Here is a 144,179-nt window from a genome sequence, read left to right on the forward strand (position 1 = left end):
GTAAGGGAAAATATTTGTTTTTCTTGCATTATGCAATTTACCCATTTTCATCAAATATTAAAATTGAAAAATAACTTATTTGATGTACAATATTGGCTAGGCCACACTTTATGAGTGTGCTGAATTATTAAAAAATTGTGTCATTACTCCTCAAGTTGTTTCAAACCCCATACAGTATCCAACTCTTTTTTTCTGCGAAACACAAAAGGAGAACTTTAAGAATATTCAAGCACAAAGCCTGTCAAGAAACCTGGTTCATATGTCACCTAAAATCATAAGAAAAATTCGAAAATTAAATTATGGTTTGTGTAAAGAAATGTACAGTAAGTACGTAAGGCAATCCATCGTGATAATTTTTTCAGGACAATTGGGGGTATTTTACCTGCTAATTCTCATTACCATATTACATTTATTTTACTTTTAACTATTGCATTAATTTAAATGATTTTTATTACTGTAACTATATAAAAAAATACAATTATTAATTAAAAGTATACTATGTAACTTTTTTGTACAAAATAAATTACATACATCATTAATGCATCATCAATCCTTCCAAAATGTGTTTTTGTCTTACACTGATTAACTACGGTAAACCTATTAAAAAATGTTATATTTTAGACCTGTCCTGATGGTCGGGACAGGAAGTCACCGCCCGGGCGTTTCTAGTCATATCCGTAAATAGAGAAAAGTTGCTCCGGCTGCTTTGAATGGTGTGGGAGTGGATTAGGTTAGTTGTCAATGAGCAAGAAAGGTTGACATGGAACACCTAAATCTCGAACCTCTGGGAAATCACCCAAAAAAAAAAAAAAAAAAACAGAGAGTCTGCTTTTCAGAGATGGCAAGAACTGAGGAATTTGAAATGTTGTAAAAGCAACACATGGCATTTGTATTACTCAACAGGTTATTACTTTTTTTTTAGTGAACTGACAATTTGCCATATGTAGCTCTCTAACAGAGTTCATTGTAATGCATTATCTTTTGTGAAGGGTCATATTCATCCACACAGTCATGCAGACCCGAAGCATACTGTTCTTCCACAAAATGCATGCCGTTTCTAGGGGGTTTTTAACCGCTAAAGAGCCAAAAGTTAGATTTTGTACCTTTAAACTAAAAATATTCACACAGCTTTTTATCCATAAAGCAACACCATTACAAGCGAGCATGGCTGTCAAGCTCCTAATGGAACAAAAAACTAAAATTAAAATAATCTTGAAAGTGCCTCTTATGAATTGCATACTATATTCTTAAGAAAGCCATATTATAGTTATGTGTGAGTATGACAAATAACACTTGCACTTTTTGGCGACACACATGAACAGATCCCAATTTAGGCTGTTATTCAAAGAAAACCATTCCATCCACTGCAGCTCTTTCTCTTATGTTAAATTGAAAAAATAAAAAATAAAGACATTTTTGGGTGAATTATTTCCTCAGAAGCTACATATTAAAAACAAAAAGAGTTACTGAGCAAGGAATTTTGTGAGAAGACAAGATTTGCTTTACTTCCTTCCAGACGTTCATCAGAAAAAGAAAGGTTTTGGGACATTGGATGCCAGGCAGAAGCATACCCATATACAAAAGAAATATATTTGAAATATATTTTTGGAATATATTTTGAAATATATTTTTGGAATATATGCAAATATTCGAAATTGGCCCAATAAATATATTTTAGTTAAATATATGTGAATATATTTTTTTGAAAATATATTTTAGTTAAAGGTATAGCGGAGGATCTTTCCGAATTTTAGATAAGAACCGCCCTCTCCACTTTTTGAAAAAATGCACATGCGCAACACACTACATGCTCCCGAGAGGGAACGCCTATTAAACGTGTGCGAGGTTCTCCTCGTGCACGCTCTGTTTACAAGTTGCTGTCGGCATCACTCATACAAGATTACTTTCCAAAAGAAGATTTGCACTTTTTCACCAAATAGCATGCCAAACTTTACCTGTCGAGTAGAAACTTCGCGACTGAGGCATCAGTGGGAAGCCCAACCTGTGTTTTCAGCGCACGCCATCGTGTGAAACAATCTCCCAAAAACACTCTGATCTTGTTTCTCTCTTCTGAGGCCTTTCTCTTCTTCTCATAGTTCGTACAAACTTTTTCTCTTGCGACCCTCAGACATTTTCAAAGGACCCGGTGAAACGGCGAGCTTCAATGAATGGCTTAAACCGTAACTCTAGCTCACCACCACACGTAAACACCTGAAAGTGCGCATGCGCAGAAAGCGAAAACTTACGCCCGTTTCACACATACTCCGTGTGCAGTGCATATGCGGTGCGTGTTGCAGTGCGTATGCAGTGCAGGAGCAGCAGGCGCAATAGTGCTTTCACATATGCTGCGTTTGCAGTGCGTAACTGATTCGCTGCTGTTATACCACGAATACATACTCACTATTTGTATTTCAAATCCAGAAGTTATCAGCAACTTTTATTTAAAAAAAGTTTTTTTTGTCAGCATTGCGATTCTCTTTGTACACACTGTTTAATAGACGTATTCACGTTTAAACACAATTTAAACAACATATTATTAAAAGCATTACTTCTATATAATTATATATTAAGTTGCTCAAGCAAGTGGTAAAAATGTTTTACCATGTAGGCTATACTATTAAAATCGCATAGCCTACATTTTAAATTAAAACTTAAAATTGACAAAAACAGCAGACTCATACCCTTGCCTTTCTTTTGCATAATTTAAATCTTTATACAATAAATCTTGCATGTCACTAATAACTTGTTTTTCCACCTCCACGAATGAGACGAGTGTTGTTCATTATGTTGTCTTATTAAAGTAAATGGTATTTTCCCTTGATTTACCCCGGTCTTAACGTCTCAGCATTCCGATTGTCTTTGTACGCATATACACTCTTTAACAGACGCACGTTTATACACAATTTAAACAACGTCAGCCTATTATTCAATGGATTACTTTTACTTATATTAAGTTGCTCAAGCAAGTGGGCAAATATTTAACCATGTACTTTATATTAAATCGCAAACATTTTAAATTAAAACTTAAAATTGACAAAAACAGCCGACTCTCATGCCTTTTCTTTTTCATTTAAATTTGAATACAATAAATCTTGCATATCACTAAGAACTTGTTTTTCCACCTCCACGAATGAGACAAGTGTTGTTCATTATGTCACCTTGTTGAGGTAAATTGTAGCTTTCCTTGCTTTACCCCGGTCTTAAAGTGAAAAAAAAAGTATTTAAATACATTTATGTTGAGATTACTAAATTTTATTTAATTAATCGCATTTATGGTGAAATTGCTACATTTTTAGGTCAATCTGCGTTCATTTTGACCACGAAACATGCACTGTCACTTTAATTCAGCGCGTGCAGCACAGCAAAAATAGACTCGGTGCGGAAACGATCGCTGCACTGCTGTATACGCACCGCAACTGGAACGGATCGCCGGACTGCATCCGTGTGCAGTGTGAAAGCTCTAACCTGTTAACATGGGTACGGAAAAAAATACGCACCGCATACGCACTGCAAACGGAGTATGTGTGAAACGGGCGTAAGGGACGAGCACGTACGACGGCCTTACGTTACATATCACCAGAATGATTGACACTTAGGTGGACCAATAGTTTACACTACCCACCCGGAAAAAGAAAATCCTCCGCTATACCTTTAAATATGTGAATATATTTATATGTCAATATATTTACTAACAACATATATGTTCATATATGTTTTAACTTTTGCAAATTGTTTCATTTGAAATATATTTTGAAATTTAAAAAGTTAACATTTTCACAAACAAGCAACTATCTGTCATTTTACATTGCAGTCATTTAAATGTAAATACAGTATTTATTATAGCTGCGTGTCATAATACAGTAGTGAAATATGGTAGCCTACTGTTTTGTATAGGGGAAAAGGTATAGGAATTGCTATGATCAAAATACATTTCCGACCCTTCTTTAGCAAGCTAAACATTTTATGACCATATATTTTACATTACATGCTATAAATGTAAATATATTTCACACTTAACATCATATATTTTTTGTTATATTTCAGAATATATTTCAAAAAGTGAACAACAATGCAAATATATTTCAATGTATTTGGAATATATTCCACATATATTTTTGACACTTTAAAATATATTTCAATATTTTTTTTTTCTGTATGGGTACAGTTGTATTAGCACACGGTTTCACCTGTGATCATTCTTAGCTATCTTAACATATCATTAATTTGGCAGACATAATGTCTGTTTGAGTCAGCTAAAGCTTTTAGCTTCATAAAGTGAGGCGAGGCATCTCTTTTCCTGACACCACTTAATCTCAAAACAGATAAAAATCTAATCTAAAAAGTCTGATATCAATAATATTTTGTTACCGCCCTCTGAAACCAAAAAGAATGCTATCTTAAAAGTTCCGATTATGGAGATATGACCATGTCTGCTGATAGCTTAAGTGAAACCACATGCCCATTCCTGTCTGTGTGGATGTACATAAATTAGACATAAACACTCAGTGCTAGGGATGTTAAGTAATTCAAAATTAAGCAACAAGATACTTCCAGATTTATTTGTCTACATTCCTCAATCGATGAGTTAGTGACTAAAAACACAGAATGCCCTGAATCCCAGTGTTCTGAGAGCTGCTATGATTTGTTTCTCTGCGTGAGACGGTGAATCCAGGTGTGTTTTCGCTGCCTCACGCATCACTGCACACACAAACATCAGGCATGACCGAGGGGAGTTTCCCTGGACCCTGAGGGGCTACAAGAATGTCTAACATACAAATGCATACACAGAAAGACATGGTTGTATAAAAGAACCACCTGACCCATCCAGTGTGTGTCAGAGAGCATCTGGAGAGAAAAGAAGGGCACTATCATACTATTCTTTGGCAGTGTGTTATGAGAGTAACTTGCAACAGCATACATAATCTTAATACTGAGCTGCTACTGTTCACACTTAATACTTTCTTCATTAAACATTTTATAACAAACTACTTTATATATCAAGTACATATGTAAATATCTAAATCATTTAAATATATATATATACTGTATATATATATATATAGTATATATATATCACTGTAAAAAGTGAACAGTTGGATCAACTTAAAAAAATTACTTCAATTGGTAACACCTAAAGAAATTAAGTTCTCAACTTAAATTATCACGTTTTATCGTGAAAAATGTGATAATTTAAGTTGAGAAAACTTAATTTCTTTAGGTGTTACCAATTGAAGTATTTTTTTTAAGTTGATCCAACTGTTCACTTTTTATTGTATATATAAAAATGTAATTAAATCACACCAAACTTTACAATTTGTAATTTTTATACTGTAAAGGATCATTTCACCTTCATTTTCCAAATGAATAGAAAGAGTGTTTTTTAAATACTTGTTACTCTTTTACTAAGTACTATGAATTAAGGCCGATATCACCAGCAGCCTTATAAACCTACTGCAGTATAAGACCTGACGCAGATCTGACACACAACTGATTTTCTACCATCTCCATACATTAAAGACTTTTTAACTAATTTAAGTCCGTGTTTACAAAACTCGCCGGAAACGTGACAGAAAAGTGCTGTCATTGTGACAATTCAATGCAGACTAAATTTAAATTATAGTTACAGTACCTGCGGTTGAAATCACAATGAAACCATCTACCACTTCCAGGGATAGCTATTTACAGGGTTCCCACTCTAAACCAAATGTCAAATTCCCTGACTTTTCCCTGACTTTCACTGACTAAAAAGATGAATTTCCATGACCTATAATGAACGGCAAAACAGGCTGCTGTTTTGCGGAGCACCGAGCTGTTCTGTTTTGTAGAAAGTCTTTCTTTAAAGTGAATTTCGTTTTCTATAAATTGTATCTTAATTTTAATATATTTTTCATCAACCAATTGCCTGTTTTTAATAAATGAGAAGCAAATATATAGCAGACAATCAAATCAAAGTCCGTATTATTATTTTTGCAAAGGTCCCCTCAGGGGCTCCGTAGAAAGATGTGTGAAACAGCGCAATAAAAAAATCGTTATAGAAAAATTACATTTTGATAAATGGAAACTAAAATTTAAAGCAACAAACTAAATTCCCTGATATTCCATGACTTGGACAAAAAATATATAAAATTCCCTGACTTTCAATGTCTGGAATAGACCTTTTAAAATTCCATGACATTCCAGAAATTCCATGACCCGTGGGAACCCTGTATTTACTACTTTTCCACATAAACAAGAGCTAAAAAACTGTTTGGACTGGAGATCTTATGTGGTATTACTACAATAAGGTGACTCACATGAATGAGTGGAAGTGGGTAAGAATGATTTTGCTTGATGTAATTAGAAGGGAAATTTAACTTGTGCATTATTGTTCAGGACTTTGTCAATGCCACATACAATCATTTAATCAGTAAGTTTGTCTCGTTTCCAGTAGAAATATCTAAACCTTCTTAAAACAAGACAATTTTACTTGAGAAGAAAGTAAGATTTTGTGTAAGATTAATTAACCTTTTTTCTCTCTCTTAAAGGGATAGTTCACCCAAAAATGAATAATTTAGGCTACTCATACTTAAGTTGTTGATGAATTTATTTCTTCAGCTGGAACCCCATTAACTTCCATAGTATGGAGGAAAAAAATACTATGGAAGTCAATGGGGCCCATCAACTGTTTGGTTACCCATATTCTTCAAAATATATTCTTTGTGTTCAGCAGAAGAAAGAAATTCATACAGGTTTGGGACAACTTGAGGGTGAGTAAATGAAAGAATTAAAAAATGTACTATCCCTTTAAAAGACAAAGCTATTTTCTAAAAAAGAAAAAAAAAATCTTGATTAAAGTCATAGTCTTTATTAAAGTCTTATTATTGTATTCAAGTAACTGGACATCTTGATACATGTCCCCTCTTTTAGATAGCCAACAATCTTCTGTTTACAACATAAAATAAATTCTGCCTGATTACAGATTATTTTCATTTTGAGGCAGATTACCGACAAATGGTTAAAACTAAAATTATTCTATTTTTTGTCTAAATAAAGAAATTAATTAACTGTTTTAAATGCAAAAAAAAAATATATATATATAACAAAGAACAGTACGATGTGTGCATTTAAATTTTCAACTGATATAATGTAACATGAAATAAGATGTTTTTGTACATCAGATATCAGTCCATAACCAATAAGGTATATCATACATCCCTAGGACAACAATTACTGGAACCGAAAACAGGAATGATGAGCTATGATTTGCTAGTTGCAAACATTTTCATTCTAAACAGCATTTAAGACCAAAATGTGTAAATACATAGTTATCAATCATTTTGAATTTCCCGGTAGAGAAACACTATATCTGCTAAAAAGTTAACAAGAGTACACTAACATATAGCTGGCCTCAAACACTGACTTAGTTACTTACAAAACTACAATTTTGGTTTCATTGGGTATTAAAGTCCATTTATCCACCACAAATGCAATGCTGAAATAATAAATGTGTGAGTTCAATACAATAAAAAATGTAATTTTTGCATTATGTGAAGTGTTGTCCTTTGCTTCGGTAAAGAGCAGTCTTTGATATTACTTCATCCAGAGAGGAAATTTCCCTGTGTTTTGGCATGGATTCATGTCTGTGGGTGTGTCTGAATGCACTTTTGTGTAAAATATATATGAGAAACATGATGATGAGAACAGACGAGGCCCTGCAGATGGTCGGGCGGTTTAGAGGGACTTACATGTCTCCCATGATGTGTGTATCTGACTGTAATATCTCAAGAGTCTTGCACTTGTTATCTGCATGGAAGTTATGTAGACCGTTGAAAAACACTTAGTCCCCAATGTAATATACAGTTACTTATCCAGGCTGCCATATTGGACTGAAAGAAGTTTGGTATCACAAAACACAAAGACATCTTTAATAAAAATGCCATTTAGTTATTTAAATCTGGAAGTTCTCCAGCTTGACTTGAACAGGGTCTCTGAAAGACTCATTAGCAGCGTGATTGTGCTGTAATGACCTCTCATTCTACCCGGTTGTCAAAATTGTGTCCTGTTTTTGTTTTAAGACCAACTTTGAACGATTTTGCACCCTGTCCCTTGAGTGTATTTCCTTACCGTTTTGTCCATAGTTCCATTATTAATGGTATGATCCATTCAAAGTAGTTTTCTACCTGGTTTAAAACCACTTAATTTCCAACGCATGCTTTATTTGTGTCACACTTTGTTGAGTACAGTATGCCATAATGCAGAAAAAGATCTTTCATCAGGACTTACAAACAGCCCATTGTTCCAATAAACAAAAATATACGTCGGTTTGCTTCAAACCTTCTCGATAAATCGAAAGTGAAAAGCCGCAGACTTGCCAGAGAATGGAAACTGTCGTCCATCAATGATGTCTCGATGCTTAACAAGACATGTGCTTGTGTAACTTGTATGCATGTCAGGAAAATCAAAGCCTGCAGCAGTCAACTAATTTTCAATGTATAAAGCCAAACCAAGGGCAGGGCAGCAGTGTTTCAGAAAAGGGCACTGCACAATTTCTGTAAATTCTAAATGACAGGAACTTACATAAAGTAAAAAAAATTGCTCGCTATAAAGTACAATGACTGTAAAACTTCTTTATTTTTGCAAGATATTTTATACTGTGCAATAGTTGATTCTCCACAAAAAACAGCTGTTTTTCAGCGTAGCGCGTCTGTGTTGTACGTCACACGTAGGCTCACTTTTGGCCGACGCTGGTCATGTGTGATGCGTGTGACGTACAACACAGACACGCTACGCTGAAACACTACGCAAACTCACTCGAAGCACAGAGAGAAGGAAATGAATAGTGGCATAAAGTCGTTATTTTTGTTTACTTTTTGCGCACAAAAAGTATTCTCGTTGCTTGATAAACTTAAGATTGAGCCACTGCTGTCACATCGACTACTTTGATGATGTCTGTATTGCCTTTCTGGACGTGAACAGTGTGCCGTCCATTGACTTTCAATGGAGGAACAGAAAGCTCTCGAACAAAATCTAAAATATCTTAAACTGTGTTCCGAAGATGAACGGAGGTCTTACGGGCTTGGAACGACATGAGGGTGAGTCATTAATGACATAATTTTCATTTTTGGGTGAACTAACCCTTTAAGTATTTTTTTTAGATTTATACATCATCTGAAAGCTGAATACATAATCTTTCCATTGATGTATGGTTTGTTAGGATAGGACAATATTTGGTAGAGATACAACTATTTGAACATCTGGAATCTGAGGGTACAGAAAAATCACAATATTGAGAAAATCGCCTTTAAAGTTGTCCATTTCTATTGGCAATTGTGCTGCATCCATTCACAAAAATAAATGGTTTATATATTTAAGGTAGGAAATTTACAAAATATCTTCATGGAACATGATCTTTACTTAATATCCTAATGATTTTTGGCATAAAAGAAAAATCTATAATTTTGACCCATACAATGTATTGTTGGCTATTGCCACAAATATACCCGTGCAACATAAGACATAAGTTGTGTGATCCAGGGTCACAAATCTGCAGCAAGAAAGAGAGAGTATGGGGAAGAGAGAGAGACGAACTGTAACTTGATCTTTCTCAGCTGGCTTGTAGAAATTGAAGAATTAAAGCAGAACCCTCTTGGAGGCTTTCCTTTGTACTGGTATGACTGGTGCTATTGAAGCCTGAAATCTGAATTGCTCTTATTCCATAATCCAATAAGCCCACCCTGCATCACAGAAACACTTGGGCCCATGATTTTACTCTCAGCGTTTTGAAAATCTTACCAGAAAATAAATGCTCAAATATTAATGCAGCTTCTGTTAAATGTCAATATAGACTGGGCGTTTTTTAACTTTAATTGCAAAGTTGGCAAAATTACTTTTGTTCAGATGTGCTTTGAAATTTCATCCTGTGTGTATTCAAGAGAAAGTTCTTAGAAGTGATGCTGCTTAATTTCACTTGTCTCGACCTTTGGCTCAATGACAGAAGCTGGACAATACTGTCTTGCTTTTAATTTTTTTTCTTTTTTTTATGTTCTATTCAGTGCACAAACTAGATTCCTATCCTAAAATACATGAAAGAAAACAAACACACACACACACGCACGCACACGCACACACACACACGAAACTAAAGCACCTTTAGGCACTTTAAACTCTTTAGAATATCATTGTCTCTAATTTTAGAGAAAAATTATGTTATCTTCCTGATCAGGGGCTATTTTATCATCTCCTTTTACATGTAATTGACTGAAATATTATGCCATTAAAGTCGTGTAAATTCACATGTAAAATTAAAGTCAGGCTACTCAACGTAAAATTATCAAATAATGTAATTAAAGTCATATTGCTAGGGTGGCTGTATGAGATCTGTATATGTGTTTCCCATATGTTTCCCAGCCCTCTCCTGTTCAGCAAAGAGGATTTCGTTTAACAAGAGACACAGTGATAACCTTTAGTGCCCTTCAGTGCCTGGTACAAGTATAATGGACAATAAATGTCAAGATGGTACTGAGCAGCCTCAGATGTGACTATTACTAATAAAGACATGAAATACTTAACAACACTCCCCAGATTCTAAAACTGCATATTCAGTTGTTTACGCTGATTTCTGCTTTTCATTTTATTTGGTAGTCCATATACCTTCTTAGTCTCAACTATTCAGTTTGGTGTTCCTCAGTCCCTGATTATGTTTGAAATCATGAAATGTCATGCTATACTACTAGGAGTTTAACAATACACTCATGTCACGATTCAGTTCGATACATACTTATCTCTAGGGGTGTGACGATACACTTAGCTCACGAGACGATACACGATATTAGGGGTAATGAGAAAGAGATGAGACGATATTTTTAAGAAACACTATATTTAAGAAATCTTCAATGACAAAATATGATTGGAAAAATAGTCTTTTCATCAGCTGAAAGTCACAAAATGCAAAACAATGCAGGTGCATTTGACTTATAATTTAACTACAGTATAATCTAGGGCAGTCAATAATGATTATTTTGGTAATCGAGTGATTCACACGTCACAACATCCATATGACGTAGACTGGAAAGATAAAAATTTAAAAGTATTGTCCGTACACACACCAATCGTTTCGCTTCAGAAGACATTGATTCATCCACTGGGGTCTTATGTATTACCGTCACAATTGATGTGTGTGGTTTATCAAGCGTCAAATGCTCATTATAAAACATATGGACTCACTGAGATGGATTTTTATTGACAATGTTTGTGTTTATCTGAAGAAAGAAAATCATCTACAGCTGGAATCTCTCAAATGATAACTCAATTCTACTTTTGAATTAAACACAAATGAGTAAACATTGAATCACACTGTTTTACAGACATACAGCTTACTGTTTCAACACGATTTAAAAAATATTAATATGTAGTACGCACTGCTATTCCATTCCAAACATATAGTCACCTCAGAGAGAAGGGTGTTCAAGAGTGGATTAAGTCTGCACTCAGTGGTCAGCGTCAGTCTCTGACCTGTCATTGCTCCAGGGCTCTAGAAAGCCAGAAGAAAGTGTGCTGACATAAGGATTAGCTGGTGTCAAGAGGTCAGAAAAAAGTTCTGTCATGTTATGTTTGAATGACCTTGAGTGCCACTAAATTTGAGTCATATGTAACACTAGTGCTGCAACTGTGAACACCATTTCACTAGCATGTGACACACCTCTGTCAGCACATAAAGAAAGCTTATATTCCTCTGTGACATAGTATCTTAGGATTGACAGTCCTATTATGCAACCGATAACCATGGAGTTGGAAGTTTAAGCAATTCTTTCCACAAAGAAAAATGTAGTGATATGTTTACAAAAGCAATCTCCTGGGTGGATCATTTTACTAGGCTAATCTAAAACTTTTTATCTTAATTGAATTACCCTTGAATTCCACTTAGTGTTGTATCTTTCACATCTCATTGGCCTGATTTCTGATAGCCACAGTAAACTCTTCAGGTTGTAGCCAATGGGGACAAAGCTTCTATAATTAGAGCCACATTACTAGACAGGGCACAATGCCATGAAACAGGACCACAATCCTCTCGTTCATCTCATTCCAGTGAAACAATCCCTCTGCCTTTGTTGGCATTAAAGCCTTGGTGCGTTTGAGTAAGAGAAACACAGAGTTACTGTCTTGAACTTCTGGAAGCTATTATAGACGCCTCCTCCAATATCTTGCTCATGCCAAGCTACACACCTAAAGCCTGTCCCGTTGCCCCCATTGCTTCTACACTGCCTCCTTCAATTGTAAATTATGAGGTTCTAGAGTAAGAAGTGGTAATGCATAAGGAGGTGAAGGAACACTGAAACAGGTAGACTATGTTAAATACCATTACCACACAGTGATGGATATTTTGGGAGAATACTAGTTAAGTTAAATATTAAGTTAGTTTAGTTCATGCAAAAAACATAAGAAACAATACTAATTAGGCATATGATCAACAAGGACAAATAAAGCTGGGTGCACATTGAACGAGTTATAATACTGTTGTTTGTCAGACTGTACGAACATGATCCCCGCTGTAAGCCATGTCAAACTGTATTTCAGTTGTCATTCATGTAGGCTGTACGACAGTCAAGACCATAGATATGAATACGTAGACGTCACATTCGACGCTACAGACATGTCGGCGCACCCGCGTCAGCGTGTCGTCACTCACAGTAAGAATCAATAATGCCACAACAAGCTTCTGATTGTGAAACCACCAATTTCCAATTAAATTTCCAGAAGAAATGGGATAACCTTTCTTAGGTGAGAATGTGTTGGTTATGTGTTTTTATATTACAGGTTTTCAAACTATGGTAACTTTGGTAACTATGGTAACTGTATCATGTTAGCTAACGTCTTCATCTTGTATTGTGTTAGATTAGCAAAATCATCTACTGAAGATATACATCTTTTGCAGATATACTGTAGATATTCATCAATGCGTCCAACTACGGTTAGAGACGCAGTCAACTTGCTGTCAAATGTTCACAAACCGGCTTCCATATGGCTGACGGCTTGCGTATTTCGGCCCATAGAAACAGAAGCTAATGAGGAATCTATGTATATGTATGTAAATAATTAAATACATATACATATACACTTTATATATATATATATATATATATATATATATAAAGTGTATATACATATAATACATATATGTTAATACATATATATATATATATATATGGTCAAGACAATTTAAAAATAGAAGACTCGTCTGGAGTTTTACATTATTAATCCGTGACAAGTTCGGCGACTGTGAGCTGCATTTATATGCTGGAGAGAAATGGTGGCTAGCAAACAAAAACAAAGCCCACACGTCATATGGATTACTATTATGGTACTTCAGTATCTCTGTCCTTTTGGGAGCAAAAGGACAAAAACATTATTAAAATAAAAAGATCTTACAGGTTTGAAGCAACATAAGTGTTGACACTGATGTCACAGTTAACACTGAAAGAACTTTCTGGTGAACTACTACCTTAAGAGTGAGACAGAGAGAGATAAAATGTAACGCAACGGGTGGTGGTGAAATGAAAGTTAGCAAAACCTGATGTGGCATGGTGATGGCAGTGCGCTGCTAAACAAACACACTGCAGGCCGTTCTGCCTCCAGAGCTGCAGAGAGACGCGTTGGTAAACTGACTCACTGAATAAACAAACACTTAATAAGTCCTAATGCCAAAGCAAACATTATCTTACCCCTCTCTCTCATGAGCACACACACCAAACAATCTAAATCCTCCTCCATCATGCTAACACCATTTTCTGTAGAGGATTATGACCATGAATTTGTCACACAGAACACCGAGCCAACCACCACAGCAGGAAACTGTGGACTGCATGTATAGTGTTTTGTGGACTGAAATATTGAAGGTGAGTGTAATTGATGCTGTACAAATACACAGGTCCGCTTTGATGCAGCGCTGAGGATTTGGTACTTGCCCTCAGCCTGCCAAACCCAGAAACCGTGACAGAATAATGCTCATCCACACAGCGCGAAACAGGAGACAAGCCAATACAAATTCAAAACAAATAGTTTCACCTGGGTGTGTTTCGCCGTCTCTATAGATACGTGCCAGTTTAAACACGGGCGAATGGAAAGATCTGAGTGGAATGTAAAATGAAGCATTATGCTAGAATAACGTTTCATTACTACACACTTACAAATGCTTACAACAACCCTGAAGGGGAATATGTTACTTGATCCGCTAGTCATCGGAGAGAATTGTGGGATTTGTTTGATTTTGTTGTGGGGTCTGTAACGCATCGTCATTTTCAGTAAAAGTTAAAGAAAGTGACTATTGTTATTGTATGGGTAAGATTTTGTAAGGTTTTTGAAAGTCTCTTATGTTCACCAAGGCTCCATTTATATGGTAAAAACAGTAATGCTGTGAAATATTATTTCAATTTAAAAGAACTTTCTATTTTTTAAATTAAATTATTTCTATGATGGTAATGCTGAATTTTCAGCATCATTACTCCAGTCTTCAGTGTCACATGATCTTTCATAAATCCTTCTAATATGATGATTTGCTGCGTAAGAAACATTTCTTATTATTATAATCTACACTCACCTAAAGGATTATTAGGAACACCTGTTCAATTTCTCATTAATGCAATTATCTAATCAACCAATCACATGGCAGTTGCTTCAATGCATTTAGGGGTGTGGTCCTGGTCAAGACAATCTCCTGAACTCCAAACTGAATGTCAGAATGGGAAAGAAAGGTGATTTAAGCAATTTTGAGCGTGGCATGGTTGTTGGTGCCAGACGGGCTGGTCTGAGTATTTCACAATCTGCTCAGTTACTGGGATTTTCACGCACAACCATTTCTAGGGTTTACAATGCGGCAGTCCTGTGGGCGAAAATGCCTTGTTGATGCTAGAGGTCAGAGGAGAATGAGCCGACTGATTCAAGCTGATAGAAGAGCAACTTTGACTGAAATAACCACTCGTTACAACCGAGGTATGCAGCAAAGCATTTGTGAAGCCACAACACGCACAACCTTGAGGCGGATGGGCTACAACAGCAGAAGACCCCACCGGGTACCACTCATCTCCACTACAAATAGGAAAAAGAGGCTACAATTTGCACGAGCTCACCAAAATTGGACAGTTGAAGACTGGAAAAATGTTGCTTGGTCTGATGAGTCTCGATTTCTGTTGAGACATTCAGATGGTAGAGTCAGAATTTGGCGTAAACAGAATGAGAACATGGATCCATCATGCCTTGTTACCACTGTGCAGGCTGGTGGTGGTGGTGTAATGGCGTGGGGGATGTTTTCTTGGCACACTTTAGGCCCCTTAGTGCCAATTGGGCATCGTTTAAATGCCACAGCCTACCTGAGCATTGTTTCTGACCATGTCCATCCCTTATGACCACCATGTATGTACCCATCCTCTGATGGCTACTTCCAGCAGGATAATGCACCATGTCACAAAGCTCGAATCATTTCAAATTGGTTTCTTAAACATGACAATGAGTTCACTGTACTAAAATGGCCCCCACAGTCACCAGATCTCAACCCAATAGAGCATCTTTGGGATGTGGTGGAATGGGAGCTTCGTGCCCTGGATGTGCATCTCACAAATCTCCATCAACTGCAAGATGCTATCCTATCAATATGAGCCAACATTTCTAAAGAATGCTTTCAGCACCTTGTTGAATCAATGCCACGTATAATTAAGGTAGTTCTGAAGGCGAAAGGGGGTCAAACACAGTATTAGTATGGTGTTCCTAATAATCCTTTAGGTGAGTGTATGTTGAAAACAGTTGTGCTACTAAATATTTTGTGAAAACCAAGGTATTTGTTTTTCCTTTGATGAATAGAAAGTTCAAAAGAAATCATTTATTTGAAATTGAAATCATTTGTAACATTGTGAATGCTATTACTGTTTTGATCAATTTAATGTGTCCTGGCTGAATAAAAGTAATACTAATTTGTTTTTGTTATTTTGTTTTTTGTGCATTTTATTGCCACCAATAAGGACAATAATACTTTAAAGAGTATTCGAGCAAGAATGTGTTTTTATTTTTTCTTCAGTTTTTGCAGGTGTCTAGCTCCTGTCACCCATGGCACTAAAGCCATTACTCTGGGTCACATTGCCATTGAACAGACATGCACTCAAACAGTGTCTGGTGTTTTACCGTGGTCCTGGTTCCCCTCTACTGGCTATGATCAACGCCTGTCTGTCTGCCTCATTGAACATCTCCACATGTGTGATAAGACGAGAGCAAGAGAGCTTGATCTCTGGCCTGTGATCTAATACTAAAATAAATCACTATGCATAGGTATATGGGGCGCCGTTTGTAAAGCGGCTCACGCGGAAAATAACAGCAACATTTTGTCACATTTAGCTTCAAACAATGTTTAAAAAACTGGTATGAATTTTTGACGGTCACTTTTTACCACATTTACAACAATATTTGTCAACTTAGAGATATTTTAAATAGTTAAATCTAAATATTAAATGTTACACCTAAATGTTAAATATTAAATCTAAATGCTAAATCTAAATCTAAATGTTAAATCTAAATCTAAATGTTAAATCTAAATGTTAAATGTTAAATCTAAATCTAAATGTTAAATCTAAATATTAAATCTAAATCTAAATGTTAAATCTAAATGTTGAATCTAAATCTAAATGTTAAATCTAAATATTAAATCTAAATCTAAATGTTAAATCTAAATGTTAAATGTTAAATCTAAATCTAAATGTTAAATCTAAATATTAAATCTAAATCTAAATGTTAAATCTAAATGTTAAATCTAAATCTAAATGTTAAATCTAAATGTTAAATCTAAATCTAAATCTAAATGTTAAATCTAAATGTTGAATCTAAATGTTTTGGGTGAAACTAAATATTTAACTAATATGCAAATTCAAAATGCCGGAAGTGCCAAAATAAAAGTTCGAGGTGGTCAGTGTGTGTTTATAGCATGGTTTATAGTGTCAAATAACGAATAAAAACCATCTCATAATAATAACTATAATATAACGATAATAACTTCCTAAAATAATAAACACGTTTGGAGAAACTGTAGAGTCTCGTGATGACAGAGCGATGACATGACATTCAGTCAAAGTGAGCCCCCTAGTGGCTGGCTATTATGGCTACAGGTCATAAGTCCCGCACTTTTCATAAAAGTGACACTAGCCTACTCTTCAAATACAGTTTCTCCAAACGTGTTTATTATTTTAGGTAGTTATTATCACGATAATCTATGTCCAAGAGTCCATTTCCTCGGATGAGATGGTTTTTATTCGTTATTTGACACTATAAACCATGCTATAAACACACACTGACCACCTCGAGCTTTTATTTTGGCACTTCCTGTTACCGGCATTTTGAATTTGCATATTAGTTAAATATTTAGTTTCACCCCAAACATTTAGATTCAACATTTAGATTTAGATTTAACATTTAGATTTAGATTCAACATTTAGATTTAGATTTAACATTTAGATTTAGATTTAATATTTAGATTTAACATTTATATTTATATTTAACATTTAGATTTAGATTTAACATTTAGATTTAGATTTAGCATTTAGATTTAGCATTTAGATTTAACATTTAACATTTAGGTGTAACATTTAATATTTAGATTTAACTATTTAAAATATCTCTAAGTTGACAAATATTGTTGTAAATGTGGTAAAAAGTGACCGTCAAAAATTCATACCAGTTTTTTTAAACATTGTTTGAAGCTAAATGTGACAAAATGTTGCTGTTATTTTCAGCGTGAGCCGCTTTACAAACGGCGCCCCATATAGGTATGTGTGTTTTCTACAAAGCATCTAAATCCAGCACAATTGTTACATGACCTCCTCCTAATAAAGAAAACTATTGGGCTATAATAATTTTAGTACATTCACGGAAGGTTGGGAGGGTGTCTGGTGTCTTTTTATAAAACACCAGCATAAATTATATAATGAACTTTACAAAAGGTAATCTAAATGTAAAAACAGTGGAAATAGCATGCACAATCCCCTATTTTTAGAAATCCAATATCAACTATACCTTCAATAAATTTAAAAACAAAATCTCTCATATCAACCAATAACTGATTTGGTACCAATAAATAGTTTTTCTTAAAAATTGCACAAATGTTATATTAATTGCATTAATTAATGAAAATAGTAGTCACACTAAATATTACCTTAAATACTGTACAGTAAGCTAATGCAATTTCATGACTTGCTGACTTAGAATGTGACTTTTAAAATGAACAAATTCTTTGTACAGCTTGACTACATTTAAAAATGTAATCATAACTTTAAGAATCCCTCCAGAGGGCAGTAGAGAATCAAATAACATCGACAATCATACATTTGAAATAATTTTTCACACACTCTCTCTCACACACACACACACACACACACACACACACACACACACACACACACACACACACAACCTATGTACTAGAGATAATAGGACCAATATCAGATCATATTATCATTGAAAAGACCCGCAAGTACCAGAAAAATCTGTACAAACATGCGTTTTATCGACTACAGCATTTATTAAATGTCTGCACATCGATCAGGAACAGTGCGAACACACTACGGTGATACAGACAGGTTCAGGATCGGTGAGGTCGTGAGACAGGGCTGTATTTTGTCCCCATTTCTTTTCAACCTTTGTGCTGAAGTGATTATGAGAAATTTAGACCTGAACTCATCCGATATTGGACTGAGGATCAGGGAAAGAACCATCAACAATTTGAGATATGTGGACGATCATACAAACCTTATATTACCTTAACATAAAAAAAAACAAAGATCATGAAGACAGCTGCTAGTGGAGAAGTGAAGTTTAAAATCAATGACGAAGAAATTGAATTAGTTCAGGATTTTATCTTCCTCGGATTAAAAAGGAAAATCCACCCCTGAAATTAAGTGCAGGGTCACATTGGGCCACACTGCAATGGCTAGTATGAATAACATATGGAAGAGGGGGCATACAGAAGAAGGGGACAGCAAAGAACTTGCTGACTTGACACATTCAAAACAGACACCAATATGAACATTAGGACAACATGGAGAATCGGACACGACTGATCAATGGACAGATCATAATATAGGCTACACAAATGTCCGTTATATATATATTGACTTAACATAGGCCTATCTATAATTATTCAGATATAGATTATATCAGATTCAGAATAGATAATACAGAACTAATAGCCAGCATGTGTTAGAAGGCATTGGAGGAATTTTCCATTAAAGTATGCTGCTGTCTCTGAACCATAATAATAAGGACAGTGCTGTCTCACATGAAGGCTTTCACGCTCTTTGATAAAGCAGTGTAAACAATCCTGACACCAAGACACATTCTTCAGGCAAAAATAATTTACAAGACAACACAGAGGGCACCCAGCTGGTAAAAATGATGGCATCCTGTTTTTCTGAGCTTAATAAAGCTAAACAAATTGCTAAGATTGTGTTTTAATAGTTTGTTTCGCTTTTATTTGTAGCGTAGACCACAAATGACTCTACAAGTAGTTGACTACAAGTAAACAAACTAGGGCTTGCCCTTATGTTATATAATCTATAGTATTCCACATTTGTCCAAAGCTCTGTATGGCCCACTGGATTAAGTGTCACACAGACATTTTGCAGTGCATGCAAAACACATGGCTCAACAAATCATGGGACACACAGGCTCATTTGGTTTAAAGCACTCCCAAAGGTGAAAACTTCAAATAACTGAGCTCTGGGCATTTATTCCCAGTGTCAATGGTCTGCACCATGGAATCCTGCCCAGTTCATTCATCACACGACCGCTAATGCACTCGTTCATAGATATGGACATTTACGACACACATCTGTGTCCACAGAGCAGTCTGTGGGGCAATCGGGATGACCTCTGACCTCAAGACACTATACATGACCAGCCGTCACCTTTGAGTGTGAGGGAGTTCAAAAAGTTCATAAGCAAAAACAATAGACCCAATGTCTTTAAATACTAGACTGTCAGTCTCGATAACCCCTTCGCTTTTTCTTTTTTTTTTTTATCTCACCGACAAATATAAATCTGTTCCTCACATTTGTTACTGCTGAGCTGGGTATAGCAGGATTTACAGAATGCTATAAAAGTGTTTATAGATTCATTTAGAGGTGATGGCCTTGTCGTAAATCAACTCCCCGGAAAGCTCTGGATTCTGAAAACCTTGAAAATGCAGTGACAAAATCTACCACTAGATGGCAGACATGTCGTTTTATTTAAAGCAACTAAAACTATGCTTTACATTTTTCTGGGGAAAATGTGAGTGCTGCTTGGCCAATGCCTATGCAAAAACCAGATACAGAGCAGGGTGTTTCTTTGAGGTTACAAAGGTGTTCTGATCTGGTTTACTTGCTTACTGGCAAAGAGTCTTCCCAAATTGACTCATTTCATAAATTTCATAAATGAAGCATTGATTGTTTACAATAGAGATAGCATAGTTAGAAATGCCTGTGTTCCAGAGTATGTTTTAGATCTTAGCCTATGGTCTATACTAGATTTATTCTGAGAAAATGTTAACTTGCAACCTGCCGCACAGTCTGGTTTAAACATCCTTTGAACAATGAGAATTACATTCAGGCGAGTATAAATGTGATTTTGGAAATCATGTTTGCTGTATTCACTCGTCAAAGCGGATCTTACACGTTCATATCTAACGTTAACTTTAGTAGGCAAAAGCATCATTTTGTTCAGTGAGAGTTTCAGATAGATGAGTGGTTGTGCCTTTAGAAATCCAGTTTGCAGCTTTCCCACTTGATTTAAAACAGAGCAGTGTCAAAGCGGATCTTAGGCAAACCTATTAATGTGCCATGTTGTGGTAGTGGCTTCCGAAAGATCAACATTAAACTAATTGTAATGCCAGAATAAATTACCACACCAAAAAATGGTGTGGCAACGTCGTTTACCACAGGTTTGTTTGAATTCATCATTCTAAATCTTAGTAGTTCTCGTCCTTATAGCCTTTCAATATATTTCTACAGTCAGACATTCATAGACCACCAGTAGCAGGCCTATAGTGGTGGTCTATGAAGGTCTGACTGACTGTAGAACAATTGATCCACGTAACAAAATAATAAATTAATTTAAAGCCCAAAGCCTTAATGCATGATTCTATCGACATATAATCAATTATGTAGGCAATACGTTTACATTTTTAAATAGATAGCTTAATACCTTCCTGAAATCATTGAATAATTTGCACGCTGGTTTAATTATATTTTTGCTATATGCTCCCACAAACTAGATGAAAGTGTTTTGATAATTAATGACACCTTATAATTACTTCCGATCAAAAACCCAACAATGTCAACATAGCCTATATTAGATAAACTAAGCCTATAGCAAGTTTTACACAAACATTCAGAATGGAGGGCCCCATTCCATCTAACTTCTACTTATCTGTGTAGATAACCACCATCGTCACTCCTTCGTTATGACAAAGAACATGTCATTAAATTTGTCACGTGTTCATCCAACACTTTGGTTATCATCGATATTTGAGCAACAATATTTCCTCTGTGCTCCTGTAGCGTGCGTGCACAATGAACATGCCAGGGTAATTAAAAATGATTGGTAAGAAATTTTTATTTCTGATGATGATTGGTTATTAATACGGAAGGATCCGCATTTAATCCTGCCCCCATTTTGCTGTTTTTCAATCGCTTTTTTATGGTGATTTCATTTAAATATAAATTCTGACTGGTCAATTTACTAATAAGCTTTCCGCATCTTACTTTTACTTTCCAATGTAGGTTCAAACAAACAAGTAATTATTAATTCTCTCCTAGACTTAAAGGAGAACTCCGGTCAATTTTAACATTGAGCTCATTTTTTTGTACATTTGGAGTGCTGTCAATACAGAGAACAATGACAAAAATCGGTGTTGCCTACACCGTGTTATCCTCTTTTTAAAATTTGCACCCTGTTGACTTCAATGGGGCAAGTTTTAAACTGCTTTTAGCCTCTTAACATCCTTGATGTGTCATTACAAGTGCACAGCTAATGTGAGTGATTCCTTCAGAGTGAACATGGTGAATCTGACTGCAGTAGATGTGAAAGATATGAATAAAAATGATGTTATTTCAGCCAGCACATACCTGTATTTTCTTCCTGTTTTCGGTCGAAGTCCATAGTAATCGATTGTCGAGTTCACGCGCATAGGTTTAGTCATAGATATCATATAAAGGCTAGATGTCTCGTCCGCGCTGCTGGCCAATGGAGGTCGACGTCCGCACACGGCGGCCATCTTACGACAGGGTGCTCGCTCACTTGTAACATGGTGCATGTACTTTTAAATAACCATAACTTGCTCAATTTTCTACCGATTTTCAAACGGTTTGGTTTGTTATAAACGTCAGAGATGTAGCTATGAAACTGCATACATATGAAAAATTATACAAATGGACTTCCATATGAAAGAATTATAGCCATGGTAATGACGTTTGTAAGAAACCAAACCGTTTGTAAATCCATCAAGATTTCACCGAGATAAGAGGATTTGTGTGCATGCTGATCACTCACCTTAATTCACAGAGCCCTGTAGTAAGATGGCCGCCGGTGATGCCGGAAGTGACTCCGCCTTAAGGCATCTAGCCTTTATATGATATCTATGGGTTTAGTTACCTATGATCACGCGCGTGAACTCGACAATCGATTACTAATTTTAAAAAGAGGATAACACGGTGTAGGCAACACCGATTTTTGTCGTTGTTCTCTGTATTGACAGCACTCCAAATTTACAAAAAACTGAGCTCAATGTTAAAATTGACCGGAGTTCTCCTTTAACACAAAAATGTATGTATGTATGTATTTTACTTGTATTATACACATCTTATTTAGATAGATAGATAGATAGATAGATAGATAGATAGATAGATAGATAGATAGATAGATAGATAGATAGATAGATAGATAGATAGATAGATAGATAGATAGATAGATAGATAGATAGATAGATAGATAGATAGATAGATATGGATTATCATGTGTCAGTTAGTGTGTCAGTTATTTCACCCTGAGAACTTTGCTTTTCTCAGCAGTATTACAAGTTTCATGGTTGAGAACCCACTGAACTCCAGCATGAGGAAAGAAAAATAACATAAGACAGGGAGAAATATTCCCTGGGCCCAGGTGTAGCGGTCAGAGGACCTAGAACATAACAGCACTGCCAAGGCAATCAGAAACACAAACTCATCCAGCTGTCCACCCCTCTAAAACAGGTTCTTTAGAAGAGACATTTATTTCAACAGCAGAATGCATGCCAGAAATGAATAATTTACAGCAGCATTTTCATGTCTTTGTCCCCCATTTCCAGTTCAAGAAAGTCCCTGCGAAAGTCTAAGCAAGGCCGTCCTTTTCTGCCCAAGGTCCATCCAAACAGAGCTGACCAATCGAGTTCATACTTTTAAGTTTTGCATTTGAAATCCTTTCGTTTACAGCGGTTTCCTGTTGGTTATATATTTAGCTACAATGGGAGAGAGTTTATCAGGCAGAAGTTAATTATGCCTGTAGATAACACCATCTGTCATGAATAGCAGAATATGCTTAAGCACCACCTGGAATCCAACGCCAGACAAATCACTCATTAACAAGAACAGCTACTGTAAACGAGTATAGAAGTGAGTGGTGCTGTAAATTCACATGCAGTTTGTACACAGTGGCATATATTTTGGACCATTTTTTCATAGTCTATAAGTTCACAGCTACATTCAGATACATGTGTGCTGTGCGCATGGCCTCAACAAAAACGTCTTGCTAAAACTAATTCGGTGAGATGTGAAAGTAGGACTTCTCAAGGAGTCCAGGAGCCTTGTCCCATGCTGTGTTCTGTCTCTGATCTCAGCAGGTTTAGGAACACAGCTGTCCTTTCCTCAGCTGAGGGACAGACGCAGTATATTATATAACAGTTATACAATTGTCCTCCCTTGCCCTTTCATATTTAAAGTCAACATAAAATCAAAATCAACTATTTACTTCCGATTTACTTAATCTTAATCAGTCCATAAATTGTTCCAGAGAAAATAAAATTAGTTTTTGTTATCTCTCATCAAAATGCATCTCTAAGGCATGTACACACACACACACACACACACACACACACACACACACACGAAGAGTTCAGATGCAAAAGCCTCTAAGTGCCATCTGAAATTTTCTTCAAGAATGATCTTTTTATAAAGCTTGTATATTTAAGTTAAGTAATTTCACTTAAATGACAATTAATAGGTAATTTGCAATGCCATTTAAGTGAAATTATTGAACTTAAATATACAAGCTTGATAAAAATGACTATTCTAGAAGAAAATTTCAGATGGCTTTTGCATCTGAACTCTTCATATATATATATATATATATATATATATATATATATATATATATATATATATATATATATATATATATATATATATATTAGATATGTCTAAAATAAAGTCTAATAAATAATGTTTTAATAATATACATATACATGCATAGATACATACACAATATGCAATTCATACTTAAATTAAAATATAATTTTTTAGAGACTTATTTGCACAACATTACAAACAATTTATTTCAATCCTAAATTGAGGCAGATTGAAAAAACTATGCCACAAATTGGTCCAGTCTTATGCTTTTGTCACATGAATAAATGTCAAGTTTTGATGAGAGTTTACAAAAACAAATGTTTTATTTTTTCTTGGAATATCTTATGGACTACAGTATATATATTATATATATAGTAGGGAACACCTACTTTTCATTATTTAATTAATTCCCTGGGAATAAAATTCATAAAAAAATATGCCGTTTCATTCAGAAATGTCACATTATAGTAGCAAAATGGGTCGCGGACATAATGACCATGTTGACTTCAAATATGGGCTTGAGTGTCACATAAAAAGAATGGATTTTAAAAATTTAAATCTAAACCTGTATTTCTTTAGCGGTTACAAAGGCCATCTATAAAACATAATAATACAGTTATGCAATCAAAATAATTATTCTTCAGCTGAAAACACATCCTACATACTCTCCATAGCGGTAGTGTGGATTGGTCTTTCGTAAATTATTTGTGTTTGTCTTTTCTAAATGTAGTGAAAACCAATAGTCCCAAAATATGTGCGACAAACATGACAAAAATGATCATAATGGCAGTATATGATAAATGCCACCATATTTCACATACTCGACCACAATGGTTTTATATAAACGTGAATGTGAACATAGATAAAATCAAGTCAACAAATAACTAAGGAGAAAAGGTTAGTGAAGAGGGTTTGTGTACCCTAACAATGCAGTGGTTTACAACGAGGACAACAAATAATAAAATAAAACTATTATGTAATATTTTAGATATACTCTGGCACAGTACAAAATTAAATATTAATCTAAAAAAATAGCAGAAAAGATTTGTCGTTTTTCTTGTCAGGAAGAGCTTATTCAGAGGAACAACACCGCCCCATTAATGGATTTGCTGAGGCATTGCTTTTGCAGCAGATGAAAATAGAAAATGCGCGGAGGAAGATAGAAAAAGGGGGGAAAAGAAGAATAAACCATAACGAAGCAATACCTTAATTAATGGATATGTACATGTACATAAACAGAAGGGCCTACATTTCTGATACAAAGATATACAGTATATGTTAAGGTCAACACACTCTATACACATAATATTACTGACAAGTTCATTACCCAGAATGCACTGGGATTGTGCTTCAGCTAAATGGAGGTTAAACGGGGTCTTTCAGCATCCATGTTTTGTCCCTCATAAAATGAAACAGGTTTTTTATACAGACTGAAACCTGTCTCACAGTATATTTTTGTCATATTTACAGGTAGTTCAGTATCTGTTAGCATCACATTACATCCTCTCAGGGTTTGAGTCTCAATACGTACTGTAGGCGTGAATGAAGATGTGCTCTGGTTCACAAGTAAATCTCTCTCACACACACAATACAGGAAGTGGAATTCCGCCCTTCCTGTCTTCAGTCTCAGCGTTATGTCTGTGGAACAGTAGAAGTCTGTTGGATTTCCGCATCCTTTTTATTTGGCGTCCAGGTCACACGCTGCGGGGTACCCGCTGCATCTCGTGGGTCCTGCGGTTGCGTCCTTTCTTGTTTTCCTGTAGCAGCTTCCACTTACTGGCGTGTGATTGGCTGGAGTGGAGGAGCTGGCTCGAGTGTGATTGGCTGCCGTGCATCAGATTAGTTTTCTGCCTGCGCTGTTTCCGTTCTCTCTTCCAAACCTGTTCGCAGAGCTGGTCGACGCTGTTCGGGCTCGGCGGGTTGATGAGGGAGAGGAAGTCGCGGTACCACATCTTGCCCTTGGCCGGATCGTTGCTGTCCGGCGTGTCTCGGTGCAGGAGATCGTCCAGGTGTTCTGAGGGAATGACGTTGAGGGTGAGGCGGAGGAGGGTCTGGATGAAGCCGTGCTCGACAGCATGGCAGTAATACACACCCGAATCCTTCTGATAAAGGGTTCGGATCAACAGACCCTGTTCTGTGCCCAACACCCGCTCATCGGACTTTATCTAAAAAAAAAATATATTTTTAAACACAAACACAGACATATGGATCAAATCACATGCTGAGTACTGTAAACATTATTGACAACAACAGTTTCAGCATTTTTGGCTGCATTCACCCCATAAACCAAAGTGATTCAATTTTCTAGTCTAATATGATTGCTTTTTATGTGTTAAAAATAAAATTATAAAAGTTAAAAGAATAAAAAAGTATTTTATATATGTACTGTATATATATATATATGTACTGTATATATATATATATATATTACACTTTTATGTTTATTTATATTATAAAAGTATAAACAAATATTTTATATATGTATATATAATACTTTTTATACTTTTTCCACAATTTTGAGGAATTTTGAGTAATTTATTGAAGCTTGCATGAATTATTGCCTGTTATTTAACATTGTCTGGATGTCCATGTTGGAAATTGGAAATTAAAAATGTCAGATTTAGTGTGATTTTTTTGTTCACACATACAAATTTGTCATATGACATTGGTCATATGTTTTTGTTGGTAATATATATGTTTGGCATAATATTGGTCAAATATCTTGGTTGGTAAATGAATAAATAAATAACCAACCATGAATCAAACCAGCACATATGTAACATTAATCATGTGAACTCTTCCACAAGGTCAGATGTTCTTGCTCCCAGTAAAGCACATGATGCTATTTTTATCATTATCAAATCATGCTGGAGATCATGACCATCAAGCTTGTGCTGCTAAGTAAAAGAGGGGAAAAAAACATGTTCAACTTTTTACTTAAATTGTTAAGCTGAAAATATATAATAGAAAATAGAAGTGTTTTTCCTTGTGGTCTCATACTTCGGCTTTTACTTGTGGACTCAACCGTTTACACAACACAACATACCTCTTGTTTGCGGTCCTCTCCGTGTCTCTGAAACTGCCAGTAAATAAGGGCTCGCTGGGATTTAGGACTGCACTCCAGAAAAGAGCTGCTGTTCTCAACCCCATATACCACCCTATCCAGCAAATCTCTCTCGCCATCTGCCTCATCTGCTCAGATAGATGAGGAAACAACACAGAAACACAGAGAGAAGTGAGAAATCTTGATTCTGAGACAGGACAGACAGGACATCCTGCAGTGAGAATACAAACTGATAGTTCAGACCATATGCTATATCACACTACAAAATCACACCCAGCATGTCTGTATCACAGCATTATATCTCTCAGTGCGTTTCGAGTCCAAGCGAGCGAGAGAGAGAGAGAGAGAGAGAGAGAGAGAGAGAGAGAGAGAGAGAGAGAGAGAGAGAGAGAGAGAGAGAGAGAGAGAGAGAGAGAGAGAGAGAGAGAGAGAGAGAGAGAGAGAGAGAGAGAGAGAGAGAGAGAGAGAGAGAGAGAGAGAGAGAGAGAGAGAGAGAGAGAGAGAGAGAGAGAGAGAGAGAGAGAGAGAGAGAGAGAGAGAGAGAGAGAGAGAGAAAGAAATCACTTGTTGTGTTAAGTGGCATCTATTCCAATGCCTTTAATTTTCTTCTACCATTATTTTAAGTTTGGACTATGAAATATCAGAGTGCAGTGCTGTGGGTTAGTGGTGTCACTGTAATGAGGTGTGTTATACCAGAACTCCGACACAGGAAATCTGTGTGTGGTCTACCATTCAAAAGTTTGGGCTCTGTAAGATTTTTTGGTTTTATTTTAAAAAGAAACGAATACCTTTATTCAACAAGAGTGAGTTGTTAAAAAGTGACAGTAAAGATATTTACACAATATATACATTAAGGTTTACAAAGATTTTACATTACAAACATTCAGAAATCATACAGACCCCAAACTTTTGAACGCTATAGCGTATATCTGCGTGGATGTGTATAAGTGCACGTTCTAAAGCCTGTATTTTTGCAACAGCTGTGAAACGTTTCTCAGCAGTTAGACATGTGTCATTAACGTAGTGGTATTGACTTTTTAGGCCTCGTTTCATTTCAAAAGCTTTAATTAAACACAAACCTGGAATGCACGTCACATATGCAAGGCTTTTATTAGTTACAATTATCTCCTCTGCATTTTTCTAAATTTTCGTTACCCCCGCACATCCTGAGTTTTATTTTAAAAGTATGACGCCCTGTTAATGTGCCCTGACTGCCTTCTAGCTCGCATGTTATCATCAAGTATTAAGGCTATGTTTTTGGATCAACATCCTTGTTTGTCCTGGTCTGGACCAACAATACCTATCAACAAATCAGATTTTCTTTTGTTTTTTTTTAGGATAGAATTTTCTAGGATATAATTAGGGCTATTGTTTGATATAAATGCTATTCCAAAACCAACAAATGATGTTGGGGAAATGTCGTGCATGATTGGCAAACAGAAGGTTGTTGGTTTGAGCCCCATACGAAGTGAGACATGAGCCATCAACATTGTGACCTTGAGCAAGTGAATTGTCCCTGTTATAGGTGTTTTGGCACTTTGTATTAAATCATTTGCTAAATGACTAGCTAGTAGCCAAGAGTTTGGGGTCTATGCGATTTTTTTATGTGTTTGAAAGAAGACTCTTATGCTCACCAAGGCTTGTTATAAAGTACTGTAAAAACAATAATATGTAAGCAATAAGGTACAAGAGGCTGTACTGTATCCTGAAGTAAAATCACTAAAAGCCTTCCTTCCGCTGGAAATAAATAGTCCGACAGTGAACAGCAACATACGTTACATTATTTCACCATTAGATGGCGGCAAAGACTGTCTTTATGAGTGAGTGTGTCAGTAGAGAAGACTTTTATATCGAAAGGACTGACACTTGTGAACACAGAGAAGAAATACTCAAATGACTAGGGCACGGGGAAACCAATTAAAAGGACAATATGTCATAGCAGACATTCAAACTGATTATTTATTACGAAGATAGGACTGACCTGAAGGAAAGTGCTTTATTTACTGTAAATGCAGGTGCACTCGCTTACTCAATCTCTCACAACACTCTATATATAAGCTTCAATGAACAATATCATTGAGAACAAACATATGTACACGTTGCTAAGGGTGGTTGCTAGGGGTGTTGTGTAGTGATAGATAGAACTGTTGGGTGAAGCTGTCATAGCTGTGTTTTATCGTGAATAATTGACCAATCAGAATCAAGGACTGGAACTAACCGCTTTATAATGTGAATTATAACATAACTTTTACAAATAACAGTTAATTTAATATTGGTAAATATTATTAAATAATAAAAAATGTTTTTCTAATCTGAATATATTTAAAATGTAATTTATTCCTGATGGCAAAGCTGAATTTTCAGCATCATTATTCCAGTCTTCAGTGTCAAATTATCCTTCTCAGAAATCATTATTATATGCTAATACGAATTGTTGTTCAAGAAAAATGTCTTATTATTGTTATAAATATTGAAAACTATATTTGTGAAAACCGTGATATACACTCACCTAAAGGATTATTAGGAACACCATACTAATACTGTGTTTGACCCCCTTTCGCCTTCAGAACTGCCTTAATTCTACGTGGCATTAATTCAACAAGGTGCTGAAAGCATTCTTTAGAAATGTTGGCCCATATTGATAGGATAGCATCTTGCAGTTGATGGAGATTTGTGGGATCCACATCCAGGGCATGAAGCTCCCGTTCCACCCCATCCCAAAGATGCTCTATTGGGTTGAGATCTGGTGACTGTGGGGGCCATTTTAGTACAGTGAACTCAGTGTCATGTTCAAGAAACCAATTTGAAATGATTCGAGCTTTGTGACATGGTGCATTATCCTGCTGGAAGTAGTCATCAGAGGATGGGTACATGGTGGTCATAAAGGGATGGACATGGTCAGAAACAATGCTCAGGTAGGCCGTGGCATTTAAACGATGCCCAATTGGCACTAAGGGGCCTAAAGTGTGCCAAGAAAACATCCCCCACACCATTACACCACCACCACCAGCCTGCACAGTGGTAACAAGGCATGATGGATCCATGTTCTCATTCTGTTTACGCCAAATTCTGACTCTACCATCTGAATGTCTCAACAGAAATCGAGACTCATCAGACCAGGCAACATTTTTCCAGTCTTCAACTGTCCAATTTTGGTGAGCTTGTGCAAATTGTAGCCTCTTTTTCCTATTTGTAGTGGAGATGAGTGGTACCCGGTGGGGTCTTCTGCTGTTGTAGCCCATCCGCCTCAAGGCTGTGCGTGTTGTGGCTTCACAAATGCTTTGCTGCATACCTCGGTTGTAACGAGTGGTTATTTCAGTCAAAGTTGCTCTTCTATCAGCTTGAATCAGTCGGCCCATTCTCCTCTGACCTCTAGCATCAGCAAGGCATTTTCGCCCACAGGACTGCCGCATACTGGATATTTTCCCTTTTCACACCATTCTTTGTAAACCCTAGAAATGGTTGTGCGTGAAAATCCCGGTAACTGAGCAGATTGTGAAATACTCAGACCGGCCCGTCTGGCACCAACAACCATGCCACGCTCAAAATTGCTTAAATCACCTTTCTTTCCCATTCTGACATTCAGTTTGGAGTTCAGGAGATTGTCTTGACCAGGACCACACCCCTAAATGCATTGAAGCAACTGCCATGTGATTGGTTGATTAGATAATTGCATTAATGAGAAATACAGGTGTTCCTATTAATCCTTTAGGTGAGTGTATACTGTGTATATACTGTATAGATAGATAGATAGATAGATAGATAGATAGATAGATAGATAGATAGATAGATAGATAGATAGATAGATAGATAGATAGATAGATAGATAGATAGATAGATAGATAGATAGATAGATAGATAGATAGATAGATAGATAGATAGATAGATAGACATACTATATATATATATATATATATATATAGATAGATAGATAGATAGATAGATAGATAGATAGATAGATAGATAGATAGATAGATAGATAGATAGATAGATAGATAGATAGATAGATAGATAGATAGACATACTATATGTATATGTATGATTCTTTTGATGAATAGAAATTTCAAGAAAACAGCATTTGTTTGAAAAAGATACCTTTTGTAACAGTATAAATGCATTTACTGTCCCTTTTAATGCATTCTTTGTAAATAATAGTTAATATTATTACATCTTACTAATCCCAAATTTTAAACGGTACTGTATTTAAATCTAGTTATCAAGTAGAGACCTAGAATAAAGTTCTAGATTGTATAGGTTTAGATTTGCGATTGTTAACCTACAGTAACAGTGTGTTGTTGGACACATTATAAACACGGTCTGACATTTGCTGGTATTTACCGTGGTGTTGCAGATCTGAACACTGAGTCAGAGGGTCTCCATTCCTGATATCCTGACGCCTCGTTCTCCTGCAAGCATACATCACACAGCAGAGAATTAGAGAGGCCAGGTGAGTGTGAGCGCACTGAAACTCACATATCCACTCCCACACACATCTGTCTCGCAGAAAAGCTCTCACTTTGTTATGCTCAAAGTAAATCAAACACAGCTCTACATGAGCATAAGTGTGTCTGAAATGGAACCTGTTTTAGCTCTGTGCTGTTTAGTCTTTAACCTTATGAAAAGAGATATCATGCGATATATGTCCTGAGACGTCTTGTACTGAATGTACCTTTGAGGCAACTCGGTAATGCTGGCAATATGTGAGGCATTTTCAGCACCAGTAGTGCACAAAGAACCTCTCAGAGAACCTCGTCCACCAACATATTTCTTGCTACTGCAATATGACATGGACCGTAAATGTGAGACCCATATTGTTCTTGTTTTGGAAATTGAAGATAAAATATTAAGCAGGGGGTGTGTTTGCTTTTGACGGCCCAAAGGAGATAAGTTTCTACAATGGACAGCTGGGAAGTCCAATGAGGCTTTGATGGACACCTCAAAAAGTTCAAGAAGTTAAATATGAAGTGATATGTATTGTGAAAAGTGCTTTCAAAACTTCTAATGTTCTATATTTGGTTAATTGGGAAGTATATACTGGTACAATTGAGGTTAAAGTCCACATGAAATCAAAATTGACCATATTTACTTTGTTTGCCTAAATTGATCGTTTTGTGGTGAACAATTCATCCATGCAAGTCAATCCACACAAAAAAAAATTTTGGCTTCGTAATCTTTAATCAAAATCTGAAAATGCCCCTCCCCTCTGCTTTGGAGGACCTTCCCTGATGACGTGGGTTTAACGGCTTGGTTTGGGAAACGCTTAACCACTCCCCTCAAACCGTTAGTCTGTTATGAGCAGAGATGGAGAGGAGGAACGCTAGAGTAAAACCCTGCCCTCTGTTCAATATTCCGTTTCACTGGGAAATACGTCACAACACTGGAGAAAACTTTTTCGTTTGCAACTTCCGGTTCACGCAGACTTTAAGTTTACCCAAAAAAGGGAAAAAAATAAAAAATAAAACCAGTATAAATAAAATTGTATATAAATATTAATAAAATAATTCTGCTGTTAAAGTTCTATATTAAAAATACAGTAAGAATCACAAATATAGTGCATGCAACATGCGTGCTAAGACATACAATAGCTTTGTGAGAGAAACAGATAGAAATTCAAGTCAGTATTTGCTGAGAAACTTCTTATATTTTAATAAAAAATCTGAAACTTTATTGGTTTGTTCCATCCACAAACCTATTATATGGCTTAAGAAGACTTTTTTGGTACTTCTTATGTACTTTTTTGTGCCAGCCCCTAGTCAAGATATTTTATTTTATTTATGTACAGTATAGACTGTGCAGCTCAGACATTACTAAAAATCTCCTTTTGTGTTCCATGGAAGAAAGACAATCATATAGGTTTGAAAATGATATGACGGTGAGTAAATTATGACAGAATTTTCATTCTGGTGTTAATTTTTGTTTCAACTACGTGTTGTTATTGTTAATTAAAACTGTTTTAAAAAAATGGTTGTCGTTAATTTATTTAATTTTAATTCATTTAAAAATGTATTTTAAACGAATTAATTTAATAAATTAATACAAATATTAGCTAAAAATTAAAAGAGAATATATATAAATGTTTCCTTGCCAACTAATTGAAATAAAAATAAATTAAAGCTAAATATAAAAAACACACTATTGAAAAAGACAAAAATCACATAAAACTATTAAAACCTAAAATAAAATGAAAACTAAAACCCCAAACAAAAAGCTAATTCAAAATATTAATAAATACTAAAATAGCAAATAAATATTACTAAAATACTCCTTTAAGTTTGCAGTGCTGTGTTGCATGTTGTGCTTTGAGATGCAGCCTAAACATAGCATGTCATTACTAAAACCTAATTTAAACTAAATGTTAACTAAAACAACTTTGACAAAAAACAGTAGCTTTTGGTATAAAGTATATTAGCAATCTGAAAGGAATTCAGATGCTCATTGTAAAAAAACAAAAACAGCACAAAACTCAGTGGAAAGGAGCATCTTTTCATCTTAGGTCAACTTTGTAGTGTTTCTGTGTTCGTCACTGTACCTCTTAGCAGTTGGGAAGTATCGGGAACACTGTGAGCCGTCCCAGGCACAGTAAGGATCACGTGCCAGACAGCACTCGGCGCAGGCCTTCCCGTACACGTCACAGCGATGCAGAGGCATCTGAGAAACCCCAATGGTGGATCCAAGATAGAGTTGTTGCTGTAAAGATAGAGCAGAGCGATTGAGACATCCCTGAAACAATGACGGCAAAGTTTGTATGGTCTGTGCTGGTGTGATAGCTGAGGATTCACTGAGGATACGGGAACTTTCTCTGGGCTTGTACGCAGGTTTTTAATAATGTATCGCTTCAGATAACCTCTCAGTGTCTGTTTGATTATTCACACCGTCTAAAGGAGAGCTCACGCTGCAGTCCTGAGTGTAAAAAAACAGCTGGTGTGAGTGACAGTGTGTGTGTATGTGTGGCCTCTAATGGCAATACCTCATGTTGCCGTGTTCTGTGAGTGACTGTGACAGCAGACCCTGTTCTGCGTAATGTTGATTGAAGCCAAGCAACGTGTGTATATGTGACCCAGCCTAAGACTGAAAGCTGTGTTGGGGTTTTTTGGTACATGATAAATCTGGTTGGTCTATATCACCTCTGTCAACAAAATGCAGTGTGGCGTAGCAATTTTCCTACAAAACACCTCTATCTATCTATCTATCTATCTATCTATCTATCTATCTATCTATCTATCTATCTATCTATCTATCTATCTATCTATCTATCTATCTATCTATCTATCTATCTATCTATCTATCTATCTATCTATCTATCTATCTATCTATCTATCTATCTATCTATCTATCTATCTATCTATCTATCTATCTATCTATCTATCTATCTATCTATCTATCTATCTATCTATCTATCTATCTATCTATCTATCTATCTATCTATCTATCTACATCCATCCAGCCATCCATGTGCACCTGTGTACTATAAAGTATTAGGCCTGTTTAGGCTACTTTAGATTCACTCTGTTCCCTGCACTTCTCACCTATCAAACCAATTATGTTGCTCAGTCTTGCCTAATAGAATCATGTTCAATGCCGCCACTTATAAAGAGCTGCTTTCACCACCTTTATTGCATTAAGGGATGAGTTGATTGGAGTTCTCATAATACATACCTGCTTTGTGGAGAGTTCCATGGCAGTAATGGCTGTTGGTTCCTGTAAAAAGATGTTGTTTTTTTATGTACTTCATATTGTTTATCACCAAATTATTACAAAATATTTCTCAGTATGAACAAGGGGAAAATTGATAAAAGTCTATAAATAGTGCCTTTAGAGTGTTTTGGTGGGGAAACGCTACAGCGTAGAATGTACAGTATTTTGTTTTCTAGGAAAAACAATACTAATATTAAACCTTTTGGAAATAAATCTCTATAAAAGACTCACTCTGAACACAGTCATCTCTTCCAACAGGACTTCCTCAAGGTCATGCCATGTTCCTCTAGGGATGGAAACCACCTTAAGAACTGTGCCCATGTCTATGGTTGAAAAATAACATGATTAACTTGTGTTTTACATAAAGCACATGCTGAAAAAAACATATAAATCACATTATTTAAAAAACTACACACCAGTGCCGATAAACATGACATCATACTGGCCGTCCTCCGCCTCGACCCTGTCCACCACTATCTGAGTGAACTGGTAGTCAACATCAGTTTTGATTATGATTGGACGGTTATTGATGGGGAACACTGGGTTGTACATGGCCGGGTGGCTTCTGGCAAATGTGACAACGTCGTCAGGAAAGTCCTTTGTTGATTCAAAACCATCAAACGTTTTGCTGGGGCACTGTCAGCATCCAGGAGAACGTGTGTTAAAATCATAGCAGGCAATTCACTTTCATTTGAAAAGTAAATTGTACAAAGGTATCTGCACGGATTAGCCGTCTTACCGTGCCAGGTCTTGGGTACGGCACTCTACCCAAAAATGGTACCCATTGGTAGTTGGGTCCATCTCGGTGGGCATACGGGCCCAGAAACACCCTCCTGATATCTGCCATACTGTACATGCATACCGCTGAGCCCTTAAAGATGTTACTGTAAACCCGAGAAACAGTAATTATGAGTTTTTTCACAGGTTCACCTTTAGAGACTTAAGACACAATTATCAAGCTTTGAATATAAAAAGACAGAATAAGCAGACAGGCTTGGTGGGAAATGGGAATTTGGTGCAAATTGGATGTTTTAATACCTGGATGTTGTAAATACAGCATAGATAATAGGGTTTTTCGGATCCTTGGAGCTCATGAGAAAAACATCCTCTGGAAACGATCAAATACAATTTCAGTGAGGCAACTGTGAGTGGTCAACTAAATACGTCGAAGTAGGGCCGAAGAGCAAAGGATGAAGGTATTGTCATAGCGTGGGTAACTTACGTAGTTCATCAAAGTGTGTGTCAATGCCGTTCAGGCCAGGAACGGAACAGATTAAACGGGCCTTCAGGAAGGTGGTCCATTTGTTCACCAAACTCCTGTGGCCCCCAAAGTCGTTCTGTCAAAAACAAATTAAAACCAACTCGTATCAAACATATTTCAAGTTTTGTTTTTTACATTTTCTGAGTAAAATGTGAGTGTTGCTTGTCCATGCAAAACTTAAGGTCATGATGCTATAGGCAGGGATGCTTGAACTAGTTTAGAGATTTCAATTTAAGGAAGTCAAATTAGGAAATTCAAAGAAATGCATATAATACATATAAGTGAATTTTGACTTGACAACTGCATTTAAACATTTAAAAAGTCTTAAAGATTTATAGAATAGTGTAGATTTTTCAGAATAACATCTGTCCAATTTCTTAGTCACCTTTAGACATTCTACTAACTATAAGTAACTTAGCAATTACATGTCAACTACCAGTCATTAGAGTATTAGAAGTCTGTCTGCTTATTATCTGCTAACACTTTATTTTAATGCTCCCCAAAAGTCTACTAATACTTAATACTCTAAAGAGAGTTAGTTGACGTAGTTGCAAATTAATTAAAGCTAGTTGACATGTTGTTGTAGACAGTCTACTACTAATATAATGACTGGTAGTTGACAAGTAATTGCAAAATTACTTATAGTTAGTAGAATGTCTAAAGTGTACTACCAAAATAAAGTGTAACCTTTCATTCATTTCAGGAGCACAAACAAACAAAACAAAAAACATAAAATGTTCTTAGCAGGGGCAACTATCAACATGACTAAACATCAGCAAAATATCTCAATTTCTATTAAAATGTGATAAAAGTGTTCATGAATTTAATTTCATAATGCAAGATTTTTACATCAAAAACTGTCATAATTTAGAAATAAAAGTCCCTGTGTCTCTTAGATACTTTTCAACAATTTTCAAAACTTTTACAACATTTTTACCATTACAGCTGCTGAGATTTAGCCTGGTAATACCAAACTCTGCTACTTCGCTTTGCTTCGTAGACAGAGTCTGGAATGGCATAATAGAAAAGCGTTTTCTTTCTCGCGGGGGGCGATTGTCTGAAGTTTAAAATCATTGGTTTCCCGTAAGCCAATCACATAACGTTTGGTTATGGCGTGTGTTATGCGCATGCTCAGCCGCATCTAACTTCCACAGTAAACACATGTATGATGCGAAAACAAAACCATCGAGCGAAATACCGAAGTGAACATGGCTGTGAACGACTTTTGCAGATTATGTGAAGTAAATCTACGCATCCACGGTACAGTCAGTGTCTACATCATCACGGCTCTCAGCCCGCCCTCTGTTCGTTGATTGGCCGGCTGTTTTCAGGCCGGAGGAAAACGGAAAGCTATTACGCTGTCTCAGACTGAGTACAGAAGCAAAATTAAATTGAGCGGAAGTACGAAGTCTGACGTAGTCAGGCTAGCTGAGATTAACTAATTGTGGAAAGTGTTGATTACAGCATTCTACTGATACATTCACATGATAAAAAATAAACAGCCAGCCTTGCGCTAATGTATTAACTTCTATTACATAATAAAGAGGGGCAAGAACAAAACAAGTCATTTTGGCAGCTTGGTTTAAAAAGAAATGCATTTAAACTAACGAGGTGTGTGCATGTGCATTTACACACACGTTTTACACCAAAAACCTGGCAGTCGGCATTTGAAACACATGAGCAATATAAACAGTCTCCCTTGCTTTGGATTGATCAGCTCTAATTAGCAGGGCTGGAAAATGCATTGCATTAACTAAACACACACTCTGCATAATGAGACAATTGTCTGCGACGGTGAAGGGAGGATTCCAGTCATACCGGAATACTGAGCGAGCTGTAATTGAGAACACCTTTCTACCGCTTCAAGCGGTAGACTCGCACTTGAGCTGAGCGAGTCTGCCAAAGTCTCACATTTTCTCCACAGAGGAGTCTTTGTTTTCTTGCCTGACGGCTCCTGTGACATTTTAGGCATCTCTTAAGTTTCACGGTGGGGGGTAAAAAGCAAGGCCGCAAAACAGCAGAGTTGAAGCCTAATGCAAAAACACTGGCTCTGGCCATCCTGCTACCTGTCTCGACACTATGAGAAGAAGAGGAATGGAGAAAAGGTTTGTGTGTATGCATTATCACAGCAAAGACAAATCAAATAGGAGATCTTGTTAATATTTTAATCATCTTTCCTAGATAATGAAATTAAAAGGAAGCAGTCTTCTGTTTCTTACATTATTCTCTTGAGAATAAGACTTGTGCTCAAATCCACCAAGATACTGTAACAAAGTGTACAATCAAAATGTCAAAGATTTCAATTGGGAAATCTTCCTAGATCAAATTATCGGAGCTATGCTAGCCGCATTCATTCTCTATACTCATACTGTTTGCTATTATTTGTGACTATTTTTATTTTAGAAAAACATCTGGGTAACCCATGGGCACTGAAAAAACATTTCATTTCAAACATTTTTGCTAAATGACATAACTTTGCGTAATATTTTCAAAGTGCCTAGTGAGTGGTGCTTAAAAAAAGTTAGGCTTTATCAAATGAACGCAAATATGGCAACATTTTATTACGTTAGTTGTTGTACGTATCAGCAGTTCTTAAATGAAATGTCCAGTGAGTGGCACTGAAGGGTTAATTCTCTATCAGGTTTGAAAATAAGGTCACTAAACTAAACCAAATGTGAGGAAAAAAAAAAAAAACACATTTGCTGAAGCAACCATGTTTTGAAGCAAAGCATGCCATTTTATCTTGCTTTTACAGTGCAAGTCTTTGATCTCTATTGCCATAAATCCTATTTTATGGGACGTTATTAGCTTACAAATCATGTACTTTGGGAAAAGTGTTTTGAGGTCATATACAGTAGTATTGTGTATGGAACCGCACGAACATAAGTCTTTATTGATAGATAATCTGCCCCTGTAACCGTAATTTGTGTGAAAAGGAATAAAAGTATTTGGTGGTTTACTGCCATATAGTTCATTTCAGTTGGAAACTTCAGTGAATTGTAGGCTTATGTATTTTTGCGAAAATGTAGGTAGAGGTGTTTTTCCAATGAGCCTAGGGTGGATCTGGGGCAAAGTTGAAACAGAACTGATAATTCCAGTCTTCTAAGATATACAAGGAAGCAGATCTCACCCCCCATTGACTACCATAGTATTTTTTTTCCTACTATGGTAGTCAATGGGGGGCGAGATCTGCTTACAAACATTCTTCCTTTAAACTACAGCAGAACAAAGAAATGAATTCAGGTTTGGGACAAATTGAGGTTGAGTAAATGATGACAGAATTTTCATTTTGGGGTGAACTATCCCTTTAATAGCATGTTTTTACTCCAAACTCTCTTCATAACATCAGTCGAGTGTTTGAAATAACTTCCTTTTTTGAGCTGATGTAGCTTTGTATCACAAAATGAGGCGACAATATATTATTTTGAAGAGTCTGTGTACCTTGCACAGCTGTCCGATTCTGGCGTGTGTGGCTTTGCTAATTTGCTCCCCATCAATGGCGTTCTCTCTGAAGAACAGATAGATCTTGTCATCTTCAGGGTTGTCACTCTCTGGGATGAGATACACGCTGACAAATCTTGGATCTGGATGGACAACAAACAACGCATTAACACTAAAGTATAAAAATACATAATACAGCAAAAATAATTTATCCAAAACTAGTACAGAACAATGAACAAGAGATTATTCACATTGCAAATTAAATTTTATTGTTTATACTGTATAGGTGAATGAATCTGACTCTTCAAATCTACTTTTGCACTGTGTGTGTGTGCGTGTGTGTGTGCGCGTCTTAGTGAGATGTTAAACTCCCGTAGGTTCTATTTGCAGTGTTGTGGGCCCCAGCTTTTCACAGCCTGTTTTTCATGAGTATTCAGGGTTATTGCTTTATTCACAGAGAACCAACAGCCACATCACATACTGTAAGCTCACATCACCAGCACTGTGGCACTAACTCACAGTGACATAGACAGTCAGCTCACCACATCTACAGCACACACACACACACACACACACACACACACACACACACACACACTACTATGACGCAAAACATGTTCACTGGAGGCAAAGGCATTCATTTACTCTAATTCAGTAAAAAAAAAAAAAAAAAAAAAGAAGAAGTATGAGGAAATGAATGACGCTATTTGGTATATAATCCTAATTCCATCAGATTTGCACAAACACTCATACATGTTAGCACACAAGCTGTGAGGTCGGGACATTCTTCTTCTTTTTTTTCAGATAGAGATTAAAAATCCAGTTTTTCTAGTTAAAGAATTCTCTGTTTCTCTCACATATAAAACTGCACATTTGTGTGGGTAGTTCATGCAAAACATGACCATAAAATAATATTTTTATCAAGATGTTGTGATAAAATTATATAAATGTCCTGTATATTGAGGGTTAACCATTCCTTTAAAGTTTTTATGTTTTATTCTGTGTATTAATTCTATATATCTGAGACTTTCACACTTTTTTGTTTTCAATCCGACCATAAAACACTTATAAAAATGCTGTTTAAAATACAGTTTTAAAAAAAAAAAGTTTAAATTGTAATATTTCACAATATTACTGCTTTTTTCCTGTATTTTTCAAATAAATGCAGCCTTGGTGAGCATTGGAATCAAAAATATTTAATAATTCATTCAACGGTAGTGCATGTGTATCAAGTACGTGTATTTGTTTGCATTCATTTTAAATATATAAAAAGTCATGACTGCTGTGTAAATGTGTTTTTTGCATGTCTCACCATTGAGCCATCTGGAGTCGTGCTGCTCCGTTCTGATTGGATGGTGCTTGCCTAAAGTTCGGAAAATGGCAAAGTCCCGGCCCATGAAGTCTGCTGATGTCCCAGCATACAGTTCCCCATCTGATGATCAAAAACGCCAATTAAAACTCATATTCAGGAGGGTTAATGTGAGTTCAAAGTGGATGGCAAGAATAAAATATCAGGAGACGGGAGCGGGAGGATCTAGTTCAATCTGGGTTTTGTAAACTTTAATAACGGCTCAGGTGAGGATTCAAAGAGGTGTGACAGTCAACACGCACAGGCAATTTCACGCTCAGGGATGGCGTGAGAGAATGGGACTGTGTGTGTGTGTGTGTGTCATAAGTGACCTTTAATCTGAGACGAGAGATTTAACAGTATAACGCTCTGTAGGTAGAGCACTAAACCAGAGGAACAGTCTGCACTGGTCATCTTGAAGAGAGACCACTAATCAAGGGTGTTGAGTTTCAATTTAGAACACATGAACCAAAGCAAAACACACTCTGGATTATGTACTGCCACACACCAAACACACACACACACACACACACACACACACACACACACACACACACACACACACACACACACACACACACACACACACATAATGAATGTTTATTCATTGTCGCTACAGTAACTAACCAAATCTTCTTTATGTTCTGTTTATAGTTAAATTAATTTCTCAGAGAGCTAAATAAACCAGCTCAATGAAGCATAACAGACCTGGCTATTGAGAAGAGAAACATGTTCTGACTCTCTCTTTTATTACAGGTTGAGATGAAAATTATACATGAATTTCAGAAATTATACACTGTAAAACCCAACAAGTTAACTCAACTCAAACCGATTGAGGAAACTGATTGCAGCAAACCATTTAAGTTGATGACTCAATATATATAAGTTCACAATACTCATATGTATTTATTTTTAAACTTAAATGGTTTGCCGCAATCAGTTTCCTCAATCGGTTTGAGTTGAGTTAACTTGTTGAATTTTACAGTGTAGGTATTATTATTGTTTAAATATTTTTCAAAGTCATGGAACTTTCTGCTTATTTCCAGATTTCTGTCAGGACCACTATCGTCAAATATGATTGACAATTAGCATACAGTTTGGATTGGCGGTATGGTTCTGTTATGGGCAAGAACTCTCTGCGCATCCATGTAGCCTAGCATGGATAAGAGCAGGGAGAGCAGCATGCTCTCCCTTATTGCAATAACCCCCCTTAAGGTAAACAGAACAGAACCAACATGAATGTATGCAGATCATAAATTCAAGATTTTAAAGTACAACATGATTCGAGAATTTATTCTGATTCAAGGGGAATCAGAATGCCAAATCTTGACTGACGAGAGGAGGAGCTGGGGATGGAGGAGGGTATTTAGCTCTTGAGAAACGCGATAGCTGCTGGTAATACTGAAGGAACTTATATACTGTATGTATACAGTGATAGGCGTCGTATTCCTATAGGTAGACGTGGATCAGCTGAGAGACAGCTGATGCGAGCTTGACTAACGTGACCTGCCAGAACTGACGCTACACTTGATTTGAATAAAATTTTGAAACCCAGATTTTCTCAATGTGGATTTGTACTTGGACCTCACTAAAGTAAAGTAACGTGAAGTAACGTGAATTAACGTGAAGTAAAGACAAATTTATGTTAAAATATTTTTTTAAATATATATTGTTACAATTTTTTGTAATTATAGTAATATTCACTTTATATATACTTTATAAGAATTTATATTATTATTACTATTATAATTAGAAATGATACAAATGAACACAAAATGATGAAATAAGTCCAGAGTAAATAAATATAGTAAAATAAATAATTATATTATTGAATCAGTCAGATACCAATATCAGTGTTTCAGTGTTTTCGGTTCCACTGGTCTTAAATTTTACAATTGATATATTCACATAGTAACCTATTACTTGCTTCATTTTATGGATCTGACACAAACATCTTTCAGAGGGGCAATGGGGTCATGTGACTATTTACGTGTTAAAAGTGAAGAACGTATCATTCCAATTTATAGTTTGAATAAAATACATCACCAACCCTTTTAAGACCCTTTAAATTAAATTTTGGTCGCAAATGTGACTTCAATGTCCCATCAAATTACCATACATTTAATACAGGATTCTGGGATTACACTAAATTGAATAATATTAAGCAGAAAATCAAATTGCCTCACACACTCACCGATTAGCATGGAAGCAGTCAGCAGTTTGGGGTCATAGGGACTCTTTCCACGGCCATTCTCAAAGTTTGACGACCCTAACCGAAAGATGTTGTCCTGGATAGAAACAAGCACACAATCAATCTTACGCAAATCCACAATGAAACATTCATAAAATTTCGCTCACATTTCATTGTTAAACACTTCTTGAAAGGCTGCTCAGTGATTCGCTAACAGGGAGGAGAAATTTTATGATTCATTTTATGGTCTTATCTGTGACTGCTAAATAATCAAAAGTCACATAGAATAGAACAGCTGATAAACTGTGAAAGATTAACTGATGTGATGAGTTTACCTCCGGGCGTTTGCCCACTTCCACATAAGCACAGACAGGATGGAAGGATCCTGTTCCACACACATACAAGTGCGTCTGGTTAAACGGCTGCAGAACCTTTATGAAGTTAGAGCACTCTTTCTGCAGAGAGAGAGAAAGAGTCAACATCAACATTGTGTTTAATGATCAGAAAACAGCATTTATATTGATATAGCCAATATTTTACCAACAGAAACTTCCAAAACAACGGTCTTGAACTTGACAGAGAGAAAAGCAAACTAAATCAGTGGTGCACCAGCATTTCTTGATTCACAGTCGTCACTGCGTTCTCAGATAAATAAACACATCCCATCTGTGTCAACAAATGGCAACAGACACAGACAGCTTATCGCCTACACACACACACACACACACGTTTTATGGTTTATGTTTTTTATGTACACAAAACTTTCTGCATTTTTAGATTTTCAAAACACTTAATTTAGTTTGATTTACAAGCTGTTTTTACAAAATAGCAAAGAAAACAAATAATTATATATATATAGGCTATATATAATAGCAGAATAATACAAAAGAAGCATATTATATTTAAAAGGATTTATATATATATATATATATATATATATATATATATATATATATATATATATATATATACACAGTGCAATGCATAAGTGAATACACCCATGCTAAAGTTGACTAAAAAGAGGAATAAAAAATCATATTTAACTTTATCTTTATCAGGATGCATAGTATCCTAAAAAAAAAAAAAATACTTAAAAATAAAAATCTGCCTGCCTCTATGGGAATTTAACATGGGGTGTACTCACTTATGCACCATGTATTTTAAGGAAGAACATTTATTTATTTATGATACATTATTCATTCACAAAGAAAATTGGTGTCCTTAAAGGTTGGATTTTTCCTAATTTTTTTTAATTAAGGCATTAAGTTCAATTTCCAAAATATGATTTTTTATTCCTCTTTTTAGTCAACTTTAGCATGGGTGTATTCACTTATGCATTGCACTGTATATATATATATATATATATATATATAAACTACCATTCAAAAGTTTGCTGTCAGTGAAAATGTAAAAAAACAAAACAAAAAAAAAACATTTTTTTCAAACAAATCAATACTTTAATCAGCAAGGATGCATTAAATGAATGAAAAGTGACACTAAAAAGTCATATTTTTTACACAAAAAAAAATCAATTTCAAATAAATTATTTGGAACTCTATTAATCAAAGAATCCTGAAAAAATGTAAGTGCAGTTTTTATTTTGCTGTTGTTTTGATCAAATAAATAGAGCCTTGGTGAGTATAACTGTCCTTCAAAAACATAAAAAAAATCTTACTGACCCTAAACTTTTTTCTGGTTGCAATCTAATTAGTGGAACATAGTTAATGTACTGACCTAAACCTGTGATTACTCTGCTAGGACACCTGTGTGATCTTGAGGGGAAATGACTTTCAAATGATCACCTTCAATATTATATAGCCCACACATAGGTTAATGTTGCATGACCATGTGTTTGTTACAATGTAATCTGTGGACTAAACCAATCATTTTTAGTCCTATAATACTGAATACGTCCTCTGTGGCAAAAGGATGTAATGTCTGTACGCATCAAAATCCTGCTCTCTCACACATACAGCAGAATTCCACACACAGCGGCACAGGCTCACAGCTGACAAACACACTCCCACAAAGCGCTTCATTAAAAGGAAAATATTACAACAGCTGAAATAGTTTTTCAGCAGAGTGTTTAGTGCATTTGCAGGGAAATCCTGTTATGGGCGTCCAGAGATCCCCAATGGCCTGTACTCTCAGGGATAGTGTGTGTGTGTGTGTGTGTGTGTGTGTGTGTGTGTGTGTGTGTGTGTGTGTGTGTGTGTGTGTGTGTGTGTGTGTGTGTGTGTGTGTGTGTGTGTGTGTGTGTGTGTGTGTGTGTGTGTGTGTGTGTGTGTGTGTGTGTGTGTGTGTGTGTGTGTGTACGAATGTGTTTGTGTTTGTCAGCTTCACTGTAGCATCCAAGCTGGGATTTTGCCTATGGAAATGTGTGTGCGTGTGTTCAGAAGCTCCTCAGTTGTGTTAAAGCCACGTGTCTGAGCAAGCCTCATCTGGACCGGACTGAAGTGACTCATCTGATGTGGAAAAGGTTTAAAGAAAAGTATGACAACATATAATACGTGACTCAAAGATCTGGCTTCTTCTTCTACTTCATCAATTCTAAGGCCTATCTGTAATAAAATGAAATAAAATATAAATAGTAATTTAGTTAAAAATAAGTTATTTCAGAGTCCAGAGGCAATTTGACCTAACATGCAGCACTGCCGCCAACATAAATAGATGTTTTTGTGAAGACTTGTGTCTCATGATGAGCATTGATCTCACTCCTTTTTTGTTTCTTACAAATTGCGGCTTAGATCCTTCAACATAACCAGCAGTTTTCTGCCTTCCTCGTCCCTCAAAAGGGCCTGAAATTGACATTGTCCCACTTCACTTCAAACAAGCCTCAGTCAATCTGTCTCTTTTCACCGGGTCCCCTCCGTTCACATAAAAGCCATCTTTCAGTGAGTACCATGCTATTCATCGAGACATGTTTACATCAAAATCTCACACAATGCATGTTATTGCAATTCAAATAAGCGCCATTGAGAACCAACCAACCTTATGGTCGCTTTATGATGCTAACAGGGCTGAGTGCTGCTTTCTATGGCTCTATATGTTCAAGGCAGCGCCTCGGGCAGGATCCGCATTGGAATTTATGAGAGCAAATGCTAGCTATGCCTGGAAAGTGTTTACACACCGTTGTCCCACAATTCAGTGATTTGTTTTTTCTATTCATTATTTCATTGACATCTGCTGAGCTGATCTTGTGGGAGAAACTTTTAACACTGTTTGTGAAAGCAAAAGATGGATGACAGACAAGCTCAGCTTTACCTTCTCAGAACGAGAGGTTCCTGTCAAAAGCAAACTAATCGTTTTTTATTTCTTTTTTTTTTGGATCCATCTCAAACATTACATTTAGGCTACTTTCAATAAAAAGGGTATTTTGCTCTTTTGAAATCTGATGTACTATGTGTAGACATTGTTTTTGAAGAAGTCTCTTATGCTCAGCAAGTTTACATTTATTTGACTAAAAATACAGTAAAGCAGATATACTGTGAAATATAGTTTTCTAATTTAATAGATTTTAAAATGTAATTGGGGGCCAAACATCATTGGTGCATAGGCACCTATTGTAACCGTTAGTGTTCTTATTATTCCGCTGCTTCTTCTTCCGCTCTGGAAAACTATGTTCCCCCATAGAACCGCTTGTGGGAAAGTTATGAAATTTGGAACACAAATAGAGGACAGTGTGATTTGTCACTATAGCAAATTTGGAGTCTCTAACTCAATCCATCTAGTGCCACCAACTGTCCAAAATTGCACTCACGTTTATGCTAATAACTAGCAATTACCATTTAGAAATTTTCCAATTCTTTCTTTTTCAAATTCCAAAGTTGATTTGTCTAACTGTTCTCGAGTAACACAAACGAATTCGACAAAGAGCACGCCAAAATGGACGTAAGGCAATATCTCAGCAATGCTTCTGACCAAACTTGGTTTGTGTAATGACAACCATGACCGGAGGCTACCTCAACAATTTCGGCACAGTGTCACCTAGTGGTCAGGAGATATCGAATAAAATGGCTCTTTTTGTTTATAACTTCTGAACGGTTTGGCACAAACATGACTTTAAGAACAGATTATAGGGGTCAGTGGGAGGGTGGGAAATCATTATTACTGTTTTTGGTAAAAGAAACATTGACTAAGATTAAAGGAACACTCCGACTTTTTGGGACTTTAGCTTATTCACAGTATCCCCCAGAGTTAGATAAGTCCATACATACCTTTTTCATTTCTGTGCGTTCTGTAAGTGTTATTTGTCGCACCCACTGCTAGCCTAGCTTAGCACAAAGACTGGATGTAAATGGATAATGGTAGCATACTAATCCTAATAAGTGACTAAATAATGCAAACATTTTCCTATTTACATGTTGTGATCTGTATAGTCACAGCGTGTACAAATAACAAGGCTATATGAGACAGAGACCATTTTTAATTGTATAAATACTGGGAACTATATTCTCACTAGGCGTAGGAGCACAGCTACTTGGGCGGAGTGGCTACTTGGGCGGAGTGATTAGCGCAGCACACGAGACACCCTGACAATTGATGGTTCCGTAAACAAAACAAGCGTGACAGACTAGCTAGTAGCGAACGCGACTCGTGATCATGGCTGACTTTGAGGAATTGTCAGAGGAATTTTACTGTGTATCAAACCAAGATCCAGAACCACATAGTTTTGAGCCAGAATACACAGACGAGGAGTTAGAAACTTTGGAAACTGTAAGACAAGATGCCGAACAGATTGATGTCGAAGGGAGAATCAGAACGAACACGGACTGGTGGTGTAAATGTGGAACATGCCAACCTATGCCGACAGAAACCGAGTGCCTTTGTTGTAATGAATGGGACCGGGTATTGCCATCAATGTCAAGGCTTGATGAGTGATGACAATCAAAATATTTGCGTCACTACCACGGAAGATCAACTGGAAGAAACGCCCCATGCCGAGTGAACCTAATGGTCAGCTGTCCACCAAGTAAGTGATTTTGTTATAATGATCATTCATAGTACAGTGATAATAACAATAAAGGGGATACACGGAGCCTCTATTCACGTAAGTGTCACTACTAAGGTTACATTACAATAGCATGGCACTGTTACAGTATGGCTAATGTTAGTCATCTCAAAACATAACGGAACACTTACCGCAGCAACAGGTGATTCAATTTGTCCTGTCTTTATTATCGATTGGATGGCTGTATCCTTTAGCACATGTTTCATGGTCCGTGTGGTAACTTGCATTTTTTCAAAATAGTCGTCTATAGTAAAATGTTCAGAGCAAACGAAATACTTATTGATGCTGTTTACATGTGTGTTTGGATCTATACCCAGAACAAGTAGCCATCGATTCATCAGGTCAGCGTTTTTGGTTGGAAATGGAATTCTATGAAACATCATAGTATTACCTGGTCTCCCCTGTTTATTGTCGCAGCTCTTTACAATACAGCGAACACCCATGATTGTAAACTATAAATTTACTATCTAGTAATTACTGACTCTATTACTCCAACTCTGAGCGAACTTTCTGCTCCTCACCACAGGGCGTCTCGTGTGCTGCGCTAATCACTCCGCCCAAGTAGCTGTGCTCCTACGCCTAGTGAGAATATAGTTCCCAGTATTTATACGATTAAAAATGGTCTCTGTCTCATATAGCCTTGTTATTTGTACACGCTGTGACTATACAGATCACAACATGTAAATAGGAAAATGTTTGCATTATTTTGTCACTTATTGGGATTAGTATGCTACCATTATCCATTTACATCCAGTCTTTGTGCTAAGCTAGGCTAGCGGTGGGTGCGTCAAATAACACTTACAGAACGCACAGAAATGAAAAAGGTATGTATGGACTTATCTAACTCTGGGGGATACTGTGAATAAGCTAAAGTCCCAAAAAGTCGGAGTGTTCCTTTAAAGTGCAAAATTATTGTGCATAATATGGCCCCTGCATTTTTAATAGTTTCATCTTGTTTATATATCACACATACAGTAAAACTAAAAAGAGAAATATATGAGAGATGAAACAGTGAAAAGTGGAATGCTGCAGACAAACAAGCAATTCAATACATCAGTGAAGTCTATCCGACAGATCTCAGGGTTGCGGAGGGGACAGAAGAGAGAGGATAGAAGAAAGAAAAAAAAGCAAAAGAAAAGCACTTACCTGAACGTCCTTCCCAGCCCACTTGCATTCATCTCGTCGAGAAGGTGAAGAAGGCCAGGATATCTACCAGTCAGAGAGAGAGAGAAAGAGACAGAGAGTTAAAGGGGAAAGAATACAGGGACATCTTTTGTTGGAAGCTTCTCGTTGTATAATCTAACTATCTATTTTTTTTTTTCCTTAAAGCTATGCTCTGGTTGTCTAACCCTCAGAGAATATAGCTAATAAATGCTACACATTTTCACACTAAAAAAAGGTTAAAATCTAATGCAGCAGCAGTTCACTCAATGCTGAGTAGCATAGCAACAAGTTTAGCAGGAACATATTTACAATTTGAATCACCCAGCGTGCCACACACAGATCAAGGTCACTGTTTACTGATGCCACTGATAACCATTTTGGAACGAATTTAGCAATCTTCAAAAAGTGTTTGAAATGCAATATAATTACATAATATTCATTTAACTAATATAATTTATTTCACACTTTATTTCTCAACATAGCAATTCAAAAAATGGAAACATTACAAACAAAAGTAATGTTAAACAAGTTTTCTGAATGTTGACAGTGATACATATGAAAGGCTATTCAGCAAATCATAGATACATATTGCACATGATTTTCAACACAGTCTAAGGAAACCTCTGAATTTATCAGAGGACCGCACTTAGATCCAGCCTTTACTGAGAAGACTTTTGTATCAAATCAACTGAACTGTAGGCCTCTAAATATGCATTTTCACCTACTTTACAGTAGATTCAGGAATATTCCAGGGTCATGAAACTTTAGAGAGTGTCAGAAAAAAATGCCTTGAGATGAACATGCAATGGCAGTGTACAAAGTTTGAGGTTGGCTGTATTTATTTGATCAAAAATACAGTAAAATTTTAATATTGTAACAATTATTAGAAATTAAAATAACAGATTTCTATGTGAATATATTTTAAAATATGATTTATTCCTGTGATGTCAAATCTAAATTTTCAGCATAATTTCTCGTCTTCAGTGTCACATGATCATTCAGAACTCATTCTAATATACACATTTGCTGCTCAAGAAACATTTCTTATTATCAATGTTGAAAACAGTTTTGCTGCCATTTTTGATCAATTTATTTCATCCTTATGAACAAAATAATAATAATAAAAAAAAAACTTTCCAGATGTGTAAATCTTAGGAATCATGTGAGAGGGATTCAGTGGAAAAGTAATGGCAGTGTATTAGTGGGAAAAAACAAGGTTTCTATGGGACTGCTGTCACAGCGAGTTACGTTCTCCTTGTGGCTGGAGAGAGTTGAGTGTGCTGTAATATAGCTCCTGTCTGATGTGAACGTGTGAAACTGCATCCTGATCAGATAATTGTAAATGTGTCTGTGTTTCTGAATGAGACAAAGATAGAGAGAGATTACTGTCTGTATATAACACTGAGCATTCTCTATTTGGAAGTTTGAATGGAGGAAGAACAGTTTCTTTGGTAGCGTGCAAATGGCATGTTGCCCTTATTTGACCCTGATGTAACTGTTCCTGACAAAAATTGAATTTTTCGACCCACGTTTTTGTTTTAGATCCTCCTTCAGTGGTCATGGAAATGTTTCTTCATAAAATCAGATATTCAATTTAAACACGCACACATGCACACGCACGCATGCTCACACACGCATCCTCCTTATATCCTCCTACTCTAACCCTACCCATCACAGAAAACTTTCTGCATTTTTTGATTTTTAAAACATTTCATTTAGTATGATTTATAAGCTGTTTTCCTCATGGGGGCTAAAAATTGTCCCCACAAAATCAAATATTTCTGGTACTACTAGGGATATTTATTTATTATTATTTAATTTTTTGCTCTTTAATGCATGTCTTGTATGAACTGTTCCTTATAATGTAAGATATTTGACTAAAGTACATTTTTTAGGACAACTTATATATCATGCATTTCTTCATATGGTAACATTTATGTTACCTTTGTTCTGTGAAGGTTATGTTCATAAAGTATATAAGCTAAAGTGGGCTGTGGTTTTGGCCTGGTACGGTTTGTCTGTTCTTCGCTGTGTTTATTTTGTTCATTATTTATCCAGGTGAATGGATAGCAGCTCTCAGCCAGACTCTATGTGATCAGTATGACAGCTTTACTCTGAAATATTCATACTCTTTTCGCTAGAAACAGATCCCCCTGTGTGCTGATGTGTTCGTGTTTGTATGTAAGGCAGAGAGAGAGAACAAGAGAAAAAGAGAGACAAAGACAGACTAAAAGTACATCTATTTTACATACAACTTTTATGTGTTATGTGTTGTGTTATATGAAATATTTTAGCTTTAATTTGTTAGCAGTGGTGGTTTAAATCGGATGAATTTTGAGAGACACAGCATCCCTGAGAGGGTTTAGAGTGCTGACAGCTTTAACATGCTTTAACATACAGCAAAATTGCGTAAACTCTAATCTAATCAGCTTTCAAAACACAGTGTCTGTAACAAATTCACCATATCTAACAATAACCTAAAGTCAATGTATAAATCTACATCAATTTCATTTGGATGATGTCCTATGTGCAGTGCTGATCACCAAAATTGGTTTAATAGCTCTTCTAACCCCTTTTCTTACCAGTTGCTGGTCCATGTTGATGTCCACCAAGTTGAAGGACAGCACATGGTCCTTTGCCCCCACAAAAAGCCGACCTCTCTCCTCGTCCAATAAAAAGGTGTGATAGGCAGAGCTGTTGACCAATCCATTGAAAGTGAGAAGGTTGTTGGACTCCAACATTTCTGTGGGGAAAAAGTGAACATAGTATATAGGATTTATTGCACATTAGAGAAATTGTCTCAGAAAAACTTCAAAAGCAAGTTTGATCTTCATTTGAGAGTTATAAGGCTGATGGGAAGGCTAAAAGATGGACTTTGGCACTGACCGCGAACAGCTCAGCAGGGACGGCAGCTCTCCTCTAGTGTGTGTGAGACGTGTGACTGTGGTTTGGCTAAAATACAGCTGGGAAAGCTGGCGATGCTCATGGATACACATAGATATTTGCCTGTAGATTTAGCTTTTGTTCTTTATATCGTTTTTTTCTATCTAGAGCAAATAACTGAATGAAGCCAAGCCATGAAATACATAAGCAATCTGTATAAATTAGTTTCAAGTAGCTTCAAAACATTGATGGGACACATTTGCCAGAGATTTCTTATTTAATTTCTTTCTTTCATTATTATTGGAATAGTTCATCCAAAAATGACAATTCTGTCTACATTTACTCATCCTTGTGTTCCAAACATCACTCTGAAAGAATCACTCTATGGTTGCTGTCAAGCCACAAGAAAGCATAATAAAAAGACCATGACAGAGTAGCAAGTCTTGTGAAGACATCCAATAGAGCTTTGTGTGAGAAACAGATTAAAATGTAATCTTTACATTCAAATTTGAAAATGTGCGTGCAGAGATGATATCTGGGTACAGGGAATTTTCAGTGAATAATAACTGAAACTGTATCTCTTTTCCTCAAACAAATCTATCATATTGCCTCAGAAGACTGGGAATATTATCACGGGTAGCCGTAGTGAAGAGACCAACAAAGATGTGGGATGCAGAAAGATGATCAAATAATTTTTAATAAACACCAGGAAGAATATCAAGCAGTACATGTGTAAGAATAATTAGAATAATTAGTAACTAAGTAAGAATAACAATTAATGAATTTTATGGTACTTTTACATCTTTTTCGTAGGGTTAGAGAGCACTTTTGTCATGCTATATTTGCACTGAATTGAAAAGAACACTGTGAACATGCTGCCTAACATTGCCTTATATTCCACAGAAGAAAGAAAGTCATACCATGACACAAGGGTGAGTAAAGGACGAGAGAATTTCTATTGGTGGGTGAACTATTTCTTTAATGAACAGTAAGCTATAATTACAGCATGTGTCTTTAAGGGAAGTAATATATATTCTGACATAGAAGACATACAGTATAATGTACTTCTATGTCAGAACAGAATTCAGTGTGCCTGAAGAGTTTTTCAAAGAGTGTGAACAGAAAAAGATGAGGAACAGGATAAATTAAAGAGTGAAGGAGGAGAGTGTGAGAATGGAAAGAAAAAAATCTGTGGAGTGGCACAGAGGAGAAGAGAAGAGCAGGATGAAGAGAGGTTAAGATTAGGGTTGAGATTACTTAAAAGAGGACAGCGAGACAAGAGGAGAAAGAGAGAATGACAGTGAATCTCTCACTCGGGTTTAGAGAGCTCATTTTGTAGTGCCTGTGGTGTTTCCATTTGGCACCATGACTAAAAAACATTTAGAATGCCTTTTACACACTCAGACACACTTGAAACACCAGGAATTCATCTCACCATCACTTAAGTGTGCATTCACGCACATACACAGGCTTTTTCTAAGACAAAAATGGTGCCTCTTAAAATACAAATTGTTCAAAAAGCTACAGTATACTCCGTCCATTAACCAAAACCACACACAAAATCTGACACTATGTCTCTGTGCTCAGGGTTAGTTCATCCAAAAAATTAAATTCTGTCATCAGTCACACACCCTCATGTCGTTCCAAACCCACAAGCATTCGTTCATCTTCAGAACACAAATGGGGGGGGACATAATCTTCACTTACTGAACAAAAGTCTTGACGACTCTGCAGTTCAAAGCAATGCATTTTGCAATCAAGTTGACAATGTATAGGACTTGTGGAGTGTGTATGACTATATATTTATCTTACTGTGAAGAAATAAAGAGCACAAAGTTCAATGTTTCCTCTGAGCTGTATGTCATTGAAACCGGTTGAATTACGTCCTTTTTGCCATCACAATCTCTCTTTCCTTTTTTTAATCCTTGTTTTAATATGTTTCATGATCACTTCTCCTTCCTCAGGTGTAAACGAGTGACTCTCTGCATTTGGTGGTTTCATATGAATGTGTAACATCAACTGACACTGGCGGTCTCATCGGATTGTCAAGTGTTCGCTTGCGTAATGCACTTACACATGGAAGAGGTCTAATTAAAACAGGCACACAAACACATTCAGCAAGAACACACACAAATACTCTCTAAAATCTCAAAATGGCTCCATTAACAATCACAAACACTCACTTTTCAAGAGGAAATTAACAGTGCACTTGATTACTGTTATCGGGAACCTTTTGAAAAGCATTACATTTGAACAAATAGTTTGTGTCTGTACAAATGTGTTTGTGTGATCATTTTGAAACAGTGTGGCTTTGTTTTTCTTGTGCGCGTCATTATCGAAACAATAAATCAATCAACTTTACACAAGTTTTTAATCAGTCAGGGGAAAACAAAGCATGATTTACTGTTTACATTTATTAGCACCTCTGTTATGATCCTGACTGTTGCCAGGGCATTAACAGACACATAAATCAGATTCCAAAGGTAGAACATCATGTAAGTAGTTCATTGTGCATGTCTTAGTGAGCGTGTGATCAGGTAGAGGTGTGAGAAGTGCGTTTAATTGGGCTTGGTAATCAAATGCCATCTGAAAACATGAAGTTCACAACCTTGAGTAAAAAAAACAACAACTGATTTTGCTTAAAATGTGAACATGCGATTTATTATTTAACTGCCAAGTAAAAAAGTACTTTTTTAATCAGTTATGTCCATTACTCTCTCTCTCTCACACACTACACACACACAAACACACACACACTACACACACACACACACACACACACACACACACACACACACACACACACACACACAGAGAGAGAGAGAAAGAGAGAGAGAGAACTAACAAAACTTGGCGTGCCTGTGGTGATATTTTTGCAAAATGATTTTAAGTAGCTTGATACTAAATTATATTAATTTGCTTCTTGTACACTTTCAAAATGAAATATCCAGTGAGTGGTGCAAAATGCAGAGTCAGTTTTATCTGAAACAGATGAACGTGAATCTGGCAACGTTTTATCGCGGCAGTTCGTTAAGAACTTAAATGTTTGACAAGTGGCGCCAAAAAGGTTACTTCTCTAATAATAATAATAATAATAATAACAAATGTGAGATAAAAACGCATTTGCTGAAGCAACCCTGCCATTTTAGCTCACGTCTACAAGTCTTTCACAAAGACACATGTGCGCATCACAAGTGTGAGCAAGTTAACGATGTCAGAAAAGCCATTCATACACCGACGAGCCAAAACATTATGACCACCTGCCTAATATGCTGTTGGTCATCCGTGTGCTGCCAAAACACCACCAACCCACTGAGTCATGGACTCCACAAGACCTCTGAAGACGTCCTGTGGTATCTGGCACCAAGACGTTAGAACTTGTTGGCCCAGCACATCCCACAGATGCTCAATTGGATAGAGATCTGGGGAATTTGGAGGTTCAACACCTTGGGATCCTGGGAAATTGTGAACACCTTGAACTCTTCATCATGTTCCTCAAAACATTCCTGAAGAACATGTCCAGTGTGGCAGGGTGCATTATCCTGCTGAAAGAGGTCACTTCCACCAGGGAACACCGTTGTCATGAAGGGGTGTACCTGGTCTGCAACAATGTTTAGGTAGGTGGCATGTATCAAATTTGAACATGAATGGCCGAACCCAGAGTTTCCTAGCAAAACATTGCCCAGAGCATCACACTCCCTCCACCGACTTGTCATCATCCCAAAATGCATCCTGGTGCCATCACTTCCCCAGGTAGACGGCACACAATTACATGGCCGTCCACGTTATGTAATAATGGGACTCATCAGACCAGATGACCTTCTTTTACTGCTCCAAGGTCCAGTTGTAGGTGCTTTCAATGGCAGGGGTTATCATAGTCACTTGTGCCACAGTAGACCTTCTGTTGGCCCGTACCAGACGTAATAGCCTTCGTTGCCCGTGTGCAGCGATGAGCCTTGGGCCGTGTTGCTCGTTTGTGGTTTGACCCTCCTTGGATCGCTGTTGGTATATTCTCACCACTGCTGGCCGGGAACAACCCACAAGCCTCGCCGTTTGAGAGATACTCTAACCCAGTCGCTGTGCCATAACAATTTGTCCTTTGTCAAAGTCGCTCAGATCTTTATTTCTGCTCATTTTTTCATGCAACCAACATGGGATGTTGATAACAAGAACTGATTGTTTGCTTACCATCTAATCTACCCAGAACTTAATACGTGGCCTTGTTAGGAGATGATCAATGATATTCACTTCATCTGAGACTGGTCATAATGTTTGACTCTTTAGTGCATTTGGAGCTTGTTATGTGATGTCAAAATGTATTAGTTTACAATTCGTGAACTATGGTAAAAGTGTTTTGAGGTCATAATGAATCTTCATTCATTGATAATCTGCCCCTGCAATCATAATTTGTGTGAAAAGGAATAAAAGTTGATTGAGTTTTTCTGCCACTGCAGTGATTTGAATAAGAAGGTTTTTTTGGGGTTTTTTTTGCGTATTGCCGAAATGTAGGTAGAGGCATGTTTTTCTAATGAGCCTGAGTTTTTGTTTTTGGCAGGTTTCGCTCAGATTTAACTATAGTGACAGTTGCTGTGTGAATCAATACTGCATGAGCTGCAATCATCATTTAGCCCAGAGTTATTTATCTATTACAGATTGCCTGAGAACACCCTGAGGAACAAGTTCTCAGAATCAAGGGTTTGAGCTGTCAGAAACAAAGACAAGGAACACCAAAGAGTTTCAGTCTACAAGAATGTAACCAAATTTTCAAGATTGTGGGGATCAAATGTATAACTTTAGGAATCGAATCTGAAATTAAGTTAACTAAGAAATTGTCCTGACTTAATTACTATCATCAGAATACTGATGCTACAGAAAAACATTTCAGTTCCAGGATAATAAGTGTAGGTTTGTTCATGAACTAATAAATAATAATAAAAAATAACTAATAAAAAGTTAAAGGGCCCTATCTTGCACCCAGCGCAATTGACTTTGTACACCGACGCATGTTTCATTCCTATTTTGCACCCGACGCACAGCGGACTTTTCCCTCCACAGACGCACGTTGGTAAATTAGGGAATGAACTTGTGCTCCCGGGGGCGCTTCAGCGAAAAGAGGCGGCATGTTCCGGCGCAAACGTTCCCTGGTGCTATTTAGCAGTTCCAGAAAACAATTCCGCCACAGACCAGGAAAAACCTAGTCTAAAGTCAGTGGCGCGTTTTCAGTGGCGCATTCAGATGCTATTTTAAGGGCGCATGCTTGGCCATAATGTAGCGTGTGCACAATGCGCATAAACTTTGCTTCTCTCATCTACACACAGACGCAGCAGTTATCATTTTTGCAAACCATACATAATTACAAGGAAACATATTCCACATGAGGGAAATCATTGTGGTGTCCATGAAGAAAAAATAGGCATAAATCTAGCTTACACATTTACCAAAATTATTATACGCCTGTATAACCGAAGCTTATTTGGGTGGGTTTCTCCCATTCCCATACAATGTCACTTGTCTGTCTTTTACGGCCCTGACGAGCACGTTGGTCTCCTCGGCTGTGAACCGCTCCTGGCGTGCGCCTGGCAAATCTGCCGTTATAATAGCAATCCGCCATGTATGGGATGAATATAGAATCAAAATGATTAACATGTGCAAGCCCTATAATAATCCATGAACTTGATAAAGGTTGTAGATATGTTTTACTATCTACAACCAAATGTCTTTCAACTTGCGTGTGCAAAATTCTAAATTGAATGAATGTGTAGCAATTTGTACAAACAGAGACATTTTTTGTGAATACAAATGTTTTCTTTTGTATTAGTGTATCATAATTTGCGCATGCAACAAAGAAGATGTGCGTTTGTGGATCAGGTGACACACGTGCATTCAATGACGTCTTTTCTGAGTCAATCTCATTTGGATTTTGAGACTTTCCTTTCGCAGTTTTTAAACATTTCACAACCCACACACAAACAACTACAAATGAATAGGCCTGATGCTAATAATTAATGTGTGCACACCCATTTATTTGACAAATTCACAAATGTGTGTCACTACATTTAAACTAATACAATACAACACAACTTGTGTGTGCAAAATCCAGAAATGCATGAATGTGTGCAGCATTTTGTACAAATAGAGACATAGTTGCAGTGTTGTGCCAGTTCACAGCTTTTCTGAACTAGTTCAAGTTCAGTTCATACATGCTCAAAGTGAACAGTTCACGTTCAAAGTTCACAATTTTAATTCTGAACTAGTTCAAAGTTCAGTTCATTTTACTTTTTTCGTGAGATATTCAAATAAATACTTTTTTTCACACTACGAGCTAGAAATCACTATACGTTCTTTGAAGCTGCTCATTGTAGACATTTGCTCATGACACTGCAATTGTGGGTTTCTTACCAGGTGATGAAACTTGCAGCAGTACAGACAAGGTAGACCAGTTCTATACTTAGTGCAATGAAATCTACCAGCATTTAATTAAAAAAAGAATATATAATATGAAATATGTATATATTATTTGATATATATGATATTATATATACATATGTGTGTGTATGAAATGAGCAAAACTCTTTAATGAAGGTAATGAAGGCAAAACTCAAAGGCACAAAAAACTTTATTTTTAAGGAAACTGCGTATCTTTATGGTTGATACAGTGATTTTTAAGATGTAACTTTGTGTAAGATGGAACTTTATGCAACTTTAGGTAGGTAACTTCAACTTTCATACAGTAGTTGGTGACCTTTTCAATTCAGTGCTGGGGACATGATCTACAGGAACATGGTTACACTAGTGCGAACTGAAAACTGAACCCCACCCCCTGGATACTTCTTTCTCCCCTCAGGTCAGTCCAAAGAGTTTTTTGTTTGCATTCAACACCAACTGTTTTTCGAAGTTGGCATCTCCCAATCGGTTTCTCCTGGGCCTAAATATCTGGCCACCAGTGCTGAACAGCCTCTCCACTGGAGCACTTGACGGGATTGCTGTGTTGTACTTCACAAACAGCTTTTTCAGCTTGGGTAGGACTGTGTACTCATTGAAGTTGTCAGCAGTTGGGGCATCCAGGTACATGTCCACCTCGGACTTGGTGACTGTTACTGGGCTTCGACTGAATTTAAAAAAGGAGGAAGCACTGCTTTTTCTCTCTGTTGCAGAGGTTTGCGCTTGTTCAGACTCCACCACAGAGATAGATTGCACTTCTTGCTTCAGCATCACTCTGTACTGCAAGCGCTGAATGTCATCCGACACCCAGTCCAACTTGAACATTGGGAGTAGTACAGCTGCCAGGATGTTCTCTTTTTCTTCAAGCCTGTCATCCAATCTTTTGCAGATTGCCTGAATCATGGTTTGGATGAGAGGACGACATGCAGCCAGACCTTCTGTAGCTGTAGGCTTTGAGCTCTCATCCAGCAGCCCTCTCAAGTCATTTTTCAGCTGCACAATTGTAGGCACCAGGTACCCAAGGAATGTGTTTTTCTCCCCTTGAAGAATGTTTAGTGCAGCGGCTAAGGGATGCATCACACTCACAAAGTTATGGATGAAATCAATCTCCTGTGGGGAAAACCGCCGAAGGCCGAACTCATCACAGACGTTGTGCAGAAGCAGCCTGTCATATTCAGGAGCTGGATCACCTGGCGCTATCAGGTCGCTGGCCTGTGGAGTCAATGTGGCTATGTGACTCAGGCGCTGCATGGAGAGGAACATTGAGTTCCATCGTGTGTTATTTGGAGTGACAAAGCCAATCTTTAGCTTTTCCTCAACCAAATCTGAGGCTTTTGAGCTCCGTTTAACTCTGTTCCACAGAGCGCATGCTTTGGAAAACACAGGCCTCGCCAGTGTGTTGTACTGCCTGTCAGTTACATTCTTTGTGTCGGCGGCAACAAGATTTAAGGTGTGGGCCATGCACCTTCTGTGAGGGGGGAGGCAGGGATCCTCTAACGCTGAGAGGGGTGCTGGCTCAAGCCCATCATCATCATCATCATCACCATCACCATCATCCAAACTGTCAATTGCCTGGACAGAAGCCTCTTCCACTGTTTCATCAGCAGCTGCAGCCGCAGCTGTAATAGCAACACCCTCTCCAAAACAGTTAAATGCCTTAACAAAATTTGAGGCATTGTCTGTCACTGTGCACACAATTTTGTTCTGGATTTTAAATTCCTTGTACACCTCTGCCAGTACTTTTGCCAGTACATCATATGTGTGTGACCCCCTGACACGACGGCATGCAAGTGCAGCTGATTTCCTGAGTGATGGATCATGTTTGTCAAGCCAATGAACTGTAATGCCCATGAATCCCTTGTTGACAGCTGACCAGCAATCAGCTGTTGTGCAAACAAAATCAAGCTCGGCAAGTTCACTTTTTAATTTATTGATAACCTCCTTAAATTCTCTATTCAGTAGTCCCTGCACTTGCTTTCTTGAAGGCACATGTCTGGTTGGTTGCAAACCTGTCACTAGTCTGATGAACGAGGGTTTCTCAACTTTGCTTAGAGGTTGTAAATCTTCCACAATGTAGTCGATAGTCAGTTTATCTACCTGCTCCTGTGAGACCACCACGGACCTCTTGAAGGCTGCTGGCAGTGTCATTTGCGTTTGGGGTTGGCAGGGGGTCTTTTTTCCCTTTCCTCCCTTATGACCCTCGAGGGCGTGCATATATGCATTTACACTGGATGGATGTTTTAACTCAATGTGCCGTTTCAAATTCGAGAAGGACGTTGTTGATGTCCTAACTTGTTTTTGCTGCGCAGGTGGACATATCTTACACAGAAAGGTAAGATTTTTGCCGTCGGGGTCTTGGTTTGCAAGAGTGTAAAATTGTTTTAAATGTTCATAAGGAGAATCGGTGTCCGTCTCCGTGCCATCACTTCCACTAGCCATTTTTTTTTAAATTGCAGCGCTTTCTCTCACTCTCGTCTTTGGTCTGTCTCTCTCTCTCTCGCTCCTCTAGCCCTCCGCGCTCTCGTCGTTGCCTGCTACGCGGCGTTGCTATGCCTACCCCGCTCTGCTGCAATTCATCACGGGTAACGTTGTGCGGAAGCCAGTATGCTATTCAACTATTCTCAGTCGGACACTACGTTGCCCGCAATGCATTGCGCACACAATGTCAAAACCATTTTTGTCTGGTGATACATGATTTAAGCGGCACCAGCGAGAATACAGGAGGGAGGAACTTTCTCTCGTTGCGTTTCAAAAGAGAAAACAGATGTCACTCAGTTTTCAATGGAAAACAAATTCCAACGTTCATTTACAGCGATGTGTGCCGTTCATGACACATAATGTGAACTAATTCACGTTCAAGTTCTTTATTAAAAAATGTGTTGCGTTTAGTTCAACGTTCACGAAAAAATGAGCGTGTTCAATGAACGCGTTCTTTTGAACTCGTTCACGCACAACACTGCATAGTTGTTAATACAAAACCTCGATATTGTATTAATGTAGGTCAGAATATGTGCATGCAACAAGAAAGTGCATTTGATCGACACGCGTGTATTCATTGACTCGTTTCGGAGTCAATCCTATTTGATTCATTTGGATTTTGAGACTTTCATTTCGCCGGTTTAGTCCTGCACGATCCACACACAGCTGTCTGAGAAAACCTGCTACCACAAGATGGCAGTAGTCTGCTAAAACAGACAACGGCACCGTAATCATGCGTTCTTTTCTCATATAATACGCTTAATGTGGCTTAAGAAAGTGATATTGAAGCACCAAATTTAGTACACAATATAGGTCTAACTTATTAATAAAGTATACTTTGTAGAGGAAAAACAGATTATGAACAACACCCATAATGTGTGCGTGTGCGCGCGCGCGCGTGTGGTTTAATGGTTGTCATTGGAGCATGGAGTGTACTTAAATTTGTCCACGAAAATGTCTTTAAGATTTCAGGATAATTTCTTAATATATTGCAACAAATAAGTCAATCCACTGAAAACAATCCAGTGAACAAACAAAGTTTTAAAAAACTGTAGCCATCACTGCTAGACTGTCACGCGACGCGACAGTTCGCAATCGCATCATTCTAAAATTCAAACAGAAACAAATAACAAATACTTCTGCGGTCTGTTTTTTACCAGGCAGTTTCTCAGTCGCGATGCTGAAGGAAAATAGCTCAAGTGGTCAGGGAAAAACAAGCTGGTCGGAATTTAAAGATCTCGTAAAAGGAAGACGATCAGTGTGTTAAAGGGAACGAAAATGAAGAGAAAAAAGAAACTGAAGGTGAAACCCACCGCAGGGTCTTGAACCCACGGAGTCACTTCAGGTAAGTTAACGTTAACACAGACTCACTTGCCTGGAAACTAACGCTCACCATATTTTATATTAACCAAGCTAACGTAATTCAGTTTCGGATTATTCAGCATCAGCATATGGTAACTTAATTAGGAGTGTGATCGTTGTAACGTAAAAATATATATTTATATAGGCTATATTATGACGTCTTGTTTTATCTCTAGGGCGGTTATTAACGTTAGTGAACATGAATGACAGACGATAACTGATTACACTGAACAAATATATTTTTTTAATATCTTAATAAAATCAAACACAATTTAAATACACATTTCACTTTCACATTTTTAATACACGCGATTTAAATTTAAAGAAATATAAGTAATATAAAATGTAATGATAAAATAAATAAAAAAATACACTTCAATTGAAATTAATACATAACGTGTGCTACTAATGATACTATGTGATATGTACTATGTTTTTGCATGGTAATTCAAGGTATATAAGTCTTCTTCGGCATTATCACTATTTATTTAAATAAATAAATGTGTCATGAGGATGTAATGTGTTCTTGTGTCTGTCAATGTGCCATTAATGCCATCACAGTGATCTAAAAAGTCTTTTAGGCACTACTATCTTGTGTATATGGTGGTCTTAACATTTGTGAACCTTATAACGATTCCTCTGGACTTGGCATTTTCTGATGATATACATGGTAGTGCCCACAAATACTGGGTGGCTTTCAATGTATTCTCAGACCTGTTTTGTGTTGATGTTGGCCTTCATTTTCGAATGGGCATTTTCAGTGAAGACAGTCAGGTATGAACATGCCTTCATTGTCTTGTATGTCTATACTGTAGCCTAATATGAATTATTTATTATGGCTTTACCTTTCTAAACTACGGTTAAAATGGATAGCCTACAATGCATTCCTGTTTCTGTCTAGGTCATCCTTGATCCGAAAAGAAAGGATTTCAGGTCTTGGTTTATTCCTGATGTGATGGCTGCATTTCCGCTCGACACTATCATTATTATTGTGGTAATTGTATTCATCAGTTTATATCCCTCACACTGATCAAATTGTAGAGATACTTCTTACAGTACAACCAATTCACCACAGGAGCATTTTGATCACACTGACACTACTTCACTGGTGGCTTCGGAGTTGGTGCAGATACTCATGTTTGTGAGGATTCTCAGTATGATCCGTTTACTCCGTGTGCCAAAGCTTCTGAGATCCTGGTTTGAATTGGAAAGTGTAAGTTTCAGCACAACTCAACTCAAAGTATTTTCTCACATTTTTCCTCCTCTGCCATAACACAATAAACCAGCAAGCAACAGGACATTTTTGGTTGTATTTTGTACACCCTTACTGTTCTATGGATACTTTGTTTTATTATCTATCATTTTAGGTGTCTGATGTACAGCTTGAAGTCAAGAAGTTATTCAGGATTGTCTCAGTTTTCCTGATGATGGTCCTCATTTGGCACTGGAACACTTGCGTTCAGTACTTCGTATCTGTAATTGAAGAGTTTCCCCAAGACTGCTGGGTTGTAAGAGAGAAAATTGAGGTACGTCTCATTTTCTCAACAAAGTTAGTTAATCTATGATGTGCTGTTACTTCATCTGCCAGATGAAAACAAAAAAGGCAATGGCTTAGCCAGCACCCTAGCATTGTGGCATAAGGTTTTGCATGAGCAAACACCACTGAAGAACTGTTATAAAAAAATGAAGAAAAAAAGTAGTTTACACTGAACTAAAGTGATTTCCTTTTGTTTTTGTTTTTTTTTTAGGTGTGGATGAACGGTGGATAGCTATTGTAAGTATGGTGATTCGATATGTAATGTTTTCTGTATTTATTTCTTGGGTGATCACAGCATTTGGGAGCATGTCTGCGACTGGCAATGCATTCAAGGTAAAGGTGAATTTTAAGAGTTAAAATTAAAGCTGGTTGTTTATTGTTTGTACTTGTTAAGTTGGTTTATTCAACAAATAAATACAAGGAGGCTCTGATGATATAATGCCATGATATATAAATATTTCAGATAAACCAGCTATAATCCCCCACAATGTTCCAAAAGCTGCCCAGAGTGTTGCCCCAACGTACCACTGCCCAGTACAAGTGGCACCGGGATAAGAAGAACATCCTTGACATCGTGTCAAAACAGCTCAGAAAGGTTTCTAATTGATTTATAAATATGAACTTCAGATATCACACAATAAGGCCGTGTGTCCACCAAAGCGTTTTTAGCCAGCTGAAAACGCTAGGCGCTCTGCTGAAAACGTCTCGCTGTGGGCGTTTGAGAGCGTCTTGGCAGCGTTGCGTTTTTTTCAGTTGAGACACGTTGCTCGTTATGATACGGAATATCCGCGAAAGTGTTACTAGTATCTCATTTCACACATATTTTGTTTCTGTGTTGATTCTACATAACAATGTCGATACAATATAATGTATTTTCTCTGGCTCTTGTTTTAAATGATTTTGTTCCGTTATTATGCTTGTTGTTGTCATCTGATCTGTTGACGTTGTAGGCTACAAGAAGAATGTGGCGGTTGGTCAGTGTGGTATTAGTCCCGCCTCTCCTCCACTGTGATTGTATGGTTGGGTAAAAAGTGACAGTGATGAGCGCTGCGTTTTACCCAAAGTTGAACATTCTTCAACTCTCGGCGACCTGTAAAAAACGCCGAGCACTCGGCGCTTCAGCGTGAAAAAAACGCTCAGCGCCTCGCTGCGCTTATGGCGTTTTAAAAACGCGGCGATCCCATTGAAAACAATTGAAAAAACACGCCAGCCGCGAGTAAAAACGCTTTGGTGGACACACGGCCTAAGTTTTTCTGCTGTTTAAACAATCATTTGGCTCAAACAGTATCTTTTTATGGAAATCATTTTGAATAGTGCTATGTTTTCTGTTTCAAAGGATATCATGGCAGAAATATGCTCCAACCTGTTGAACAAAGGCTTGTTTTTTGTCGCTTAACAAAGAATTCACCGAAGCCATCTTGATGAAGTTGGACAAGGAGTTCTTCAATGCTGGTGACATCATCATTCATCAGAGTGCTCAACCCGACAAAATGTTCTTCATTGACTGTGGACGGGTTCTTGTGAAGAACGAGGCTTTCCAGATGGAGCTGTGTGATGGAGATCACTTTGGAGGTGATGTATGAGAATCGGTCTAGTAACGGTCTGGTCCACATTGCAGTGCTAGTCAAGTCAAATTTAGTGCTTTTCAAATGCACATTGTTTCAAAGCAGCTTTACAGAAAATCATGTTAATGTTTATAATATCTGAATTTCTGCATGCCTCTGATAGTCACATTTATCAGATTAGAGATGGGCGATAATATAGTTTACATTTTGCAACAATACAAGCAATCAAGCAGTTGAGATCTGCAGTATACATTATGCTGATACCTGTATGAATGCGAATAAAGTTGGACATGCTTAAATATCCAACCTTATATAAAGAGCTGGGCTAAAATGTTATAACATTTTGCAAAGAAATAAAAAATCAGGCACCTGAGACTATTTAAATAGTTTCAGCTGCCTGATTTTTATATATATTCATACACACACATAATATATATATGTAATATACTATATTTATATTAATATATTTATATTAATATATATATATATATATATATATATATATATATATATATATATATATATATATATAATGTTAAAAAATATGCTATTTTTAAGAAATTTCGGACCCACAGCTCCTCGTTAAAGCCAATATTTAAACATAATATGCTCCCACCAGTCCTGAGATCTCTCTCACTCCCAATAACTGAAGCATATGTGCAATGATGGCACTTTTCGTCCTCCTTCACTTCAAAATCATGGTGATGTTTGGCGAACTTCGCGTATATCGCAGAGCTAGCATCAAGCATATTTCGCGTCCGCCCATCTGTGCAAGAGAATTTAACCCTTTAAGCATGCGCGATGTTTCAGATAGTATGGCAAGTGTAAACACATGAATCGGATATGGGTCACAGTTGAAAGAACATGTAAACGGATGGTCAAAAAAATCGGATAAAGGTGACAATTCAGAATTGGGCATCAAGATCTGCAGTGTAAACGAGGCCTCTGAGACAACTCGGTAATGCCAAGTCATATTACACCATGTGCTAACTACACGCGATGCCGTGACGTGCGATAAAAGGTATCTTTACAATGTTAATCAGAGTTTTTGTCCTAACCAGCCGCGACGGCGACACGCGACGATTCTATTTTAGAAACGGTTTCTATTTTTCTGCGACGTTAAAATTAATTAATTCACCTCAGATCTTGAAATTAAACAAATGGAATCAAGAATGTTTAAATTGTGAACAAACAAGTATGTTCTTTGTTACGGCCTAAGCCTTATGAGTGTTGTATTTGTATTTTTGTGTGTATCTGTTTCTGTGCTCTGATTAGTTTCTCTCTCTCTTCTTTCTCTTGTTAGGCTGCGCACCTGTCCCCCTAATGGCTCCTGTTGAGTATAGAAGAAGAGTGTGAAACAGAATGAGGCATATAGCCGTATAATAAATGTTTAAACTGCACTTTGCCTCACGTGTTCTTTTATGTTGCTTACCCCTTTTCCAACGAGCATTTTAAAAACACAGGTTCGTAACATCTTTGACAAAGATTGTTTTAGTTACTCGATAGCCTATGTATTTTCAATAATGTTTAAATGGTGTAATATTTGTGAATTTGATTCGCATCCATTTTCTTGCGAGTGCTGTCAAGATTACTCTCTGGTGCTGTGAACCTAATTCTATTCTCAGGATATTTTTATACCCTACAATTTATAAATGTTTAAATATTGATTGCAAAGGATGGAAATCGACCCAAACAATCTGTAAAATAGTTTAAATGTGCCTTATCCATCACATTCCGTGGCTGTTCCCAAAAAAACACATTCTGTTCATTTATTTTACTTCTTTCCAAGTACTTCCAGTTTTCTTTGTGGTTCTATTGGTGTTGTTCATAATCTGTTTGCCTCTACAAAGTACTGTATGCTTTATTAATAAGTTAAGCCTATATTGTGTACTAAATTTGGTGCTTCAATATCACTTTCTTAAGCCACATTAAGCGTATTATATGAGAAAAGAATGCTTGATTACGGTGCCGTTCTCTGTTTTAGCAGACTCGTGCATCTAGTGGTAGCAGGTTTTCTCACACAGCTGTGTGTGGATCGTGCAGGACTAAACCGGCGAAATGAAAGTCTCAAAATCCAAATGAATCAAATAGGATTGACTCAGAAACGAGTCAATGAATACACGCGTGTCGATCCACAAATGCGTGTCGATACAGGTTGTGTTTCAACAACTATGTTTCTATTTGTACAGAATGCTGCACATTCATACATTTCTAGATTTTGCACACACAAGTTGTATTGTATTAGTTTAAATGTAGTGACACACATTTGTGAATTTGTCAAATAAATGGGTGTGCACACATCAATTATTAGCATCAGGCCTATTCATTTGTAGTTGTTTGTGTGTGGCTTGTGAAATGCTTAAAAACCACGAAAGGAAAGTCTCAAAATCCAAATGAGATTGACTCAGAAACGAGTCAATGAATGCACGTGTGTCACCTGATCCACAAACGCACATCTTCTTTGTTGCATGCACAAATTATGATACACTAATACAAAAGAAAACATTTGTATTCACAAAAATGTCTCTAGTTGTACAAATTGCTACACATTCATTCAATTTTGAATTTTGCACACGCAAGTTGAAAGACATTTGGTTGTAGATAGTAAAACATATCTGCAACCTTTATCAAGTTCATGGATTATAGTGATTGCACGTGTTAATCATTTTGATACTATATTCATCCCATAGTCATGGAACAAGCGCTCCTGCTCTTAAAGGGAATGTGAGATGATGCTTTGATTGGTTTATTTCACGTTACGCCCAAACTACACCTATGAGTAATGTAGCTACTTCAGACCAACCCATTTTAGATTTGCGTCGGGCACAAGAGTAATTTATCCCGCCGATATAATAGTAACAGCGCCCGATATCCGCCCACAAAGTTACTTGCGTTTGATACTTGCGTTTCAGATCGTTAAAATAAGGGCCCAAAGTCTATAAGGAATCTGCATAAATTATTGATTAAAATGTGTATGAATTTATATTGATGATCGCTAGCCTTTCAACATGGTGGAAAAGAGAAGAGTATAGTTAAAAGAAAACAGTATTTCCAAAATGCAACATGCTTCAATTTTGGGGTCAGTAAGATTTTTTTTTTTTTAAGAATGAATACTTTTATTCAGTAAGGTTGCATTAAATCAATTAAAAGTGACAGTAAATACATTTAAAATGTTACATAAAATCTCTATTTCAAATACATGTTTTTCGTTTGAACTTTCTATTCATCAACGAATCTTGAAAAAAGAATACCACAAAAATACTAACTGTTTTTGAATGATAATAAGAAATGTTTCCATTGCAGCAAATCAGCATATTAGAATGATTTCAAAAGGATCATGTGACACTGAAGACTGGAGTAATGATGCTGAAAATTCAGCTTTGCCATCACAGAAATAAATTACATTTTAAAATATCTTCAAATAGAAAACAGCTATTTAAAATTATAATAATATTTCATAATCTTACTGTTTTTTTTAACATACTGGTAATTTACAGTTATTTTTATAAAATAAATGCAGCCTTGGTGAGCATAAGAGTTTTCTTTAAAAAATAATAAAATAAAAATCGTATTAACCCAAAACTTTTCAACGGTACTGTATCATAACTTAGCTGAGTCAGGACAAAAACAGGCAATGTTTTATATTTGAGATTTCAGAACATACGGTGCCCCTGCCTGGCATTGTGGGTAATCTACAGCACCAGCACGCAGTCACACAGGAGGAAGTGGCTTTAGACATGCTGCTATTCTGAACCTCACCAGTTTAAACAGCACACAAACAGGACTATGCCAGGAGAAGAGCTCTCTTCCTCTTCAAACCACTGAGACCATCTCTCTGTATAATTCCATTCATCTATTGTTGTGGAAAAACCTCTGAGAGCCCAAGCAATGAGGGGAGGGCAGGTGGAGGCAGAGGAACGGTCCCATCTGAAGCTGATAAAAATAAACTTCCCTACCCTACATACTGCCTGCACTCTCTGCGGGGCACATGTGTGTGTGTGTGTGTGTGTGTGTGTGTGTGTGGGCAAACGAAACATGAGTGCTACACACTCACCTTTTTCCATTCATCTCAGCATGCATGTCCATCTAATCAAATCTGGAGTTCTGATTATTTGCGTACGTGATCGTTTAAACCCTTTCCACAGGGTCCAAATATGATTTTAAGGCAATAAAATACCTAAAATCAAATCTAATCCAATTTTCATCATGTCTTTTTGCTTTCCAAGGGGAAAACTGTATTCTGGCATAAATGTTTTCCATTTCACAGGAATTTGGCGGAGTATTGTTTTAGGTGTGTGCGTTCTAACGCTGTGGCTTTATTTCTGAAGAGGATAGAGTTCGCATGCTGCAAACGCAACCCAACACCAGATTCTTGGCGTGTTTGTGAATTAAAAGCTTAATTAAAGTGAAATAAAACTTCTCTCATTCCTTCATGAGATTATAGCCGTCTTAAAACATTCACTTTGGAATGGGATAGCTTTACACTAAAAACATTATTCCATCACACAAATTTGCACACACACACGCTCGCACTGAAGTAGCCAATCTCTTGTTTCTGTACAAGTTACACCAACGTGCAGCCACAGATTCTCATGTTCTTTATGCATTTCCACACCACTTCACATTAATGTAAACGTGTTATTGTTAACCTGCCCTGGGAACTTTTGGCTCAGAGGGGACACTGATACCACCCTTGCGAGGAACGCAAAAAAAAAAAAAAAAAAGATCACGTGAGGACATTTGAAGTGGTCCTCAATATTTGAAAGGCATTTAATTCAGTAAAACCATGTTTAGCATAATATGATAATGTCAACAAGTTTCTGTGATGGTTAGAGTATACAGTAGTAAATCGCATTTTCATAGAATGAAAACCATTATGTCTTTGAGTGTTCCTTTGAGTGTAATACAAATGAATAAAATAAAATAAATAATTAAAAATTCAGCTCTTGAAAATTTACTTGAAAATTCAAGTAACAAAAGAACATTCACTTTTTACAGTGTACTTTTGTATAATAATAATAATAATAAAATTCTACAATAAACATTACCATATGAAAACTTTGTTTATATCTTAATGTCATATTAAGGTGCATTCCTTATATATTTGATCTAACTTATATTGGAAGTGAAGAGTGTACGTTTTCTTCAATCCTACCTTAAAGGTGCATTGTGTAAGAGGATCTGTTGACAGAAATGCAATATCATATGTGACCCTGGATCACAAAACCAGTCACAAGTCGCACGGGTATTTGTATGGGTCAATATTATTGATTTTTCTTTTATGCCAAAAATCATTAGGATAGTAAGTAAAGATCATGTTCCATGAAGATATTTTGGACATTTCCTACCGTAAATATATAAAACATTTATTTTTGTGAGTGAATGCAGCACAATCATGAACATAAATGGACAACTTTAAAGGCGATTTTCTCAATGTTTAGATTTTTTTGCACCCTCAGATTCCAGATTTTCAATAGTTGTATCTCGACCAAATATTGTTCTATCCTAACAAACCATACATCAATGGAAAGCTCCTTTATTCAGCTTTCAGATGATGTATAAATCTCAATTTAAAAAAATGGACCGGTTATGACTGGTTTTGTGGTCCAGGGTTACATATACATAACTATGTTTTCAGTGGTGTATAAAGACTTAATGCACAGTTATGTTTTTATTACCTTAGAATGAGCCATTTCTATCTACATACACCACGGTTCCCCCTTACATTGAAATGCGTCGACGTGTTTCTATACAGTATCCCTAAACGGACAAACGCGTTTCATCACTATGTTGTTCTTCGTGCAAGGAAGCTAGCTAAAGTCAGCGAATAAAACACTGACAATGATGAACAAGTAAGAATAATATTCGCAATAACATATCGTTTTACTGAATTATTAAGTAAACCTAATTTCTTAATTTATCTTTGTAAAGAAACCTCATCGCTTAATTGGCTACTCTCCGCTGTCTCAGACAATGACATATTTTCCTGTCGGCCACCGTAACTTCTGTTGGTTGCAATTCGCAACCTCACCACTAGATGCCGCTAAAAATTACACAGTGCACCTTTAAAATACAGACCTAACTTCTGTACAAGAAAACAATTCTTAGGCTGGATTCTCAGAGAAACTGTGAAGCATCCCTACCAGCCCAACACAAGAAAATTGGCTTTTTGGCAATGGAAGGTGAATATTTTCCAAAAAAGCTGTATAAACAAATAAATAAAACAATTTGCTGTATTTTTTGGAGTCAATTGTGCCACTGAAATCACACAACTCATCTTTAAATAAATATAAAACCAACACATTCTTGTTTTATTTTAGTAACTAATTCAAAAAACCTGCAGAATTCATAGTCTCTAAATTATGTAAAGACACTAAACAAACAAATACATACTCTCCATGAGTAATTACTTCCACATACCCACAAGCATTTTAATTGATGATAATTCAGCAAAAGATGAATCAGCCAGACTGGTGACAAATGTTCACAGGTGTGAGGTGCTGGAGGATATTAGAATCAGTCTTGGCATTTCACCAAATTGTGATAGCTCAGATCAGCCTACATACATCACAAACACACATGCACTCTCAGAGCAAAAGCACAAACACATACACATGCATATTCCCTCTCTCCATCTCTCTTTGTCTCTTCCTTCATTGTTTTCCACACAAACAGTGTGTGCATGCCTGTAGGTGTCAGTGTTTGATACAGCGAACAGCTCTAGACGTCTGTGTGCATCTGTGTTCGGGCAGATGAGAGCTCTGGGTGCTTAAGAAGCCCCCTGTGTGTTTGTGCATGTGTGCGTGCTGGATCGAGTGTGTCTGTCGCCTGACAGTCACACACCGCGGTTCATATAGAGCTCAGCTTCCACCAGCCAGCTAATGAGGAGCTGTCAGTGCAATTAGAAAGCTGGCAGAGAGAGAAATGGCTCACTTTCATACAGCCATCTGCCCTGACTGTTAAACCTCTCTCTCTCTCTCTCTCTCTCTCTCTCTCTCTCTCTCTCTCTAATTACAGAGGGAGGCTGGAACGAGCTCTTTCATTTAAACACTCTTACTGTGAATTCACTCTTGACAGCTCACTTCATCACGAACACCAATCGGACGGGAAGAGTTGTAATGTTTTAACATAACCGCATCGTTAAAAACAGCCACCTTGCGTTATACAGTCTGCAATTATAATAACACACTCCATCAAAACACTGAGAATCTTATAAACAATTTACTCTAACTTAGAGCAACAAAAAGTGGAGGAAAGTACAGTATATTTACACGCAGAGAAGAATATGAGTGATCAGTGGTTCACGACCCAATAATATTCTGATAGGGTCACTGTCAAACAAAACTGTACAGAAATAATAAAATGGAACATCATGCATAGTTATTATAGCAAAATAAATAGTCTCATCAGCTTCTGAAAGAGGAGATAACATTTCCTATATCTGTTGTTAGTATTAAAACCGCATATCCAATTAATTTCTACGATATTATGGTGCAAATTTGGTATCACTTGCCAGCATGGATGTTCTCATCCTCAAAACAATGAACAAAACTAAGCAAGGTGAAAATACTTTATTAAATAAATTATGAATTACAATTGGTATTGGGTTGGTTACTGAAGCAAAACCACTGCGATCATTTACAATTGACTGATATTAATAAATTAGATTTAAAATGTGCAGTATATACATTTTAATAAATAGTTTTGGCTGTATTTTTGGCATATGAAATGTAGGTGTGCTAGCTAACATTCCCACCTGTGCATCCAGACAAACGCATTCAGCCCAAAGGTTTTGCAAACACACACACACTCAACTACACATGCCTGAATTAACCTGTGCATGAAACTCAACAAATAAATCACAAAATAGTGTGATGCATAATATGTCTCAATCCTAAATACATTCATACATATAGTTGAACCCTTCCTTCTAACATACTGCTATGAATTAAACTGTAAAAAAGAAAATAAAGAATGCTTTAAGGCAACCTAATAAAAATTATGTGGGAACAGCTAAAATAATCAATGATCAAGTTAAATATATTTGTTTAATATTACTGAATTAGGTTATACCAACAAAAGTAATATTTAAGGGTCAGGTCAGGCAGAAATAGTGCCTTTAACTATTGTGCAGATACACTTTTTAAGGTTAAATGTTGCAAATAAAAAAAGAAAGAAAGAAAAGGGCAATTTTTTATCACTTGAAAGTTTTTTTTTTTTATCATAAAAAAATGTATCATAATGAATCATCTGGTGCTACTTCAATCTGTCATTTCACCCCTCACACCACCCGAACACAAAACACCATATTACTTTCAATACCACCACTCTAATATTTTAGTTATTAATAATGAAAGCAAATTAAAACCTAAAACTCCATATGTCTCCAGCTCGTTTTCATGCTTTCAAAAACATCTTTCTAAATTACCCACCATGCATAATTAAACCATGTGAATCATATCAATGAAATATCCCCCAGAAGCATCCGGACAAGAAAGCATCTCCAACACAGACTGAACCTATCAAACTTTAACAAGCAAAAAGATCTGCTCTTCTAAGATTCCTCAGTCATTCTGACTGATTTTGATTTCTCTCCTTTCCAGAATCCCAACAGCAGGAGGTGACTGACCTTTATATGAGAGTTTGAGCCGGGGTACGTTGTTCTTGCTCCTCTGTGCATCGGTTCCTCTCTCCGGCACGCCGAGTGCCCACAACAGCAGTACAATCCCCCACAGGTAGTCCATGTTCTTCCCTGTCTGCGTGCAGTCCCGTGGCCTCTGGTAAACACTGTGTTTCAGCAATCCAGTCCTTCGGAACGCCACCTGAGGATGGAGCAGGTGTGTCTGTGTGTTGAATAAGTCAGCGCGTGTGAACCACACAACGATCACATCTCTCCTGGTGAAGCAGCCACAGGACCATGAGTGTCCACACCACTCACTGTTTCACTTTCAAAGTGTGTTTGTTCTGTTCCTGTGGTTGTTTATCTCCTAGATGTTGTGAGCTCTTCCTCTCTGACTTTTAAATAGTAACTTGGCTGAGACTAAACTCAACTGAAGCTTGGTGAAGCCCTAAGCACTCTTCTGTTGCTCTCTCTCTGTGTCTCTCTGCAAAGCTCAGCGCGCACACAGTCTCAGCGCAAGACTGAGAGAGAGCAGAGCCAGCTGAGAAAGACTGTGAGAGAGAGAGAGAGAGAGAGAGAGAGAGAGAGAGAGAGAGGAGAGAGAGAGAGAGAGAGGAGAGAGAGAAGAGAGAGAGAGAGGAGAGAGAGAGAGAGGGAGGGCTGTACTTCCAGTAGAGGATCCTCTAGGTATACTGTTTTTTCCTACTTCCACATCCCACACACTAGGCAAGCTTATTTCCGCCAGGGGGGGAAATAAAAAGAAGGTAATTGCAAGTGTATATCTCACAATTCTGACTTTTTTCTAAACTCACAATTCTGAGAAAAAGTCAGAATTGTGAGTGATAAAATTCTGAATGTATCTCTCAAAAAGTTTTCTTCTCATAAATTTGAGGTATAAACTTGCAATTGAAAAAAAAATAGAATTGTGAGATGTAAACGTAATTGTAAGGGGAAAAACTTCAGAATTGTGAGATAAATAAGTTACAATTACCTTTTGAATTGTTTTTATTCCGTGGATGAAACAAGCTTCCATACACAAACACACAGTCGCACAAAGTTGCACTTACTGACATGTGTGGAGTAGTAGAAATTTTAACTTATTTAAATATTTTATATCATAAAACTCACAATTGTGCAAAAACATTGTGAGATAAAAAAGTGCAATTACCTTTTTTTCCATGGCGGAAACAATAAAACAAAATTGAGATATGGAATCTCAGAATTCAGAGGAAAAAACTAAAAGTTGTGAGATTTTATTTCACAATTGTGAGTTTATAACTCGCAAAAAAGTCAGAATTGCAAGATATAAACTTGCAACTGTGAGATTAAAAAAAAAAAAAAAAAAAAACAGTAACTTTTTTATTTTTTTTATTCAATGGTAGAAAGCAAGCTTCCATAAACACACACACACGCATGCACGCACACACACACACACACACGTCTGGTTTACTATATTTGTGGGGACTCTCCATAGACTTAATGGTTTTTATACTGTACAAACTGTATATTCTATCTCCTTACACTAACCCTACCCCTAAACCTACCCATCACACAAAACTTTCTGCATTTTTACATTTCCAAAAAAACTCATTCTGTATGATTTATAAGCTTGTTTACCCATGGGGACCTCAATTTAGGTCCCCACTGTGACACGAGTCTGTGTGCATTCAGGTTGAAGTCCCCACCGGGATAGAAAAACATCAACACACACACACACACACACACACACACACACACACACACACAAAGTTGTTCTCAATCCACAACAATAATTCTGCCATTGGAGGGCAAGTGAAGTAGTAGAAATTTCCTAAAATCACTCATATTTAAACTCGCAATTGCGCAAAAAAAATTGTGAGATAAAAATTTGCAATTTCCTTTTTTCCATGGCGGAAACAATAAAACAAAATTGTGCTATGTAATCTCAGAATTCAGAGGAAAAAAGTAAAAATTGTGAGATTTAAACTTAAAACTATGAGATAAAAAGTCGCAATAACTTTTGTATTTTTTTTATTCAATGGAAGAAAGCAAGCTTCCATAAACACAGACATACACACACACACACAGTCAAAGTTGTACTCACTCCACAAGAATCATTCTGACATTGGAGGGCATGTGGTATAGTAGATATTTCCTAACCTCACTGTCAAGGTTTCACACTGTCACAGAACAAATTTTACGTCCTACTCGAGACATTAGGAAGTTGTCCCTTCCTGTCCCTGTCTCGCACTGTTCTCTGCCGCCCAGGAGTCAAAAAACACTAGCCGAACTCCACCCTCACACCAGACGTTTATTTTTAGCACGTCTCCTCGTGTGAGGTAGGAGTATGGCAGGAAGGATGATATTCCATGTTTAAAGAGAGGCTGGTCAGGGAACTTGTGGAGTTAAAGGGATAGTTCATCATTTACTCACTTTCTTATTTCATATTGGTCATTCAGCTCCAAAAGAACCGTATAATATCATACAAGTTGAACCATGTAACTTGTGTTTAAAGGTCCCGTTCTTCGTGATCCCATGTTTCAAACTTTAGTTAGTGTGTAATGTTGCTGTTAGAGCATAAATAATGTCTGTAAAATTATAAAGCTCAAAGTTCAATGCCAAGCGAGATATTATATTTAACAGAAGTCGCCTACATCGAACGGCTCGTTTGGACTACATCCCTTTACTTCCTTCTTTAATGACGTCACTAGAACCGTTTTTTGACTAACCTCCGCCCACAGGAATGCTCCCTCAACTCTACCGAAATTCGTTTATGTAGGCTACTTGCGCACTTCTTATAACTTATTGTGTTTACTCAGCTCTTACGGTGATTTTCTGAAGTAAAACTGACGCTTCATCTTTTGTGTGATGTACAATAAACTTTATTAAACTCATCAGTATACGTTTGATCATCATTCAGACAGCAGACGACAAATACGTTATAATAACCGTAATTAAACTACTAAACTATACCTGTTTCATCTCTATACAGCACTCTGACTCTGTAGGCATTATTGTCCGACTCGAAATGAACACCGTTACTGAGAGTTTCTGATATTATCATCATTCCGTGAGATTGAATTGTCCTGAGAGACTGTGCGCGAGCTCATGAAGCTCCGCCCCCTGGGTTGTCCAGCAGCAGCTTATTTGCATTTAAAGGGCACACACTAAAACAGCTCGTTTTTCTGAGCCCCAAAAAATGACAATTTAAACATGCTGTAAAAAATGATCTGTTGGGTATTTTGAGCTGAAACTTCACATACACACTCTGGGGACATCAGAGACTTATTTTACATCTTGTGAAAAGGGGCATAATACGGGACCTTTAAGACGTTATTCACTGATAATCCTCTCCTGTGATGGAGCTGACTAATCTCATTTGCACTTTTTAATAAAAAAAAAGAAATCACCTTTAATCATGCCACACAACATAAATATAAATAAATATTTGGGAAACAAATACTTTTATTCAACGAGGAAGTATTAAATTGATCAAAAGTGAAAGTAAAGGCATTTATAATGTTGCAAAACATCCCAATTTCAAATAAATGCATTAGCATTTGTTCCTATTCATCAAAGAATACTTGAAAAAAAAACCGATCACGGTTTTCATAAAAATGTTAAGCGGCGCAACTGTTTTCAAAATTTATAATAACTACAAATGTTTAAGAATAGAGAGGAAAAAAAACTTCCACTTTTACCGACCTCAAATGTTTTAAAATATATAAATAAAAATCACATTTTTACTTGTGTTTTGCTTGAAAAGAGTGCCTGGGACATTCTTTCTCTTTTCACATCCCACAGAAGAAAGAAAATAACAGGGAAAAGATGACATTAGTGTGGGTAAATGATGTGCATGTTTGATTGGCACCAGTTGCTTTGACTCCGCCCACTCCACCCCAAAACCACTGACCTCATTATCTGTGATTCCTCCCCCACAAAACACACCTCTTCTAGAAGACAATGGAGCAGTCCTTTCAGCTTGATCTCTTTTTAATATCCCAGAGCCATGAATCTGCCTATTGTAACACGATAATGTTGAACTACAGGCCACCAGACTTCTCTTCATATTTCTGTTTGGCACAAACCACACAGGGCATGAATACTTCAGTAATTGGGATTTAATAGGTTTTGACAAACAAGCTTGCGATTGACAGTACAGTCCAAAGCTCTCAGCAACTGATGTCATATGAGAGCAAAGAGACAGAACACTGGGAATATCTTACATTACATGATATAATTACCTTCTCTAGAAATTACATAATATAGAAGTATTATACTGGTCAAAAAGACTGGGAATATCTTACATTACATGATATAATTACCTTCTCTAGAAATTACTATTATACTGGTCAAAAAGACTGTAAAACTTCATTTATATATACATATTAAAGATTTGATATTGTTTTTGTTTTTCATTTATAAGTCTCGCTTTCCAAGGCTGCATTTATTTGGAGAAAAATACAGTAGAACAGTAATATTGTGAAATATTATTACAATTTAAAAGTTATTGTTCTGTTTATTCTAAACGCGTTGTTGTCTGCAGCTTTAAATGCTCAAGCTCTTTAAAATCTGGTGGATTCTGATTGGCTGTCAGTATTTTTATTGTTCATCAGCTAAAAAAAAAAAAAAAAAAATCTGAAAGTGATTCCAACAATATTGTTTCTCTGTTCTGTTATCTGATCTGTTATAGTTGTAAGGTGTGGACTCTAATCTTTTATATTTAAAACGATTTTTAGAACTATATCTTTATCATTATAGTTATAGCCCTTGGTGTGAATGGGCCTTTAGTGTGAATGGGCTTTTAGTCTTAACTTTTTGCTATTAGACAACACAATGTTTTGCTGACTGTTTGAATTTGTATGTGATTTTGTCATAATGAGAAATGCCAGCTATAAGAATTGGCTGAGGAGACTAAACTCTGTTTAATTCAAATTGATGTGGAGTCATGATAAAGTAGCAAGTGTTTGCCTGCTATATAAAGGTTTGGACAGAGAGTTTGCTAATGGGTAAATAATGAGGCAGGCATGCAGAGCGAGAGCGGCAGTCTGCCAAGTTAGTTCAAGTGGTGTTCAATTTTCATTAAAGTTGCCTCCTACAACAGTGAGCTCCCCACTGACTCTCCATCTAATTGATGTCTCCTCCCAGCGAGACACACAAATTCAAGCAATTGAACTTCACACCTAAATATACACTTCAGATTTTACTACTGAACTAAATAGGCTTAAATCATCTATCTATCTATCTATCTATCTATCTATCTATCTATCTATCTATCTATCTATCTATCTATCTATCTATCTACACTGTAAAAAATTTATTGTCAAATTAACAGTAACTTACTGGCAACAATTATCCAGTAGTTGCTGTATTTCATTCAACAGTAAAATTACTGTAACACTAAATACAGTACTGTTAAGCATACTGTAAAATTAAATACATTATTTTACTGTAATTTTTACCACATTAAAGCACAGTATTACACTGTTGATTTTTAATAATACTGTATAGTATTATACAGTTATGAAATGTTATTTTATTTACTTTTATAGTGCTACCGTGTTACCTGTAGAATATGTAGAAAATCTGTAGGAATATTATTTTAACTGTTAATGGGAAATAGAAAAAAATAACAATTGAAGATTTAACTGCACAACAAGGTTTATTGTGTATTTTTAAACAATACATTAGTAATAATAATGTAATATAATACAACAATAAAAATCTGTTTTAAAAGAAGACTAATGAACAATATATATTTAATAATTAAGATCAGTGAAGAATTAATGTATTTCAATTCATGCAAAAATGATCCTGAACAGGTAAAAAAGAAACTTAGAAAGAAAGCAAGACAGGTGAGGATGAAGGCCAGGTGAGGAGGGTAGTGATGGTGTCAAGTGGAAGAAGAGAGACAGCACTTCTGATAATCCTGCAAGGAATGATAAGCACAAATCAATCAGAGGCAAAACATACAACTAATAATAATTAAAAAAAAACTAACTCACATTATCAACACCTTTTTAGAAGAATTTGTTTTGCCTATGGTATCCACATTATTTTTCACGGAAGAGTGGGTACAGCCATTTATAAATGAAATGTGTCTGGCTTCCGGTGTCATCCGCTTACAGTTATTTCTAGCAGTACAAAAAAAATTGTTATGCTTCTTGATATTTTGATGTATTGAATTTGTCATAATTGTAAACAACAATTAATGGCCTTCTTTCAATTAATTAAACAAATATTTTTATCATTTACAGCATTTTGTTATTCATCTCATTATTTCCATATAGCGGCTAATGAACCGGAAGTCTCGCACATTCACAGAAAATAGCTTAGGTAGGCTACTTCAGTTTTTACATTGAAGAAACACGTTCAACATGGATACGCAAACGGTTTTCTGTGGTAACGAACAAATACCCGCCTATAAAAGAGAATGAACATGTCCTGTATCAGAAGCTGAAGTAATAAATATTGAGAAGGCAATGGCCCGTATTCTATATTTCTGACTCCAAACAATTGGCCACTGATCAGGGCTGCGTTTCCCCAAAGCATTGTAACCTTAAATTGATTATAGACAATTACCACCAATGGTCTCTATGATCAATTTAGGCTTACGATGCTTACGATAGTCAGTTCCTTTCATAGATATGTCTGTCGACTTAATGCTTACTAATTTTAATGATGAAAAAGACGTGCGTGAGTTCACGCCGTGAGAGGTGAATGTGAATGCTGAGTGGCAGCGGGATAGATTAAATTAACGCAGATATGAGGTGTGTATAATTTAAACTAAATAACTCCCACTCGATAAGGACTAACAGTAGCTGCTGATCATTTGTCTTGTGTTCGATTCTCGATTTTGAATCAAATTTCATTTAGATATATGAATAGATTTGATTTTAGATTTGATCATAGATTTTAAATCTATTCAATGCATATATCAAATTGAAATTTGATTCAAAAGAGAATTCCCAATTTCAAAAGTACCGCTTTTGAATCAAATCGTGACCCAAAGAATCGATTTGAATCGAATCGTTGAATCAAAAAGATTCCCACCCCTATTATATTTCATTATATTTTTACTTTACCTGTTGTCTTCAATATTTAATTTATGTTTGAGAACATTTAAAACTTAAATAAATATTTGATATTGATTGTAATAATTATCAATACTAACTGATATGAAACATTTTATCAAGATGATTTTGACCATATCACTCAACCCTATTTTTTTTACAATTATAATATATAAAAATACAAATTATTTGACTTATACAAGGCATATTTGTTAAATGGAAACTGTGAAGGGAACATAATTACATTTTAAAACAGACTATCAATTTGAAAAATGTATGGTTTAAGTCATTTCCACCCTTTCTGGATTTTTCTAAATACAGATTCAGACACAAATCATTTCTACAGATATGGGCTCCACTGCACATCCCTAATATTACTCTTACCTTAATGATTTTGCCAATCATATTCTGCAATGTCCCTGATGTAGGATGCAACGTGTGGATTCAAGGCCATGGTCTTCCTCCGAACAACCTTCCCACTCTTTCTGCTCACCTGGAACTGTGATGTTCATTTCGAATTTTCAGGATTTATCCTGACAAGAAACCTGTAAATACAAAAAAATATATATATATTTTCCAACTGAATCAAGAGTGATCACAATATGTAGCATAATCTGTAATAAGTCACATCACAATAGGGGATATAAGCTCTAAACCATCACCAAAAAGCCATTGGTGTTTCTAAAAGAAATCAATTTGTAACAAAAGTGTATGAATGAACCATACTGTCTATGGAATGAACACTGACTGAGGTAACTGCACAAGGTCCTGGCAGATCGCCAGGTCAGGTCCTCACAGACGTGTAAAAGAAAATTCTGATTTAGCCGAAAATAAGCGCGAATAAATCAATAAGAGGAATCGAAAATGTAATTTTATAACAAGAATCCGAGTCCTTGGGTATCCAATTTCAGGATACATTGATCGATTTTCAATTCCCAACAGTATGATATGTAAAATAATAAACGCGCAGGCGTTTCCACCGACTTAAAATGGTCAATAACAAAATTATTAGATCATTCTGACCTTATAAGAGGCTACATGTGCAATCTATGTTCATAAAATCACATTTATTAATCAAGTAGGCTAGCTATCAACATAAAGGAAATCCGCTTATGTTCTTTAATGCCTGTAACGTTAAGTCAGAAGCCGCGGGCAGTTCTTCTAAACTAACGTTAACCTGCCACTACTTAGTTTGCATAAAAACATATAAATATTCATCACTAACCAGATATTTATGGCGAACACTTCGCCGACCGACACAGCGACGGGATGCAAAGGCCTGCGCTCTCAAAGTTACTCAGGGAACTGAAGATTCATAAAACGGCAGCTTGTGGTTATTTTTCGCGGTCATTTCGTACTACTGTATTTAAATTTACAGTAACATGTTCCAAACTACATTGAAACCTATCATATTGTACACAGCTTATAGTAAAATGTTGAGAATAAATATCGAACTCGTGGTCAGCCATTCTCTAAATAACTTTAAACTTTAACTTTAACTTTTCTAGAATCCATGCATATAGCCTAAATATTAAGATTTATTACTTACCATATGACGAAGTTCCAGGTCGGCAGAAACGACAGCTCTGATGCACTGACTCAACAGAAAAACTCATTCAAATGCGCTCTCATGCCCCCCACTGACAGAAATGAAGACTGTTAATGGTCAACCAGTCCTTCAAATGTTTTATGTAAGGATAATGTTAACAAGCTAGCAATTTTACTTGTGGAATTGTGTGTGGTGTTTTTCGCGGCCACTTTGCACTGCTGTATTTAGCTTTACAGTAACTAATAATTTCCCAGAATGCATTGAAAATCTACAGTAAAATACTGTCAACTGTGTGCACAGTACATAACTGTTGAAAATACACAATAATACTGTGAAAGCAACAAAATCTACAGTAACATAATGTACATAGGTTATACAGCAAGAAACTGTTGAGAAAAACAGTATAATGCTGTGAAAACAACAGAAATCATTTACAGTGTATCTATCTATCTATCTATCTATCTATCTATCTATCTATCTATCTATCTACCTATCTACCTATCTATCTATCTACAGTATCTATCTTGAACCATATTCCTGCATGACTCCAGGGTCCAACTATTACACAACATAATTTAATGCCACTCACTCACACAAGGCCAGCGTGGCGTCATACAGTGTTGTGGTCTTTTCTAGCGAATCTCACATTGGAATCAGATGACCAAGGGCCTGAGGTACATCTTAATATCAGATGAGAAGGATGAATGTCTATGGAAAGCAAACAGAGTATGCCTGTAATTCTGTTTCAAGAAAAAAAGGGACATTCGTTGAACATTTCTGCCTTGCATGTCTCACAAATGCTGCACCAGTAAATAGGCATAATTTTAGATTCTGTGTCAAAACATAAATATGAATAAAAGTAAAATAAAAATGTTAAACTTGGTGTTTAATGCAAAATCAAGTTTGGGGTTTATGGGGTGTCGGTTTGAGGTACTACCGGCAGTGAGGGGGCTTGCTGAGTCCTTTTTAGGGATACTCGTCCATTTTTGTGCCTCAACTGGCACTCAGCTCTTACCTGTAGCTCTAAGAAGCTGTATCATGTGCAGTGGCCACGCCCCGGTAAATTGTCTCGGAGATGGGCAAAACCTGGTGAGGTTAGCTACCAGGTCAAAAACCCGCTGTGAGTTTGGGATTAGCCTATTCCAGCATGTGAAGACGACATCAGCAGAGGGGGGCAGAAGACGTCAACGCTTGTGGTAAGCGAAGGGCATGGTAAGGCTCATAAGGAGTCATGGCCATCCACAGAGCCTGAAGAAGGATGGGCACTGCCAGGTTTTACTCTTGGCCCAAGACACACCACAAATGATGATAAACAGCTCTCCAAATGCCATACAGGATCTTCCATTGCCTGGGAAAACCAAGACCCTGCTGTCCGCTCCTCACCAGGATGCGATAAGTATGCTACTGGCAGGCCCGTCGCGACAAGGCAGGCAAACCAAGCAATTGCTTGGGGCCCCGAGCTGGCCTGGGGCCCCAAGACAACGACTGGTTAAGAATAAAATGCAACGACAAACTGTGTGAGCGCCCCTTTGATGGTCAATGCAGTAAAGTGCAATGACACTGTTATCGGGATCCCCCTCAAGGGGGCCCCCCTCAGTAGTCGCTGACAGCAGCCAGCCAACCACGCGATCTCTGCCGCCGCAAAATACAAAACCTCCTCGGCAGTCATCATTAAGCGGAATTATGCTTCAGGAAGCCAGAAAAGAATGAAGAGAAAGGAAGAGGAGGATAAGAAAAAACAAGATAGTGGTAAGTAGGGGTGTAACGATACACGTATTCGTATTGAACCGTTCGGTACGAGGCTTTCGGTTCGGTGTTCGGTACGCATTTTCAAACCGAACGGTTCGTTGGATCATTTTTCCTGCCGACCAAAATTTCGTTATTTCAAATGTAGGCGGGTCGCGCGTGGCAAGCGCGCTCATAATGTAGAGATGCCGGCGCGACTACAACATTGCCCAACATCAAATGGCAAATGTAATGTAAGCGGAACGAAACTGAGCTACTCGTTATTGTGTGGTTGAAGGACCGTTGTTTATCAGTTTGGACCAGTGCAGCGCGAGACGATCGCGATCATGCGACACTGTTACTACACAGCACTAATAAGAGATCCAGTAAAGAAAGCATTTGAATTCGCCACAGAAGTAATAACATCGCTGCGAGATGTAGTGAGAAACATTCACATTGTTTGGCAGGAATAGTAGCCTATAATGCCTTCAAGAAACATTACGTCGGTTTTATTTTGATATTATGAATACAATGCCCTCAAATGTTAATCTTAACTAAAATAAACATTTGTTTATAACTACTACAATATTAAATTTATTTTTTTTTCCAAGGAGCTGTTTTGTTTTATATGCTCCTAAGAAGAGTCAATTATAGCTCCAGAATTGCTCAAAGTAAAAAGAAATAATATTTTATGGTGCTAGTTTTAATTTAAAAAAAGAAGAAAAATAAATAAATCAAGGAAATTGGCATTTCTTTCTTTTTGCTGTATCGAAAACATACCAAACCGTAACACGTGTATCGTATTGAACCGAACCGTGAATTTTGTTACATCCCTAGTGGTAAGTGATAAATTACACTGGATAAAATAGCTCCACTTGTCTTGTACAAATGGTGTAATTTTGCAGCAGGTAGGCTAGAAAAAAAATATGTTTATGTTAGCTACCTGCCTGACGGCAAATGCTGCTTGTAACAAACAGTTAGTGCAACTTTTTTTTCGAACGGATATGTTTTTTATTGGGGGGGCCTCCATGTCCATTTTGCTTGGGGCCCCCAAATTCCTTCAAACGGCCCTGGCTACTGGTAACCAAAGAACAACAGGTCTTTGTGGTAGAAACAACTTCACCACAGCTACATTGGAAAGCCTGTACATTGCAACTAGGGGTGTAACGATTCATCAACTACATCGATGTATCGATTTATATTCCTATGATCCAACTACATCGATCTGTGCTCGGCAAGTTGGCCTTCCGTACGACATATATCGATCTAACATCGTTTTAAAAGACATTGAATCGATTGTATTGATACTAGGAAATAACGCATTGAATTTAAGCACGTCAGACTTTATATGGATGTTTTTTTCTTGGCACTTTTAATGATAAAGGCGTTAAACGTTACTCGATTCATCGCCATGCGTGACGCACCAGCAGCAGCGCAAAGACAACAAGCAGCGCAAAGTCTCTCACCACAGAAAAACGGACTTTCCTGTCCTCTCAGCCGCTATACTGCAGTAGCGTGCACTCTTCATTTGCACGCGCAAATGCGGCGGAGCGCGCTGTAGGCCTAGATCGCTTCACTATATATAAAGCACAAAATAAACTACAAGCATGCAACGTCATTACATTTTAAATTAGAAAAAAAAAACGTGTTGTCCAGATTCAGTATCTGCGGTCAGATGATGTTGTCAGGCTATATGTCCGTGTCATTATTCTACCATTATTTTCATAACTTGTAACGAAATAAAGTCTCTCACCTCAGAAAAATGAAATGTCATGTCTGATACTGTGCTCGTAGCGTGCACTCTTTAATTGCACGCGCAAATGTGGCGGCGCGCGCCGTATTACTTCGCTAAAGCGCAAAAGAAATACGAGCATGCAACATCGTAAATTAGTAAGTTACAAAATAAAAGTAAAATACCAATAAATTACGTTATTAGTATGTCATGTGTGTTGCTATTTATCAGGAGCAGTTTCCATGTTTCTTTGCCAGTTCTTCTAAGTTTTGTGTATCACCATTGTAGCCTAATTGTTGTTTGTTTTCATAACAAAATGCCAAGGGAATAATCAAGGGAATAATCGACGGTTATGATGTTTTGTCATAATCGTGCAGCCCTACTTTATTCAAATAAAATGTGAATGCATTTGCCATTAATTGTTGTTTACTTGTTTGTTTATATCCATAATGAATTGATACCTGATTCCCTTACAAGAATTTTTGGCTAAAAAGTCACTGAATCGATTTCAAGACACTGAATAGTTTCGGATCGTATCGTTCTAAATGAACCAATATCGTCCTTGAATCATATCGACAACCACGAATCGTGATACGAATCGAATCGTTGTTAAAACAAATCGTTACACCCCTAATTGCAACAGATGGCCAAGCTTAAAGAGCTTATCCATGAGATGGATCAGTAATCTTCAAAACTAAATGGAAAGACTTCTGATGTCAACAGATGAAGGTCACCTGTTTTTCTACAGTGGAGAATCTGACAGACACATGAACAGTGTTAGTTTTCTTGTACATAAGGTAGGGGTGTCGAAATGAATCGTTTCGGTATCGGTTCAGTAATAGATGATAATGTACCGATTATAATGTACTGACACTTTTCTGACATAATTTGTCGCGTACGTGCTTTGTTGCGGTAGCATACAATGGCAGAGGGAGGTGAGTGCGAGTAATTAAAAATGCTTTAACTACTTTAAAAGCCTACATCTGGGCACATTTCGGCCTTTATGAACAACCTGGTAAGCACGATCTGGAGAAGACACACGATGTGTGTAAATCATGTCACACACAAATAAAATATGCAGGGGGTAATACCACTAACTTAAGAAACCACGTCAGCCGTTTTCACTCCGAGCTCTTAACACCTGTCTACTGTCGTGGATGAATGGCAGCTATCACTTATGGTATTTACTTTTGTGTGTTCTAAATGCTCCTGTTGTCTTCTGTGCCCAGACTTGAGTTTTGTTTGATGTTTGATACATTCAAGAAGCGTGTTCTCTTTGAGCAGGTAAAATTAAAGGTTCATTTCATATATCTGACTGCTTGTATTTATTGACAAAATTGTATACATGTGAAGTAAAATTGAAAATTGAGGATGCAGTGCATCGTGATATCGAATTGAACTGAATTGATGACATGATAATCGTAATCGAACCGAACCGTGAGGCCAGTGTAGGTTCACACCCCTAACATAAGGACAGCAAGAATACTGTACTAGGCTGTCAACCAATCTCAGAAAAGCCTATTACCATCCGCCTCAGTGCAACACTTTTCAACATTACGGTCATCCAAGCCTATGCACCCACCTCGGATTACAGCGAGGAAGACATAGAAGAGTTCTACAACCAGGTGGAAAATACCATCGACAAGGCACCAAAGAAAGACATTATAATCATTAAAGGTGACTGGAATGCCAAGGTGGGAGTTGATGGATAGTCAGACTAGAAAGGCACCTGCACAAGAGCTTGCAACCCCAAAGGAGAAAGGCTACTGGAGATTGCCACCTATAACAACTGTATACTGGCAAGCACACTGGGAAACCACAAGAACTCCCATAAATGGACATGGCATGCACCTAATGGAATCCACCACAATCAGATCGATTACATCGTGATCCCACAACATTTCAACGGCAGAATAAAGCAAGCACCATTCCAGGGGCAGACATTGGAAACGGCCATTACTTAGACATGATGAACTTCCATGTATGTTTCAAGAAGACCAAGTAGTAGAAAAATCCCCGAATCAAGTCTGACTTGGAACGACATAAAGATCCAGCAGTCGCACAGAGTTTCCCAGCCTTCATTGGTGGAAAGTTTGCCTCCCTTCTCATTTTAGAGGAAGACGTTGAGACCCTCACTGCTAAATTCTCATCAGCCACGACAGAAGCAGCAACTGCAATACTGGTAAACTATTGATGCAAGTTGAAGCCCTGGGTCACTGATGAGATACTTCAGCAGTGTGACAATAAGAAATAAGACATATCGATAGCTCAAATAAATACAAAGAGGCCAACAGGAACTTCGAGAAGAGCATGAAGATCAATGTCAATAGTATACAGGACAAAGCAGGAAATTGTCGAACAGAGGAACATGTGGAGATCAGGAACATGTGGACTGAGTATTTCTCCAAGCTTTATAACCACCAAGATAAAGGAGACTCAGAGATACTCGTTGGAACCAGTCTAGAAAAGGAAGATGACTTCCCCATCCTCCGTGAAGAGGTGGAAGCAGCGATAAGATCACTGAAGAACGGGAAGGCGCCCGGAATCGACAACGTCCCGACTGAACTCATCAAGGATGGAGGAAGCATTACCATCGACATGCTGATGAAGATATGCAACAAGATCTGGCAAGCAGGTCAGTGGCCTTCCACATGGACCCAATCGCTTATAATAATACTACCAAAGAAAGGCACCCTTCAGCATTGCCAAAACTATTGTACTATCAGTCTCATCAGTCACCCCAGTAAGGTAATGCTCAAAATCCTGCTCAAGAGACTGAAACAACAGGCAGAAAACATTATTGCTGAAGAACAAGAAGGCTTCAGAGAAGGAAGGAGAACAGTCGAACAAATATTCAACCTGCTTCTATTTTGTGAAAAGTACCAGCAACATCAAAGACATCTCTATCACGTCTTCATATATTTCGAAAAAGCATTTGACAGGATGTGGCATTCAGCCCTTTGGAACACCATGAGAAGATTCAACATGGGCAGAAAGCTTGTTCTCACCAGTTCAAATACCTTGGTGCTATGATATCCGATGAGGGATCCAAAGAAATTATGGCCAGGATAGACAATCAAACTTTGCCAGACTGAAGCCAATATGGAGGGACAAGAACATCACCTTAGATTAAAGCTCAGACTTATGCATATTCAAGTTCTGGTTATCTCCATCATCCTGAATGCATGTCAATCGTGGACACTGACGGCTGAGCTAGAGAGGAAAATTCAGGCCTTAGAAACACGATACTTTCGAAAGATTTTGGCCACCAGCTACAAAGACCATGTGACCAATGCGGAAGTGCACCACACCATTAGGCAGCATGTTGGGCCCTATGAAGAACTCCTAGCAACAGTCAAAAGAAGGAAATTGCAGTGGTATAGACATGAAAACAGATCCCTGGCTTGCCAAAGCCATTCTCCAATGTATGGCTGAAGGTACAAAAAAGTAGACCAGGAAAAAATGGGCAGACAATATCAAAGAATGGAGATGAATTGAGATGAATTCTTTTCAATCCTTCTTGTCTGAGTCATAATTAATATCAGTGGTTCTAAAACCTGATTTTGCATTAGACACAAAGTTTCACATTTTAAGTTTTTATATTACTAGGCCCTATGAACTGCATAGGCCCAAGCAAAATTATTGACATGACAGACCGAATAGGAAAGTTTGTGTCTCATTGCTATAGGCATAAAATAAAGTCCCTTGGAGAAGCATGGAAGATCCAGAACTAATTCTCTTTCAAATAGACTCAGTGATCTGAAAACTGAAGCTCCTGAGAGTTTGTATATTCAGGCTGGAAGAAAAACCTTCATCTGGAAGATCGTTTGGTTATTGCTTATTGTCTTTGCAAAGTAACCCAGCCTGATTCTGTAAACCCTCCCAATCTATGTGTCGGGCCACATCATGGACTAAGGACCAATTCATGAAGCCATTTATTTTAACCTTTTTTTTTTTTTTTGAAAAAGAGATTAATCATTTTATTTAGCAAGGATGCAGTAACTTGAACAAAAGTAACCGTAAAGACTTCTACATTGTAAAAAAGAATATATATATATATATATATATTTTTTTTTTTTAACTTTCTATTCATCAAAGAATCCTAAAAGATGTATCACATTTTCCACAAAAAATGACTGAAGTAGTGAAGTAGACCGAAAACTGAAGTAGACCAAAGACTGGAGTAATGGCTGTCGAAAAATCAGCTTCTCCATCACAAAAAGATGTATCACATTTTCCACAAAAAATGACTGAAGTAGTGAAGTAAACCGAAAACTGAAGTTGACCAAAGACTGGAGTAATGGCTGTCGAAAAATCAGCTTCTCCATCACAGGAATAAATTACATTTTGAACTATATTAAAATAGAAAACAGTTATTTTAAATTGTAATAATATTATGCAAGGTTAATGTTTTTCATTACACACATAATTTACATTACACCAAAGCTAAAAAGTTAAACAAAATACTCTTACACTGAACATATATCAACAGGTTATAAGAAACACTAATAAAACGATTCATTATTTGGAACCAGTCCTAAAGGGGTCAAACAAGGATCCAACTGGATAAACTGAAAAACTAAACTGGAAATTGTAGTTTCAGCTTATCCAATAGGATCTGATTTGATTCTGAGCAGATTCATATAATCTTCTTTCGAATGGCTCCAAATAGGATAGAAATTCCAAAAGCATTCCTTAAAAAAAAAAAAAACTGACTAAGTTGCTAATGAACTATTTACAAATTGTTTCAAAAGTTCAGTTAACAAGTTTGAAACTAACAGTTCACAAAACACTTATTTCATAGGGTGAGTTTAATCATGGAGTTCTTGATTAAATATTCTTCTTGCTTTTTTAATGGTCTATTAACACACACAAAGTGAAACCACAGGGAACATGAATATCCTATATACTCTGCATTTATTAATACAATATAAAACCATCCATCAGCCCACACAGAACCCCCACCATCCATTCAACCACAAAGACAAAAAGACATGCCCACACCCACTCTAATGCCCACACCTCTATCATACCTCCATTACCCTCTCTATACCCTTTCAGGCTCCATCCACCCTTCCTGGCCCTAGCTCTCGACCTCCACCCACTACTGACCACTTGGGTGGAGTGTTCAAGCCTCATCTGTTGAAAACACTCTGGGAAAGTAATCCCATAAATGAGGCTGTTTAGCTCAGCCATTTGTCCAAAAGCCCACGCAGAGTCTGTCCTGGGACTGTGGGACCTTGTGACAGGTGTGAGAAGATGCATATAAGGCAGTGTGAGTCATGATAAAAGAAGAAGTGACGAATTATGTTTTACCTATTCTAATAACGGTAGCATAAGAATTTCTAAATCCTCACAAACAGTTTTAACATACTGAGGGAATCCAGCTGTGCAATCAAACTTCACTTTTAGAATGAAATAAATAAATGAATAACAATCAAGCAGCAGTTAAGGGAAACTTAATTAACCTCTTCACCTTCATGGTAGCATCTCAAAAAGTAAAATAAAATGGTACTAACATGGTATTTTGACATGGTACAATGGTAAATGTCATCACTTAAAAAAAGTACAATGGTATTAGTATGGTATTTTGGACATGCCACTACAATAAATTGCATAAGTATCAAAATGGAGTTTTTGCTTAAAACAAGAAAATAATATCTTCCAATGAGGTCAGAAAAATAATCTTGTTCGGGGTTGTATTCGGAGTTTTCCCTTGTAATTAGGTTTCTTTTTTACCATATTAGGAGATATTTGTTCTTGTTTTAAGCACAAACTTACTATTTTGATCATTTTAGACTTAATATTTTAAGTTAGTTTGCTTCTCTAGTAAATGTATGTTGATTTAATGATGTTTAGATATTTATACTGGAAAAAAAAGACAAAAAAGATGAAAATAATTTTTGCATTTTGCAGAGCACAAAAAGTATCATGGAACTATGGTAAATGTTATGTCACCAACAAAAAGTACCATGGTAGTAGGGTAAATGTCATATCCCTTACAAAACGTATCATGGTAATACTATGATATTTTGGACATGGTACTATGGTAAATGTCATATCATTTACAGTAGAAAACATACCATGGTACTACTATGTTATTTTGGATATGGCACTATGGTAAATGTCATTCACCTACATTAAAAAAGTAATTACTTTCAAAAAAACTTTGGCAGTACCATGGTAGAGTACATTGATGACATAAAAATGTGCATACTATTAAATATATTGGATTTCATTTGCCATGCTATATACAGAATATTATACTGTGATTGTACCATATTAGTACCACAGAACATTTCTAAGTGATCTAAAGACTATGGTGTATGAATATGCTAGTCACACACAAAAAGAAGTGAAATGCATCATAATAATACCATGTTTTTTTGTACCAAAAAGAACCCTTGAAATACAATGTTAATTCCATTTTCAGCAACATAGTTTATATATAAAAATACAATATCTCCATTTATTACAGGGCTTGGTTGAATTCTAATGTAGAATGCGGTCTGTTATTTCTTGATAACAGACCGCTACTAAGTATAACACACCGTTGCCATGAAAAACAGAGCGTTGCTATGGACGCAGGATTCTAACCGTAGAGATGGAACGGACTATTTTCTTTAGCGGAAGCAATACAATCATTTTTAAATCAATAAACTCCTTTTCAAATCAATATTTTGTGTCAAATTATTGATTTATTTGGTAGGTATGCTCCGCTTCGCGTCGAGGTCCTGATCAGCCTGTCGGGGTTGTATTCGCTATAACAACCGCCTCGCTCTACATTATCCCTTACATGTTACATGACTGCAGTTTTGTGTGACGATACCAATGTGCCATATCTAAACCATTGTAATATCACAGTACCTTTTGATACTCATTATGTAATACTTGATATATTTAATATATAAGGCATTGTCAGAATGCACAAAAGCCTCAAATGCTTTGATCTGAAATTATCTACTATTATAGAATCTAAAAGAAGGACATGTACACAGGAGCAAGGAGAGAAAGACAGCAGAAAGTGGGGTAAAGGGGAGTGGCCTAATTTCAGAATGTCCCCTTGCGATCCAAACACAGGCAGTCGCCTTCTGGGTGTCGTCAACATGCACTAACCAGGAGCAATTATTTCCTCTATAAACATTTCATGGTAGAATCCTGGCTGAGACCGGCATGCAGTATTAATGGACAAGAACACCACGCTGTGTGAGTCAGTTTCTCTATCTCAATAAAAAATAGATGGCAAAATAACGTGAAAAACCACAAAGCCATGAATAAATTACTCTGCGCAATGTGCTCGCCTTCCCACCGTGCAGAGGCCGACCCACCCTTCCCTTAAGTGCCACCGGGCACATGGTGGAACTGGGACTTCACAGTTCTGACCTTTAACACAGCTGTTAAGTTGCACAGAAGCCGTACATGTGGTTCAAATCAGATAACATTTCTTTCAACCATTTATCTTCGTTTTACACATAAATGTATGTGTGAGTACATATGGTGCCAAATAACCTTTGAACCGTCCCACGTTTAATTTTTGCATGATTTAAATTCATATACACTACCGTTCAAAAGTTTTGGGTGACATTTTGTAACAATTTTCAAAGAAATCTCTTATGTTTACCAATGCTACATTAATTTGATCAAACATACAGTAAAAATAGTAATATTGTGAAATATTACAGCAATTTAAGTCTACTCTATTTTATTTCAAAGTGTAATTTATTCCTGGGATGTCAAAGCTGAATTTTCAGCATAATTACCCCAATCATTACTTTAAACAATAATGGTAGTTACACCCTATTAATCACTTTATTTGGTTATCTAAACTATTAAAACAGAAACACATTAAGGAGACAAGTTATGTGGTAAATAAAGAAATATTTTTAATTATCGTACAAATACAGTTTTCATGGCCATTAATTATCACTACAGCATTACTAGCATCCTTCTGCATTTAATCAACCTGCTGAAGAGGTGCATTCTGGGACATGCACCCCTGCCTGTATAAATTTATTATTACTAATGCATTTTTCAGATCCATTCTACTTAGAATTAGAAAATAACTACCTAGAACTGTCATAAGCAAACATGAGCTAGAGTTAATCTGATTTGTTAGGCGCAAACTACAGTAGTAATGCAATTTTTGGATGTGCTTCCATCTCAGTGAGCCTTTAAACCATCACTTTCAAACCTAAATATGCTCCTGAGTCTGAAACTAAATCCACATTGCTGCAATTAACCTCATTTATGAGAGCTAAACCCAATTATAATGCAAATTCCTAGAGACTGAGAAACTCCTACCTGTAGCTTAAGGCAGCCACGGCCTTGAAGAAGATTTTACCCAGCAGCCTCAGGTCTGCTAAGAAGGATTAAAGCAGTTCATTCAAATCTTTCAGCTGTAGACAAAAGCAGGTTTTTAAAGCACTACTCTTGACGCTAATCATTTTCCTAACACACATCCGCGGTAACCCGTGCCAACCTCAAGAACAGTGAGGGAAATATGACAAGCAGACGGAAAAGGGGATGTGAGGGAGTTTGAGGAGATGAAGGGATCACAGCAGCGTCTATGTTTTAAACTATGCAAAGCTCAACTGAAAAGCACTAGAGATGTCACTATTTTCCTCATTACAGACTCAGAATTGACTCCTTTAAAAGCATATTTGACAGTACAGTAATGCATACTGTATTTACATAACATTATAGAAGGCTAAATTAATGATTACATTAGGAAGTGATGTCAAGATTAAGATCAGTTGACTACTTTTTGCACCAACAAGCAGCAACATGAACATCTAAAATACAAGTACAGTACAGTATAGTGCACTAGTATAGGAACATTTTAAGCTCTTGCCGAAGGGTCTTGGAACAGTCCCACCATCCCATTTCCTTTGCAGACACTTGGTCTTGGTATGGGGAGGAGAAATGCCAGCAACTATTCCAGTTTGTACTTTTATATAAACTGGATACATAAGCACTTTCAATTTTCTGTCCATATGCAACCACCAGCCCCTAAAAACCATCCATCATCTAGTCAACATATGCAGGGCCACCTTGATGTCAAAACCCAAAACAGTCATGAATACTCAACCCTTCAGAGAAGCTGTTCTTGAACTAGTTCACAAGCACATTTTTGCACGCATGTGAATGCCATCATAAACAATAACAACTTAAAACAAAGCAAATCATTAATTATGTTCTATTACAATGTTCTATTTGTTAACATTAGTTAACATCTAACACCAATAATACTTTTAAGAATATTCTGATTTAGGTAACTATAATGCATATACTATTTTAATATGAATATACAATTTATTAATTTAGATTTTTGTCACACTTTAGATTAGGGTCCCATTCTAACTATTAACTACACCTTTTGCCGCAATAAACTCATTACTGCTTATTACTAGTTAGTAAGGTAGTTGTTAAGTTTAGGTATTGGATAGGAACAAGGGTAGAATATGGTCATGCAAAATAAGGCATTAATATGTGCTTTAAAGGTACAAATAAACAGCCAGTCTTCTAGTAGCATGCTAAGTTAATAGTGAGAATTGGACCCTAAACTAAAGTGTTACCTAGATTTTTTTTACATTTCAGGTTGCAAAAATTAACTTTAGCTCATGTATTATTAATTAACAAAAAAAAAAAAAAGAACAATGCTATTACAATAGATTAATAAATACTGTCATCATTTTCTAACCCTCATGTTTTTTGAAACCTTTCTAATTTTTAAAAAATGTTTTACCCCAATGTTCTTTAAAAAGACTTAATTTATGAGCTGCATAATACATTAACATAGAGATGTTTGGATCAACATGAGGATGAGTAAAAGAAGACAGAGTTTTCACTAATGTTAAACTTTAATGCAAAGTGTTATACCATAAGTCCAAGAGGACTATGACAAAAGATATCAATGGTAACTGGTAAATTAATGTAAATAATCACAATTAACAATTCTTCTGTCAATTAATAGAATCTCACATTAAATAAACTCCGCTGAACATGTTATTAAGAATTGTGGATACCCTGACATCACTGTCTTAAGCCATTCTGTGGAAACGACTCCAGAAGGGCTTGTCAAGGCTAGCTGAGATCATTTAACAAAATACAGGGAGAACATTTGAAAAAGGAGGAGAAAGGGGGTGGACAGAAAGTGAGTGGCCTGCATGTAAGGTTACACCTCTACAGAGTAGTCATAACAAAAAACTTCACCAAATCCATAAAGCCTGTACCTCTGGCTTCCATTTTCCCCTATAACAGCGCCCACACGTTTGACATGTGTCACAGAAACCTCCAAGAGTAATTTATTGAAGAGTTCAGCACAAAGTCAGATGAACACTTCTGTACAAAACACCGTAGAACATCATGTTCCATCGTATATTTATCCTGATCACATCAATATTTGTAGCTATGTCAATTTTACACATCAATTTGTTTTTTGTATGTTTAGATATACACTGGAATGTGGATGTATTGACCGCATCTAAAACATAAAAGTAATTATGTGCACAGCTTTAAAAATGTAAAATTATACAAAAATATATGTGTACATTTACAGTGCTATGCATAAGTTTAGACACCCATGCTAAAGTTGACTAAAAAGAGGAATAAAAAATCAACTTTTGGAAATTGAACTTAATGCCTTAATTAAAAAAATTAGGAAAAATCCAACCTTTAAGGACACCAATTTTCTTTGTGAATGAATAATGTATCATAAATAAATAAATGTTCTTCCTTAAAATACAGGGTGCATAAGTCTGGACACCCCTATGTTAAATTCCCATAGAGGCAGGCAGATTTTTATTTTTAAAGACCAGTTACTTCATGGATCCAGGATACTATGCATCCTGATAACGTTCCCTTGGCCTTTGGAATTAAAATAGCCCCACATCATCACATAGCCTTCACCATACCTAGAGATTGGCATGGAGTACTTTCCATAAGATCATCTCTCAATGCAAATCAAACCAGCTATTAGGCTAACTGAAATAAAACCATGCCAATCTCTAGGTATGGTGAAGGCTATGTGATGATGTGGGGCTATTTTAATTCCATTTATATTTAATTATATTTAATTCCATTTATAATTCCAATATTTTAATGGCCTTTAAAAATAAAAATCTGCCTGCCTCTATGGGAATTTAACATAGGCGTGTCCAAACTTATGCACCCTGTATTTTAAGGAAGAATATTTATTTATTTAAGATACATTATTCATTCACAAAGAAAACTGGTGTCCTTAAAGGTTGGATTTTTCCAATTTTTTTTAATTAAGGCATTAAGTTCAGTTTCCAAAAGATGATTTTTTATTCCTCTTTTTAGTCAACTTTAGTATGGGTGTCTAAACTTATGCATAGCACTGTACATTTCTCTTTGATATAGATATTTTGAACCCACTCCTAACTTAAACCTAAACACTTCTCAACCATATATGACACGTAATAGGCAGATAAATGTAGTCACAATAATTTTAGTAACAATATAATTAATGTAATGTAATATAAAGATACAAATCGTTTAAAATATAGTGGTCAGTCAGATTTTTTTAATAAGAGTGTTGTTCTTTTGAACTTTCTATTCCTCAAAGAATCCTAAAAAAAAAAAAAAAAAAAAAAGTTTTCAACATTGATAATAATAAGCAATGTTTCTTGAGCACCAATAGAATCATAAATTAATTACATTTTAAAATAAAATAATTTATTTTAAATTGTGATATTTCACAATATTACTGCTTTTACTGTATTTTTAATCAGGTAAGTTCATTTTTGGTGATTATAAGAGACTTTCAAAAATGTTTAAAAAAAAATCTCACTGACCCCAAACTGCTGAACGGTAGTGTATATTTATTTATTTATTTTGAGGCAAAGTGAGAGAATCATTTGAACCATGAAATGTCAAATTAAGTAAATACATTTGAATGTAATGACATTTAACATATTTAATTAATCTTATTTATAAAATACACTAAAATCAATCTATTAATTCCATGAACTCAATATTATATGAACCTAAAAGGATTTGTGAACATTAATATGTCTCTGGAGTTTTAAAATGAAAATATATGCATGCTAAAACTATACTTCAAATACAAATATCTGCCTCAACGTTTCATATGCTCTGACAATCACAAGAAAACAAAGTCGCCCATGGAAATTTCTAACTTGCAAATTTGAAAAACATCAACATTGGATTTTGTCAGGTATTTCCAATCAACCTCTGAACCAATGAACCTCTCCAGCAATACCTAATGGTGTTCACAAGGCATAATTGTACTAAGCAAGCATCCAGCCTTTCTATGTTCCACTCAGTTAGACAATGGAGAGTTGGTAAAACACTTAAAAAGAGTTTAAAAAGAAAGTTCAGAAGGAACACGTTCAACTAATCCTGCTGATCACAACCCAAAGAATATAAACATCTGGTTACTTCACTCTTGCAACAATTCTTCCGGCAACCTTCCACCCACACGCCACCTCTTCTATTTTCCTATTTCTATTGTTAATTAAGTCTGGGAAAGAGAGCTTAGAGCTCAAATTGGGTAAATTTATCAAACACATGATGTACAACAGTCCTCAGAAACTCTGTGACCTCATGAAAATACTGTAAGATTCTGGAGCTCAAAAATGGGCAAATTAACAGCTACACCAACCATCTAAAACTCATAGAGAACCTTCCATTAGAATTTAAGCAGATCATCTCCAAGTGGGCACCAGCAGAAGGTAAGATGGATCCATTAAAACCTCATTAGTCAGCAGTTGATCAGCAGTTAGATGCTCAATGCTTGCAGACATGTGCCGCACGGCATTAGGTGTGAATGCCCCCTTCATAAACCCTGAAGAATTGTGGACTGTAAACACTAACAGAGAGAAAGGTTGTGCGGGTTCATCCCGGTGAGAGTGTTTCCGCTGGACTCTCTCGTTACAGTAGATTGATTTCACCTGTGCACGCTTTCTCTCTGCGTCATAAATCACAGCATGCTGTCAATGCGGCGTGTATTGTTCCAAAGCAATTATTTCCTAATGAGTCATTTGAGTAAAAGCCACAGTGACAGAGATTGATATTGTAGTAAAATGTCTGAATGTGCTTTTCTGTGACCCATGGTGAAAGCCAAAAGTCAGATACTGCTCAATGTATTTGGGACAATCTCTCTCCTGTGGCATTAACTGACTGAATTTCACTTTAATTGCTTCTAAGACAAATTCAAATTTGAGGTTGCAAGCAATGAATGATAGCTAGAGCATGTGTATTGTTCAGAGGCCAAATGTGCAATGAGGAAAAAACCCATCTTCACTGTTAGAGATGAATCAAAGAGATGAATAGCAGGTTGAGCTGTAGACAATCAGCCATCTTATCAGCCACCCAACAGGAGGACAGTAGTAATAAATGACCCTGAAACAATGGCTGCATCCGAAAACATAGGCAGCTGACTTGTTGCCTCTCTGCCCTATCATGCAATGACTTTCCAGGCAGCGTCTGCGCAAGAAGGTAGAAATTTTCAGGATCATCACTCCAGTGTCACATGATCCTTCAGAAATCATTCTAGACCCCTTTTGCGCCGACGTCACAGTTACGTCACGGCGCTAGCTGGAGGCAAAACAAACGGAAAACTGGAGGCGGCCAATACAAACCGGCACAGATTCGGCTACATAATAAGGAGCTTAAATTATTATTTTTATTATCTTGTTGTGTTATTGGGTGCAAGAATCGATGAAAAATGAGTATGCTGTATCTGGAATTTTTTTTCTAGAAAATATCCATATCATTAAAATTACACCGTGTCACTCTTTACATTGTTGTCTTCTTGGCGCTGGCTAGGCAGAACTGCGGATCGTCTTTACATGACCATTCAGCACATAGTTATAGGCATCTAAATATATTTATATGTCCTCAGTTTCTCTTTACCCTTGGGTTCTCTATCGGGTAGGTGTAGAAGTCAGGCCACTCAACCGGGGGTAGCATTAACGTTAATCCTGTTAGTTCGTCCATTGACTGAGCGTGTACGGTCATCTGGTTCCGTCCGTTAAAATTAACTTTTGCAAATAACAATCGCGGTCCTGGACAGTGAGTGACCTTGCACATTAAGAAAAAATCGGATTTTCTTCAGTCATTGTTAAAAAACAAGCTAACAAAACTTGCAAACTAGCGTTAGTGAAGCAGCCAGAGGGATCTTTCTGCCTCCAGCTAAGCCCCGCCCACACAAATACGTCACCATGTTTACCAACTGTAAAAGGGTCTATATGCTGATTTGCTGCTCAAGAAACATTTTTTATAATTATCACTGTCAAAAACAGTTAATATTAATATTTTTTTGCGGAAACCGTGATACATTTTCACTGATTTCTGATGAATAAGAAAATAACTGTGTTTATTTGAAATAGAATCTTTTGTAAATAAATGTCTTAACTGTCACTTTTGATCCATTTAAGACATCATTGCTGAAAAAACAAATAAGGTATTACACCTGGTCCTTTAAGTTGGTCACCACCTGAACCAGTTAGTTCAGGCTGGTTATGTCGAGGGTTGCCTGGTCTGTGCAACAAAAGTAGTCCAATGGCCAGACAAAAGTAGCCCAAAAATAGCCAAATTCTCCTCTGAACTTGTGCATCTGGGGGGTGTTTTGGGAGTGGTGGAGCGCTGAATCGTACGTACCAATTTCATGGGAAAACCGCAGACTTGGCAACACTGCATGTCAGTAACGAAAGCTCTTTGAAATACAGCGCAACTGTTTACAAGAAAATGTTTGAAGGTATTAATGAAATGTTTACACAGTACCTTCTAAAAGTCTTCTTTGCTGCTGGTTGGGCTACAGTTCACGTTTCTGTCCGGTTAATGGTGTGATTACATCTTTACATGGTCTCATTGACACTGATAAGGAGGTGTATCGATCAGAGTGTTCTACACTGACTGTGATGAGTGAGGCTGAGGCCACAGTGAATGTGATGCTGAATTCACCTCTTCTTGTTCAGGAGATCCTGGACAACAATGCAGTCCAGTAATCACCTATGGGTTTTGTGCTGCCAGGCCACAAAAATGAAAAAAATTGTTGCTGCCTTAAATTTGTAAGTACAATCAACTTGGATGTTTAAGTAATTTCAACTTAAATTACATTTACATTCAGTTGACTTTAAACAATAAGTAGAATCTTGAATAACTTAAAACATGTAAAAACGTATGTTGTCATTCATAAAAACGTATGTTGTCATTCATAAAAACATGTTGTCAACGTATTGATCATATAATTTTTGTTACAGTGTAGTTGACGTTGGACTTACTCAAATACAGAACAGAGTGGATGAGAGATGGATGAAGAGGATGGGTAAACTCTTTAAAAAAAATTCTACAAAAAAAATCACCCTGATTATTTCATTGACAAAATTTTAAAGGAGTAGTTTACCTCTGATAGTTGCAACCCGACTACATACATATGTTCACCAACACACACACACCAGCCCAAATGAAAAAGACATAGAGAGAGACAGAGAAGGGTTCTGCTCCATGATGCTGTTCTGTGTTTTCATTCTCCTTTTTATTCTTGCTTTTCAAGGGAACATTGCACAGCTTTTACAGCTCAACGAATGACAGATGCTTTCCATTCATGGACCTGACCAGAGTGCATAGTGTTTTACCATGTGAGTGCAAGCGCACACAAACACACACACACACACACACACACACACACACGGTTTCCATGTTTTATGGGGACTTTCCATAGATGTAATGATTTTTTTTACTGAACAAACTACAGTCAACATTTGAAGAGGATCAAAAAAGTTCATCAAACTTGTCCTAAGACAAGAACGGGTTTTGTTCAAAATACAAGTATAACTTATAAAACTTATATAATGTAATATTTTTAGAGTATATATATATATATAATGTATATATAATGTATATAATATATACAATATAGACATTTGGTCCCCACAATGTAGGATTTGCCAGGACCACACACACACACGGTTAAATACCTTTTAACCAGGTTAATTGTACTAAATTAACATTTTGAATTGACATGATGATGATCACATTGTGTAAATATAAACCCTGATTTAAACAGTAATAGAAAAGAGACAACACATATAATTTTATGAAAGGTTAATGTGATAGTATCAGGTATTCCTTCACTCATGTAATGACATGTCAATCTCTCGCTGTACCCTTGGGCAGACTGGCTAAACAGACACTGCCGATTTACTGCTAATTAGACTGGAGGAAATTGCACCTCGTTTTAATTTACTGCCCGACAGCAGCCGATATTTGACAAAACACACCCATACTCCACATCTATCCAGGTGTTGAGGGAGAAAGAGAGAGTGAGAGGAAAAGATGGAAAGACAACCATGGAGAGAGAGAGAGAGAGAGAGAGAGAGAGAGAGAGAGAGAGAGAGAGAGAGAGAGAGAGAGAGAGAGAGAGAGAGAGAGAGAGAGAGAGAGAGAGAGAGAGAGAGAGAGAGAGAGAGAGAGCTTGTCTTTCAAGTCCAGACAGTGATGACGTGCATATGCCCTCTTTCTAGTATTACAGCACAAACAGGTGCATTGCAACACTTTTCCCACTGTATCCACACAAAACCAAAAAAAACTTCTTTTTCAATATACAGATGTTTTAATGATTTATGTTTTGTTTTTTGTTTTTATGTATTAGTATTCATTTTAAACTTCCCCTTTGCTTGAAGGGACAGTTCGCCCCAAAAAAGGAAAAATCAGTTAATAAATTAATCACTAATATATTTATCAAATGATGTAATATTTTTCCCGTGGAAAACAGAAGATATCCTTATTAAGAATAGTTTAAGCTGCCCTTTTTCATACAATTTGGACATAAAAAGGATCAAAACGTACCTTATAATTGTATTATAAAACTTGTAAGACTCATAATCATAAGTCATATTATAGGAACAGTGTAAGGAACAGACCAAAATTAATTCAGTTTATGTTAATTTGTATATCTACATATTCAAACTTGGTGAAAAATGCATGCAACCTAGCCTCATGAGAAGCCGTAATAATTAATACAGTGACATTTGAGATGCAGAATAGTAAAAATTGGGTTGTATTAAAACATGCTATGCCGCTATGGGGACACGTCCCGAGGAAGCACGTGCAAATTCACGGCAATCTTATTGGTTGACACATACAGGTTTATGATGAGCAAATTATGACAGTTTTTTGTATTATTTGAGTAAGCTATGCCTTAAAATGTAACTTTAACTTGAATTGGTTTCAAAGCGCAGCTACCTAATAAGCTCCTGCTAAAAATCTAAGTGGAATTTGAGCATTTCCAGGTAATCTTGAGCTTGCGTTCACGGAAACCGTATCTGCCAAGCCACTTAACCTCAGTAAGCCTCGATCCCTGAACCCACTTTCACAGTGTTATTTTTACCAGCAAACCCTCAACCACTGCAACACACAGGTATAAGCTTTGGAATTTGGCCTGGAAGGAAACAATAACATGCATAGAATAAAGGAGGAATCATCGCTCAATACATTCTGACCCATATCTGACTGAAAAAGACCCTGTTACCCTGAGGAGAAAGTATAAACACACACACGCAGCTCAGATATCCGATTACAGCCCTGATAAGAACACTTTCGCCTGGCAGATCAACTGATGTGTGTAAAACGTTGAGAGATGGTTTCCACAACCTCCTGTCATCAGGACCCTGAACATATTGAGCCATCCCTTTAATGCCTGGCCAGAAACTCACAGCACATTAGTAGTCTATGGCAAGCCAAATGTCCCAGTGTGCCAGCCTCAGGAAGGCCTCATTCGTGAGGAGAAAGGGAAAGATAAGGATAAAAAAAAAGGAAATAGAAAGAAAGCGGAAACTTCGATCTTCTTTGCCCATCTACTCTACGTACGGCTGTGTTGTAATCGCGTGACAGCCAAGTTGATTTACCATTCAAAGAAGGGGCCCCTTGGTTCAGAAACCTGTTTACCACAATTACAAACGACCCCTTCCCCCCCACATAGGCACAAACACACATGCACATATCACATTCTGCGTGTCTCCCGCATTCCCACACCCTCTTTACAGGAAGTCTGCTGGGATATTATACGATTACTGGTTGCAAGATCAGTCGGACCCTACACAAGTGATTCTAAGCTGGTGGGTTGTAACCCAAAATCAGATTTCAGATAGTAGGGAAAATAAGAAGTTAAATGCACATAATGAAATAATCGTATATATTTGTACAGCTAATTTGAAATGTAGCTCAAAGTGGTCCACAAAAATATTTTATTAAAAGCAAAAATCATAAATAAGAGTATATGAGAAGGATAATAATAAATACAATGATTAAAGAGATCCTTAATAAATTAAGCCGGATGGATGGATGGATGCCATTTGGGCACAAATCCATGTCACTTGGTAATATGGTCAAATGCTAATTAGGGGAGAACTTGACACTGAATAGACACGGTGCTGAAAACATTTACATTTACTTTAGTGCGATAAACTATTTTGGCGCCATGTTGTGTTGCCACTTGATGTCCAATATAAAATCTGGGCCCTGAAGCAAAATCGCTGAGAACCACTGCTCTAAGCCAAAATGTGTGTGTTTGTGCAGTTAAGGAGCTCTATAAGGGTCTCCGAGAGGGGGTAAGCCATACAAAGCCCTGCACCCCCAAAAACAAAAGCGCCCTTGACCCCTTGAAACTCTGAATGCACCCAACTCAATAATGAGATGAGGCAGATAGAGGGGCAAATTGTTCTCATGATCGTTTGATGTATCTATCCAGAGTGAGGAGTTTTGGGCAATAAATAAATAAGTACAAAGACAGAACGAGAGAAGTGTTAGACCATGAAAGCGGTTCATTAGGTTGCATAACGATAGAGTCAGTTACCAAAAATAGCATTTTTGTTTGAATTAAATACATTTGCATGACATTGCGATCGCATGCTTTAATCTTTTAAAGTACCACTTTTGACCTCATTGCCAATTTGTTCTATTTTTCGGAGCAATGAAACAAACAAGCATGAAAACTTTAGAAATGGTCACTTGCAGTATAAAGTCTGCCATACTGTTGCATAATGCATCAGAAAGATTGTGTATCTGCTGTCCCCGACTGTGCTCTTCATCTTGCTCCAGTCTCATGAACTTTGCCAAGAACAGTGTCTTTAGCTCACATTAAGTGGGTCATGGTGCTTGTTCTATTGTCCCAAGGTCTCAAACTGAAGCTGAACGTTGCTCACGCGATGAGACCTATAATCCAACTTACAGAAGACACCAGAGATGACCCTGTACATACTTGCCTATCAGGTGCAATAAAAAAAAAAGCTATAATAATAATTTTGGTAACAAGCGCAACTCCCAAGTACTGTGCTATTATGATACATCAAACTGCATGCTCTGTTGAGGTATGATGTTACTTTTCCACACACTTTGACTATTTTCACCTGGAAAATGATGGAAGGAGAGAAAACATTGCATAGAATTAGATCAATGGAGACCAAAACATCATAGCGACTTGAGACTACCACATAACAATGCCTGAAAACCACCCAGTTGGAAGACTAGAAAGAATTTGGAATAAAAGAGAGAGAGAGAGAGAGAGAGAGAGAGAGAGAGAGAGAGAGAGAGAGAGAGAGAGAGAGAGAGAGAGAGAGAGAGAGAGAGAGAGAGAGAGAGAGAGAGAGAGAGAGAGAGAGAGAGAGAGAGAGAGAGAGAGAGAGAGAGATTTTATAGCACTTTATTAAATCATTTAAAAACAATTAACAAACACTGTTTTGTACATTGTGACAGGCTTAAAAACTTGTTTTTGATGCTTAATTTCATGTTTGTGGGTTTTAAAGTAGTTGGTTGGTTTTATCTTTGGTTTCAAGTTTTGGAAAAAAAAAGAGAAAAAAAGGGCAGCTTGTTAATTTTGTGATTGGAAAAGCGAAAATGGCTATTTATTTGACAAGAAAGGAAAAAATAGATGGTGAAGTTGGCTGGGATGTCGTACAAGTTTTTAAGAGTTTAATAAAAGTAAGAATTAGATTTGATTTTTTATTTTATAAAACCATGAAGAATATAGAGGAATTTGAAAACGTATGGAATTGCAAAGAAATGTTGTGCTTTGTTAGAGATGGTGAATTAATTTTTGCTAAATGTCTTGAGTAAAGTGTATGTTTATTAATTGTTTTTAAATGATTTAATAAAGTGCTATAAAATCTCTCTCTCTCTCTCTCTCTCTCTCTCTCTCTCTCTCTCTCTCTCTCTGAGAAGCTGTGGCAGACCCAAAGAGAGAAGAGACAATAGTTCTTGATGACAGTAGCACTCTAACAAGGGTGTTTGATGATTCAATTGTTCTTATCTAAATTCAATTTTACATTCATTAGCGTTATCTTAATTAGCTATTCATCTTTGTTATCTTAATTTCTCTGCTCAACATACTCTGCATTTAGGTAATGAAGTGTTCATAATGAACTCATGGTTTGCTTAATTAAGATATCGTCCCTTTTGTTTTTGAAAAACCTTGAGCTAACTTTAAATTTTGAACATGTCTGTAACCACTTCCCACAAAATGACAACTCTATTAAGAGAACTGTACTGTGCCGATAACCCTACATCTTATCTGAATTTACAATTAAGTGAATCCAGTTTATCGTGTTTCGAATTTCAAAAGGGGCTGCATATGGTGGCCCCAAAACGTTTTCTGGGATATTTAAATTTCATTGCAATGGTTAAACAAATCAAATCAGGGGGTATTGACTAAAATCAGTTTTAATTTTAGTGAACACTTTAGCCAAGTAGTTTGATAGTTTAATAGTGGGTGGATGAATAAAGTTCCCCCCAAATTCACAAAGGTGTAGTTCATTATATTCACTCTTAAAAATAAAGATTCTTTATTGGCATCTATGGTTACACGAAGAAACTTTAACATCCATATAAAATTTCCAATGCGCAAAAGGTTCCTAATAGTGGGAACAATGTTCTTTAGATAATTAAAATGTTCTTCACAATAAGAAAAAAATGGTTCTTTTAAGAGCTGTTCACTGAAAGGGGAACCAAAACTGGTTATTCTATCACAAAAACAAAAACATTTTGATAATTTTATTTTTAAGAATACTGACAATCAGAAAGAGCCCAAATATATATATTTAAAAAAAACTGTCTCCAACAGTAAATTGAGTTTTCTTTTTTCAAACCTAAAAACTATATATTACTGTGAAAAATTTGCTTTAAAGGCGGGGGTGAAATGCTATTTCATGCATACTGAGTTTTTTACACTGTTAAGAGTTGGATTCCCATGCTAAACATGGACAAAGTTTCCAAAATTAAATTGTACGTTTGAAGGAGTATTTCTGTGCCAAAAATTGTCCTTCCGGTTTGTCACAAGTTTCGGAAAGTTTTTTTCGAGTATGGGTCTGCGTGACGTCAGCTGGGGCGGAATTTCCTTATATGGGTCCTAAGGGCACTTCTGCCGGAAGACCGCGGGCGCGCGCGCACTCGTAGACCAGAGCAAGCAAGAGCGAAAACAGTACCTCATCAAAGCGCTCTGCTCGGCTTTAGGGAAGTCAATGTCACCAAAGAAGTGGGTTTTTGGTTGCCAGGGCAAGACAACCCTGCACAGATTCCCAAAGAACCCAGCGTTAAGGGACCCGTGGATGGAGTTTGTTTTTTCAGAGCATCAGCAATGGAGTTGTGTAAGACTGTTTGTTCCCTGCATTTCGACGATGATTGTTTTATAAACAAAGCCCAGATCGACGGATTTGCAGATCGTCTAATGCGGATCGAGCAGTCACAATGATAAAGATTCGCGGTCGTGGTTGGAATGGAGTAAAACTGCTTCAAATGTCTGTGTGTTGTTAGCTCGGCGCGTTAGCACACAGCTTTAGCTCCGCCCACACGGCCCACCTCCAGCCGCTCGTTTTTTTCCCGGAAAGACTCGTTACAGCCTATCTTTCTTTTATAAATATAATAAAACTAAAGACTTTTTGGAGATATGAAGGGTGCAATACTACTCTATAGGTACTCAAGATTAACAGGAGATTGAGTGAAAATTAGCATTTCACCCCCCCTTTAAATTCTATAGTCACTTGTTTGATATTCTGTTATGAAATACAATCATTTATTCACATACAGTTTCATGAGGGATTTAAATGAACAAATATTTTTTAGGGCTAAAGCCTGACTCATGTCCCTCCCTCAGTTAGTTCTGAAAGAGCTGAGCAGATGCAAAAGCGATCGATTCCGCCATAGCTGGTGGAAGAAATGCTGACAAGATTTGTGGTAGCTCAACTAACATCTCCGGATCAGGTGGAGAGACCAAAAGAAGGAGACCGGAGGTCATTCTGGGTGATGGCAGACACACAGAGCCAGAATGCATCTTTGACACAGGCTTTGGAAAGCATTCACCCTCGGCTGACCCTCCTCTGTCCAGACGTGAGGACCCACGGAGGTGAGCCGCACATCGCCGGAACCAGCCGGCCTCTCCACGCTCACTGCATCCTGTCAAAGAGGAATCTGATACTCACACACAGTTTGCAAACAAAGCAGGCCTGGAACAGGGGCTACCTGCAGGGTGATATAGCAGCAAGAGAACCGTGCAATGCATGTGCTATATCACTCAGACGCAGAGCGGGAGAATGAATGAGAAACGAGGGGAGGAAGAGATTCCTCAAGACTAAAGGAATGAGTTTGAGGGTGTTCTATGTGTTAATGCATGCAATATTTTACTACAATCTACACTACCTTTCAAAAGTTTGGGGTCGGTAAGAGTTTTTGAAAGAAGTCTTTATGCACACCAAGATTGCATTTATATGATCAAAAATACAAAAAAAATACAGTAATATTGTGAAATTTTATTACAATTTAAAATAACCGTTTTCTATGTGAATATATTTTAATATACAATTGATGTGATGGCAAAGCTGAATTTTTGAGGAAACCGTGATGATTTTTTTTTTTTTTTTTTTATTAATAGAAAGTTAAAAATAACAGCATTTATTTGAAATAGAAATATTTTGCAAATGTGTCTTTACTGTCACTTCTGATCAATTTAATGCATCCTTGCTGCAAGTAAAACATATATATATATTGATCACAAACTTTTTACCAGAGTATATGGAGAACAAACACAATTTTAGACAATACAATTTAGGAAAATAGCACCACGTTTATAACATTTGCTCCAAATACACATAACTGTAAATATATACATTAGCAGTTCATATTATGGATTCAGTATAGGGATAGAAAGATATTAAAATAAGATAAATTAACAATATTATACTATACTATTTTGATTAAATAAATTAATCAAAAAATGTAATCATTTTTAACACTACAAGACAATTTCGGCATTAGTACAATATAATACAGTATGAAAATGTACATAAATGGGCTAATTATTACATTTAACAGTGTTATTAACATCTGCTTATGTTACCGATATATTGTGAATATCAAGTATTTATTATGCATCACAAACTTATGCATATGTACATTAATTCACGATCTAAAATGCAAGTATTTTCTTTTACATTTTCTGTAGATAACATCTATCAACAGGAAAGACATTATATAATGCCTGCTTGTGCAAAAGTCACTGCCATGTTGGTAGTTATGTTATGCCAACGTAAACATGCCACATAGCAATTTCACATAGCACTTCAGTAAAAATACTGTCAAAATGCAAAAAAATTCTATTCAAATTAAGCCTAAAGAAGACTGCTGTGAGAACCCTTCTTTCATTTTAGCTTAACCTTTATATCCATTACTAAAATCTTTCTAGGTCATCTAATCACAGGCTTTTAGGACTGGTATTTCAAGAGTTACCCTTATTAAAGTGCTAAAAAGTAGATAATCCCACAACAAGACCTACAAAAACACACACACACACACACACACACACACACACACACACACACACACACACACACACACACACACACACACACAAAAAAAAAAAAAAAACCCAAGGTGTTTGATGTACTTCATGGTTCAAATCATTAGGATTCCACATGTAGGATATATGTGGCCACCAGAAGCATTCCAGCAGTACGGCTGTGTTTGGTAGATTGTTTAGGAGCCGTGGGGCGAGCAGGTAGGCAGTGTTTTAAAGGAAGTCATTTGTTCAGGCAGACTGGAAATGTGGAAGAATGGAAACCTGAGCATTCTCTCAAGATGACCTTATAGATACAGCTAGACCTAAAAGCTCTACAATGGCAAAGCTTGTGCTTTTAATGGCACACGTGTGCAGAGGAAATACTTTTATCGAGATTGGGGAAAAACTCACAAAACTGTCACAGAAATATAGAGAAATATAAATGTTCCCACTGAAAGAAGAATGAAAATGCTGTTTTATAAGGAACATGTTACAATTCTTAACTTAAAATGTACTCTTAATTTACCATCAACAGTAAATTAAAGAGTCTTTCTCATACTGTTATGAACATACTGTTCTTGTTTAATTGTAAAACAGTCTATTATAGCAAGAGACTAAATACCTTATTTAATTAGCATAACCACAAATGGAAATGGTAAGATGCAATATTAGATATGAATAGAAGACTAGAAGATTGAAACTATTGCATGCGAGACAATGATGTAGCTTAAGCAAAGTCTCATTAGGAACTGAATTTCAACCAATGGTCAGCTGTCAGCAACCATTTCAAAGCAATCCTCTATCCTGACAGAAACCACAGTGGTCATTAGCACACTGTTCAGAAACACAACTCTGAAGTTTCAGCAACGAGAGACAGGCAGCCTACTTTCGACAACAATCCAGGTCTTTTCCTGTCACGAATCAATTACCCATGTGTGCAACTACCCATATGCCATTTAAGAAAAGTGGAAGCAATTACATGGAATAGCTTAAGTGACTCCATGCGTACAACATCCATGAATAATACTAATAAACCTCGCAAAGGCCACATTTTAAATGGTTCCCTGAATTCCGCTGTAATTCACTGCTATGAATATGTCTTTCATGGGACCAAATGTAAGGTAACATTCTAGAAGAAAAAAAAAATGCTACATGCTTTTTGAGACAGTTTTGGAGCTTTTTTTACACTGTCATACCTATGGACTGTTAATATGATTCAATCTTAACATATAAGGTTTTCAGGTAGTTTTATGCCACCCCGTTCATTCTGAAGACACTTGAAGAGACAATATGCAACATGGGCAATTTCTCTCTCTATAAGTTACAGTAGAAGTTGATCATTCAGATTGAACTCTTTGTCACAGTGGTCTCAGACTGCCCACAGAACACCTATATCATAGACAAAATGGCAAAAGCATTTGAAAATTGCATGTTACAATCTGGCTTATTCTCAGGACCCATCCCAATTGCCACCCTCAGTTCTCAGAGTCTATACTTTTGTGATGCAACACCAACTAGACTGTTGCACCGTTCACAGAGGCAAACTACCATTAAGGTAATCTGACATTTTGTGAATTCATATTGCCATGTGGTAGTAACCAGACCTGAAACCCAGCACAAGATAGTATGTAACATGTTTTTAAAACTATGGTTTGATTGCTTCCTGCCTCGAAAGCGATTGAGTTTTACAAGAAGTCATTTGGAGCTGTATCCAATGCGAGACACTCATGGCCACATGTTAGTGGCCAGCACCAGCTAATGAAAGGTGTAATGTTGCATTATAAATCTACGCATGGAAAACACAAGCACAGAGTCTGAATTCTGTGGTCAATTGGACGTCTGTCTAACATTTATTATGTACACTGTTAATGTTTGTACTTTGATGCTTACTTTGAAGTGAATCAATCAAACTAACTTTAGCTGGACAATAACTTTATTCTAGAGCTGCTATAAAGTCAAAACACTTTACTTTAATTTCCTACTATCAATGCTTTGGAACAATCTACATTGTTAAAAGGACTATACAAATGAAGATGACAGATGTCTGATAATGTTTTTTATGCAAAGCTTTCATCTGAGTAAAATTCCGTTAGTGATGCTTGCCAATTCTAACAACCCCCACAATGTTCCATCAACTCCCACTCAGAAGCTTAGCAACCCCCTAGCAACCACCCATGATGCTTTAGCTGTGCCGTAGAAACTTCAGCAACAGACCATCAAACACTCACAACTTTTTCAATAACTCCTTAGAAATCAATCAGAGCATCTTATCAACACCCTAGCAACACCTACAATTATCTAGGAACTCACCAGAAACACCTCAGACTACAAAACCACCCCCAATGTTTAAAAAAAAAAAAAAAGCATTCTAGCAAAACTCTAGAAACCACTCACAACTTTCTAGTAACTTCCTAGAAATAGCTCAGAAGCTTGGTAACTACCTAACAACCATCCTAAATGTTCTAATAACTCCATAGAAACTACGCAGAACCTTAGTAACCACTCAGAGTGTTCTAACAACTCCTCAGAAACCACTCAGAACCTTAGCAACCAACAAAAGGCTCTAGTATCTCTCTAGAAACTATGAAAAACTTTATCAACCCCAGCAACCACCCACAACATTCTCAAGCAACTCCCTAAAAAACACCAACACATACTTAGCAACCCTCGAACAACTCCTCAGAAACCACTCAGAACCTTAGCAACCACCCAAAATGTTCTAGCATCTCCCTAGAAACTATGAAAAACTTTATCAACCCCAGCAACCACCCACAACATTCTCAAACAACTCCCTAAAAAAACACCCAGAACAGAACGGAATCCCCTCAGAACACCTTAGCAACACCCTAGCAACTACAACACAACATTCTAGCGATGCACAGGAAACTTGTTAGCAAATCTGATTTGTATGGAAAGAATTGTAGGCATTTTTATCTGAAAATGTCAAAATCAATTTTATAGAACAATTTTACACATAAAATTTCAATGTATTTGTGCTGTTCTGCAAAGTAATCGTTGTGTACCCTCGCTTCTGTAAGAACAGTGAGGATATAAAGTCTTTGTGAAGTCTTTGAAAACCGGTACAGTCAAATCCCCTGATAGCTATCTGCCAGAGCAGCGCTTTATAGACAGACTGTGTTGAAAGAGGCGAATGGGACATTTGTCAACATTAAGCCCTCAGAAAGCAAGGTCAGACATATCTCCACAGCTCTACTAACAACCGTCTTTCGCTCTTAATTAAAAAGAAATGCACAACGGGAATGGTGGACATTAAAACCTTGCAGTGACACGCACATTCAAACATCTGAACAGCTGGTAGATATGTATTTCTGCCTAATGGCCCAGAATTTAGCCAGCAGGCACAAGCGAGCACGTTCACCCTTAACTAGTCCCTCTGGAATAAGATGATCACATAGAACCGTCCCTACTGTCTGTCAGCAAAACCATTGCTCAATGAGATAATCACCATGGCATTTACATTACCATTCAATATGCGTGATGGCTGAACAAAGTCCCGCTCTATTCCAGTCACATGGCGTGATATAAATAGCACAAATATCTTGAACAGTAAAAAGCATCTAAGAAAGATGGTCTCATACATATGCATGGAGAGCAGTTAATTTATTATCACTTACTTCATTTCTCGCACACTTAAAGAGTTAAAAGTACATCAAATTATCATAAAATATATTATAAAAAAAAAACTAAAAACGCATCAGTCAAAATGATTAAATGTAATACATGTAAAAATATCACGTCACAATATGGTTCCATTCCTTACATTAGTTAATACATTAGGTTTCACAAACTAACAATGAAAAATAATTCTGAGGTATTAAATATAAATGTTAATTTCCACATCAGATACTAATACATAATAATACTAATTTTAAATATAAATAAATAAAACTTGAATGTATCATGAACTAATATGAATTAACAATGAACAATAGTACTTTTATAAATTAACATTAACCTAGATTGACAAAACGTGTTAAAATAATTAACATCTTAAGTATAAATAAATAAAACCTGTGTTAATGTATCATAAACATATTTGAATTAATAATAAACAGTATTTTATAAATTCACATAAATGCGGTTTAAAAAATGCATTAAATAATGTTAAAGTCCCCCTGATGTAGTCAACAATTTTATCTCTTAAAACTCTTCTTTGTTCACCAAAATGACATATATAAATGTTTTTTTTCTTGAAAAACATTCTTCATGCCTTGAATGTAACTTTACACCCTTGCCTCATTTAGTATATGTGGTTCTATGAATATGGAAATTAGCCCCGCCTCAACTCACTCACACCAGCTCAGAGATCCACTCATTGATGATCACACGTTGACGTGATTGGGTACAAGTGGTTTGTGACATCAGAAACACCAACGATTTCAAACTGCGCTTTTGAGACTGTCTTTGGCTGCGTTCACACTGCAGGGCTTAATGCTTAAATTCCGATTTTTTTGCAAGGCCGTTCACATTTTCAATTAAATGCGACTTTTTGTGATCTCCTGTGTGAACGTGAAATGACCCAGAAGTGACCCGCATGCGCAGAAGAGTACTCAACGGTCAACGACGTTACTTGTTGTTTGCGGAAGTAGCTAAACTTCAGCTAGCTGTGATTCACTCACACACACACACACACAAAAAACACACGAGCGCGCGCAGCGACCGTTACACAAGAGCCAGACAGCAGCCGCTGACCTATCTAATATCAGCACAAACAAGTTAACATAACGTTAGTCATTGGATATATAATGATGGTGGCCGTGGGCTTTTTTTTTTTTTTTTTTTTTTTTTTTTTTAATTAACGGGCTCGAGGTCGACCCGTTCGGCAGATTTACCTCAGCTCGACGAATATGCAGTCCGTTTTCAAACCGACAACTACTTCAACGCAGAATTATGACGTTTGTCGCGTATCAATGACGTGCGGGTCGGATATATGCGACCTGGCCGTTCAGACTGAAGTCGCATTTCAAAAGATCGGATACATATCGGATTTGGGACCACATACCCAAGTGGCCTGGGTCGCATTTGAAAAGGTCGGATCTGTGTCGTTCAGACTGTCATGAAAAGATCAGATACAGGTCGCATAGGGGCAAAAAAATCGGAATTGGGTCGTTTCAGCCTGCAGTGTGAATGTAGCCTTTGGTTCACTGCAGTTTTAAGGAAAAAATACTCAGCAATGGTGTTGACTTTTGAATTTGCACATGGTTTGTCTTAAACCATATTAAAAACACCACATATAAACAACATTAAAAGCTTGATTTTCACCACAGGGGGACTTTAACAAATTAAATGTTTTGTAAAGTCTTACACTATCTGATTTAATTATGCATTATGGAACACATTTCCTTAATTTCTGCTAAATTAGAATATGAAAAAACTGCTTGTACAGTATATGCTATGTTCACAGATTTTGCAATTTATGTGAGTTTTTCAGTAAAATCCAGAATTTAGCCTTTTTCATTGGATACTAAATTATAAGTTCTCTTAAAATATAGTAAACACTCTTGCTCACTGGTGTCTATTTAGTATAAATACAATCACTTATGTATTGCTTCTCCACCTGACCTATGATATTGCACAAGGGCAATAACTTCTACTCTCGGTCAGCCTGCAGGGCTTGTGTCTGTCTGGATATCCCTGCATCATCAACCTTCATAACAGCTGGATTCGCCAAATCTCGGATGTTCTCGGTGCGATCAACACCTGCAGCCGTCACAGTCTTGTTACCATGGCAATAAATCTCAGATAAAGACAAAACAACTAAAGCTACATAATTTAACAAACCCCAAAAACAGTAGAATCATTATAAATTGGGGGAATCAGAGGGTTTTAACTCACAGTGGATGTTGGCAGAGGAGTCTTGAGACCTGAAATACACCATCCAATATCCTGTGAGAACGAGACATGAACCTGGATGAGAGTAAAGCCCATGAAATTGTGTTTGAAGGTAGTTGTGTATGCCACACCCATTCTCGCTTTCACACAATCTCTCTCACACACACACACAATAGATGAGGGGACCCTCCTAGTTACAGCTCTAAATTGGGCGCAAGCCTTCAGGTCTCAAGGGCTGATGGTGGTGTAACCCCACCTGAGTACACGCTGACGTCAAGACTCTCTTGAACATGGGATTAATATCAACCCCTCAGTGTGTTTGTGCATGAGTAAAGGGGAGGTGCGAATTGAGCTCTGCAGAAATGCGCGCATTCGTTCCAACAGAATAATATGATAAATCATATTTGCAATAACAATGCTTCATATGGGAGAGTGCAATTCTGGGGATGTTGGCCAGACTCAGCAGGTGAGAGCTTGTCTGGAAGGCCAGTCTGCTTGCTGAAGGGGGTGGAAGGAAATGTGCAGTGATTAGCATGAAAGTCAGACAGAGTGGGTCCAGTTGACTTGAGTGTGTTATATCCATTTTCATTGTTTCCTTAAAGAATTGCAATAAATATATTCCAAAGATCGCAGGGTCCGTCATCTGGAATGTTACGCAGAAAATCGTTCAGTTCCAAGAGCTGAGCGGAGGCGCATCCAAGTTAAGCATTCCCATCACTTAGAACACAAAAGTGTTTTATTGCTTGTGCACGGTCAGGACAAGAGAGAGCATATTTAAATGACATGACCTTTATGCATTCTTAATATAATTTATATGGTTTAAAAATTGCCATTGGATGAAGAACAAAAGTAAATAAATGAAATAACCGCCCACTTCTTGTCAGTCAGCCATAACAAATGCACAGAGCTCTAGTATAACCAATGCAACTGATATCAACAGTCATCATAATTTTGATTTATTCAAATGTCTTATTTGGGAACAATAAGCATCTCTTAGCACTTAAGAGATCATTTTAGTTCACCAAAAATGAGATCTGATGTAAAAACAACTTAAATTGTCACACAAAGCTATCATTTGGCTTCAGAAGACTTGTAGTCCATTGCAATGTAGCACAAGTAGTATGGACTGCTATTAGTTTACAATCAAAATCTCTCAAAAGTAGCCACACATTCTGTTAATCATCTCATTTTGTGTTTCAGAGAAGAATAAAATATCTTATGCCTCATAAACAACATGAGGAAATGTTCAGTATATCAAAACACAAACATGGGGTTCACAATTACATTAGGCCTTTTTTTGTATTTAAAAATGATTGAAAGTTCGGCTTCAAGCTGTTCATGGCTACTGGCACCTTAGAGGCTTGTGGGGAAAGTTTGAGCTGCTGATTAATATCCAAGCCTTGAACCTGATCCTTTTAATCAATGCAAGCTCATTTGAACTTTATAAAAATTTTATTTGCAACAAAAATCATATAACAGTCTGTTCATTTTTTCATTACAGCCGCTGAGGGAAACGATTTCCTTCAGAAAATGTTTACTGAGAAAAATATACTGAAGTTACCATATTTAGCCACAGTGAACAAACACACCATCATCTACCCTGCCATTTTTATGGAGTGGTGGAACAGTCTATTGCATAAATTGCAGAGCTAGTCTACAAAATATCATTAAAGCTTTATTAAACAGATTACTCCTGGAAATAAGAAAAGGACATCTGGCTTAATGCCATTTATAAACGTAAGACTGAAAGAGTTTTATGCATAGTATAATCAAACACACATTTGGTCTACACAGAAACACACACACACACACACACCGAATTCTCTCAGGGTCATTTCCTGTATCGATTTAAAACTGCACACACAAGGACATGACCTCTCCTGCGGCTCTCATAATGAACGAGGAAAAAAATGGGCAGGAAATTATTTTTCTGGTTGAAAATGTTTAGAATTTTTCACCACCCTCGCAATATTAATATGAATTAGTGCTGCAACACTAAATTAACATGAATATGCAATTTTTTCTACCCAAAAACATCTATCATTCCTGTGGCAGACCATGTAACCTTGACTTGTAAACAGGCAAAAAAAATAAATAAATGCTTTCCTCAACTAAAAGTCCTGATTCTAGATTGAAGGGCATTTCTATGCACAAGCAGCATAACCCGGGGTCATTCGATTTGGATTTCTTTAAAGAGCTGTCAGCCTGTGAGGAAATGCATTTCCTTTTTTTTAATAGTCTGCAGTCTAAAATATATGTGTCCTTCTACACCTTAACATTTAACCTTCATGAGACACGCAACAGGCCTGGGAATTTAAATTTAGTTTCAACTTTACTCAAGTTTTGCATGCAATGGCATTTTTCCTATGATTCACTTAGCCAGCAGCCCTTGGTGAAAATGCCAATGCGAAATGCAAATCGACTGATAATTTAATAGGGAAAGATTACCAAAAAAGAGAAAAAATTCTGTCATCATTTACTCCCCATCATATGTCATTCCAAGCCTTTATGTAGAACATTTTGGAAAAACAAACTGGATGGATGGATGGATGGATGGATGGATGGATGGATGGATGGATGGATGGATGGATGGATGGATGGATGGATGGATGGATGGATGGATGGATGGATGGATGGATGGATGGATGGATGGATGGATGGATGGATGGATGGATGGATGGATGGATGGATGGATGGATGGATGGATGGATGGATGGATGGATGGATGGATGGATGGATGGATGGATGGATGGATGTTTACTTAAGAAAAAGGCAAAATATATTTTTGTGCTCCTCAGAATAGGGAAAGTAACAAAGGGTTGGAATGAAAATTACAGGGTGAGTAATTGATGACATATTTTTAGGTGAACTATCCCTTTAATCATATAAAGGTTTTGTTGTCCTTTACATTTTTCAAGGAATGAGAGCACTAGATATTTTATCTGTCCATATGCGAGTGATTACACAAAAACAGCATGTGAAAAGGAAAACAAAAAACCCTGATATCCTCCTATATTCCATCCGGAGCGATTGCTCTGTTTATTATTGCAGGAAGTCAGGCAATCAATGATGGGAAATAAGAGCTGCTTCAGGGCTGTACTGTCCAATAACATAGTACATATAGGCCTAATAAGGAACCGTCATTGGGATGTGTGTTTATTGAATGCACGTCCGGAGATCGGGAGTACTAGTGGATATATAGTATCTGATGAACAAGGCTTTACTGTTCTATGACCACATGATTGAAAAGACCCATTATTCACCATAAGAATTCAAACACAGGTATTCCTGAGATACTTTCATGTCAATACTCCCAAAATATGAAAACTGTGTCATTATTCATATTTCATATCATATTTAAGTTCATATAGCGACTGTCAAGCTCCAAAATGGATAAAAATCACCAAAAAGTACTGTACAGTTAGAAATAGAAAGTATGTGCCCAATTGGAATAACATGAGAGTAAATATGGACAGAATTTTCATTTTTGTATGTACTACTCCTTTAAATGAAACAAACATTTCTGGGAATAGGACATTTTAAGTAGGCACCTTCTACAGAAAAAATCCTGATCCAGCAGAGAATACCTGTCATATGTTCTCTCCCATCCCTCCACCTCGGTCACAGGATATCCTAACACAGGAAAAGGCTAAATGTTGCCTTGACAACAGTAGCATGAATCATCCAGGGTTACTGTAGTATCCTGCTGAGGGCTTCCTGTACCGGACCATCAGGCTTCAGTCGATGACCTTTTATCTGTGGAACAGCATGATGGCCTGTGCAGTCTTTTCTTGCTACTCCTGTCGGCACAGGGTGGACACCTGAATGTATTCAATATTTATATGATTTTTGCACGGTATTTGTGATTTTACACGGTCTACTACAAAACCAAGGGAAATTTGGGAAGGGAAAAACCAAACTACAAATTATTGTAAAAAAAAGTTTGAGGACAGACTGGAAGAGGAAGTCAGGTCATGTGATGAGTAAAAGGGAATGAGAGAGAGGAGGAAATATGATGCTATGACAGCAGTAAAATAAAAGCTTTTGCGGGAAAGGAAGGCAGGGGTGTGCAAGTCTGATGTGATCAGTTCACGAACAACCATCAACCCTGCATGTACATTGGACATTTGACGTAAATTAGTCGTATTAGAACATCAGAACAGAAGAATGTGTCTCCCAACAGAACAACTCCCTGTTTCTGATCTCACAAATGTACAATGTGTGCCATATCTCACACTATGGAATCAGATCATTCCAGAAAAAACAACTTTAAGAGTTCTAAGAATACATAAATACATGTTTAGTCTCTCATAATTACAACCTTGCCTTCTTTCAAACATTATGATCATTGATACATCCATGAACATGTACCCACATACAAAACATGCATTTAAAGGAGCCACAGGCATGTACAATACCAATCGAAAGTTTACACACATGTGACAGAATTTTTCATGATCCTAAAGACATTTTGATATGGGCTGTCAAAATTAAACGTGAAATAAACATTTACAGTTTAGTATTTTAAAAATAACAATTAACACAACACCTGTTTTTTTTTTCTGTCATCCTCTGGCTGCACTACAGTACATGATCACGTTATCATTCATTCAAGTGCTTTTCAATTAGAAAGAAGCAGTTAGAAAGAAGCACTTATTAGAAAGAAGCAGTCAAGCAACAGGAGGTGACAGTAACTGTAAGTGTTTTGTATCTTTTTCTCATTTGATTTAAAGTGCAGTTGTAGTTACTAGGAAACAGTGTTTGTTTACTGTGCTCACAAGCTGAAATGTCGTTGGTGAAGTCTCGTTTGTTCGCGTTTAGTCACGAGGTAAACAATTTCGCTAGTGAGGCGTGTCCAGCTGTATTCAATAACAACAATTCAGGTGAGTATAAAGCAAGTAGTATACCGTGGCAGTCCTCTTGTGAAGCCCTCATTGTGTGAAGACTGAAGAGTGTAAAGACCAGCGACTCTACCTGCGTGACTCCACCGAGCAAGGACACCGACAAGGCACTGGAGTATTATTTTCTTGTTGTTTGCTCTCTCTTCTACACAACTTTTCTTCTTATCTTTCTATTTGTGACCTCTCTTTCACGTGTTTTCAAGTCCCTACCATTACTAACACGCGTAAATCAAATGTCACACGTAGGAGAAAGCACAATCCTAGCAACCTGCGTACCTTTCCGGTGTCTTCTAGTACTTTATTCTCTTTACGCATCGGTCTCTGGAATTGCCAGTCCGCTGTAAACAAAGCTGATTTCATTACATCTATTTCTAGTCATTCAGGTCTCAGCCTATTGGCCCTGACTGAGACCTGGATTAGGACACTGCCACACCTGCTGCCCTCTTCACTAACTTCACTTTCTCACACACCCCTCACCTGACCGGAAGGGATGGAGGTACTGGTCTTCTCATCTCAAACGATTGGAAATTTTATCCTTTACCTGTGTGACAGCTCATTTGAATCGCATTCAATCACCATCTAGTATCTACTGTGGCTACTCACAAATAAGGTAACCAATTAGACCTTATTTACATGCGCTACTGCTCAACTCACCATACACTGGTCACTCCACTGCACACCTCAGATCACTTCCTCCTCACTCTTAACCTCAACCTGCCTCAGAACACAACACACACTCCTCCACAGGTCACCTTTCGGCAAAACCTATGCTCACTCTCACCCTCTCGCCTATCCTCTTTGGTCTCATCCACACTTCCTCCACCTGATCAGCTCTCAACACTAGATACTAACAGTGCAACTGATACTATTTTCTCCACTTTAACATCCTGCTTGAAAAACTTCTGCCCCGTTTCCTCCAGGCCAGCCCGCGGCACGCCCTCTGCCCCCTGGTTATCTGATGTTCTCCGCGAACATCGTTCTAAACTCAGGGGGGCAGAGAGGAAGTGGCGCAAAACAAAAGGTCCTACTGACCTTGGTCTTTATCAGTCCCTCCTCTCTAGTGCTATCTCTAGTGCTAAAATGACTTACTATCACAACAAAATTAACAATTCTTCTGACTCTCGCATGCTTTTCAAAACATTCTCATGTCTTTACAACCCTTGTCCTCCTTCATCAACCCTAACAGCTGACGTAAATAAATTCTTCAAAAATAAAACCACCATCAGCAGCCAATTTACCAAACCGCAAACTGACACACATATCTTACCAGCTAACACACACATTCTACCCTCCTTCTCTGCTTTCAGAGGCAGAAGTCTCCAAACTACTCCTTTCCAATTGCCCTACTACCTGTCCGCTTGATCCTATTCCCACTAATCTACTTCAAGACATTTCTTCCTCAGTTGTGCCCGCACTCATGCACATCATAAACACCTCTCTTCACACTGGTACCTTTCCCACAGCATTTAAGCAGGCTCGGGTAACCCCACTGCTTAAGAAACCCACTCTAAATCCAGCACATCTGGAAAATTACAGACCGGTATCCCTTCTTCCATTTGTCGCGAAAACACTTGAATGAGTTGTTTTAAACCAGATCTCTTCCTTTCTTACACAAAACAACCTCCTGGACAACAACCAGTCTGGTTTCAAAAGCGGACACTCAACTGAGACTGCCCTGCTCTCGGTAATTTAAGCTCGAAGAATGGCAAGAGCAGCTTCCAATTCCTCAGTTCTCATCCTGTTGGATTTGTCTGCTGCCTTTGACACAGTTAACCACCAGATCCTCCTGTCAATTTTAGAGACGAAGGGCATCTCGGGAACCGCACTACAATGGTTCAAGTCTTACCTCTCAGGTAGGTCCTTCAGGGTGTCATGGAGGGGTGAGGTGAGGTGTCTAAGACCCAACATCTAGCTACTGGAGTGCCTCAGGGCTCAATGCTTGGACCACTTCTCTTCTCCATCTACATGACATCACTAGGATCTGTGATTCAGAAACATGGCTTTTCCTATCACTGCTACGCTGATGACACACAACTCTACCTCTCATTCCAGCCTGATGATCCGACAGTTGCTTCTCACATCTCAGCCTGCCTAACAGACATTTCTGGCTGGATGAAGGATGACCACCTTCAACTAAACTTTGCGAAGACAGAGTTGCTTGTTGTCCCGGCCAACCCAAAACTACACCACAACTTCTCCATTCAGCTAGGTTTGTCATCCATAACTCCAACAAGGTCAGCCAGGAACCTTGGAGTTGTGATTGATGATCAATTTAACTTTACAGACCACAATGCTAGAACTGCCCAGTCCTGCAGATTTGCCTTATACAACATTAGGAGGATCAGGCCCTTCCTATCAGAGAATGCTACACAGCTCCTTGTCCAATCACTTGTTCTATCCAGACTGGACTATTGTAATGCTCTCCTAGCAGGTCTCCCAGCTTGCACTGTCAAACCTCTGCAACTGATCCAGAATGCTGCAGCTAGAGTGGTCTTTAACGATCTGAAGAGAGCACGTCACTCCTCTCCTCACTAAATTGCATTGGTTGCCAGTTGCTGCTCGCATCAAATTCAAGTCACTGACTTTTGCCTATAGAACAGTCACTGGCTCTGCTCTCCTACCTAAACTCATTACTTCAGACTTACATGCCATCCAGAAACTTGCGCTCTGCAAGTGAACGCCGTCTTGTGGTGCCATCTCAAAGAGGCACAAAATCTCTTTCTCTGACCTTTTTCTGGTCTGTTCCCTGCTGGTGGAGTGACCTGCCCAACTCAACCAGAGCTGCGGAGTCATGGCCATTTTCAAGACACGGCTGAAGACGCATATTTTTCGGCAACACTTGATCCATTAATACTAACATTTTATCTTCTATATCTATTATCTTTATATATATATATAATAAATATATATATTAAAAAAAAGTACACATACTGTGTTAGATTAAACTGGGAAGGGTCATAGCACTTGCATATTGTTGTCCTATTGTTAGTTTAACTGATTCTATTGTTCTCATTTGTAAGTCGCTTTGGATAAATGCGTCTGCTAAATGAATAAATGTAAATGTAAACGTAATCAATACTGGTATCAATGATACTGGCCTTCTTCATTCATAGTGCTTAGTAAAAAGATGCCATTAAACAAATAGTTAAAATATACTGTCTTTATGTTGTTTCTACATTATCTTGGAGATTTATTGTGAAAGTATGACAAGCTAAAAAGATTATAGAAAAAATATTTTAATCGATCAACAATTTAATCGATTGACAGCACTAGTTTTGATGTAAAGGCTTCTGCTTAGATGATTAAAATAGTTTCAGACTAAGTTGTTCCCAACTTCAGCCGTTTCTATACATTTGTAACTACATTTTTAAAAGATTTAGTTGGACAGAGAATCAGGAAAAATAACTAACAAGTAGGAAAACCTAATATAATAAATCATAAAATAATATATTACCAAATAACACTGAGTAAAACAAGTCTCAAACGAACAAGGGAAAAGTTCAGTGGAACTATAGCACTCATAACTGAGTGGAGAATTAGTGAAATGAGCCATGGGAGATGGAAAATCAGTCCCTGGATACCAAAAGAAACTGTTATTGTTTTTAGATCAGTGAGGTGTTTAAAGCGGGAGGGGTAAGACTCTCTCTTCCTCTTCCTCTCTTGAGAAATTGGTGGTATATTGCACAGGTGGCAGTAGTTAACAGCAGGGGTGAGCTGATCTGTTTTTACACACTCTCTCTGTTTGTCTTTCTGCCTTTCACTCCGTCTACACCGCTAGTGATGCAACAAGCTAAAACATTTCCACTCTAATCATCTGAGCTTTTTACTGAAATGCATGGTGGGGATTGGAAACCCTTAAGAACATTGTTCAATGTGAAATTTGCATGCCATCATCAAGTAACAAGAGAAAAGAAATAAAAAACTACTATTTCGGACAGCTGTGTAGGCGATTGGCTTTCAAGCAGGTGTTATGGTGATGATTTGCACAGACAGGAGAACACTGGTCACTCTGTCCGTTAGAAAAAAAACAGTGGCACTAAACACAGCGGCAGGAGTGGTAAAACTATTAGGTCAGTGTGTTTGAGAGGGGTAAAGCAGGACTAACGTTATTCTAACAGCTCTCGGGTCATTAGCACTCTGCAGGGAAACCAGCAGGAGAGCGTTTCATAAGACCAACCTCAGCACAGACACCTGAACTCGTATTCAGTAAGACACAGAGATGACAATCTGACCAGTGGCCCATGGATCTCTGTGTGAGAACAGGTCAGGTTTTGGTGAAAGTGAACAGAGATTCCATTTGAATGTCTCATCTGGAAAAGACAGATACGCACAGATGTACATACATCATTCTGAGGTTTGAGCCATATAGCTGGACCTATGTGGGTTTAAATGCAGGTAAAGACAGCAAAAAGAGAAAAATAAAATTATAGAAGTGCTAAGATAAATATCTAATGATAGCAAATCACAGTTTTAAAGGTATATGTTTTAAAGGTATAATTCATCCAAATTCATTCCAAACCTGTATGTATTTATTAGAAATTATGTATTATGTATCCATGTATCATAATAGAAAAATTAAATGTAAAAAAAAAAAAAAAAAAAACATGCCTGCTCCAAATAAACAGAATACAATAAAAATAAAAATGTTTTATTCAAGGTCTTCTTAAGCTGCAGGACACCTTTATTTGGCTGAAATTTAAGTACTTATTTACTAAAAAAAATATATAAAAAATCATCTGCCAAATATCTAAAATCTTATTAGGAACCATTTTCAGTAAAATAAATGAAATAAAATAAAAAATAAATTAAAATAAAAATCATAAAATATATATATATTTTTCAAACTATCAATTCAAATAAAGTTAAATTAAAAAATGAAATGAAATAAAGCTTTGAAAAATCATATTAGGAGCCACTTTCAATAAAATAAAATACAGCATACAGGTTTCTAACGACATGAGGGTTAGTAAATGATGACAGAATTGTCATTTTTGGCTGAACTATTCCTTTAATGATTAAATGTTACAGACCATTACCCTTCATGAAGAAGTCATTGATATTAAATGTTGTAATGCTGCTCATTTAGTCTGCATTCCTACCAGACGCATGTTAAATAAACACTACAGGTTAAAGTCTATTCCAGAACATTGCTCCTGCAGCATCTGGATTGCTCAGTCGGATATGTTTCAGTCATTTAAGGGAGCCCAAAATGAGCTCCAGCACAATGGTGCCTGTCTCCTGAACCGCAAGCGCTCAGACAGAAAGTTTCCCTGACATTGACCATTCTCCTCACATCCTGCACATATGCGTGTTTTCATCCGTCACGCCTGGGCTCTGCCACCAACATCTGCAGTCCTGCGGGAGCTGCAAACACAATATAAACCTTTTTGGAACACAGATCCCTGGAGACGGGCTACACTTTTGTCCATCAGACCCAGTTTCCTGAGGAGAAATCTTGAGCCCAGCCACTGAAACCCAATCTGAGTGCGGACGAAGAACAGAGAGCCTCCACCTTCCTCCCCATGAGACTCTTGCTCTTAACCTTTTGAGAACGAGGAAGGAAAACAGCCTATGGTGCATCAGAATAGGATAATTCTTCATTTGGCGGGGTAATTTTGACAATACTTGAAAGTCTTGAACAATTTAACTTTTTCAAACAATGCTTTATTCATGTCATTTATCACACTATCAAATAAAGATCAAAGGTTATGGGCATGATCAAAAAAAGAAAAAAAAAATCCTAATAATAGAATGATTGTTTTTAAAAACATGATTTTATTTCAAATAATACAAGAAAACTTCACCTAAAAAAATAGGAAAACTTCTCCTAATGAAATTTCCCTATATGATGACACTTATAGATACAATACAAGCACAAAATTCAACTTATTTAAGTTCACATATACAGTAGTATAACTACTAAAATGGCTTGACATTAACTTTTTTGCTCAGCAGCCACTGTCGCTAGCCACTCAGCATTTTCACTGGACACTTTTGACATCGATACCATGGGGAAAACTTCCATATCGATATTTTTTATATTATCTCATAATATGGCAGCAGTTATATTAGGCTGCTGTCACTTTAAGACCTCCATTATACTGTTACACATGCATTTTCTTTCTCAGCTGTTTACATTCACTTTAAACATAACTGACTGTGTTTATTTGAATACTCACCAAGACACCATTTTTGTGTGTATTTGACTGTTTAAGTGCAATAAGCAGCGAAAAAGAAGTCAATTTAGTACTGAGAGGTGGCTTTATCTGCGTGCACTTTGGGTGTGAGCACAAAATCGGTAATGAGTAAAATTATGCACAATACGTGCAATCCCACTCCGAAATTCAAGCCCTGTAACACCAACAATATTAATCCGGAGCAAATTAAAGGTGGTATCAGTGATTTCAGGCCCAAAAATATTTTATCACATTCATCTAATCTTTCCTAACGATCCGCTAGCTGCCCGCCCCATAAACACTCAAAACCAAAACAAATAGTGTTCCAACCGATCACCGACAGGGGGAGGGTGTTGTGAGGTTTTGAGCCAGCTTTTTCTTCAGCTCTGACTTCGCGTGCAGCCGTGCACGAGCACAAAACCTCACAACACCCTCCCCCTGTCGGTGATTGGTTGGAACACTATTTGTTTTGGTTTTGAGTGTTTGGCTAAACCATTTGCTTTTGTGTGCAGATCTCAGAGCCTAGGCTGCCTAGAGAGACGCGTTTTTTTGACGGCATGCTTATGGGGCGGGCAGCTAGCGGATCGTTAGGAAAGATTAGATGAATGTGATAAAAATATTTTTGGGCCTGAAATCACTGATACCACCTTTAAACTAATGAGTAAGGAGAGGTGTGTTTGTGTGTCAACTCGCTGTCTGAGAGATGAGAGAGCAAGAAAGTGCAGCTGCTATTGTGTATTTATTCTGTGGAAAATGAGTATTGGAAGCATTTCAATATCGATAAAAATCTTGCAAATTTTTTAACAACACTACATTGCATTTTGTTTATTATTTCAGATGCCTTTTTAAAAAACTGCAATTGAAAAATGCATATTAACCCGGCAAAGTGGCTAGTAGGAGTAACAGCGTTACACGCCACTGCTGAAATCCACCAGCATTTGGCGGGTTGGCGGGTGTTAATGTCAAGACCTGACTAATAAGTAACACTAATGCCAAAGTCATACTAAGTAAAAACCACCGCAGTGTATAGAAATATACAAATATCTAGTGGAGACCACCATTCTAAAGTTAGAAAATGATGTAATAGCTACAGGCAAGATAATATACATCTTACAATCATCTTAAAACAGAGCAGTCAACCAGCTGCAGAACAGAAACTTCACAGAGCAAAGCAATCTGGGAAAAAAAGATCAAGGAGCCGCACTGATATGATTGGTCAAAATATGTACCAATATACAGCCTTAAAACTCTTTAAATGGCAACCAAGTTACTGAAGGCATCAAAAGAACTCAAACGTCACCAATATTATTATGCAGACAGACTATTGCCAGCCGGCTCATGTTCACATCCAGACTTCGCGTCTTCAGAGTTAGTGGGATGGGAATAGCTCTGTCACACTAGTGAGAATATACAACCTAGTTTAAGTTACTGGTGCTAATACCAGTCTGCATAGTAATAAGAGCAAGCAATACCACATCTGACTCAGATAAGCCCTGATTATGATGGACATAGGTGCCATTGTTATAGTCAGTGACATGAAATACCCATATAAAACGATAAAATACTCCATATTGCATCAGTACAGTTATATGCACTGTATATTGTTGTATATGTATATTGTGTTATATGGTTTCAGAAAAAAAAAATATGCTAAAAAGGAGCCAAGAATAAAAGAAAATATAGAAAAGTACTAACTTTGGTTGGACTTTATTTTACAGTATGTGCACTTTCAATGTACTTACAATGTACTTAGGCTACCACAAAAGTACCGAGTAGTGTAAGGTAACTACACGGGTTAAGTTAAGGTTTAGGGTTAGTACCGGTCATTTCTACAATGAGTGCATAGTATGGTCATACGAAACAGGACTGTAAAATAAAGTGCAACCCTAACTTTAACCATAGCGATTTTTGGTGAACTATAAAATAATAAATATCATTTTGAATGAATGAATGAATGAGTTAACTACTTCAAACATACATATTTTTTTAAATTAGCTAGAAAAATAAAATAAACTTAGAAATCATGTAAGCATAAATATATTGTTTTTACACTTACATATAAAAAGAAAAATCCATAAAATGGTCTTTTAGCTACATCTGAAGAATCATTTGCTCAACAGTAGATTTTTTGCCAAGTCACACTCGCTGAACATCCTTGTAATTGTAATTCTGTATGAATAAAACATTAGAGATGTTTTGACAAATGAAAAGCTCATTGCTTCTCTTGGTTTTCTGGCATTTGTTTTGTTGCTTTGTCATAACCACAGGATCTTATATTACACATTATTGTTGCTTGAGGTAATATATGCTGGTATCTGTGGCATATTTGACCCCTCTCTATGGGTACATGCCCCTTCTGAAGATGGCTCTTGGCAAGCTGACACACTGGATGTGTCGGCTTAAAAACCATATTAATTACCAGCCAGACTCCTGAGTTCTGTTATTCAATACCTTCATCTCTCATCACGAAACAGTCGGCCATACACACACACACACACACCCTGCGGCCAAAAGCCAAACATTTCCATTACTCCATGACCTTTCCTAAAATACCATAATGGAAACCACAGGCTGTTTACATTTGCATACTACACCAAAATAAGTTCAGCCAAGAGCCTTTATCCTAAACACCAAACCTATACCTAGCCACCATGGAAAACTCTACAGTAATTGACAAAACCAAATACAAACTGTGAAGGAGACGTGAATCCGTCCAATTTGGGACCGACGTTGTCAAGCAAACAAGTTTCCACCGTGATACCGAGCTACTTTAACCAGGTCTTGGTTATCCTGAGGCCAGGCAGTAAAACGGCGCCATATCCCAGGACAAATACGCAGTTTCATACTGGAACCACAAATCTGTTATTATTCCTCAAGGCCTTCCAAGAGAAATTACAAAAAGGTTCATGTTTAAAGGTAATAATGAACCAGGCCAATACAGCCCTTTGAGGACGAAAAGAAAACAACACCATCATGAATAAAAAGCCAAGAAATAAATACAGTCACTTTCACACTTGAATCAACAAAATATAATCATTAAAATGAATTAGCTTACTAGCATAAATATAGTTGCATCAATTTGCGTACTTATGCACCATTCTATGCAATTTGACTCCAATGTTGAATGACAAAATAACCATATAAAGTTCATATACTACATGATTGAGTACATAGTGCATAAGTACATCGTGTTTAAGTGCATAGTGTACAATGTGTCATTTGGGACACAACTCATGTCTTCTTAGTCAAGACTGACAAACACTTGTGCATTTTGTATTCTAATATTACAAGTTTCCAGAGTCAAGTTATTTTATATATATTTTTAAAGCGAAAATGTTGTGCAAAATAACAAAAAATTAGGCCTACAGTCAATTAACACATTCTTTTGTGTTTAAAATCAGGTGTAGAAACAATCTGTGAATATAATTATGCAGCAAAATTACCATTTTAGGATTACCACTTACTCGAATATATAAAATACACTCACACTATAAAGCAAATCTCGACAGCCTTTTTTTTCAACAGCAGATTTTTTATTTCGTGGCAAAATGGAACTATCGCCCAGCTTTTTATATAAAGTTTGATATATAAGAATGTTTAACTTTATCGGCATACATACAGTATAGACGTAGGCCAATAGAATTCCTCAACTGCTTGATTGCTTATATAGTCGCAAAATATAAACTATATTATTGCTGAACTATAAAATGCTATATGGCTAGATAACTATAAGGCACTTTTTTTTTCCTGTTACGTATATCCGATTGAAACGGCTTCTCGAACAAGAAAAAAAGTAGGGCGGGACTTGATTTTGACAATAGGGAATTGATTGAATCGTTGGATTGTTGTTTGCTATAGTGGTGATCTCATGTGAATGACAGGATCACTTTTGATTCATGGTGACAAATGTTCTTCCAAGGAGATTGTCCCTATAATAATTGTGTTGCAATTCGAATAAAGCATCTGCTGGATGACTTCACCCCAATGACACATAGCATCAAGGCAGTAAGACATGTCTTCACTCGTAACGCAGGTCATTAATACAGCGGTGAGGAAGATGCCTGCATGTTTTGATGTTAGAGAAATGGTGGTTGAGCAGAAGGGGTTGCATCTGAATTCTCATGTTTGAAGTGCAAGTAGAGACGAGCGGTTCAGATAGCTGGGTTGATTTTGGCCTGGTTAAACTCTGGCGGATAGAGCAAAAAAAGCTCTGGGTGTTTACCCGAACCGGGGTGTGTTTGGATTGGATACCCTCATTGCCCTTCACTGCGAGCCACCAGACAACTGGAGTTTCCCCTAGTCGCTTTCCTCGTCCTCTATCATCCAGCAGGAGAGATCTGCCAAGATTTTGTTTCTCTCCAATGACTCGTGGATGTCCAAACGAGTTGGTGTGTTATTCATTATATGCTATCTAAAAGCCGCCACACGCACAAACACAAGTGTAGGACAAGCTGTGGGTCTTGCCCAGTTTCTCCGAGTGCCTCAATGTGTTAGACACGCGCGTGTGGCATTAGCGAGACGCTTGCTCTCCGTGTGGTCTGTAAGACTATATGAGCATGTATCGGTCATACGTGCCTGACTCAGTTTCACATGGATCTACTGATACTACACTCGGCATTCCTTTAGAGAGCTAATGACCGATCAGCGCTTTCATTCAGCTTTTGTTCTGTGAGTACGTACAACTGCTTGAATTACTATAAAGGACTCTTTCATCACATCTGCTATTTATTTATTACTACAGCTGTTACAGAGTTCCTACATAGTGCTGTGGTCAAATTAGGACAGCAGATGTACATAGTTCTTCCCTCGTGAAACTAATAACAACAACAACAACAACAACTAATAATAGCTTTTTACATTTCCAAAAGAAAATGTGAGTGGTGGTTGCCAATGCGTTGCTATCCAGATTCTAGGATGTTTCTGGTGGTTTCAACGCCAAAAATAATAGCACAACACTACTCAAAAATCAAAAAATTGGTTGGTTGGTGGGCCAATATTAAAATTATAACCTATATTGGATAAATTAACAATAGAACAATAAAACTAAAATCAATAACTTAAATGCTTCATAGTAATACCACACCACTATTTAACAATCCAAAATAAATAAATAAATACTATTTTGTCTAAATAAATACAAAATAAAACAATAAAATTAAAATTGAATTGAATTTAGGAATCACAATATAATATACAATATGAAAAGTAGATATTAATTTTGAGATATGCTAAAAATGACATTATATATTATTACACACATATGCACATTACATTTCTCAATACCTCTTTTTTTATTACCTTTGCATATATTGTACAGCCTGTGAATTCTCACAACCATTAATAAAGATCAAATTAAGATGTAGCAGGAAGTGCTAAAGCTATACTGTAATCAACTCCAGAGACACCCTGATCCCTTCCATGAAGCGCACAACACTATAAATATGCAAACACATAGACACAAGCTCCTCCATTACCCTAAAGGCCTTGTGTTGGAAGACGGTGTGGACAGTATCACACTGACTGCTGATTGGACATCTTCATGTCGGGAGTCCCTGTGTCTTCCAGTGTGTCTGTTTCCACTGGCACGCGGGAGGTCAGCATGTATATGTCCGACCTCTTATTTTTAGTGGATGTAAACAGTATGCGTGGCGCTCTTGTCAGTTATCTCAGAGTTTGAGTGAGGCTCTGAAGATGGACGGGTCAATTAGTCGGGTCAAGGTCTCTCCTCAACATTCTTAAAGTGACATCCATACTGCACAGGGTTAAAACTTCACCTCCACCAGTCAGGGCTGATATACTTTTAAAGTGACGTGCAGAATGTCATCTCAAGGAGTCTCTAGAATGCAATTCTGTTTGTCTGCAATTGTTTTCAGAAGAATAAAGGGATGTGACAGAGGAAAAGTGACTGAATCGGCTACAATGACCAAACGCAAAAACTGATCTCCTGTCTCTGAATCTTAATCTGATTCATTTTTAAAAGTATCCATTGTGTTTTATTACATGCCACAAAAAAGTTAATTAATTCATAAATGTTCATAGTTTTTAATTTATGAATCCATTTATAATTGGAAATAAGCATAGTATGCATTACATATTTATTCGTAATATTCATTTATTATTCTAAAGTACACTTGAATTAGTTTTAGATCATTTTATGGTGCCTTGGAAGCCTGTCTGAAACCAGTGTCCTTAAAAGGTACCTTCAAACAAAAAAAAGCAGTATTATTATCATTAATTAACTAATTTTAAAATTATAAACATTGTTGCTAACTGAAATAGGGCTGGGGGAAAAGGTAAAACTAAACTACATTTGACTCCAAAATTAGTTAAAATTAAATAGGAATAGGCCACAGATTAATTTTTTCCTAATTTTTTAGGGTACATTTACACAACAACGATATGCTTAAAACAGAGGTTTTTTTTTTTTTTTTGCTTACAGACGACACCATTTTCAAAATGATCCCCATTCACACAGATTCGTGAAAACGACTAAAATCCCTGTATTCTGCAGCCAGGCCATTAGATGGCAATGAAACACTATAGACTGAACATGTAATGCGCATGTGCATGACATCATCGTCTTCAGATATTAGCGTTTTTGTTGTTTACACAGAGACTCTGCACTTTGAAACCCGTTTTCAAAAGCTTGCGTTTTTAGGCACCCAAAATGCCGGTCGTGTAAATGAACGGCCAAAACACATAAAAAGTTTTACGTTTTTAGTTCAAAAGTCGTGTAAACAGCCCCTTAGGGTACGTCTACACAACAACGATGTGCTTAAAACGGATACGTTTCTCCTTTGAGTTTTCCGCCTCCAGACGACACCATCGTCAGAACGATCCCCATTCACACGGATCCGAGAAAACGACAAAAAACCCTGTATTCTGCTGCCTGGCCATTAGATGGCGATGAAACACTATAGACTGAACACGTAGCCTAATATGAATGTGCATGGTCATCGTCTTCAGAGATTCGCATTTTTGTTGTTTACATGAATACAGTTTTCAAAAACTTTTGAAACCCGTTTTCAAAACTTTGCGTTTTTACGTACCCAAAACGCCGTTGTCGTGTGAATGAACGGCCAAAATGCATAAAAAGTTGCACGTTTTTAGTTGAAAACAGTTCATCTTGATCTCATTCTAAACATATACAGTATGCATTTCTTTCCTCTGCGAAACATAAAAAGATATTTGAAGATTGTTGGGAACCAAACAACACTGGAGCCCATTGGCTTCCGTTGTATGGAGAAAATATCTTATTTTATGTTATGGTATTTCAAGAACGGGGGTGTAAACAGCCCCCTAGATAGATGGCATACCAGGACTAAAACCTCTCTGCATTAATCATAATGCCTCTAGACAGCAATAACACAATATTGTGCTGATAAATGTAACATCTTTAAACTTTAAAAAATAAAAAATAAATCTTAAAAACTTAGACCTGAAAACTGAAAAACTTGAAAGTAAAAAAACAAACTGAAAATTAAATAAAAATGTAATATTCAATACAATAATAACCTGCTGTGTAGTAACTTCTACTGAGCCATAAGGCAGGCTTTGGCTTCAGTGTGTGTGTGTGTGTGTGTGTGTGTGTGTGTGTGTGTGTGTGTGTGTGTGTGTGTGTGTGTGTGATTGCTAAGAACATTAGCGTTAAGTGTGTGTAGGTGTTGTGTGCAAGGGAGTGCATGATGTGATAGTATGTCTCCTAGAGTCACAGTGGCCACTTATCTCTAACTATCAGCATGTCAGTATGTGTGTGTGCTTGAAAGCAAAGGCCTGCATCCCATCCACACCTCTTATATAAAGTGGTTGATGGCGACTTTCAATGACCAGACATGACATGCGACGGACAAACAAACCTTATGTATATGTGAGTGAGAGAGAGTGAGGGGGGTTGATTAATGGAAAGACTGAGGCTCAGACGTCACACAGGAATCAGGTGTGAGTCTGATAAGTTGACCGCATCCCCTGAAAAGCCCTTTCATTATCCTCTTTAAGTGAGATGGAAGGAAGTGGAGGCAGTTGAAAAAGGTACTTCAAATAAACAGGGAAATCTTTATGTCAGTTTCTTAGCCATACAAAATTCTGTTCGGAAAGGAGTAGTTATGTCATGACAACTCTCGGAGTGTTTGGAATGGTAATGGATATGACAGTGTTGATATATTTGGTCTTGGCAGAATAGATCTGCTGCTGCTGTTATTGCTGTTGTAAGGAAGTAAGACATGTTTCTGCTTCTGCAGCCCATTGACTTCCATTGTATGGAGACAACAAAGTCATGGGATTTTAATATGAATTCTATATTAACCAGTTTTATGATATATTTAACCAACATTTATGCTGCTTTTGTGTACATTTTGAAGCTTGAAAGCATCAGTCCCCAATTACAGTTCAATTTAATAACATGGAAAAGACCAACTAGTAGATTATTCAAGATTTTTAATTTTGTGTGTTTGCGATAAATAAAGGATGACAGATATTAGGATCCTAGAACAATATAGTGATTGAGAGAGAGAGAGAGAGATGTTTATATATAAAGGAAGCATTTAAAAGTTTTGCTCAACAAGAGCAAAAATTAGAGGTAAAAAATACCAATATATACCTCTCAAAATACCTCTACACTGTTCTTTTTATATTGGTTAGATTATTAATTTAGCACAATAGCATTGATATGAATTGCATATTCATATTCAAATGTATCCATGCGGAGAGAAATTCTTTCTCCAGACCATATGAGTTCCACCACCTGAATAAACATACTAAAACAACAGGTGAAAAGGCGCCCTTTAAAAGTCCTGCTGGTTGCCAGCTGAACGATTACTCTCACCCTTAAGAAAGTAAAATCACAAATCAAATCTCTTTAAAATACCAACATCATCTACACTACATTTCTCATCAAAGTCCAAATGATCTGAGCTTTGTCATCCACATTCAAAGTTCTGTTAACATTAGTTAATGCACTCTGAACTAACATCATTATACAATGAGCATTTTTTTTTTATTAACTAACATTAACAAATGCTAATTAATGCTATCCTGGTTAATTCATTAACTAATGTTAACAAATGAGACTTTATTGTAAAGTGTTACCAATGCTTTTAAGGAATGACCTCTGAGCAAAAGAAGTACATTCTAAGATAAACAGAACAATGGGGCAGGACTTCCAAAGTTTTTCTCCATTTCGGTCTCACTGTCCTTCATAACTTGGCTTTAACAATAGGAAAAAGGCAATACAGTATTGAGCATGTCACAATGGCCAATTTCCTGCCATGTAGCCTACATCCTATCGTCTACTCAGCCAATGAAACAAGACGTTAGATGGTTTGTTTCAAGGATCACGCTCCAATGAACCACACAAGTTCCATTTCGACGTGATATTCTCAGAGCGCTGTGACATATGACACCACGAGAAAGAAAAAAAGCGATGATGATTGTGCTGACTAATCGTTTTTCGCATCTTAGCATAACCATGAAGGGCAGACAAACTGTTTAATGTCGTTCATCTGTGAAGTATTTGGCACAGACGAGGACTGGAAAGTCTCTTCAATGCCCGTGACTGTATCCTTCATGCTTTCTGGAGTATGAAATGACACTATAGCCTCTGTTGGAATAAAGCAAAAGCTGGATGGGTTTGATAACCTTTAACTACGGGCATCACGGATCAAAACTTTGCTCACATTCCGTGTTTTTGACCTTCTGAACGTCCATTATGCAGTATATGGCCTTTAAATTTCTTTACAATAAGATTTGTTAACATTAAACACATTAACAAACTAATAATGAACAACACTTCTACAGAATTTATTCATCTTATTCATCTTTTGGTCTGCATTGCTCGATTGGAATTGGGCTGTGTCCGAAATCGCATACTCTTTTGAGTAGTTACTTATTTTGAAAAAGTAATTACTTCACAACTGCTTAAAAAGTATGTTCTATATAGCATGAATGTGTGTAGTATGAATATAATCTGGACGTACTACACTGGCCATGTTGTCATTATCATTTGACCTACCAGCGTCAGTTGCGTCACTTCACTGCCATTCACAAATCCTCTCATGTGGCCTCATGGGCAACGCATTCTCATTTTTGGGCGTCATATGCTGACGCTTTTGACATTTCGTCTACATCGAACGCACATGGCACCCTTTAGCGTCAATATGACACACACAGAGCTTTGTTCAGTTATGGGTAGGTTTAGGTCTGGTGTAGGGTTAGGGTTAGACCGCTAGGAGGCGCCTTCTGGCCCATTTCTATCTGCGTCTCATATTGACGCTAAAGGGTGCCATGTGCGTTCGATGTAGACGAAATGTCAAAAGCGTCAGTATATGACGCCCTGATGAGAACGGGCTGTCATGGGATAGTAAAGTGTCCAGTTTATGCATTTCGCAGGAAATAGTGGATCACCCGGGTACTTTTTGCCTATTCTTTTATGAGTTCTGTGAATTCGGATATACTTATTTTGTCACATACTGTTTTTCGCCTACTACATAGTAGGGAATTATGCCATTTCGGATGCAGTCTTGCGTTTTGGCTTCAATCCCAGAATGCATAGCACTCTGCACAGACTGTCAATGAGGACATGTTCATTTTGAACAACCTAATATTGTAGGTCAAATCCAAGACTAAAAGGAGTTTTTGATGGAGATGTGCCAGGAAAAATGAAGGTTAATCCAGAACTAAAATAACATACGTCTGGACACGCTTTCCTGTTATGCTAATGTCGCTCTTTTAGTTAGAATAGCCACTCCTGATTATATTAAACAGAACATGCTGGTTATACAGCACGGTTAGATCTTTAATCACGGCTGACACGCTGGACGGGTTTCTAGACCTGATTACTGCTCGCAGGTTTTTTGACTCATCCTTCAGAATAGGTTATTTTGATCATTTGCACGATGGTCTGGATCCCACACGGCTCAGGTGCTGAAGAGCCGAGCACTGATGACCATCTGCAGGGACTTCAAACAAACTTGCCATCTGCTTCAGATTACAGCAACCAATGCGGCCCACCAATAAACCAGCCAGCGAGAGAGGTGGCATGAGTACAAGTCTCATCAATCACTTTCACTTCTTCTCACAATCTAACCAGACTCCCAAAAACCTTCTCCCACCTGTGTTGTGGCCGCAGCTGCTATCAATAACGCAAGTTTACTTCCTTTATAAAATTATATTTGACTTGTTGGCACCATGTGTGGAATAAATGCCATACTAGTTGAATGAGCTATTGTTTTAAACGTACGGAAAAAGCAAAAAGTACTATATCTATCAGTCTGCTCAGGCTCATATTTGTCCCAGTGAAGGTTCTCTCAACACTCACTCAACAAATGGTAGTTGTTATGGTGCCATTTCAGGTGCATTAATGAAATGAAAACATCTGCTCACTCTCAGACGTTAATTAGTGGTGATAAATCACTGGTTAGAGAGTTCCTCTGAGATGAGATGTCTCATTCTACCAAATCCAAAGTCGTCAGAGTCACTGGTTACGGACTATGACATTGGAGGGTTAGTTAATGAGGCCACTAAGTTAATCAACATTACCTAATGTGAAGTCCACAAGGTCGTAGTGTGTCTCATTTGTCAATTTTATCATTAACAAGAGTACTCACACTAGACGACAGCACTACCCAACTGTCTATGACTGTTTTACAGTTTTTACATTGGACTAAATATACTTCAAGGGCCAGGAAAATACATTTCTAATCTTAAAATCTATTTTATGTAAATTCAAATGTATAAATAATAAATGTAAAGCATGCATTTTGGACAATATAAATGGATCTACCTAATACTTTTATTCATCAAGAAATAATTCTGATAATACATTTCTGAAGGATCATGTGACACTGAAGACTGGAGTAATTATGCTCAGAACGCAAATAACAAATTTATATTAAAATATAAAACATTTAATATATAACATTTCTTTTTTATCAAATAAATGCAGCCTTGGTCAAGACAACAGACATAAAAAAGTAAAATGTAGATCACAAATATACAGTACCAGTCAAAAGAAACATAACTATTTTGAATTTTTCTGAAAGAAGTCTCTTATGCTCAACAAGCCTGCATTTATTTGATCAAAAATACAGAAAAAAACTGTAATATTGTGAAATATTATTACAATTTAAAATAAATGTTTTCATTTTAATATGCTTTAAAATATAATTTATTTCTGTGATGCAAAGCTGAATTTTCAGCAACATTACTCCAGTCTTCAGTGTCACATGATCCTTCAGAAATCATTCTAATATGCTGATTTATTATCAATGTCGGAAACAGTTGAATAACATTTATTCAAAATAACAATATACATATTTATCACTTTTTATAAAATTAACACATTATTACTGCATAAAAGTATTAATTTCTTTCAAAATCACTGACCCCAAAATTTTGGATGGTAGTGTACTGTATATCGTTAAAAAGATTTCCATTTTAAATAAATGCTTTTCTTTTTTATCTTTTCTTATTCATCAAAGAATCCTGGAAAAAAAAATTGTGAAAATTATTACAATTTAAAATACTGTTTTTTATCAAATAAATGCAGGCTTGATAAGAGACACCCTTAGAAAAGAAAGAAAGAAAGAAAGAAAGAAAGAAAGAAAGAAAGAAAGAAAGAAAGAAAGAAAGAAAGAAAGAAAGAAAGAAAGAAAGAAAGAAAGAAAGAAAGAAAGAAAGAAAGAAAGAAAGAAAGAAAGAAAGAAAGAAAGAAAGAATAAGAAAATATAAGTAACTGAAACTTATAAAAACATTCTGCTAGGTGGAAAAAAGAGCCATGAAAAGCATTAAAACTCATGGACAAAAAAAAGTACATGTGGGTAAATTTAATAACTCACTAAAAATATAACTGGATAATCTAATACAAAAACCTCATAGTCTGCATCAAAGCTACAGGACTTTGTCCAGCTCTTTCACGTGTTGCCTGCCAGTAGGTAGCGTTTACCTGATTAAACATTGCATGCTGAGTGTTTCTTTTGGCATTGTTAGCTCTCGTTTACTCAGCTGGGGTTATTCTCTTATGTAACATTCATGCAAATTCCAGCATGCAGTGGATTTAAAGTAATTAGTATTTTTACATGGGCTTTATTCCAGGCTTTTCACAGCAAAACAGAACAGACTTTTGTTTCTAAGTGATTAAAAAAAAAGATTAAAATAAATTGGCCCACTTCTCATTATTTGTTTACAACAATGCATACAGACACACACACACACACACACACACACACACACACACACACACACACACACACACACACACACACAGTTAAAGAGCTACTTAATATCCATGCCTTTCTATATCTTAGCTCAGTCAATCAAAAACTTTGATAAGACTTTGAAGAGACTCAAAACTAGTACTTGCAATGTGCATTAGCTGTGGAGTTGTGATTAAAATGCTAGCAACATTGACATGTTTTATGGACAGAATGGGCTGGCTTCCTGGACTCAACGGGGAGCCTGGGGATTGGAACTTGAAATAATTGCGGAGATAAAACGCCTGGACAAAAAGTCTTGACCTTATCAGCTGACTTAAAGTACATTCAGCGTTCAGCCTGCCGTGTCTGATTTCATTATATTGACAAAATATGAATGCAACTATTCATGCCTGTCGCATGCGCAAGTCAGACCAAATAAATCACCAAACATAATCAGAGTAAATCAGAGCCTCAGAGTATAAAAAAAATCATGAGATAAAGATTAAAATAAGAAATAATGTTACATTGTGAGACATTGCAAACTGTGAGAAACAGCCACAATTGTTAGATATAAAGTCAAAAAGTGTATAAAAAGAGATGAAAATTGTGAGAAATAAAATAAAACCTATTTAAATAAAACCTTTCCTGGTTTTACAGCCAAACTAGGAAGCATTACCAATATTTTATCATCATATTAGTCATGTATATCAAAAAGACCACCTCCATTTCACATGCATTAGGCTTAGGCTATACTACAACTTTACTAAAATGCACAACAATGTCAAATATTTTCAGGACAATCCCCTTTTAAACCCTTTTTTCCCCAAGGTGATAGCCACACTAAGGAGCTTTAGTAAACAATGCCTGCATCATTAGTTGTCATATGAGGGCTGTATATCAATCAAAGCATAGCAATTCCTCAAAGGAAGAGATTTACCTTCATTTCACGTCATGTCAGATTAGATCTTCAGCACCATTGTTTTCCACATGTTCAAATCCAAAGTCATCACCCTACTCAGGTGTTAGGTGTGAGGTTTGTAAGCAACCAAGCAAGGGCTTGAACTTCAACTCTGCAGAATTCCAGAAACAAAAAAGGTTCCAAGATTAAAATGACTAGCATTTTAAATGTGCAAATTAATTAATCAGAACATTCAAAGTGCAAGATGGAAGCTACTCAACTCCATTCCCATACTCATGATTTTTCCATAGGGGAGATATATCAAAATAAAAGTCTTTACATCAGATAAATGTAAAATAAAAGGCTACCATAGTCTCATACTGTAATTGTCTTACCAGGATTCAGGGGAAAGCGTTGACGTGGTCAGTACTTCTGCATCTGTTTTGTTAGTCAGGATCTTGTTGTCAGCTACTGTCACCTGCCATTATCCGTGGATATAAGGAGATGGTGAAGAAGATTGCATGAAGAAAAGAAGTAAGGGATATTGCAAAAAACATAATCTGACACCAGTTCTGCGGTGTTCTTCAGAAACATGCTACCAGTCGGTGTGCTTTTAATTCCTGTGCAGGGGTGAATCTGATCTCTGTCTTGGCCTTTAGTGAATGGGGGAGAGTGAAGAGTGTATCAGTGATCAATAGAGCACAAGAACACTAAATGACACACTAAAACCTGACACAGGAAACCTGGTTTGTGAGTAATTTGTGTGTTAGTGTAGTGATCCAGTACTTATTTAGCTTTTTTAAAGATATATTAATTTGATTATATTTATATTACATTTATGATCTATACATACATTTTTTTTATTTGTATAGCCTACACGCTACCATTCAGTAATAATGTTAAGCGCAACATTACTGTTTTACTGCATTTTCGATCAAATAAATGCAGCCTTCTTTCAAAAGCTTTAAACCATGCATGTGCGGAACTTCTGCACTGTAAAAAAAAGTTGCTGCCTTAATTTTAAGTACAATTAACTTGGATATTTAAGTCATATCAACTTAAATCACATTAAACTGACTTAAAAAATGTATTGAATCGTGTATAACATTTTGATTTACATTTTTGATTAAATTTAAAGCAATGTAAAATCATATGTCGTCATAACTTATTGATCATTTATTTTTTTACAGTGTGTGTGTCCAGAAAGTTGGTACAGTCATTTGAATCTCTGTGTTTACCCATAGCATGGGACAAAACCGTTTAAATTGATATGATGTTATGAATCAAAACTGCTTTATATGAAATGCTTCAAATACGCAACAAGTGTGGAAAGCGACGGGACTTTACACTGTAAGTTGATCAGCTAATGTATATGTTTGCAGTGTATTTATTGCTGAGGCTTTTTAGGTCAGGTAGAATATGTGATCTGTGACCCAGTTCGTTTGCTGGCTTCCATGGCTGCAATACCCATTGGCAACCAGGGGTGTCAATATAATATTGGGTAAACTGGCAGTGGATGAGATCACACAGACCAGGGGCGGCACTAGGGCTGGGCTTAGGGGGCTTTAAGCCCCGAATGTTTTTAGTAAAGGCCCGAATATTTTGTTACCTTGTCTTTCTCATAGAGCAAAACAATTAATCAGAAAAACAAATGTGAATAAGATTACAGCTGCCACGATTACCTCATGAAAAGTGCATATTACAGTTGTATTTATATTTTTCCCTTTGCATTAAAGGTACTTACAACGTGCTTTTGCAGCGTTGATCATTGTAGCCAATCACAGACATGTCTGTTGAATGCATTGGCCGATCAGAGGCGTTTAAATTAGTCGCTGTACTGAAGATGTGTTTTGCGCGAACTCACAGAGTTCTACACTTTCGCAAAACTGTCATTATTATTGGCAATAAACTTAAGATGCAAATTAGAGATTCACTGCAATGCATTTGATATTCTTGATGCTGTTCTGATGCACTCCATTACACACCGCTCTGTTTGTTGTTAGGATGACTAAAAGGTCAGCGGTCTAGCTCATCAATGTCAAAATGATTAAAGAAGGCGGGGCTTACCGTTCACAGAAGGGTGTTAACAGTGAACGAATGCCTGGTAAAATGTAATTAGATAAACATTTAATATTTGACAATTGTTTTACAATAGAAATGTTCAACTACCGACAGTAGGCTTTCCGGTGACGCAGATTTTATTTTTATTACATTTTGCCTTTTTATATTGAAAATATGCTATATCATTTCCTTGATTCATGTACATGAATCAAGGAAATGATATAGCATATTTTCAATATGCTATATCATATAATATTTTATAATATAATATTTTATTTTTAAGTATGCATGCATACATTCCCTCTATAGAGGGAATGTATGCATGCATACTTAAAAATAAAATATTATTTGCAAATAGTTTAAATTATTTCACTAATACAAATAAGCCTTTCTTTTTCTTTATTCCCTTAAATTGCTTTAATTAATTAATTCCTTTAAATAAAAATACCAAATTTTAGTTTGGGCTAAAGCCCCGAATATCCACTGATCGCTGTAGCGCCTCAGTTAAAGCTGCTCGTGAACAGATCATCTCTTCCTTCAAGTTAATTTATAGCATCAAATAAACATAAACGAACATCAGAAGGAATGTTGTTTCAACCGTGGAAAGACGTCAGTACACTCCGTTTTTCAAGTTCAAGTCCACCAACATTTATCTGCTAACTCCTGACTGCTTTGTCGGACAACATGCCGGATTATAATTGGTCAGATCGCCTGTCAATCACCTGCGAAGGGCGAATTAGAAAGTACCTAGTCCTGGCTTACTCTAAACCTTGTCTGTGAAACCGGGCCATTGTATTTTTAGGTTATAGT

The 144,179-nt window shown here is 36.9% G+C and overlaps 1 protein-coding gene and 1 long non-coding RNA gene across 4 annotated transcripts; both read right to left on the reverse strand.

The window, feature by feature from the left end:
* Positions 1 to 24,544: 24,544 nt before the first annotated feature.
* sema3ab (sema domain, immunoglobulin domain (Ig), short basic domain, secreted, (semaphorin) 3Ab) lies at positions 24,545 to 76,647 on the reverse strand. 3 transcript variants are annotated; one of them, XM_081372570.1, is made up of 18 exons: positions 76,510 to 76,647; positions 74,436 to 74,628; positions 52,123 to 52,283; positions 49,523 to 49,585; positions 43,701 to 43,820; positions 43,369 to 43,462; positions 41,139 to 41,258; positions 39,827 to 39,969; positions 36,347 to 36,461; positions 36,163 to 36,232; positions 35,864 to 36,008; positions 35,541 to 35,760; positions 35,356 to 35,447; positions 35,086 to 35,127; positions 33,959 to 34,116; positions 31,768 to 31,835; positions 27,412 to 27,557; positions 24,545 to 26,530 (listed from the first exon to the last, which is right to left on the reverse strand). In XM_081372570.1, exons 2-18 carry the CDS (start codon positions 74,548 to 74,550, stop codon positions 26,060 to 26,062), a joined length of 2,343 nt encoding a protein of 780 aa, XP_081228696.1. In that variant the 5' UTR covers positions 74,551 to 74,628; positions 76,510 to 76,647; the 3' UTR covers positions 24,545 to 26,059. The 3 variants fall into 3 exon arrangements, with proteins under 3 accessions (XP_081228696.1, XP_081228697.1, XP_081228695.1); XM_081372571.1 differs by having other exon boundaries at positions 76,566 to 76,640; XM_081372569.1 differs by lacking the exon at positions 76,510 to 76,647 and having other exon boundaries at positions 74,436 to 74,986.
* Positions 76,648 to 80,005: 3,358 nt separating this feature from the next.
* Positions 80,006 to 83,090, reverse strand: LOC308694813. The gene is made up of 3 exons (XR_014030644.1): positions 83,028 to 83,090; positions 81,863 to 82,023; positions 80,006 to 80,334 (listed from the first exon to the last, which is right to left on the reverse strand). It is a non-coding gene; the product is annotated as an uncharacterized lncRNA (long non-coding RNA).
* Between the last annotated feature and the right edge of the window lie 61,089 nt (positions 83,091 to 144,179).

The sequence above is a fragment of the Scardinius erythrophthalmus genome (assembly GCF_964197995.2).
Source record: "Scardinius erythrophthalmus genome assembly, chromosome: 8".
NCBI lineage: Eukaryota > Metazoa > Chordata > Actinopteri > Cypriniformes > Leuciscidae > Scardinius > Scardinius erythrophthalmus.

Excerpts from the sequence above, each read along its gene's own strand:
- sema3ab (XM_081372570.1), bottom strand. The coding sequence starts at position 74,550 with ATGGACTACCTGTGGGGGATTGTACTGCTGTTGTGGGCACTCGGCGTG. Across the intron at positions 43,463-43,700 it reads AAGTGGGCAAACGCCCGGAG|GACAACATCTTTCGGTTAGG; the intron begins GTAAACTCATCA and ends GTTTCTATCCAG. Across the intron at positions 35,761-35,863 it reads CGTACCCAAGACCTGGCACG|TGCCCCAGCAAAACGTTTGA; the intron begins GTAAGACGGCTA and ends GGATGCTGACAG.